The 144,179-nt window shown below is 38.8% G+C and overlaps 1 protein-coding gene and 1 pseudogene across 2 annotated transcripts; one reads left to right on the forward strand and one right to left on the reverse strand.

Annotated features, from left to right (window-relative positions):
• Nucleotides 1-13,737: 13,737 nt before the first annotated feature.
• On the reverse strand, nt 13,738-68,185 carry ZNF782 (zinc finger protein 782). Of its 2 annotated transcripts, XM_057305630.1 has the most exons (6): nt 68,061-68,168; nt 65,834-65,889; nt 62,201-62,269; nt 60,714-60,840; nt 20,592-20,687; nt 13,738-17,054 (listed from the first exon to the last, which is right to left on the reverse strand). In XM_057305630.1, the coding sequence occupies exons 1-6, from the start codon at nt 68,071-68,073 to the stop codon at nt 15,184-15,186; spliced, it is 2,232 nt and encodes a 743-aa protein (XP_057161613.1). In that variant the 5' UTR covers nt 68,074-68,168; the 3' UTR covers nt 13,738-15,183. The 2 variants fall into 2 exon arrangements, with proteins under 2 accessions (XP_057161613.1, XP_057161614.1); XM_057305631.1 differs by lacking the exon at nt 62,201-62,269 and having other exon boundaries at nt 68,061-68,185.
• A 51,528-nt stretch (nt 68,186-119,713) lies between these two features.
• On the forward strand, nt 119,714-119,814 carry LOC113269893 (U6 spliceosomal RNA; annotated as a pseudogene).
• The last annotated feature ends 24,365 nt before the right edge of the window (nt 119,815-144,179 follow it).

Consider the following 144,179-nt stretch of genomic DNA (forward strand, 5'->3'; position numbering starts at 1 on the left):
CCTGTCTCACATTTAGGTCTTTCATCCATTTTGAGTTTATCTTTGTGTATGGCGTAAGAGAATGGTCCAGTTTCATTTTTCTGCATGTGGCTGTCCAGTTTTCCCAGCATCATTTATTGAAGAGACTGTCTTTTTTCCATTAGATATTCTTTCCTGATTTGTCGAAGATTAGTTGACCATAGAATTGAAGGTCCATTTCTGGGGGTCTCTCGTCTGTTTCATTGATCTATGTGTCTGTTTCTGTGTCAGTACCATGCTGTCTTGGTGATCACAGCTTTGTAACATAGAAGTCAGGCATCATGATGCCCCAGCTTTGGTTTTCTTTTTCAACAATCCCCTGGCGATTCAGGGTCTTTTCTGTTCCATACAAATTTTAGGATTGTTTGTTCCAGCTCTGTGAAAAATGTCAGTGGTATTTTGATAGAGATTGCACTGAAAGTGTAGATTGTTTATTCTTCCAATCCAACAATATGGAATGTTTTTCCATCTCTCTGTGTTTTCCTCAATTTCTTTCATAAGTGTTCTGTAGTTTCTAGAGTGTAGGTCCTTTACCTCTTTGGTTAGGTTTATTCCTAGGTATCTTAGGGGTTTTGGTGCAATTGTAAATGTGATCGATTCCTTAATTTCTCTTTCTTCAGTCACATTGTTAGTGTACAGAAATGCAACTGATTTCTGCTCATTGATTTTGTATTGTCACGTTGCTGAATTTTTGTATGAGTTCTAGTAATTTGGGGATGATTTGTATATTTTAGATACCAGTCCTTTATCAGATATGTCTCTTGTAAATTTTTTTTCCTAGTGTGACTTGTCTCCTCATCATTTTGACAGTGCTTTTGCAAAGCAGAAAATTTTAATTTTAATGAAGTCCAGTTTATCAATTATTACTTTTATGAATCATGATGTCTTTGGTGTTATACATAAAAAGTTATTGCCAAACCCAAGATTATCTAGATTTTCTCTTATGTTATCTTTGCACTCTACATTTAGGCTTATGATCCATTTCAAGTTAATATTTGTAAAGGATGTAAAGTCCTGATACTTCCTTTTGCATGTGGACATCCAGTGGTTTCAACACCATTTATTGAAAAATCTGTCATTCTCCATTGTGTTACTTTTGTTCATTTTTCAAAGATCACTTGACTATATTTGTGTGGGTCTATTTCTGGGCTTTCTATTCTGTTCCATTGATCTATTAGTCTCTTCTTTCAAGATTCTTTCTACCACATTATCTTGATTACAGTAGCTTTATAGTAAGTCTTGAAGTTGGTAGTATCAGTCCTCTGACTTTGTTTTTCTCCTCCAATAGTATGTTGGCTAGTCTGGGTCTTTTGCCTTACATTTAGAATCAGTTTGTTTGTACCCATAAAATATTTCTTTCTTTTTTTTTTAAAAAAAGATTTTATTTATTTATTTGACAGAGAGACAGCCAGCGAGAGAGGGAACACAGGCAGGGGGAGTGGGAGAGGAAGAAGCAGGCTCCCAGCGGAGGAGCCTGATGTGGGGCTCGATCCCAGGATTCTGGGATCACGTCCTGAGCAGAAGGCAGATGCTTAAGGACTGAGCCACCCAGGCACCCCTCCATAAAATATTTCTGGTATTTTGATTGGGATTACATTTAATCCATTGAATCTATACATCAAATTGGGAAGAACTGACATCCTGGCAATATTGAGCCTTCCTATTCATAAATATGGAATACCTCTCCATTTGTCTAGTTATTCTTTTATTTCTTTCATCCAGGTTTTATAGTTTTCCTCATATAGCTCTTGTACATTTTTTTTGTTAGAATTCAGGTTTTTCATTTTGGGGCAGTGCTGATATAAATAGTATTACGGTTTTAATTTCAAATACCACTTGTTTATTGCTGGCATATAGGAAAATGATTGGCATTTGTATATATCCTTGTAGCCTGCAACCTTGTTATAGTTGGTTATTAGTTCCAGGAGTTTTGTTATTCATCCTTTCAGATTTTCTACATAGGCAATCACATCATCTGTTAACAAAGATGGCTTTCTTTCTTTTTTTCCAATCGCTAAGTTTTATTTCCTTTTCTTATCTTATTGTATTAGTAAGACTTTCAGTATTATGTTGATTTAATTTCTTTATTGATTTAATTTCTTTAATACATATAGCCCTATTTTTTCTTTTTTTAAAGATTTTATTTATTTATTTATTTATTTATTTATTTATTTATTTGAGAGAGAGAAGAGAGAATGAGTGGGGAGGTGGGACAGAGGGTGAGGGAGAAGCACACTCCCTGCTCAGCAAGGAGCCCTGGGATCATCACCTGAACTGAAGGCAGAGGATTAACTGACTGAGACACCGAGGTGCCCCTAGATTGTCTATTTTTTCTTGTGTGAGTTTTGGTGCATTCTGTCTTTTGAGGAATTGGTTCATTTCATCTAGGTTATCACATTTGTGGCTATAGAGTTTATAGTATTCCTTTATTATCTTTTTAGTGTCCACAGGATCTGTCGTGATGTCCTAACTTTCATTTCTGATATTAGTAACTTGTGTCTTTTCTCTTTTTCTTTGGACTGGGTAGAGGTTAATCAGTTTTATCTTTTAAAAGAATCAGATTTTGGTTTCATGTTTTTCTCTATTGGCTTCCCATTTTCAATTTCATTGCTTTCTGTCCTAGTTAACATTTTTCTTTTGCTTACTTTGGATTTGTTCTTTCTTTTCTGGTTTTCTAAGGTGGAATCTTAGATGATTGATTTTAGAGCTTTCTTCTTCAAGGCTACAAAGTTCCCTCTAAACAGTGTTTTCACTGCATGCCCCCCAAAAGTGATGTTGCATTTTCATTTAGTTCAAAATATTTTAAATTTTCTCTTGAGAGTTCTTTGACTCACATGTTATTTAGAAATGTATTGCTTAATCTCCAAGTATTTGGGAATTTCACAGCTATCTTTCTATATTGATTTCTAGTTTAATACCACTGTGGTCTTGGAGCATACATTGTGTGATTTTTATTCTTTTAAATTTGTTAATATGTGTTCTAGATGTAGAATGTGGCCTATCTTACTGAATGTTCCATGTAAGCTTGAGAAGAATGTGTATTCTGCTATTGTTAGATGCAAGAGTCTGTAGGTGTTAATTGTATCAGTTAATTCATGGTGCTGTTGAGTTCAACTATGTCTTCACTTGTTTCTGCTTGCTGGGTCTGTCCATTTCTGATAGAGGGCTGTTGAAATCTCCAACTATAATAGTGGATTCATCTATTTCTCCTAGAAGTTCTATCAGTTTTTGCCTCATGTATTTTAATTTCCTATTTTTAGGCACATACACATTAACGATTGTTATGACTTCTTGGAGCTGAGAGTCCCTCCTGTGCTCACTGACCATAACCTGTTTCCCCTCTCCACTGATTGGGCACTCTATCGGTTCAGGCACCCCTGTTTGTTCTGTGTCTCCTGGGATACTAAGACCACAGTGACCCACCTAGAATTCTGCCCTTTTCATCTCCTGAGCCCCTTTCAGAAAGGGATGTCTCACACTGGAGCAGATTTCCAAGGGTTCTGATTTTGCACTCTGGTGTTATATCACTTTACAGTAGCCGGTTTATGGAGGCTCCCTTCCCCCCCTCCATTTATCTTCCAATATTTCCCCTCAGATTCACTTCTCCGCATCTCCTACCTTGCAAAAAGCAGTAGCTTTTCTGCTTGTAGAGTTCCAGATATATTTTTTTACATATCAGGCTGATTTTTGTGGGTGTTCAGAACAGTTTGGTAGATATTCAGCTAAATTCAAGGGACCAGATGAAACAAGGTCCTCTATTCTTCTACCATGAGACTTACTTTAGACCCAAAGACAAATTGGTTGATGTTGAAAGGATAGAAAAGATATTATATGCAAACAGTAATCAAAAGAGTTCAGGGGTACCTGTATTATCAGACAATATAATCTTTAAATTAAAAAAGGATTTTTTCTTTTTTTAAAGATCACTTTTTAATAATAATTTTTATTATGTTATGTTAGTCACCATCAGTACATCCTAAGTTTTTTGGGCTTTTTTTTCTTATAATAATATTTTTTTATTATATTATGTTAGTCACCATACAGTACATCCCTCGTTTTTGGATGTAAAGTTTGATGATTCATTAGTTGCGTACAACACCCAGTGCACCATGCAATATGTGCCCTCCTTAATACCCATCACCGGCCTGTCGCAATCCCCCACCCCACTCCCCTCTGAAGCTCTCAGTTTTTTTCTCAGAGTCCATAGTCTCTCATGGTTCATTCCCCCTTCTGTTTACCCCCCCTTCATTTTTCCCTTCCTTCTCCTACCGATCTCCCTATTTCTTATGTTCCATAAACGAGTGAAACCGTATGATAATTGTCTTTCTCTGCTTGACTTATTTCACTTAGCATAATCTCCTCCAGTCCCGTCCATGTTGCTGCAAATGTTGGGTAATCGTTCTTTCTGATGGCTGAGTAATATCCCATTGTATATATGGACCACATCTTCTTAATCCATTCGTCTTTGAAGTGCATCTTGACTCCTTCCATAATTTAGCTATAGTGGACAATGCTGCTATGAACATTGGGGTGCATATGGCCCTTCTCTTCACTACATCTTTATCTTTGGGGTAAATACCCAGTAGTGCAATTGCTGGATCATAGGGTAGCTCTATTTTTAACTTTTTAAGGGACCTCCACACTGTTTTCCAAAGTGGCTGTACCAACTTGCATTTTTCCACCAACAGCGTAAGAGGGATCCCCTTTCTCCACAACCTCTCCAACATTTGTTGTTTCATGCCTTGTCAATTTTGGCCATTCTAACTGGCATAAGGTGGCATCTCAATGTGGTTTTGATTTCAATTTCCCTGATGGCTAATGATTTTGAACATTTTTTCAAGTGTCTGTTAGCCATTTGTATGTCTTCGTTGGAAAACTGTCTGTTCATATCTTCTGCCCATTTTTTTATTTGATCATTTGTTTCTCGTGTATTGAGTTTGAGAAGTTCTTTGTAGATCTTGGATACCAGTCTTTTATCTGTAGTGTCAATTGCAAATATATTCTCCCATTCCGTGGGCTGCCTCTTAGTTTTTTTGACTGTTTTCTTGGCTAGGCAGAAGCTTTTTATCTTGATGAAGTCCCACAAGTTCATTTTATCTTTTGTTTCGCTTGCCTTTGGAGATGTGTCATGAAAAAGATTGCTGTGGCTGATGTCAAAGAGGTTACAGCCTATGTTCTCCTCTAGGATTTTGATGGATTCCTGTCTCACATCAAGGTCTTTCATCCATTTGGAGTTTATCTTTGTGTATGGTGTGAGTGGTCAAGTTTCATTCTTTTGCATTTAGCTGTCCAATTTTCCCAGCACCATTTATTGAAGAGACTGTCTTTTTTCCACTGGATGTTTTTTCCTGCTTTGTCAAAAATTAGTTGCCCAAAGAGCCAAGGGTCCATTTCTGGGGTCTCTATTCTGTTCCTTTGGTCTATGGGTCTGTTTTTGTGCCAGTACCATGCTGTCTTTGTGACCACAGCTTTGTAGTATAGCTTGAAATCAGGCAACATGATGCCCCCAGCTTTGTTTTTCCTTTTCAACAATTCCTTGGCGATTCAGGGCCTTTTTCTGGTTTCACACAAATTTAAGGGCTATTTGTTCCAGCTCTTTGAAAAATGTCATTGGTATTTTGATCGGGATGGCATTGAAAGTGTAGATTGCTCTGGGTAGCATAGACATTTTAACTATGTTTATTCTTCCGATCCATGAGCATGGAATGTTTTTCCATCTTTTTGTGTCTTCTTCAATGTCTTTCAAGAATGATCTATAGTTTCTAGAATGTAGATCCTTTACCTCTCTGGTTAAGTTAATTCCGAGATATTGTATGATTTTTGGTGCTACTGTAAATGGAATTGATTCCCTATTTTCTCTTTCTTCAGTCTCATTGTTCATGTATAGAAATGCAACTGATTCCTGAGCATTGATTTTGTATCCTGCCACATTACTGAATTGCTCGATAAGTTCCAGTAATTTGGGGGTGGATTCTTTTGGGTTTTCCATATAGAATATCACGTCATCCTTGACGAGAGAGTTTGACTTCTTCTTTGCCTATTTGAATACCTTTTATACCTTTTTGTTGTCTGATTGCTGTTGCAAGGACTTCTAGTACTATGTTGAATAATAATGGTGAGAGTGGTCATCCTTGTCGTGTTCCTGATCTTAAGGGAAAGGCTTTCAGGTTTTCCCCATTGAGAATTATATTCGCCATAGGCTTTCCATAGATGATTTTTATGAAATTGAGGAATGTATCCTCTATCCCTATACTCTGAAGGGTTTTAATCAGGAAAGGATGCTGTATTTTGTCAAATGCTTTTTCTGCATCAATTGAGAGGATCGTATGGTTCGTGACTCTTTTCTTGTTGATGTGATCTATCACACTGATCTCTTTGCGAATGTTGAACCACCCTTGCATCCCAGAGAGGAATCCCACTTGGTTTTGATTGATAATCCTTTTAATGTACTGTTGGATCCTATTAGTTAGGATCTTGTTGAGAATTTTGGTGTCCATATTCATCAGGGATATTGGTCTGTAATTCTACCTTTTGATGGGGTCTTTGACTGGTTTGGGGATCTAGGTAATACCTCACAGAATGAGTTTGGTAGTTTTCCTTCTGTTTCTATTTTTTGAAACAGCTTCAGAAGAATAGGTATTATTTCTCCTTTGAATGTTTGGTAGAATTCCCCAGGGAATCCAGCAGGCCCTGGACTCTTGTTTTTGGGGAGGTTTTTGATAACTTCTTCAATCTCTTCATAATTAATCAGTTTGTTTAAATCATCAATTTCTTTCTGTTTCAGTCTTGGTAGTTTATAGGTTTCCAGGAAGGCATCCATTTTTTCCAGGTTAATTTATTGACATTAAGTTGTTGATAAAAGTTTCTAATGATCCTTCTTATTTCATTGTGCTGGTCGTGATCTCTCCCCTTTCATTCATAATTTTATTAATTTGGGTCCTTTCTCTATTCTTTTGAATAAGTCTGGCCAGTGACTTATCAATCTTATTTATTCTTTCAAAGAACCAGCTTCTAGTTCTGTTGATCTGCTCTACTGTGCTCCTGCTTTCTAATTCATTGATCTCTGCTCTAATCTTGATCACCTGCCTTCTTGTGCGTGGGTTAGGCCTGTTCTTCTGTTCCAGCTCAAGCTTCTTGAGGTGAGAATATAAAAACTGCGTTTTAGATTGTTCTGTTCTCTTGAGTGAGGCTTGGATGGCTATGTATTTTCCCCTTAGGACCGCCTTTGCAGTGTCCCATAGGTTTTGGACCGATGTGTTTTCATTCTCATTGGTGTCCAAAAATTGCTTAATCTCATTTTTAATTCCCTGGTTTAGCCATTCTTGAGTAGGATGGTTCTTAGTTTCCAAGTGTTTGAGTTTCTTCCAAATTTTTCGTTGTGATTGAGTTCCAGTTTCAAAGCATTGTGGTCTGTGAATATGCAGGGAATAATCTCAGTCTTTTGGTATTGGTTGAGACCTGTTTTGTGACCCAGTATATGGTCTATTCTGGAGAAAGTTCCATGTGCATTCGAAAAGAATGATTGTTCTGCTGTTCTGTGTGTAGTGTTCTGTATATATCTATGAGATCCATCTGGTCCAGTATGTCATTCAAAGCTCTTGTTTCTTTGTTGATTTTCTGCTTAGGTGATCTGTCTACTGCCAAGACTGGATTGTTGAGGTCCTCTACTATTAACGTATTATTATCTATATGTCTCTTTATTCTGGTTAAGAGTTGGCTTGTGTATCTAGCTGCTCCCCTGTTGGGGGCATAGATATTTATAATTGTCATATCCACTTGTTGGATACATCCTTTAAGAATAATGTAGTGTCCTTCTGTATCTCTAACTACAGTCTTTAGTTTTAAAATATAATCTGTCTGATATGAGAATTGCTACCACAGCTTTCTTTTGAGGTCCATTGACATGAAAAAATGGTTCTCTATCCTTTCACTTTCAGTCTGGATGTATCTTTAGGTTCAAAATGAGTCTGTTGTAGACAGCATATAGCTGGGTCATATCTTTTTATCCAATCTGCAACCCTCTGGCGTTTTATGGAGCATTTAGGCCATTCCCATTAAGAGTGATTATTGAGAGATATGATTTTAATGATGTCATGTTGCCTGTGAAGTCTTTGTTTCTATAGATTGTAAATTTCTATTCTGTATCACTCTTGGGGCCTTTTTACTTTTATAGAACCCCCCTTAATATTTTTTTTTTAAGATTTTTAAAATTTATTTATTCAACAGAGATAGAGACAGCCAGCGAGAGAGGGAACGCAGCAGGGGAGTGGGAGAGGAAGAAGTAGGCTCATAGTGGAGGAGCCTGATGTGGGGCTCGATCCCATAACGCTGGGATCACGCCCTGAGCCGAAGGCAGATGCTTAACCGCTGTGCCACCCAGGTGCCCCTAGAACCCCCCTTAATATTTCTTGTAGGGCTAGCTTGATGGTCACATATTCTTTCAGTTTCTGCCAGTCTTGGAAGGTCCTTCTCTCTCCATCCATTCTGAATGACAGCCTTGCTGGATAAAGGATCCTTGGCTGCATGTTCTTCTCAGTTAGAGCTCTGAATATACCTTGCCAACCTTTCCTGGCTTGCCAGGTCTGTGTAGACAGGTCTGACGTTATTCTGATGTTCCTCCCTCTGTAGGTTAGGATTCTCTTCCCCCTGGCCGCTTTGAAGATTGTATCCTTGGATCTGATATTTGTGAATTGCACTATTATGTGATGTGGTGTATGTCTGTTCTCATTGATCTTGGGAGGGGTCCTTTCTGCCTCCTGGACACGAATGCTTGTTTCCTTTGCCAGATTAGGGAAGTTCTCAGCTACAATTGGTTCAAATATCTCTTCTAGACCTCTCTCTTTCTCCACCCCCTCAGGAATGCCGATGATTCTGACATTGGAACGTTTCATTGAGTCAGTAATCTCCCATATTCTACATTCTTGAGATTGGATTTTTTTGAGCCAAGTTCCCATTTTTCCTTCTTTTCTATCATCCCATCTTCCAATTCACTAATTAATTCTTCTGCCTCATTTACCCTGGTCATCAGAGCATCCAGTTTAGACTGCATTTGATTCATAGCATTTTTATTTTCTGCCAGATTCGCTCTCATTTCCACCCTTGGAGATTCTATATTCTCGTTAATATTTTCGTTACTATTTTTTTCTTTTTCTTTTTTTTTTAAAGATTTTATTTATTTATTTGACAGAGAGACAGCCAGCAAGAGAGGGAACACTGTCAGGGGGAGTGGGAGAGGAAGAAGCAGGCTCCCAGTGGAGGAGCCTGATGTGGGGCTTGATCCCAGGACTCTGAGATCACGCCCTGAGCTGAAGGCAGATGCTTAACGACTGAGCCACCCAGGCGCCCCTCGTTACTATATTTCTCAAGCCTACACATCATCTTGACCATTGTTTCTCTGAATTCCATTTTTGACAATTTGGTTATATCCATATCCATCAGTTCTGTGGCAGAGGCCACAGTCTCTGTCTCCTTTCTTTGCTGAAGATTCCTCCTCCTCGTCATTCTGATGAGGAGAGGTTGCAGGGATGCACAGAGCCCAAATATTGACCAGGACCCAGGCAGTGTGCACTTGTTTTATAGGGACCTTAGGGATGTGAGCTTCTTGATTTTTCAGTCTGCCTTCTGGGGGAGGGGCCTGCTGTGCTGATACTCAGGCAACCCTTTTGGGTAGAGTTGCCCTGTCCCCTGTGAGGGGGGATGGAGATGGGCACAATGTGAACCGGTATTTCCAGGCTTTTGTTCTCTGGTGGCTTTCCCTGGCAGTTTTCTGTGGCTCTTCTGAGAGTCAGAGCAGCAGTGGCCGTATCCTAGTCTCTGTCTCAGAACAGAGAGATCGCAGCCTGTTCTCCACTGAGCTCTCTTGGTCACTTTAACTCTGTTTCTGTTGGTGCTAAAAACCCTGAAGCATCCTGGGTTGTGCACCCCACAGCCACTATCCCAGCCCTCGCTTCCAGGGCCGGCTCGTCTCTGTCCTTTTTGCTTCTAACACCGCCAGCCATCCCCAGTTCCTGCATGCGCTCCCGAGCTCTGTTTCAGTATGGTTCGCGTGCGCTCCAGAGCTCCTATTTTCAGTCTGGTTGCGTGCACACTCCTGAGCTCCTGGTTTCAGTCTAGTTCGAGGGATAAAAAAAGGTTATTATGCTAAGTGAAATAAGCCAATCAGAGAAAGACAATTATCATATGATTTCACTCATGTGGAATTTAAGGAACAAAACAGGATCATAGGGGAGGGAGAGAAAAATAAAATAAGATGAAATCAGAGATGGAGAAAAACCATAAGACTCTGAACTATAGGGAACAAACTGAGAGTTGCTGGAAGGGAAGCGGGTGGGGGGATGAGGTAACTGGGTGATGGACATTAAGGAGGGCGCAAGATATAATGAGCACTGGGTGTTATATGCAACGGATGAATCACTGAACTCTCTCTGAAACTAATGATACACTATATGTTAATTAACTGAATTTAAATAAAATTCTATAAAAGGTTATTAAAATTATATATTAATAAAAGGTTCAATACAGCAAGAAGCTATAACAATTATAAACAATTACACATATAATGAGATCAAAATAAGAAGCAAAAATAGGCAGAATTGAAGGAGAAACAGATATTTCTATAATAACAAGATTTCAATCTCACTGTCAGTAATGGGTAGTAGAACCAGACAGAAGATAAATAAGGAAACAGACTTGTACAGTGAAATAAACCAACTAGATTTAACAAAAATTTATAGAACACTGTACTAAATAACAGAATACACATTTGTGTCACGTGCACATGGGGTATTCTTCAGGAGAGACCAAACATTAGGGCACAAATTAAGTCTCAATAGATTGAAAAAGAAAGGTATTATACAAAGTCTCTTCTGTGACCATAGTAGGATGACGTTAGAAATCAATAACAGTAGGAAAACTGGAAACTTCAAATTTGTGGAAATTAAACAGCACTCTTAACAAACAATAGATCAAAGAAGAAGTCACAAGGGAAATTAGAAAATACTTAGAGACAATGAAGAAGAAAATAAAATATATCTAAATCATTGGGTTTAAGAAAAACAGTGCTGGGGGGAGGAATACATAGTTAAATAATATAAAACATTGGGAAAATATGCCAAAGAGCAGGCTAAGCTACACTTACTTAAAAAGATTGAATTTTTTCCCACAGAGATACAGAAGAATATGAAAAAATTAGCAATGCGTTTGATTGTTAGAAGCATCATTCAAGCACTCCTTTCCTTGGTAAACCTCTATTAAGCAGGATGCTGCGCCCAAGCTTAACAAAGTGTACACTTAAATGTGGTCCTGAGCTAAAGTCGTACCAAATGCATCTGTAGTTGCTTTGCCCTCTTTCAGGTGCAGAGGCCACTCTTGCTCTCAAAGACCACACAGAAAAGAAGGCAAATGTGTGCGAAGTGTTGCTCAGCAGTCTCAGTGGTGCAACAAGCCAACCATCACAGCTGTTATGATCCCCAGGACCCTGAAAGTGCCCAGCACCATAGCAGGCAGCAAGAAAGAAGTCTCTGCTGGTATCACATGGTTACCAATCCCAGACTGTCCCCCTTCCATGAGGTCAGGCAGTACCAGAAATCACAGACATCTGGATCCTCAACAGTTCTTTACAAACATGGTCTGAGAAGTTGCTCAAACCTTGCAGCCTGTACTTCCAGAGCAGGACTGTTAGGGCTTTACAGGAAGCCCCAAAGTCCACATGGTTGGCCTATTTGAAGACACTAAGCTCTGTGCTATCTACTCCAGAAGGCATGGGTCCTGCCAGGTCCCACAGTTGCAGTGATACTTCTTTTTTTTTTTTTTTTTTTTTAAAGATTTTATTTATTTATTCGACAGAGATAGAGACAACCAGCGAGAGAGGGAACACAAGCAGGGGGAGTGGGAGAGGAAGAAGCAGGCTCATAGCGGAAGAGCCTGATGTGGGGCTCGATCCCAGATTGCCGGGATCACGCCCTGAGCCGAAGGCAGACGCTTAACCGCTGTGCCACCCAGGCGCCCCTGCAGTGGTACTTCTATGGGACAAGTACCTGGTCTGTGGGCGCATGATAAGAGGTTTATCCTCTTACGGGGATACAGATTTTGTACTGTTAGCGGTTTTGTTTAGGTCTATATTTCATTTTGAATTAAGTATTTAATTATGTAAACATAAAGGTATATTTAAAAACCATGAATATCCAATTATTTTATCATCATTTTTGAAAATAGTTGTCCTTCCCCACCAAATTCCACTGGAACATTTATGAAAAATCCACTGAAAACTTTCAGTTTTAGCTCAGATAAGTAGAGAACAGGAGAAAGCATTGCTCCCATCCATAAAACAAAACAGCTGGGCAAGACTTTAAATTAACAAGTTTTCTTGAATGCACCAGATATCTGAGATTGCAGGGGAAAAAACGAACCCAGACTCTGGAGAGCTAGGTGGCTGCAGGGAGAAGCAAGGGCCCAAGCAGTTGCTTCACTGAGCCAGAGAATGTCAAACATCGTATAAAATGACTCTAATGGAAAAGCTAGACAACATGCAAGATTAGATAGGTTATTTCAGCAGAGAGATGGAAAGTTTAATAAAATTTAAATGCCAGATATAAAAAACACAGTATCATAAATGAAGAATGCCTTCAAAGGGCTCCTCAGTATACTTGATACTGCTGAGAAAATAATCAGTGACACTGAAGATATGTGTATGTGTGTGTATGCTTAAAGGTATGTGTTTTTTTTTCATTTTATGTATTTTAATGTTCACAAGCTTAGTATTTACAGGAGTATTTACAAGTTTACAGTCTTAAAAACATCCTTCCACGAACTATCCCCCTACCTGATTAACTGTATAATCATGTACTATTTAAATTCAATTTAATTAACAAATCTGTATTATTAGTTTCAGAGGTAAAATTTAGTGATTCACTAGTCGCATACAACACTCAGTGCTCATTACTTCAAGTGCCCTCCTTAATGCCCATCACCCAATTGCCCCATTTCCCCACCCACCTCCCTTCCAGAAACCCTGTTTGTTCCTTATAGTTAAAAGTCTCTTATGGTTTACCTCCCTTTTTGTTTTCTTATTTTTCCTTCCCTTCCCCTACATTCATCTTTATTGTTTCTTAAATTCCATGAGTGAAATCATATAGTATTTGTCTTTCTCTGATTTATTTCGCTTAGCATAATATCCTCTAGTTCCATCCACATTGTTGCAAATGGCAAGATTTCATTCTTTTTGATGGCTGAGTAATATTCCAGTGTGTGTGTGTGTGTGTGTGTGTGTGTGTGTGTGTGTGTGTACCACATCTTTATCCATTCATCTGTTTATGGACAGCTAGGCTCTTTCCATATTTTGGCATATGTTTTAAATGTACTGGTGACCCTGAGATAATACAAAAATACACAGAAAACATTGTCTGGCTTCTTTGAAAAGAAACTGTTTAGTAACAATAGCCTTTCCTATATGCACATGTCAGAAAGCAGCAGGAGAAATGAAATGTAGTATGGGATTCTGACTTTTTAGATACTTCCTTTTGTAAAGGGTTTATTTGTTATTAATCTACATGTGGTAAAATGTAGCTGATGTCAGAACAGTTACTGAGCAAGGGGTACATAATTCTATTATAACGATGTTGAGTTCCAGTACACATATAAATTCCAGGTAAGTGGTATGCATATATACAACCTCACACAGATAAGAAATAGAGAACTCAGAAAATATTCACACACATTCAATGCTGTTCAGTTTATGCAATTTATTTCTTATTCTTTTAAAGCATCTTATTCTAGTGAATGTCTACATTATCAATATTGTTATGTTTAGCTGTTTTCATAATACGTATGAAACAATAGTCTTATAGAACAATTTCTACGTAGATGCTATTACTTACCTTTCTCAAATTGATAGGTTCTCCCCCTGTAACACATCTGAGAAAGATTAAAGTTTGATAACTTGTTGAGAACTTTCATACATTTACAATTCAATTATCAGATATTTAATGAGATATTATTTTTTGGTAAAGGATTTCCTACATATGTTGAAATGTTGAATTTCTTCCACTGATATTTACCTGATGAGGAGGAGTCGTGGATAAAAACTATGGTCATTCAGGATATTGTCAGGGGTTTCTCCTGTGTCAGGTTTCTGATATATGTTGAGTTCACATATCCACAGAAATCATATTCATAGGCTTTATTAGTTGAGGGTTGGTGAGTATATGTCAGTATAAAATATGCCCAAGCCTATAGAAACTCTGTAGAGAACAAGTTTATTTCCTCACTGCAAAAAGACCGTATACATGGAGAAAACTCCATTCCAGTGACTCTTTACCCTGTTTCCTTGCATCTTGTACTCTCCCATCTTCAGTGCATGAGTCCCATGGTTTCACTGGGAGTAATCTCCACTCCATTCTGATAAGGGACAGAAGAAAACATTTGAGAATTCGAGGAATGTATTAAATGAGACTGGTCACTGACCCCCACATCCTACTAGCCAGAGGCTATTAATATGACCCCATTTGGATGACGCTGGTGAGAAATTTAGACAAGGTGTGGCAGGAGGGAAAAGAGGAAATGGTTATTGGTGAACAATTAATAGTCATTATATGGCATATGGGGATTACTTCTGTGTAAGTCAAATTGAGGGCTGATTTATAATAGATGAATTCCCCACATCGATTACCTCATTTTTTTGTCTGGTTTGTTGTGAGGTCTCTAACCTCCATGTATTTTCTGTTGTACTGAGAAAGCTGGCTTTTGGCTAAAGGGCATCAAACTCTTATTACATTCTCAGTTTTCTCATTGTATCATTTCTTTGAATGAGTAAATTTTGATAACTGACACAAAGTTTTCACATTTTTATTACATTCCCAGACCTTTTCTGCAGTGTGAGTTTTCTGAGGATTGAGTATGAGTATTTCTCATGTTCATTATCTTTGTAATTTCTTTGCTGGGTGAGTTCTCTGATCCATAATGAGGATTGCACTCCGGATGGAAGACTGCCCATATAAAATATATTCCAAGAATTTCTCTCCTGTGTAAGTTCTCTGATGTTTGTGAAGGCCGGTATCTTGCAGAGGAACTTGGAATTGTTTATTCTATTCATAGGTTTCTCTTTCTCTTTCATACTGTAAGATTTGATTTCTGGCTCAAAGTTTTTCCACATTCTTTACATTCATATGTTTAACTCCCTGTGTGGGCTTTCTGATGTTCTCTAAGGCTTGATTTCTGGCTGAAAGTTTTCCCACACTTATCACATTTATAGGGTTTCTCCCCAGTGTGAGTTCTCTGATGTACTCTGAGGTTTGACTTCTGGCTGAAAGCTTCCCCACAGTGATTACAGTTATAGGGTTTTTCTCCTGTGTGAGTTCTCTGATGTTTTCTTAGGACTGACTTTTCACTGAAAGCTTTTCCACATTCATTACATTCATAGGGTTTCTCCCCCGTGTGAGTTCTCTGATGTCCTCTGAGATTTGATTTCTGCCTGAAAGTTTTTCCACACTCATCACATTTATAGGGTTTCTCCCCAGTATGAGTTCTGTGATGCACTCTGAGGTTTGATTTCTGGCTGAAAGCTTCCCCACAATGATTACATTTATAGGGTTTCTCCCCTGTGTGAATTCTATGATGTCCTCTGAGTTGTGATTTCTGACCGAAAGCTTTCCCACATTGATTGCATTTATAGGGCTTCTCCCCTGTGTGAGTTCTATGATGTTTTCTTAGACCTGACTTCAGTTTGAAAGCTTTCCCACATTCATCACATTTATATGGTCTTTCCCCTGTGTGAGTTCTCCGATGATTCCTTAGGCCTGACATGTGGCTGAAAGATTTTCCACATTCATTACATTCAAAGGGTTTCTCCCCTGTGTGAGTTCTCTGATGTACTATGAGGATTGACTTATAGTTGAAAGATTTCCCACATTCATGACATTCATAGGGTTTCTCTCCTGTGTGAGTTCTCTGATGTATTCTTAGACCTGACTTTGCACTGAAAGCCTTCTCACAACCATCACATTTATAGGGTTTCTCTCCTGTGTGAGTTCTCTGATGTTTCCTTAGGCGTGACTTCTCACTGAAAGTTTTCCCACATGCATGACATTCGTAGGTTTTCTCCCCTGTGTGACTTTCAAGAGGCTGAATCAGGAATGAATTCACAGAACAGGATTTTCCACATTCATTACATTCATAGGGTTTCACTGTTACATGAGTTCTCTGATGTATGTTGAAAGCTGACTGGCAACCTAATATCTCTGTACATGTGTCATAATCAGAGGATTTGTCTGTTGTGTGAGTTCTCTGATGCACTGGGAGGGCTGGATTACGGCTGAAATTCTTTCCATATTCAAAGGGTTTCACTCCTATATGAATTTTCTGATGTTCTCTAATGTGTGATTTTTGGCTGAAAGGTTTCCCTTCCGTGTCAGTTCTTTGAGTGATCCTACTGAAACTATTTCTGTTTTCAGTACATTCATATTCATTAAATTCATGACTCTTCTCCTCTGGATTATTGCTATGAGAGACTAAAAGAGTTGATTTATCACATTGTTTTCCCCCAAATTTACTGAATTTATAAGATTTCACTTTTGGGTGGGTACTCTCAGATATAATGAGGGCAGACTTTTCAAGGAAAGCTTTTCCACATTTATTGTACTCAGAAGCTTGCTGCAAAGTCTGAATTGCCTGATGCTGAATGACTTTCTCTTTATGACTGAAGGATTTCACATTTTTACTATAAACAAATGATTTCTCTCCAGTATCAGTTCTGCCCTCCTTAATACTGAGAAGCCATTTCTTACATACAGTAAGCTCATGAGCCTTCTTTCCTGAATGTTGACAGTGTGGAGCCAATGAGCTGAGATGCAGGTAAGCAGGTCCTGTAGTGTCAAACTTATAGGGCATTGTTCTTGCAGGTAAAATGTTTATGTCCATATTACATGGCTTTCCTGAAATCTCTTCCTCTGTAGTCAATGATTTGTTGGTGAATAAAACTTGCCACAAATATTTGCCTTGGTTTCCTAGGCTCTTCTCTGAGAGTTGATTAGGTTGGGAGTCTTCTAAAAGTGAGAAAATTAAAAATACTTTAAGATATTTAACACACTTCTTATGGAATGGGACTTATAGATATATGCCCTCTTATGTATTTGATGCCTCAGTTTCTGGCTCAGTTTCCCAACAATAAAGTAATTCCAAGTGTATATTCTCTTTTTGTTAAAAAAAACAAAAACAAAAAACCTTTTTGGAGTAGAAAGAGAAGAAACTAGAAATAAATATACATATGTATTTGGCACCTTAAAGTATAGTTTTCAAAACTGGTTGAAGAAGAAGAAATAAAGGAAAGGAACAATTGAGAATGGAGAATATATTCAAGAGAGTTGGATCTTGGGAACAGAAAAGACAGGAAAAAAGTAATAAATGGGATGAATTCAACAAATATTATGGAACTAAGTAGATTAGAAGGCTTTCAATGGATTTATCGGAGATAGAATTTGCAGTAGGGAAAAATATGAGTCTAGAGTCTTGGTCAAATCTAGATTAAAATGGTAACATAATCAGTTGGAGCTCCATTTTTTCCAGTCTACACAACGACACTAAAATTAATTTATAATAGCACCAGCTTCCTCATGGTGAAAGAAAAAAATTGTATTTGCTGTGCTTGAATTCTCTCTGTGGTATCATTCACAGAAATATAAACGTATCAGTAGAAGTAAAAAAAAAAAAAAATGACAGGAGTTAAAGTAATTTTCCACCTCTACAGGAGTCAGTGCTCTATCCTGGTTCTGGTACCTTGGTATTATATCAGGATTGTTCAATAGTGAATATATCTTGGTCATCAAACTTAACTTTTCTCTTTTCACCTTGCTCATCATTTCCCCCAAACTAGTTTTGTTTGTCCAATCTTTGATTCTGATTTCCGACATACCTAGGTGTTTTGTTTTGTTTGACTGTGAGAACCTTAAGGATCATGTTTCAAACTGGCCCTAAAAATGAGTATCCTTTATATTTATTTACCATGAGTTTCTTATGCATATTTGACTGTTGTTGCCCTGCTACTACCCACACTCTTAGCAAACACGTCAGGCCTATTCCAAAAAATACTTGAAAGCCTTTAATACACTGCCCAAGGCACCAAGAGATGAAAGATTTAAGTGATTCAGGGCAAATTTCACACTAACTGCATGTTCATTGTGTGTTCTTGCTACCATTCCACCAGTCCATAGTATTTTCTGCTCTAATCTTGCTATCAGTCCCCAATGGTTATCTTCCAGCAGGAAATGTATACTCATACTCTTTCCCTAAACTGCCCTCCATTCTAGCCTTAGGACTACATAGAATCCAGATGCCCTTCAGGTGCAGCAAAGCTATCTTCACCAAACTTAACAACAGAAAGGCTTCTAATATCGTCTCACAAATTTAAGCAACATTTATTTTAAAATCTGAAAGAAGTATCATTCTGCCTGTATCATTCATCTTAACAAGGGAAATATAGAGAGTGCCCATATTTGTGACTCATGATTTTTAAAGCACATTACCATAACCCAAATCAGGAGGCATCTTAAAACGATGGCAAGTCCATAGTTAAATGGGCAGCATTTTCTCTTTCTTGGATGTACTTAAAATACTGGTTCATCTTTTAATCAACAGAACTTTACATGATATGAAATATATGATATGAAATGCAACTTTGCTCACTTTTCCAAAACGAAACACTCGCTGTGATATTCTTTGCATCCTTCTGTAACATAAGTCAGTGGTCCCAGTGTGCCTCAGAATTACCTAGAGAGCTCTGCACATACAAGGGCTCAGATTGATTGCTGACCTACACCTGAGGATTCAAAAATCCTAGAAATTTGACTTGGGCATTGTATTTATGAATAGTGTCTTCTGAATGAATCAATATGAAATAGTTATCTCCACCTAGTTTTGGAATCAATCCACAATATTATTAAAAATATTTATCATATAATACATACCAAAGAAGAAGAATGAAACAGACCATTCTTTTGGGGGGATCATAATCCAGGTGAGTTAAAGCCTACGTTATTTGTGTAGTTCAAACCAATGTTACTCACCTCTGCCCTGTAGTGTGAATACATAAACAGATGGACATGGCTATGTGTTCCAATAAACGTTTCTTTACCAAAAAAGCAGCAGGCAGGATTTGACCTAGGGATAGTTTCCTGAGCCTTATTCTAGACTCCACTGAGTCTGGTATGAAATCAGAGGGGCATATTAAGGTCTACTCTCTCTAATGTATACCTACTTCTCCTTATAACTCTTGACCGTTTTTGTCCTATAAATCTTGGTAATTTATTTGGTACACTAATATTTAAAACTTTTATATGTCCTTTAAAAACTCTTTTAGCTTTATCAAAATGTCCTTTTTCTTACCTGCTTTTGACATGAACTGATTCTTAAGTATTAGTTAGATAAATAAATACTGAGTTTTATGCCTTTGGCTTAACAATTCACGACTCTATTTCAAACTTTATATATTACTTTTTAGGGATATCTCTTTGATACAATCTGATAGCATGTTATCTTAATAGGTGAATTTAATTCATTTACATTAGTTGATATGGCAGGTATGTTTACTTTACTTATGTGGTGTGTTTGCATAGCTTTTGTGCAAAACATTTAACACAGCAGGCCTGAGGCTGTTACACTTAGATGGTGGGCTTGCAAGAAGATTAGCCCTTGGCTGGCATGTGAACTTAGATTTTGAGATGGTTCCCAAGAACCTAGTCTCTAGGTAGACAACATTTCACATGTGTTGGCACATTCATTGCTGGGGGTCTTGGAAGCTTGCACCTCATTTCCTCTGGACTTTGTCCCCTTTCTCTTTGCTGATTTTGCTTTGTACCAATCATTCCACATTATAAATCTTAGCTATGAGTATGACTATATGCTGAGTAACAAAGAATCAGTGAGCGTGGTATGTGGTAGTTGTCCTGGGGACTTGCTCTCTCTTTTTTTATTTGAAGTATAGTTGACACACAATATTATTGGCAACTCTATAGAGCTTTATAAGAAACTTTTCTAGTAACAGGTCTGTTATCTTTGCTTTATCAAACATATTTAACTTCTAATAATTAGGAAGGCTGCAGTTTGCTCCAGTCATCCTTTCCAATTACATTATGTAAGTCCTTAATCATTTATATATTTAGATGACCCTAGTAACTATTAAATAATGAAAAAATTATGGTTTCTTTCTCTTTTCTAATCTGATTCTCAATTTTAGTAGCTTTGTTATAATTTTTCTTAGTTTTTATCTTTTTACTGGTAAGAACATGGAATTCATTATTTAACTTTTCAGCTTCAAATGGAACACTTAGTTCTCACCTTTTAAAGATGAGGATATCAACACGCTTACAACCCACTCCTTGTGTTAGCTGGCCCCTTCCACATTTTATTAGATCTATTATTTTTATAATTTAAAATGTAAAGCCTCTAAAAGGACAGCGCTGAAAAACATTTTAAACGGCTTACTTCCAGCTGATAGCTTTGTTTTTGTTTTGTTTTTGTTTTTTTTTTAGCTGATCACTTTGGATCTAATTTTCTTGGATGCCTTCTGCCAGCATTCAATAACTCACCTGGGGAGCTCTTTCTTAGAAATTCTTTCTTTAATAACCATGGATCTTCTCCTTGTTCCAATGTGAAGATCAGTTCTGGTTTTGTAAAGCAGTACCCTGTAAATGGGAAATAATTTAGCACTTGAGTTAGCTCCATAAGTTACACTGTTGCTGAATGTGAAGGAAGGTATAGTTTCAAAAGTGGCACATTCAAGGTGCTCACTACAACTTTTCTGGGAGAGGAGTGATCACAAAAAAATATTTTCTAATATTTTTTATTTTATATTTTATTTTTTCTAATTTTTTATAAAGGATCAATCTTTTTAAACCCCTGAATCATAAGACTAAGTAATGTTAAATTCTAAAATGCTCAATGTCTGTGTTTTAAACAAGAGATTTCAGAAGGACTTTCCAAACTGGCCATAACAGAGTAAAAAGAACTGATTTACCTCTCCATATCACACATCTAAAAGAGTGTACAGACTATATAAAATGGTTTTTAGACTTCAGACACCAGGCAGCTCAGACAGGCATACCTGACAATAGGAAAACAAATGAGGTGAGTCCTACGATCATCACATGCTGATACAAAATGAACATAAACTTTTAAAAATTTAAAAATTTTAAAGAGAAAGGAAGAGTTTTATTTGAGTTCAAGTTAGGACAACTGCCAGGGATACACCATCTTCACAAGCAAGAGAGCGCTCCAGGGAAGGAACATTTAGTGTAGGGTTTATGTAAGTTCTTTACATAAAGAGTTACAAATCATCAAGATGAAAGACATTCCAGAAAGTTACAGACTTTATCTTACATTTTTATTATATGCAAGGCTGTATAACTTTAATCTTATGGGAACCAGGGAGGGTTCTTCTGTTTTGTTTTTCTTATCTTTATGTTTGGAATGCTCCTCCCCCCCCCCCTTTTTTTAATTGAAGCAGATGTACAGTGTGTGCTCAGGGCAGAAATAGAGACCATGCTTTGAGGTTTTGCCGATTCATTTTGGTCTTAGTAAATGTTAAAGTATAGCTTCTCTGGGAGCCCAGGACCACGGCCCACAAACATTAAAAATTGAAAATTTCCCTTATCACACAGCTTACTGCCAAGAAGAGATTAAACTACAGAACAAAAGAACCAAAAAAGCCTAGCTGACTCAGTAGGTTGAAATAACATAATTGAATTTTAAGGAAGCCATGACGACTAGAATTGTTAAAGATGAAATACTAGAGAAGATAAAGCTGTACTGATACAGAGTCTTAGAGATTTGCAGAAGAGGCTCTTAAGTACTAACTTGTGCAAGTATGTAAGAAAAATACTCAGGACGCCTGAGTGGCTCAGTCGGTTAAGCGTCTGCCTTTGGCTCAGGTCATGATCCCAGGGCCTGGGATGGAGTCCCATATCTGGGCTCCTTGCTCAGCAGGGAGCCTGCTTTCCCTCTACTTGCTGCTCCCCTGCCTGCAGGTCTCCCTGCCTACGCTTGCTCTCTCTCTGATAAATCGATCAATCTTAAAAAAAAAAAGAGAGAAAACAAAAGGAAAATACTCAAGGATGGGGAAAGACAAGTGAAAAAGAGTAGGCTGAAAAAATTATCAAAGCATACACAGACGCAGGAAGTTTCCATTGCCACCAGCCAGGGTAGAAAAATCTACTTCATGGCCAACTGGGAAGAAAACCAGAAAGATGTTTACTGCTTAACAGAGGAGCCAAATTAGTCCTAAAGCAAGCTCTGAATCTGACAATACAGTTTAAAGCAATCCTTGAAATAATCAAATTAATTCCAAGGAACTTAACTACATACCAGAAAAGGCCTCAAAAGATTTAAAATAATACAACAAAACTAGTAGCTAACAATATTTGTCAGAATTATCGGTACTCAATAAGATAAATGCACTTTTGATTCCCTTTATCAACTTCATCCTTCTCCTCACCCACCTCCCCTCTGGTAATCACTAGTTTGTTCTCTGCATTTAAGAGTTTGTTCTTTTTGTTTGCTCTTTTTTTGGTCTGTTCATTTGTTTTTTTTTCTTAAATTCCAATACGAGTGAAATCATATGGTATTTGTCTTTTTCTGATTGACTTATTTCACTTAACATTATACCCTAGCTCCATCCACGTAATTGCAAATGGCAAGATCTCATTCAATGAAGAGAAAATCTTAAGGAGGTAGAGAAAGGTATAATATGTATAGAGGAATAAAGAATGCCTGCTTCTTCTCAGAAATTATATAAGCCACAAGAAAATGAAGTGACAATTTTAAAGTACTGAAAGAAAAAAGTCAACCTATAGTTCTATAGTTAGCAAATACAGAATATTTTCAGACAAACAAAAGCTGAATTTATCACCAATTGGCATATATTACAGAAGAAGCTAAAAAAAATTTCTTCAGACAGGAGGAAAAATGCCATCAGGTGGAAATTTGGATTTAAGAAACACAGAGCACCACAACCTGGAAATTTGATATAAATATAAATTATACTTTTCTCATTTTTAGAAGTTTTAAAAAATGGTAAATTATCTTTAAAAATAACAGCAACAATATACTGTAAGTTTTATAACATACATGTCATATATATATACACACACATATATATGTGTGTGTATGTAAAATATATGATGACAACAGTACAAAAGATGGAAGATAAAAAATGGACAATCACAAAATTCTTGTAAATGTAGTAAAATAACAATTTGAAGGTAGATTGTGTTAAGTTAAAGACGTATGCTGTAAATGCTAAGGCAACCACATTTCCACAGAAGAGAGGCACAGCCAATAAACCACTTATATAGATGTAACAAAATCATTAAAAATACACAGTTAATTCAAAGAAAGCAGCAAAGTAGAAAAATGGGGAAAAAAACAGATTGCAAAAATAGTAAACAGCCACATATAGTTCATTTAAGATTAAACATAAATGGTCTGATCATTGCAATTGAAAAGCCAGAGACTGACAGATTGGATATAAAAGCCAGATCCAAATATATGATGTCTACAAGAAATCCACATTAAAGACACAGGTAGGTTGTAAGTAAAAAGAACAAAAAAGATACCAAGCAAACATAATAAAAAGAAAGTCTGAGTGACTAATAGTAATATCAAAGTAAAATTCAAAAGAAAGGAATATTATCTGGGATAAAGAGAAATACTGCACAATGATGGAAGGGAATAATTCATCAAGAGAACAAAACAATGCTAAATATTTTTTCATCTTATGAAACTACTTCAAAATATATAAAGCACATCCTGATAAAACTGAAAGAATAACCAAATCCACAATTACAGCTGGGCAGTAACGGCACTGTCTCAATAACTGATAAAACAAGTAGATGAAAAGTAAGTAAAGACAAAGCGAAACTGAACAATATTATCAACATGACCTAATTCCCATCTATAGAAGACTGATCCATGGTTAAAAAAATATGACCCAACTATATCCTGTCCACAATAAGTTTATTTCATAAATATTATTTAAATGGTTTTCCCTTATAAAAAGGTAAAGTTTTTCTCTTGTTGCTTTTAAGATCTTTTGTCATTAGCTTTCCATAAGCTTGAAAGTCACGGGGCGGGGGCACCTGGGTGGCTCAGTCAGTTAAACATCTGACTTGATTTCAGCTCAGGTCAGGATCTCAGAGTTGTGGGATCGAATTCCATGTTGGGATCCATGCTCAGAGTGGAGTCTGCTTGTCCCTCTCCTCCTGCCTCTCTCCCCTGTGCTCCCAACACTCTCTTCTTCTCTCTCAAATAAAATCTTAAAAAAAGAAAGAAAAAGTTCGGAGTTCATGGCAAGGATTCTTTAGGTTTTATTCTGTATGGAGTTTGCCCAGCTTCTTCAATGTAGGCTTATACCTTTTGCCAAATTTGGGAAATTTTCAGTCATTATTTCTTTAAATACTTTTCCACCTTTCCTTATGGGACTCCAAAGACAAAAATGTTAAGAGATTTTGTTGTAGATGCATAGTCCCCCGAGACTGTTCATTTTTATTATCTATTTTCTTTTCTTTTTTTATTATCTATTTTCTGTAACAATCGGCCCATTATTATTGTTCTATCATAAAGTTCGATGATTTTTTTTTCTCTGTCCTCTCCATTTTGCCGCTGTGCATGTGGAAACCACATTACATTAAGTTATCACGTCTCCTTAGACTCCTCTAGATTATGAATGACTTGCCTTGGTTTTGATAACCTTGACATTTAGAAGGCATTGCAGAAAGTCCTTTAGTACAGCCTACTTGTCTGATGTGTTTTGGGGATAAAAATGGAGTTTGTGTTCTGGGGATAAAGACTACAGAGGCAAACAGACTGCTATTCTTATCCCATCTTATGCTATCAACATGACATCATTTTCTTTTAATTTTTTATTTAAATTCTAGTTAGTTAACATACAGTGCAATATGGTTTCAGGAGTAGAATTCAGTGGTTCATCACTTACGTACAATACCCAGTGCTCATCATAACAAGTGCCCAGCTTAATACCCATCACCCATTTAGCTCATCCTCCACACACCTCCCTCCCTCTGCTCTCAGTTTGATCTCTATCACTGAGTCTCTTATAGTTTGCTTCCCTCGTCCCCCCATACGTTCATCTGTTTTCTCAAAATTCCACATGAGTGAAATCATATGTTATTTTGTCTTTCTCTGACTGACTTATTTCACCTAGCATAATGCACTTCAGCTCCATCCACATCACCGCAAATAGGAAGATTTCTTTTCTTTTATTTTAGTGCTGAGTAACATTCCAATGTACATATATCTCACACCTTCTTTATCCACTCATCAGTTGATAGACATCTGGACTCTCTCCATAGTTTGGTTACTGTTGGTAATGCTGCTATAAACATCAGGGTGCATGTACCCTGGTGAATCACTATTTTTTTATCCTTTGGGTAAATACATAGTAGTGCAATTGCTGAATGGTAGGTAGTTCCATTTTTAACTTAAAAAAAAAGCTTTTATTTATTTTGAGAGAGAGAGCATGAGAGAGAGGGGCAGGGGCAAAGGGAGAGAGAGAGAAGCAGATATCCTGCTAGGCAGGGATCCTGACATGGGGCTCAATCCCAGGGCTCTGAGATCATGACCTGAGCTGAAGGCAGAGGCTTAACCGAGTCACCCAGGTGCCCCTATTTTTAACTTTTTGAGGAACCGCCATACTGTTTTCCAGAGCGACTGCACCAGTTTGCATTCCCACTAACAGTGCAAGAGAGCTCCCCTTTCTCTGCATCCTCACCAACACCAGTTGTTTCTGGTGGTGTTAATTTCAGCCATTCTGACTGGTGTGAGGTGGCATCTCATCCTGGTTTTGATCTGTATTTCCCTGATGGTGAGTGATGTTGAGCATCTTTTCATGTGTCTGTTAGCCATATAGAAAACTGCCTATTCATCTCTTCTGTCCATTTCTTTTTTTTTTTTTAAGACTTTATTTATTTGACAGAGAGAGCGAGCGAGAGCACAAGCAGGGGAGCAGCAGAGGAGCAGGCTCCCGATCCCAGGACCTGGGGATCATGACCCCAGCTGAAGGCAGACACTCAACCAACTGAACCACCCACGTGCCCTCTTCTGCCCATTTCTTAACTGGATTATTTGTTTTTTGGGTGCTAAATTTGATAAGCTCTTTATAGGCTTTGGATACCAACCCTTTATCAAATATGTTGTTTGCAAATATCTTCTCCCATTCTGTAGGCTGCCTTTTAGTTTGTTTCGTTTGCTGTGCAGAAGCTTTTTATCTTGATGAAATACCAATATTTCATTTTTGCTTTTGGTTCCCTTGGGTTTAGCAACATGTTCAGTAAGAAGTTGCTCCAGCTGAGGTCAAAGTGGTAGCTGCCTTGTGCTCTCCTCTAAGATTTTGATGGTTTCCTGTCTCACATTTAGGTCCTTCATCCATCTTGAATTTTTGAGTATGGTGTAAGAAAGTGGTCCAGGTTCATTCTTCTCCATCAACATGACTTATTAATAATAACCTGGATGACTTGGCTGAGGCAGTATATGCCAGGGCTCTCCACTGTAAAGTTACCCCTCCCCCATGCATATTGTACTCTTTAGAAGGAAGTCACTAGGCACAGCCTGCTAAAGGGATAGGGAATTATGTTCCACCTCCCTGAAGGTGGAGTAACCACATCATTTATTAGGAATTCTTCTGCTTGAAGATTTTTCTATTCTCTCTCATTTATTTACTTATTCAATCGCTTATTCATATCAGGATGGACTCATGGGTATTTTATACTTTGGGTTATACATTAAGTTATATTATTGCTTAAACTGTGGCTGTTTTGGCTACAGGGAGTTTTTTTTTTTTTTTTTGCTCCTCTGTTTGTTGATATACCCCCATCATTTGGCTTTTTGAGCATTTCCTTATGCTCCTCTGCACTTACCTTGTATGTTTCATGCCTCATCCTTAGAATCAGCCATTTCTCCAAGGAACTTTGGTTCCTTTTATTGGAGAATGGTATTAAAAACTACTAACACATCTATTTCAATCTCCAATTTCTGTATAATTTAGTTTTGGAAGATTATGTGTTTCTATGAATTTGTCCCTTTCATCAATTTGTTGGCATACAACTGTTCATAGTGTTCTCTTATAATTATTTTTATTTCTGTAAAATTGGTAGTACTGTCTCCATTTTCATTTCTAATTCTGTAATTTGAGTCCTTTTTTTTTTAAGATTTTATTTATTTATTTGATGGAAAGAGAGACAGCCAGCGAGAGAGGGAACACAAGCAGGGGGAGTGGGAGAGGAAGAAGCAGGCTCCCAGCAGAGGAGCCTGATGTGGGGCTCGATCCCAGGACCTGGGCTCACACCCTGAGCCGAAGGCAGACGCTTAACGGCTTAACTACTGAGCCACCCAGGCACCCAATCCTCTCTTTTTTTCTGAATCTAGCTGTGGCTTGGAATTCTGTTGATCTTTTCAAAGAGTCAATTTTGGTTTCATTGATTTTCTCTTCTGTTTTTCTATTCTTTATCATTTTCTGAATTTCTATTGTCTCATTCCTTCAGTTAGCTTTTAGTTTGCTCTCTTTTTCTGTAGCTCCTTAAGGTGTAAAGTGAGGTTCTACTGATGTGAGCTTTTTTTCTTTTAAAGATTTTATTTATTTATTTATTTATTTATTTATTTATTTGAGAGCATGCGAGAGCACGAGCAGGGGAAGGGGCATGGGAGAGGGAGAAGCAGTCTCCGCTGAGCAAGGAGCCCAATGCAGGGCTAGATCCCAGGATCCTGAGATGAAGGCAGATGCTTAACTGACAGAGCCACACAGGTGCCCCTCTTTCTTCCTAAGGTGTATGTTCACAGCTACAAATTTCCATCTTAGTGTTACTGTTACCACATCTTGTAAGTTTTCGTGTACTCTGTTTTCATGCTCATTCTGTCAAGGTATTTTCTTATTTCCCTTGTGATTTTTTTCTTTGACTCATTGGTTGTTTAAGGTACGATGTTTATTTTCCATTTACTCATGACATTCATTTTCCTTCTGTTATTGATTCTTTAGTTTCATTGTGATTGGAACAGATACTGCATATGATTTCAATCTTCTAAAATGTATTAAGATTTGTTTTAGTCTAATCTGGAGAATGAACCATGTGCATATGAAAAACATGTAGTGTACTATAGTTCACTGGAGTCTTTTATATATCTGTTAGGTTCAGTTGGCTTATGGTGTTGTTCAAGGCCCTTTTTTCCTTGGTTGTTCAATCCATTATTGGAAACGGAGTATTATTGCCATGTAACTGTGTGTTTCTCCCTTCAATTATATAATCTGGGGCTCTGATGTTAGGTGCATATATGTTCTCAGCTGTTATGCCTTCTTGGTGAATTGACACTTTTAGCAATATCTAATGTTCTTTTTCATCTCTTTTAACAGTTTCTTACTTAAAGTCTATTTTGTGTCCTATTAGTATGAACTCACCTCTTTTGGTGACTATTTGCATAGTATATCTTTTTCCGTATTTTATTTTCAATTTATTTATATCTTTAGCTCTAAACTGTCTCTTGTAGAGAGCACAGTTTGATCATTTGTAAAAAAAATTCATTCTGCCAATCTCTTACTTGTTTTTCATCTAAATACAGGTTGATGCCCATGTCCTATAGGATTTTGATGGATTCCTGTTTTGCATTTAGGTCTTTCATCCACTTTGAATTTATTTTTGTGTATGGTGTAAGAAAGTGGTCCGTTTCATTCTGCATGTATTTGTCCAGTTTTCCCAATACCATTTGTTGAAAAGACTCTTTTTCCCACTGGATATTCTTGCCTCCATTGTTGAACATTAACATTGTTTGACCACATAGTTACAGACTCATTTCTGGGTTCTCTGTTCTGTTCTATTGATCTATGTGTCTATTTTTTTTCTGCCTGTACCATACTGTTTTGATTACTACAGCTCTGTGTAATATAACATGAAATCCAGAATTGGATCTGTAAGGTACCCATTAGTTAAGTACACACTAATGTGGTATATCACATTAATTGATTTGTGGATGTTGAACCAATCTTGTAGCCCAGGCATAAATCCCACTTGGGCTTGGTGAATAATCCTACCGTTGGATCCCATTGGCTGGTATCTTGTGGAGAATTTTGGCATCCATGTTCATCAGGGATATTGGTCTATAATTCTTTTAGTGAGCTCTTTGGTTTGGGGATCAGGGTAATGCTGGCCTCATAGAATGAGTTTGGAAGTTTTCCTTTCATTTCTATTTTTTGGAACAGTTTCAGAAGAATAGGTATTAATTCTTCTTTAAAGGTTTGGCAGAATTCCCTGGGAAGCCATCTGGCTCTGGACACGTTTGTTGGGAGATTTTTGATTACTGCTTTAATTTCCTTGCTGGTTATGTGTCTGTTCAGGTTTTCTATTTCTTCCTGTTTCGGTTTTGGTAGTTTATAGATTTCTGGGAAACATTTCTTCCAGATTGCCTAATTTGTTGGCATATAATTGCTCGTAATATTCTCCTATAATCATATTTCTCTGGTGTTGGTTGTGATCTCTCCTCTTTCATTCATGATTTCATCTATTTGGGTTCTCTCTTTTTTCTTTTTGATAAATCTGGCTAGGGGTTTATCACTTTTTATTAATTCTTTCAAAGAACCAGCTCATTTCATTAATCTGTTCTGCTTGTTTTTTTTTTTTTTTTACTTCTGTATCATTGATATCTGCTCTAATCTTTATTATTTCCCTTCTCCTGCTGGATTTGGGCTTTATTTGCTGTTATTTTTCCAGCACCTTTAGGTGAAGATTAGGTCATGTATTTGAGACTTTTCTTGGTTTTTGAGGAAGGCCTGTATTTCTATATACTTCCCTCTTCAGACTGCCTTTGATACAACCCAGAGTTTGGACTATTGTGTTTTCATTTTCATTTGCTTTCATGTATTTTTTTAAATTCTCCTTTAATTTCCTGGTTGATCCATTCATTCTTTAGTAGGATGTTCTTTAACCTCCGTGTATTTGTGTTTTTTCCAAGTTTTTTCTTGTGGTTGACCTCAAGTTTCATAGCATTGTGGTCCAAAAATATGTATGGCATGCTCTGTCTTTTTGTACCAGTTGACTCCTGACTTGGCACCCAGTATGTGATCTATTCTGGAGAATGTTCCATGTGCACTGGAAAAGAATGTGTATTCTGTTGCTTTAGGATGAAATGCTCTGAATATATCTGTTAAGTCCCTCTGGTCCAGAATGTCATTCAAAGCCCTTGTTTCCCTGTTGATCTTCTGCTTAGATGATCTGTCCCTGGCTATGAGTGTACAGATTACATTATCATCAATGAGTTTGTTTAGTTTTGTTATTAATTGATTTATATGTTTGCTCCCATATTCTGGGCACAAATATTTACAATTGTTAGATCTTGTTCAATAGACTCCTTTATTATGATACAGCGTCCTTCTTCATCTCTTATTATAGTCTTTGGTTTAAAATCTAGTGTGTCTGATATAAGGATGGCTACTCCAGCATTGTTTCCATGTCTATTAGCATGATAAATGATTCTCCAAGCCCTCACTTTCAATCTGGAGGTGTCTTTCTGTCTAAAATGCTGTCTCTTGTAGACAGCATAATCAATGGGTCTTGTTTTTTCAATCCATTCTGACACCCCATGTCTCCTTTGTCTTTTGATTGGAGCATTTAGTCCATTTACATTCAGAGTAATTATTGAAAGATATGAATTTAGTGCCATTGGCATATAATTGCTTTCCTGTAGATTGTTTCTGTTCCTTTCTAGTCTTTGTTACTTTGGTCTCTCTGCTTAAAGAGTCCCCTTTAATATTTCTTGCAGGGCTGGTTTAGTGTTGATGAACTCCTTTAGTTTTTGTTTGTGGAAACTCTTTCTCTCTCCTTCTAGTCGTGATGACAGAACTTGCTGGATAAAGTACTCTTGGCTGCATACTTTCCCCATTTATCTGCTCAAAACTTTATTATTTCCTTCCTTCTGGGCTCAGGTCTTGTTTTTCTAGTTCCTTGAGACATAAAGTTGTTTATTTGATATTTTTTATTTTCTAACATAGGCATTATTGGATAAACTTCCCTCTTAGTACTGCTTTTGCTGCATCTTGTAACTTTCAGCATGTTGTGTTTTTACTTTTGCTTGATTCAAGATAGTTTTTATATTCCTTTTTCATTTCTTTTCTGACCCAATGTTTATTCAACTCTGTGTTGTTTAGTTTCCACATTTTGTGAACTTCTCCTATTTTCTTGATGTTGTTGATTTATAGTTCAGAATGATTTCCGTCTTCTAAAATTTGTTAAGATTTGGTTTGCTACCCAACGTGATTTATCCTGGAGAATAATGTGTGTGCTTGAGAAAATTATGTTTGCTTCTGATGGATGGAAGGTTCTATGTCTGTTATATCCAACTGGTCTACCGTGTTATTTAAATCAGCTGTTTATTAATTTTTATGTCTAAATTTTCTTTCCATTATTTTAAGTTATTATTGAAGTCACCTACTTTTTATTGCTGTTAGCTTCTCTGTTTAGATCTATTTAGGTATAGCTCAGAGATACTGCAAATTCAGCTCTAGGCCATCACAACAAAATGAATACTGCATTAAAGCAAGACAAATCAATGTTTGGAGGGTTTCACAATGCATATCAGTTATGCTTACACTATACTGTAGTCTATTAAGTGTGAAATAGCAGTATGCTAAAAAAATACAATGTACATGCTTACTTATAAAAGAACTTAGCAGCTAAAAATTTCTAACCATCACCTGAGCTTTCAGGAAGTTGTAATCACTGATAACAGATTACCTTTAACAAATACTATAATAATGAAAAAGTTTTAAATCTTTTTATTCCTGTATAGTTAATACAATGTTATATTAGTTTCAGGAGTACAATTTAATGATTCATCAATCTGTCCATTGCTCAATGCTCATCAAGACGAGTGTACTCTTAATCCCCTTCACCTATTTCACCCATACCCCCACCCACCACCCCTCTCCTAACCATCAGTTTGTTCTCTATAGCTGAGAGTCTGTTCTTTGGTTTGTCTCTTATTTTGTTGTTCATTTATTTTTTTTATTCAATTCTACATATTAGTGAAATCTGTATTTGTCCTTTTCTGACTTATTTCAATTAGCATTATACTCTAGTTTCATCTGTGTGTTGCAAATGGCAAGATTTCATTCTTTTTCACGGCCAAGTAGTATTCCACTGTATGTATTTACCACAACTTCTTCTATTTATGGACACTTAGGGTACTTCTATATCTTGGATTTTGTAAATAATGCTTCACTAAACATAGGGGTGCATGTATCCCTTTGAATTAGTGTTTTTGTATTTGGTGGGTAAATACCCAGTAGTTTGATTACTGGATCATAGGGTGGTTCTATTTTTAACTTTGTAAGGACCTTCCATACTATTTTCCACAGTGGTTGTACCAGTTTGCATTCCTACCAATAGCGCACAAGTATTTCTTTTTCTCCATATCCTTGCCAACACTTGTATCTTGTGCTTTGGATTTTAGCCATTCTGACATCTCATTGTGGTTTTGATTTACATTCCCCTGATGATCAATCATGTTGAGCATCTTTTCATGAGTCTCTTGGGCATCGGGATGTCTTCTTTGGAGAAATGTCTGTTCATGTCTTCTGTCCATTTTTTAATTCGATTATGTGTTTTTGGGTGCTGAGTTTTATAAGTTCTTTACAGATTTTGGAGACTAACCCTTTATCAGATCTATCTTTGCAAATACCTTCTCCCATTCAGTAGGTTGCCTTTTAGTTTTGACTGTTTCCTTTGCTCTGCAGAAACTTTTTATTTTGATGTAGTCCCAACAGTTTATTTCTGCTTTTGTTTCCCTTGTCTCAGGAGTCCTATCTGGAAAGATGTTGCTACGGCTGATGTCAAAGAAATTACTGCCTATGTTCTCTTCTAGGAATGTTATGGTTTCAGGTCTCACATTTAGGTCCTGAATCCATCTTGAGTATTATTGTGTATGGCAAAAGAAAGTGGTCCAGTTTCATTCCTTTGCACACTGCTGTCTAGTTTTCCCAGCACCATTTGTTGAAGAGACTGTCTTTTTCCCATTGCATGTTCTTGCCTTTGTTGAACATTAATTGACCATGTAGTTGTGGATTTCTGGGCCCAGTGTTCTCTTTTATTGATCTATGTGTCTATTTTTGTACCTGTACCATACTGTTTGATTACTACAGCACTGTGTAATATAACTTGAAATCTGGAATTGTGGTATCTCCAGTTTTGTTCTACTGAGTTCTCAACACTCCTTTGTCTATTTGGGGTCTTTTATGGTTCCATACAAACTTTAGGATCATTCTAGTTCTGTGAAAAATGCTAGGTGTTTTGGTTGGGATAACATTAAATCTGTAGATTGTTTTGGGTAGTATGTATATTTAAAATTTTTCCTTTCAATCTATGAACATGGACTATCTTTGCATTTGTTTGTGTCATATCAATTTCCTTCATAAATGTTTTATAGTTTTCATAGTACAGGTCTTTCACATCCATGGTTAAGTTTATTCCTAGGTATTTTATTCTTTTTGGTGCAATTGTAAATGGGATTTTTTTCTTAATTTCTCTTTCTGCTACTTCATTATTAGGGTATAGAAATGCAATGGATTTCTGTATATTGATTTAGTATCCTACCACTTTACTGTATTCATTTATCAGTTCTGATAGTTTTTTGGTGGAGTCTTTTGGGTTTTCTGTATATAGTCATGTAATCTGCAAATAGTGGAAGTTTTACTTCTTCCTTACCAATTTGGATGCCTCTTATTCCTTTTTCTTGCTTGATTGCTATGGCTAGGAGTTCCAGTAGTATATTGAATAAAAGTGGTGAGAGAGGACATCCTTGTCTTGTTCCTAACCTTGGGAGAAAAGCTCTTAGTTTTTCCCCATTGAGAATGATGTTAGCTGTGGGAGTTTCATATATGGCCTTTATTATTTTGAGGTATGTTCCCTCTAAATCCACTTTGTTAAGGGTTTTTACCACAAATGGATGTCGTACTTTGTCAAATGCTTTTTCTGCATCTATTGAAATGATCCTATAGTTTTTGTCCTTTCTCTTACTGATGTGATGTATCACATTGATTGATTCATGAGTATTGAACCACCCTTGAAACCCAGGAATAAATCCCACTTGATTGTGGTGGATGAATTTTTTAATGTATTGTTTGATTTGGTTTGCTGTTTTGTTGAGGTTTTTTGCATCTATATCCTTCAGATCTTAATTTCTCCTTTGTTGTGGAGTTTTTATCTGGTTTTGGTATCAGGGCAATGCTGGCCTCTTGGAATGAACTTGGAAGTTTTCCTTCCACTTTTTTTTTTTTTTTTTTTGGATAGTTTGAGAAGAATAGGTATTAACTCTTCGTTAAATGTTTGGTAGAATTCACCTGTGAAGCCATCTGGTCCTGGAGTTTTGTTTGTTGGGAGTTTTTGATTACTGATTCAATTTCATTGCTGGTAATAGATCTGCCCAAATTTTGTGTTTCTTCCTGCTTAAGTTTTGGAGATTATATGTTTCTAGGAATTTATCCATTTCTTCTATGTTGTGTAATTTGTTGTCATATAAATTTTTTCATAATCTCTATAATCTTTTGTATTTCTGTGGTGTTGGTTGTATTTCTCCTCTTTCATGCCTGATTTTATTTGAGTTCTCTCTCTCGCTCTCTTTTGATGAGTCTGTCTAAAGATACCCCAGTCTTCAGTTCTGAAATAAGTTTTTTATAGGCAGCATATAGATGGGTCTTGCTTTTTATGCATTCTGTCAACCTATGTCTTTGATTGGAGCATTTAGTCCATTTACATTCAGTGTAATTATTGAGAGGTATGTACTTATTGACATTTTGTTGCTTGTTCTATGGTTGTTTTTGCTGTTCTCTGTTCCTTCCTTCTCTTGCTCTCTTCTCTCACTGCTTGTCAGCTTTCTTTAGTGATATATTGGGATTCCTTGCTCTTAATTTTTTGCATATGTTATTGGTTTCTGATTTATGGTTACTATCGAGTTTGTATATAACATCCTTTGTATACAGCGGTCTATATTAAGTGATGTTTACTTACGTTTGAACCCATTCTTTACTCCCCCCCATTTTATTAATATTAATGTCTCCCTACTTGTTGTGGGCAGGGTTACTTCCTGTATATGGTGTCAAACTTTACCTCTTATTTTGTGAGTTCCTTGACTGATTTTTATAGATACTCTTATTTTTACTGCTCTTGTGTTTCCTACTTTTCTTACTCCTGCTTATGGTCTTTTTTTTTTTTTTTCCCACTCAAAGAGTCTCCTTTAATATCTCTTGTAGCACTGGTTATTCATCATGAATTCCTTTAACTTTTGTTTGTTTTAGAAATTCTCTATTTCTTCTACTCTGACTGATAGCCTTACTGACAGATACTCTTGGCAGCAGGTTTTTTCTTTTCAGCACTTTGAATATATCATGCCACTCCCCGTGCCCTGCAAAATTTCTGCTGAAAACCTAGTTAATAGCCTTATGGGGTTTCCTTTGTATGTAACTGTTTTCTTTACTCTTGCTGCTTTTAAAATTCTCTCTTTATTATTACTTTTTGCCATTTTAAATACTGTGTATCTTGGTGTGGACCTCCTTGGATTGCTTTTGTTCAAGGCTCTCTGTGCTTCCGAGATCTGGATTTCTGTTTCCTTCCCAGATGTGGGAAGTTTTTAGCTATTATTTCTTCAAAATTTCTGCCTCCTTCTCTCTCTCTTCTTCTGGGATCCACATAATGAGAGTGTTATTAATGCTTCAAGGTGTTGCTGAATTCCCCAAATCTATTTTCATTTTGTATTTGTTTTTTTCTCTCATCTGTTCAGATTGATTGCTTTCCTCCAGGTCGCTGATCCATTCTTCTGCCTCCTCTAGTCTACTATTCATCCCATCTAGTGATTTTTAATTTCACTCATTGAGTTCTTCTTTGACTGGTTCTTTTGTATGTTTTCTATTTCTTGGTTAAGGTTGCCCTTAGGTCCTCCACTCTTTTATCAAATCCTCTGAGTAATTTTATGACCGTTACTTTAATTTCTCTATCAGGCATATTAATTGTCTTCATTTTGCTTATGTCTCTTGCTGTGATTTTGTCCTGTTCTCTCATTTAGGACATATGCCTCTGTGTCCTCATTTTGCCTAATTTTTTGTATCTGTTTCTATGTGTTAGGAAAGTCAGCTCATTTCCTGCCCTTAAAAGTAGCTGCCTTATGAAGAAGAGATTCTGTAGTGTCCTGCAGTCAAGTGTCCCCTGGTCACCAGAACCTAGTTCTCCAGAGGTGTCTCCTATGTGTGTTGCTTGTGCTTTCTTTTGTGGCCGAGGCACTTTTTCCTTCAGTACAGTTGTCTGCAATGTCTCTTTACTTGTGGGCAGGGTTTAGTTCCTGTAGTGACAGTGTTCACTTTGGGCTGCCTTGGGCTTGATGAGAGTCAGACCAGGTATCTGCCAGAGATGCAGCAGTGCTGAAGTGCAGGGCACTTTCCAAAAAGTTTTCCTTGGTGGGTAGGACCTGCAGTCAGACCAGGTGTCTGCCCCCAGCCCACTGCTGGGGCCATAGTCTGACTGTTATCTTTCCCTCTCCCTGTTGCTGTCCCTTGTTGTGGCTGCTTGCACTCTGCCAGCCTTGTCACAGTGCTTTGGATGGGTTCTGGCCAAGACTGTATTGGAGGGGATGGATCCACAGAAGCACAGAGGGTGGAGGTTGAAGGTGGGATGCACAGTGTTAACAAGGTTTGGGCAGATCCTCTGTGGGAAGAGAGGTGGCACTGAGGCCTCGCTGGAGGGGGCATGTCCCTAGGGGAACGGGAATGAGGTGGGCACTGTTGGCAAGTTAGGTAGTGAGTATTGGCACTGTGCTGGTTCCCACAGGTGCTATGCTTGGGGTGGGGGGGGGAAGGAAATGGTGCCTGCCAACTCCTTTATTCCTGGAGAAGTCTCCAAAGGCTCCCTGTCCTTGTAGCACCGCTCCGAGATTAGCAAACAAATCTCCATTCAATATACCCAAGGCTATTTTCAAACCGCTACTCCTATGCTATATCACTGCAGGGCTGTTTGGGTGGGGACTGTTTCCTCTTATCCCCCTGCTCTCCCAGAGGTTAGGCCACTGATTTTTAATGTTCCAGGTGTCAAGTCCCACTGATTGTAAGAACTCAGGAAATTGGGCCCTTCTGGTTTTCAAGCCAAATGTTATGGGGATTTATTTTTCCTGTGTGGCCTCCCCAGTGTGAGAGTCTGTTTCTCTCCACACCCTTGGAGAGGGCATCCTTCCCTTCCCATAGGCAGTCCCATGGGCCATTTAGCTCTCGACTGTATCTTTGGCCTTCCTACCCTCTTCGATGTGACCTCTTCTCTACCTTTAGTTGTGGAGTTTGTTCAGCCAGTCTTCAGCTTGTTTTCTGGGTTATTAACATTGATGTGAGCATTATCTCATTGTATCCATGGGATGGGGTGAGCTTAGGGTGTAGGGGTTAATGTAGAGTATGAAATCATCCATAATACCTTTCTTAGCCCAAACAGCTGCCCTGTGATCTAAGAGATGTATGCATTGTCCCCTAAAGCTACGTTAGCAGAACTTGTAGAACAAGCTGATCAGCACATTGTATCTTTCCTTTAATCAGACTCTTCTATTTTCTGTACAACCCCTTGCCACACATTACTTGCTTGAGAAACAGAGTGATAAAGATTTATGATTATCCTGAAGCACGAATAAAGGTGAGAGCAAAGAAGAGCACAGGGTCTTCGTCTGTGAGTGTTGACCCACTTGCCTTCTCCCCTCTTTCACAGCGAAGTCTGGATTAATCTCTCATCCATTGGTACAGAGATTGCTGGCCATTCCTGGCATTAGGGTCCCCACACTCTGCCATCCTCCCAGGAAGTCCTAATGAAAATGGTTGAAATATTTTGAGAATTACCAAAATGTGATACAGACAGAAAATGAGCAAATGCGGCACCAACAGACTTGCTCAGTGCGGGGTTGCCACCAGTCTTCAATTTATGCAAGAAGCAGTATCCGTAAAGTGCAATGAACCAAAGCACAATAAAATGAGATATGCCTGTATATGTGTATGTGTGTATGTATATACACACACTCTGATGTTACATGTGCATATAACTGTTATATTTTTCTGCAGAATTGATCCCTTTTTCATTATATGATAACCTTTGTTTCTATAGTTTTTTACTTAATGTCTATTTTGTTGATGTTAAGTATAGCCACTGTGCTTTCTTTTGGTTACTATTTACACTAAATATCTTTTTCCATCCATTCACTTTCAGTCTATATGTGTCTTTATTTATTTATTTAAGATTTTATTCATTTGAGAGAGAGAAAGGGAGCACGCACAAGCAAGGGGAATAGGAGAGGGAGAAGCAGGACTCAATCCCAGGACCCCAAGATCATGACCTGAGCTGAAGGCAGACACTTAACCAACTGAGCCACCCAGGCACACAGTCTATATGTGTCTTTAAATCTAAAATAAGCTGCTTGTAGACAACATATCTCTAGATCCTGTTTTTTATTTCATTCAGGTATCCTATGCTTTTTAAGTTTAATCTGCTTACACTTATTTATTGGCAGGTAAGGACTTATGCCATGCTATTAATCATTTTGTTTCGCAGTTTTTTTGTCCTTTTCTTCCTATCTTACCATAATTTAAAGATTTTTTGTGTTGATTTGTTTTGATTCTATCTTTGATCTATTAGTGTTTTCTTTGAAGTTACCTTGACTATTGCAGAAAATGTCTTATAGTTACAACCATCTATTTTAAGTTAATAACAGCTTAACCTTAGTTATATATAAAAATTCTATAGTTTTACTCTTTTCCTCATTATTTTATATTCTTGTAGTTCTTTTTATATTATGTTTCTATTAACAAATTATATTAGTTAAAAGTAATTTACATACCACTATTACAGTGTTGCATTATTCTATGTTTGCCTATTTATGTTTATTAATGAGATTTATGCTGTCATATACTTTTGCGTTTTCGTTTTGATTTGAAGAACTCCTCTGGTTAAGCATTTCTTGTAAGGCAGGTCTAGTGGTAATATACTCCCTTGGTTTTTGTTTGTGTGGGAAAGACTTTACCTCTTCTTCATTTGTAAAGGATAATTTTGCCAGGTATAATATTCTTGGTTGGAAGGCCTTTTCTTTTAGTGTTTTGAATATATCATCCTACTGTCTCCTAACCTGCAAGGTCCTGCTGAGAAATCTAATAGTCTAATGTGGGTTACCTTCTAGCTGATGAGTCACTTTTTGCTTGGTGCTTTCAAAATTCTGTGACTTTTGATAATTTGATAATAACGTGCCTTGGTGTGCTCTTAAGTTGATCTTATTTAAGTCCTTGGAGCTTCATGAATCTGGATGTCCATTTCCCTCCCTAGATTTAAGAATTTTTTAGCCGTGATTTCTTTAAATAAACTTTATGTTCATTTCTCTCTTTCCCTGAGACTCTGAGAATGTGTGTGCTGGTTCTTTTGGTAGTGCCCCATAACTCCTGAGGTGTTCTTCATTCTTTGTCATTGCTCTTTCTCCTCTGACTAGATAATTTCAAATGACCTACCGTCAGATTTACAGATTATTTCTTCTCGATGAAGTCTCTGTTGACACTCTATTACATCCATGGTGTTCTTCAGCCCCAGAATTTGTTTTTGTTTTAGGTTTTTTTTTTTTTTTTATGATTTCTATCTCTTTGTTGAACTTATTTTGTTCATGAAATGTTTTCCAGGTTTCATTGAGCTGTCTGGGTTCTTTGTAGCTTACTGATCTTCCTTAAAACAATTATTTTTAGTTCCTTACCAGCCGATTTGTAGCTCTCCATATCTTTGGGGTCAGTTACTGTAAATTTATTCCTTTCCTTTGGTAATGTCATGTTTTCACATGACATTCACTTCTTTTAAACTTTACAGACTGGATTCAGTAAAGAAAGACCTTCACCCACCAGGTTGGGTAAGAGGGGGCTAGTTGGGTCAGGTGTGACAGGTCCAATTCTGCAGGGGGGAGCATGGTGTGGACTTCAGGCAGCTCCAACAGCTGAAGTCAGCACTGGGGGTTGTTGGCAGTGAAGGCTGCAGGTGTCTACAGCAGCAGCAAAGGCTGCTGGGGTCCTTGGCAGCAAAGGCTGCTGGACTTCCCCTGGTCTCCTTTTCCCAGAGATGGATGTCAGGGCCAAGAGGTTCTCTTTTAGTGCCAGGATGAAGGCACACAGAATGGCAGCACTGAAGTCCAGGACTCAAGCATGTTCACGGTGTTGCCAGAGTGCTGTGGCTCCAGCCCCAAAGGGAACACAGTAGTATCTCCTGCTCCAATGGCCTCCAGGCAGCTCTATAAGCTAGGGTAACCACAGGCAAAGACTACAGGTGTCCTCATTAGAGAAAGTTGTAAGGTGTCTTGTGACAGTGAGGACTGTTAGGGTCCTTGGTAACAAAGGCTGCAGGGGTCCTTCTGCTCTTCTTTTCCCCCCAACAAAGGAATATAGCTGAGGGAATTCCTCTTGGCACCAAAGGATACCCGGGTAAGACATGGGGTGGTACATATAAAATGTTTTAAATGTTTTCTATGCTTTTCTATGCCACCGTCCTTGGTTTTTGCAGTACGTTAGGTTGCCACAATGTATTATTTGTACTCTAGAGAGATGACCCAGGTCTACTTTCATCAGTGGATAGTTGTTAGATCATTATTGGGGAACAAGAGCTGGGACCTCCTAGTCCACCATCTTACAATGGATTCTCCTTCACTTTTTTCTATGATTACACTCTCATGACTTATTTATTTTATAAATGGAAGTTTGTACCTTTTAACTCCCATCACATTCAAGTTCCCATACCGCCTGCTGGTGGCAACCACCAAATCTGTTCTCTGTATCTATGAGCTTGGTTTTTGTTTTTTAGATCCCACATGAGTGAGATCATATGCTGTTTGTCTTTCTCTGTCTGAATTATTTTACTTAGCATAATGCCCTCAAGGTCATGTTATCACAGATGGCAAGATTTCATTCTTTTTTTAGGGATGAATAATACTCCACGGTACACAAGTAAATAAATACAAATAAATAAATAAATAAATAAGCATCTGGCTTCGGCTCAGGTCGCGATCCCAGGGTCCTGGGATTGAGCCCTGCATCGGGCTCCCTGCTCGGCGGGAAGCCTGCTTCTCCCTCTCCCACTCCCCTTGCTTGTGTTCCCTCTCTTGCTGTCTCTGTCAAATAAGTAAATAAAATCTTTAAAAATAAATAAATAAATTTCCTCAACGATTAATGATGTTGAGCACCTTTTCGTGTACTTGTTGGCCATCCAAATGTTCTCTTTAGATGTTCTGGCCATATTTTAAATAAATTGTTTGGTTTTTGCTATTGAGTTATAGGGGTACTTTGTAGATATATGGTTTTCAAGTATTTTCTCCCATTCAGTAGGTTGCTTTTTGTCATTTTGTCAATGGCTTCTTTATTGTTCAGAAGCTTATGTTTTACATAGTCCTACTTGATTTTTGCTTTTGTTGCTTGTGCTTTCGATGTAGAATCCAAAAAAATCCTTACCAAGACCAATGTCAAAGAGCTTAATGCCTTTGTGTTCTTCTAGGAGTTTTATGGTTTCAGATCTTATGTTGACATTTTTAATCCATGAGTTAATTTTTGTGTATGGTATAAGATAATTGTCATTTCATTCTTTTGCATGTGGCTGTCTAGTTTTTCCAACACCTATTTAAGAGACTGTCTTTTCCCTATTGTATTCTTGGCTCCCCTGTCATAAGTTAATCGACCATATAAGCATGGGTTTATATCTGGATTCTGTATTTCATTGATCTGTGTGTCTGTTTTTATGCCAATACCATATTATAGTGATTACTACAGCTTTGTAGCACAGTTTCAAATCAGGGAGTGTGATGCCTCCAGCTTTGTTATTTCTCAAGACTGCTTTGGCTATTTGGGGTCTTTTGTGGTTCCATACAAATTTTAGAATTGTTTCTTCTAGTTCTGTGAAATAGGTCATTGGAATTTTGATAGTGATTGCACTGAATCTGCAGACTGCTTTGGGTAGTATGGGCTATTTAACAATATTAATTCTTCCACTCCATGAGCACAGAATATCTTTCCATTTATTTCTCTTCATTTTCTTCATCAATGTCTTATTGTTGTCGGTGTACAATGTCTTTTTGTTGTCAGTATACAGTGTGTCTTTCACCTCCTTGGTTAAATTTATTCCTAGGTATTTTATTCTTTTATTATTATTATTATTATTATTATTATTATTATTATATTGTAACTGGGATTTCTTTTTCTTCTGATATGATTTGTGTATAGAAACACAACAGATTTCTCCATAGTGATTTTTATATTCTGCAGCTTTATTGAACTGATATACTAGTTTTACCAGAGTCTTTAGGCTTTTCTATGTGTAGTTTCATGTCATCTGCAAATAGTGACAGTTTTACTTCTTCCTTACCAATCTGGATGCCTTTTATTTCTTCTTGTTGTAGCTTAACTGCTGTGGCTAGGACTTCCAATAGGATATTAAATAAAAATGATGAGAGTGGGCATCCTTGTTCCTGATCTTAGAGGAAAAACTTTCAGCTTTTCACCATTCAGTATGATGTTAGCTGTGGACTTGTCAGATGTGGCTTTCATTATGTTTAGATACACTCCCTCCATACCCATTTTGTTGAGAATTTTTATCATAAGCGGATGTTAAATTTTGTCAGATGCTTTTTCTGCATACTAATATAATCACATGATTTTTATCCTTCATTTTGTTAATGTGGTATATCTTATTGATTGATTTGCAGATCTTGAAACATCCCCATCCTTGCATCCCTGGAATCAAGTGGAATTCACTTGATCATGCTATGTGATTTTTCAGTGTATTGTTGAATTCAGTTTGCTAACATTTTGTTGAGGACTTAGCATATATTTCAGCAAGGATATTGGCTTCTAATTTCCCTTCTTGTGGTGTTGTCTGGTTTTGGTATTAGAGTAATGCTGGTCTCATAAAATGAGTTTGGAAGTGCTCCCCCCCTCCCACCGCTGCTTCCTTCACATTGTTTATTTGCCTTTTTTTTTTTACCATTGAATTCTGTAAGTTTATAATGAGTTTGTCAAATACATGATTTGCACATTTGCATACTAATCTGTGACTTGTCTTCTCATTCTCTGCAGAGTCTAAATTTTTATTTTGATGAAGTCCAATTTATCAGTGTTTTTGTTGTTATATCTAAGAATGCTTCATCAAGTTTTTGGCCCAAAGGTTTTCTCCAAATTTAAAAAATTATGTTATTTGACATTTATATTTAAATTAATGGTACATTTTGAGTTAATTTCTGTATAGTGAAGTTTAAGTTGAGATTTATTTATTTATTTATTGCCTGTGGATATCCATTTGCTCTGTACCATTATCTTTCTTCCATTGAATTGTCTTTTCCTTTGTCAAAAATCAGTTGGCTGTATTTTCATGGGTCAATTTCTGGGTTCTTTAATTCAGGTAGTGATGTTTCCCACATTATACCTCTAACTGTTCAACATTGTTTTATCTGTTCTAGTTACTTTGGCTTCACATAAAATTTGGAATAATGCTGTTGTGTTTTTTTAAATCTTGGTCTAACATCTACATTTAATGTATCAGTTGCCAATTTTGTAAGAGTTAATATCTTTATTGTGTTGCAATCTATAAACTATATACACTTATTTAGAACTTTGATTTTTTTCATCAGGGTTTTGTAGTTTTCTGCATAAAAGTCCTGCCCATGTTTTGTTCAATTTATACCTTAGTATTTGATTATTTTGAGTGATGGTAAATGGCATTGTATTTTACTTTGTTTTCTCATCAGTTGCTAGTTAATAGAATATTTTTATATATTCTTTTATGCTGGGACCTTGTTGAACTTTCTTGGGAGTGGTGAGAGCAGGCGTATTTGCCTTGTTTCCAATCTTAGAGAGAAAGCATCCAGTCTTTCACCAGATATTATTTAGCAGGAGGTCTTTTATAGACATTCTTCACCAGCTTGAGGAAGCTCTCCTCTATTTCTAGTTTTCAGAGAGTACTTATGAATGGATGTTGGATTTTGTCAAAAACATTTTTTTGTATCTACTGCTGTAATTCTGTGGTTCTTCCCATTTACCCATTAATGTGGTGGACAACACTGACTGATTTTTGAACACAGAATCAGCCTTGCATACTTGGAATAAACCTTATTTGGTCATGTCACATAATCCTTTTTATTTATAGCTAAATTCCATTTGCTAATATTTTTAAAGTAGTTTTGCATCTCTATTCATCAGAGAAATTGGTCTGTAGTTTTGTGCTGTCTTTGTCTTAGTATTCACACCAGGATAATGCTGACCTCATAAAATTAGTTTGAAATTGTTCTCACCTTTTCTGTTTTCTGGAAGAGATTGTGTGGAAATCATTTTTCTTTAAAATTTGGTAGAATTCTCTGGCAAAAACATCTGGTCCTGGAGATTTCTTTTTTGTGTGTTTCAATTACAAAATCAATTTCTTTAATGGCTATAGGACTATTTAATTATCATTCTTGGGTTCATTGTGGTATTTTTGCTTTCCTAGCGATTAGTCCATCTTATCTAACTTGCCAGATTTATGTGTATAGATTTCTCTACAATATTCTGTTATTATTATTTTGGTGTCTGTGGGCGCTGTATTTTTTATATCCTTGTTTGATTTGTCATATTGATCACTTGTCTTCTTTTCCTCATTCACTGTTACAAGAGGTTTGTCAGTTTTATTGTGCTTTTCATCCAGCCTCTTCTATCACTGGTTTTTCTTTATTGTTTTTCTATTTCCAATTTCATTGATTTCTGCTGAGTTTTCCTTCTGCTGGAGTTGGGTTTACTGTGCTCTTTTACACTTTCTTAATGTGGGATTATATACACTACTTATTTGAGAACTTTTCTCTTTTCTAATGTAAACATTTAGTGCTATAAATTTCTCTTAGCACTCCTTCAGCTGCATTGTACAAATTGTGTATCAAGTCCCTAAAACAAATCCTTAATTTATATCTTCTAGTGTATCTCCTTCTTTGATAGATTATAGTATGTGATCTTGAAGAAATATAATTAAAACATAACTATTTACTTAATATTATGTGGTAGACACCTGTGCAATTCTCCAACTATTTAATAGCACAGCCTTTAATTTTCTTAGGATAGTTTGAACACTCAGCCAAGTACGTGACTAAGTATTAGAAAAGTAATTATGAACAAAACACAGAATGTCTGCTTTCATGAAGCTCAGCATTCTTGGGGCAAATTAAAATTAAATTACATACATAAATGTAGCTCTGCAAATTTGATAAGCACCAGGAAGCAAAAACATACAATGCAGCTTTTCTAATAGCTCACTTGACTTCTGGAAGCTCAATAAAACCCTTCCAGAAAAAATGTGTGCTATTTGTTGAAGGTGGGTGGGGAGGGGTTCACTGGAGTATTTCCTATTTTTATGAAAGTTTTCAAAGTCAAAGAAAAAGAAATGTGAAGATAAATGAGTCTTGAGCAAATCTTTAAGGAAAGTGTAGGAATAACTGAAATAAGGAAATATGAGCATTCCAAACACAGAAAAGAACAAGTACCAAGATCCTTGTAAGAAAAGAAGACAGTGAGCACCAGGTCCTAAAAACAGATCAGTAAGTCTGCAACAAAAAAAGCAAGAGGGCACATGGTACAAGATGTGGAAGAGAATCAGGAGAATATATTTTCTTGAAGTCATATTCTGAAGTTTTTAAGCAATCAATAGTCAGTGAGTGTTCTAAGTAAATTAGTAATACAATCACATCTATTTTTAAGAAATATAAATTTGGGGCACTAAAATATTTTCAGATGTATTAGCTTTTACCCAACAATCTCAACTCTAGGAATTTATCTTAAAGCTATACCTGCACAAGTAGAAAATAACATATGCATAAGTTTATTCATTACAGCATTGCTGATAATAACAGTAAAATATAAAAACCCAAATATTCATCACTGACTAGTTAATAAACTTAGGTTGCATCTACCCACAAGTGAAGACCATGCATTCATAATATAGATAAGAGCTTACGCATAGGTAATGATTAATATTCAGTATAAAGTCAAAAAGAGAGAAGCAGAATAGTGTGTATAGAAAGCTCTCTTTTGAATAAGAAAGGAAGAGAGACAGGAATTATGTAATTACTTCTATTTGCAAAAAGGAAACACTGGAAGAAAAATCAGAAAGCAATAAAAGTAGGACAGGAGGGAAGTGAACGTAGGGGACAAGAATGGAAAAGAGACTTTGAATATACCTTTTAATACAGTTTGGGTTTTGAACTACATAAATATTTTCCATATTTAAAAATCACACTAAATTTAAAGGCAATTCCTAACTGTGAAAATTTCAGAGGCTGATGGTTCCAGATAAGATTAGACATACTTCACTCTGTCCCTCCCTTGAAGTCCATCTAAAATCCTAGGCATCATATATAAAGCAAACATACAAAGACTTTGGACAGTAGAACAAAGGAAAGAGATTGGCTAGTGATCTCAGAACCCAAGAAAGAATACGCAGTTTTCTGAGTTTTATTTTTGTCTAATACATTTAAATTCAATACTGGATAAAACCAACGCATGTATTGCATGGTGCACTGGGTGTTATACGCAACTAATGAATCATCGAACTTTACATCAAAAACCAGGGATGTACTGTATGGTGACTAACATAATAAAAAATATGATTATAAAAAAATAAAAAATAAAAAAAGATAAAAATAAAAATAAACGCTGATTAGACACCAAAAAAAAAAAAAAAAAAAAAAAAACAAACCCAACTCAGACAACCCAATCTGTGTAAGCAATGTGCACAGGAAAAAAAAAAATCACAGTAAAGACTGCTTTCTCTAGACAAGTAACAGAAAAGGGGCAACCCAGAGAGAAAATTTTAGATAACTGCTTCCTGTCAGCTGTATCCATGGACAAAAAATTGAGGTCTGCCTCTATCAGTAAAGACTGACTTCTGTCACCATTCTGCAGTAACAAAGTACCCCTCCACCTTTCCAGTGGGGTGACGTCAGAGGAGGACTAGCAGAAAGTCAAGACTTTCACCACTGACCAGCAGCAAAAACTGGCCCCAATCCCTAACTCAACAGAGGCTAAGTGGAGAGCCTGGACCCCAAACCTCGCCTGGCAGTAAGAAATGTACACTTTCTTTTTTTTTTTTTTTTTTAGAAATGTACACTTTCTTCTCTCTCTCCAGCTGCCATGGTGTCAGAGGAAGTGTACTAAAACTGAAGGCGAAAAATATCCAGAATCTCCTAATGCCTAGGATGTCCAGGATACAATTAAAATAATAACAACAATGATCTTTGAGGCTACTATAGCACATGAATAAGTAATGACGGCATTAGCAGAAGGGATGGCAGGAGCCACAGGAATACTCTAAGATATGTGCACTGTATGTTAAGTGGTACGGTTATGGTGTTGTAGAATGGACAGAGATTACTTAAAAATGTGTAATGTCAATAGCAAGCAACCACTAAAGAGATTTTAAAAGAAGTATAAATGATACATCAAGAGAAGGAATAAAATGGATTCATATAAAATGTTCTTAGAAGCAAAGAAGGCAAAAAGAAAAAAGGAATTGGTGGGGAAACCAAAGAACAAATTCAATGAATAGAAAAGTTACAAAATTTAATCCAACTACATCAATTAGTCACCACAAATGTGAATGGTCTAAAAACACCAAATAAAAGAGATTGTCAGATAGGATTAAAAAAAAAAGGTAGGAGGGAACAGGATGCCGACTATAAGAAACACACCTAATATGCAAAGACTCAGAAAGGTAAAAAAGTAAGAGATATAGAAAAATATACCATGCCAACACTTATCAAAGAAAGAAAATTGAACTTCAGAGAAAGTATACTTCAAAACATGGAAGATTACCAAACATCACACACATTACCAGGACATTACCTACTGATAAAGGGTTCTATTCTCTAAGAGGACAACATAACAACTTGAAGTATTTATTCGCCTAAAAACAGAGCTTGAAAATGTATGAGGCAAAAAACTGATAAAACTGAGAAAAGAAATAGACAAAACTCGCTGTTAGATTTGGAGCCTTAAACTCTACTGTCAGCATTGATAGATCAGGAAGGCAGGTAATTACTAAGGATACAGATGGCTTGGACATCGCTAGCAACCAACTTGGATCTATTCACATATATTAAGGCTATTCCAACAAAAGAAGAATACACACTTGCCTGAAGTAGACATGAAACATTCACCAAAATAGAACACATTCTAAGTCAAAAACCACATTTTAACAAATTTAAATGTATAGAAATTAAAACATATGTTCTCACATTTATACCAGAAGGAGATAAGAAATTAAGTACAGTAAAAAGTCAGAGTATTCCTAAATATTTGGAAATTAACCAACATACTTCTAAATAACACATCAAATAAGTCACAAAAGAAATTCTGAAAATATTTTTAAATGAAACTAAATTTGTGTAATGCAGTTAAGTAGTACTCAGAGAACGGTTTATAGCATTAAGCGTACGTAACAGAAAAGAAGAAAGATCTTATTAGTAACCTAAGATTTCTTTCTTCTTTTTTTTTTGGATCAGGCTTCCTTTTTTCTTTTCATTTTTTTCCCTTCTCTTTTTGGAATCAGGCTTACAGTTTTTCTCATTATCTGCCTGGGTTTTTTTGTCAGTGTTTTTGTTCCTTTTCCTTTTCTCTTTTTTAGGATCAGGCTTTTTTTCTCTCTCTTCTTTTTTTTTCTTTTCTTTCTTTCTTTTCTTTCTCTCTCTCTCTCTCTCTCTCTCTCTCGTTTTTTTTTTCAGGTATTTTTCAGCAAATAAATCAAAGCACACCTAGATGAAGGTCCAAACACTCCCCATGGCAAGCAGGAGGAACTCTGCAGGGGATGGGCCAGTGGGAAAGAACAGCCAAAACACAACAGCAGAGTGCACACAGCATACACCAGAAACATTTCCTGAAGTGCCAGGCCCTGGACAGTGTATGATCTCTTCTTAATATAGCATTACTCTGAGACGCAGGAAACATAACAAGCTTTTGTAATATGCAAAAGATAGAAACTTTTCCAAAATGACAAGATGGAGGAATTCTCCCCAAAAGAAAGGTCAGGAAGACATCACAGTCAGGGACTTGCTCAAAGCAGATATAAGCAATATATCTGAACAAGTATTTAGATCAACAGTCATAAGACTACTAGTGGGACTTAAAAAAGCATAGAAGACACCACAGAAACCCTAACTGCGAGATAAAAGATCCAAAAACTAGTCAAGCAGAAATAAAAGATACCATATAGCTGAGATGCAAAACAGACTGGATAAAATCGCTACAAGGACTAAAGTAGCAGAGGCTGGGCCACCTCAACTGCTCAAGAAAGGATATAGGACTTCAGGTGGTCGTAGTCTTCCCTCTTTTGCAAATGTCAGGAAATACAGACTCAAGAGCAAAGTTGTTCAAGGTTGTGGGCTGGAGGAGGTGTTGTGGCTGATGTAGGAACAGAAGCTTTCAAAGCAATATGCTGCAATATCTATGGGACAGTATTCCAGCTTCCTTCACTGAAAGGTTTTCCGGAAATTAAGAATTTTGTGGCATTTTGAGCCCCGCAAGAATGAATACCAGTTTTGAGCCTGTACATTTTTAAAGGCGTGGCTGTCTCATCTTTCCCACGTGCCAGTCACTAAAGAAAATGGCAGAATTCAGCGAGAGAGCTACCAAACCATTCTGAATACCTATGAACGCAATTGGAGAACGAAGAAAAGAGTAGCAGAAACTCTATGAACAGAAAAGCGACCACTTTCTCCAAGGAGGAGAAAAGATGGCGGAGGAGTAGGTGACCCTTTCTCAGCTGGTCCCGAGTCGAGCTGGATATCTACCAGACCATCCTGAAAACCCACAGAATCAGCCTGAGACTCAGGAAGATACATCTGGATCTCTACAAACAAACATCTCCAGCACTGAGTACTGAGGTACGAAACGGGGAACTGTGAATCTGTGCACAGATGTAGGAAGATAAACGGAAGGGGGAGGGAGCCTCCACACTAGGGCACCGAGAAGCAGTAGCCACTTGTGCTGGGGAGCGGACCGGACTCGCAGACCGCCACCCGTCAGAGAGCAGACTGAGCCCGGGAATGCGCACAACCAGACTGAAAACTGGAGCTCCGGAGCACTCACTGGAACTGGATTAAATCCAGGAATCGGGATGGCACGCATGTGCAAACTGAAAAACGGAGCTCCACAGCGTACACTCGAACCATACTGAAACAGGGAGCTTGGGAGTGCGCTTGGGAACCAGGGGCGGCTGGCGGTTTTAGAAGCACAAAGGACAGAGACGCGCTGGCCCTGGAAGTGAGGGTTGGGACACAGGCTGTGGGACGCACATCCCGGGTCGCTGCAGGGTTTTTAGCAGCACCGATAGAAACAGAGTTAAAGTGGCGAAGAGAGCTCAGTGGAGAACGGACTGCGATCTCTCTGTTCTGAGACAGAGGCTAGGATATGGCCACTGCTGCTCTGACTCTCAGAGGAGGCACAGAAAACCACCAGGGAAAGCCGCCAGAGAACAAAAGCCCGGAAATACCAGCTCACAGTGTGCCCGGCCCCATACCCCCTCACAGGGGATGGGGCAACTCTACCCAAACAAGGTTCCTGATACCAGCGCAGCAGCACCCTCACCCAGAACGCAGCCTGAAAAACCAGGAAGCCGACCTCCCAAAGGTCCCTATACAACAAGTGACACTGCCTGTGTCCTGGTCAATAACTTGGGCTCTGGGCATCCCCACAACCTCTCCTCATCAGAATGACAAGAAGTAGAAATCCCCCTCAGCAAAGAAAAGATAATGAATGTGTGGCCTCTGCCACAGAACTGATGGATATGGATATAACCAATTATCAGAAATGGAGGTCAGAGTAACAATGGTCAAGATGATGTGTAGACTTGAAAAAAAATATTAATGAAAATATTAACGAGAATATAGACTCTCTAAGGGCATAATGAGAGCAAGTCTGGCATGAAATTAAAAATGCTATTAATCAAATGCAGCCTAAACTAGACGCTCTGACAGCCAGGGTAAATGAGGCAGAAGAACGAATTAGTGAATTGGAGGATGGGATGGTAGAAGAGAAAGTTAAAACAGAAACTTGCCTCAAAAAAATCCAATCTCAAGAATGTAGATTACGGGAGATTACTGACTCAATGAAACGCTCCAATGTCAGAATCATCGGCATCCCTGAGGGGTTGGAGAAAGAGAGAGGTCTAGAAGAGATATCTGAACACATTGTAGCTGAGAACTTCCCTAATCTGGCAAAGGAAATAAGCATTCATGTCCAGGAAGCAGAGAGGACCCCTCCCAAGGTCAATGAGAACAGACCCACACCACATCACGTCATAGTGAAATTCGCAAATATTAGATCCAAGGATACAGTACTGAAAGTGGCCAGGGGGAAGAAAATCCTTACGTACAGAAGGAAAAATATCAGAATAACGTCAGACCTGTCTACAGAGACCTGGCAGGCCAGAAAGGGTTGGCAGGGTATTTTCAAAGCTCTATCTGAGAAAAACATGCAGCCAAGGATCCTTTATCCAGCAAGGCTGTCATTCAGAATTGATGGAGAGATAAGGACCTTCCAGGATCGGCAGAAACTGACTGAATTCGTAACCACCAAACCAGCCCTACAGGAGATATTAAGGGGGTTTCTATAAAAGTAAAAAGGCCCCAAGAGTGATACAGAATAGAAATTTACAATCTATAGAAACAAAGACTTCACAGGCAACATGACATCATTAAAATCATCTCTCTCAATAATCACTCTCAGTGGGAATGGCCTAAATGCTCCCATAAAATGTTACAGGGTTGCCGATTGGATAAATAGACATGATCCATCCATTTGCTGTCTGCAAGAGACTCATTTTGAACCTTAAGATACATCCAGACTGAAAGTGAAGGGATGGAAAACAATTTTTCATGCCAATGGACCCCAAAAGAAAGCTGGGGTAGCAATTCTCATATCAGACAGATTAGATTTTAAACTAAAGACCGTAGTGAGAGATACAGAAGGACACTATATTATTCTTAAAGGATGTATCCAGCAAGTGGATATGACAATTATAAATATCTATGCACCCAACAGGGGAGCAGCTAGATACATAAGCCAACTCTTAACCAGAACAAAGAGACATATAGATAATAATACATTAATAGTAGGGGACCTCAACGCTCCACTCTCAGCAACAGACAGATCACCTAAGCAGAAAATCAACAAAGAAACAAGAGCTTTGAATGACACACTGGACCAGATGGACCTCATAGATATATATAGAACACTACACCCCAGAATACTCATTCTTTTCGAATGCACATGGAACTTTTTCCAGAATAGACCATATACTGGGTCACAAAACAGGTCTTAACTGATACCAAAAGACTGAGATTACTCCCTGCATATTCACAGACCACAATGCTTTGAAACTGGAAGTCAATCACAAGGAAAAATTTGGAAGAAACTCAAACACCTGGAAGCTAAGAACCATCCTGCTCAAAAATGATTGGGTAAACCAGGAAATTAAAAATGAGATTAAACAGGGGCGCCTGGGTGGCACAGCGGTTAAGCGTCTGCCTTCGGCTCAGGGCGTGATCCTGGCATTATGGGATCGAGCCCCACATCAGGCTCCTCTGCTATGAGCCTGCTTCTTCCTCTCCCACTCCCCCTGCTTGTGTTCCCTCTCTCTCTGGCTGTCTCTATCTCTGTCAAATAAATAAATAAAATCTTTAAAAAATAAATAAATAAAAATAAAAATGAGATTAAACAATTTCTGGAGACCAATAAGAATGAAAACACATCGGTCCAAAACCTGTGGGACCCTGCAAAGGCAGTCCTAAGGGGAAAATACATAACCATCCAAGTCTCACTCAAGAGAACAGAACAATCTAAAATGCAGTTTTTATACTCTCACCTCACGAAGCTGGAGCTGGAACAGAAGAACAGGCCTAACCCACGCACGACAAGGCAGGTGATCAAGATTAGAGCAGAGATCAATGAATTAGAAAGCAGGAGCACAGTAGAGCAGATCAACAGAACTAGAAGCTGCTTCTTTGAAAGAATAAATAAGATCGATAAGCCACTGGCCAGACTTATTCAAAAGAATAGAGAAAGGACCCAAATTAATAAAATTATGAATGAAAGGGGAGAGATCACAACCAACACCAATGAATAGGAAGGATCATTAGAAACTTTTATCAACAGCTATATGCCAATAAATTAAACAACCTGGAAGAAATGGATGCCTTTCTGGAAACCTATAAACTACAAGACTGAAACAGGAAGAAATTGATGATTTAAACACACCGATTAATTATGAAGAGATTGAAGCAGTTAACAAAAACCTCCCCAAAAACAAGAGTCCAGGGCCTGACAGATTCCCTGGGGAATTCTACCAAACATTCAAAGAAGAAATAATACCTATTCTCCTGAAGCTGTTTCAAAGAATAGAAACAGAAGGAAAACTACCAAACTCATTCTATGAGGCCAATATTACCTTGATCCCCAAGCGAGGCAAAGACCCCATCAAAAAGAATTACAGACTGATTTCCCTAATGAATATGGATGCCAAAATTCTCAACAACATCCTAGCTAATAGGATCCAAAAGTATATTAAAAGGATTATCCATCAAGACCAAGTGGGATTCATCCCTGGGATGCAAGGGTGGTTCAACATTCGCAAATTGATCAGTGTGATATATCATATCAACAAGAAAAGAGTCAAGAACCATATGATCCTCTCAATTGATGCAGAAAAAGCATTTGACAAAATACAGCACCCTTTCCTGATTAAAACCTTTCGGAGTGTAGGGATAGAGGGCACATTCCTCAATTTCATAAACACCATCTAAGGAAAGCCTACAGTGAATATCATTCTCAATGGGGAAAAGCTGGAAGCCTTTCCCTTAAGATCAGGAACATGACAAGGATGCCCACTCTCGCCATTATTATTCAACATAGTACTAGAAGTCCTTGCAACAGCAATCAGACAACAAAAAAGGATAAAAGGTACCCAAATCGGCAAAGAAGTCAAACTGTCTCTCTTCACAGATGACATGATACTCTATATGGAAAACCCAAAAGAATCCACCCCAAAACTACTAGAACTCATAAACAATTCAGTAATGTGGCGGGATACACAATCAATGCTCAGAAATCAGTTGCATTTCTGTACACGAACAATGAGACTGAAGAAAGAGAAATTAGGGAATCCATCCCATTTACAATAGCACCAAAAAATCATACGTTATCTTGGAATTAACTTAACCCAAGACGTAAAGGATCTATATTCAAGAAACTACAAATCACTCTTGAAAGACATTGAAGAAGACACAAAAAGATGGAAAAATATTCCATGCTCATGGATCAGAAAAATAAACATAGTTCAAATGTCTATGCTACCCAGAGCAATCTACACTTTCAATGCCATCCCGATCAAAATACCAATGACATTTTTCAAAGAGCTGGAACAAACAGCCCTTAAATTTGTGCGGAACCAGAAAAGACCCCGAATCTCCAAGGAATTGTTGAAAAGGAAAAACAAAGCTGGGGGCATCACGTTGCCGGACTTCAAGCTATACTACAAAGCTGTGATCACAAAGACAGCATGGTAATGGCACAAAAACAGACACACAGACCAATGGAACAGAATAGAGAACCCAGAAATGGACCCTCGGCTCTTTGGGTAACTAATCTTTGACAAAGCAGGAAAAAACATCCAGTGGAAAAAAGATAGTCTGTTCAGTAAATGGTGCTGGAAAAATTGGAGAGCTATATTGAAAAGAATGAAACTTGACCACTCTCTCACACCATACGCAAAGATAAACTCCAAATGGATGAAAGACCTCGATGTGAGACAGGAATCCATCAAAATCCTAGAGCAGAACATAGGCTGCAACCTCTTTGACATCAGCCACAGCAACTTTTTTCATGACACATCTCCAAAGGCAAGAGAAACAAAAGATAAAATGAACTTGTGGGACTTCATCCAGATAAAAAGCTTCTGCACAGCCAAGGAAACAGTCAAAAAAACTAAGAGGCAGCCCACGGAATGGGAGAATATATTTGCAAATGATGCTACAAAGACTGGTATCCAAGATCTACAAAGAACTTCTCAAACTCAATACGTGAGAAACAAATAAACAAATCATAAAATGGGCAGAAGATATGAACAGACACTTTTCCAGTGAAGACATACAAATGGCTAACAGACACATGAAAAAATGTTCAAAACCACTAGCCATCAGGGAAATTCAAATCAAAACCACCTTGAGATACCATCTTACACCAGTTAGAATGGCAAAAATGGACAAGGCAGGAAACAACAAATGTTGGAGAGGATGTGGAGAAAGGGGATCCCTTTTACACTGTGGGTGGGAATGCAAGTTGGTACAGCCACTTTGGAAAACAGTGTGGAGGTCCCTTAAAAAGTTAAAAATTGAGCTACCCTCTGACCCAGACATTGCACTACTGGATATCTACCCCAAAGATACAGACGTAATGAAGAGAAGGGCCATATGCACCCCAATGTTCATAGCAGCATTGTCCACAATAGCTAAATCGTGGAAGGAGCCAAGATGCCCTTCAACAGATGACTGGATTAAGAAGATGTGGTCCATATATACAATGGAATATTACTCAGCCATCAAAAAGAATGACTTTCAACATTTGCTGCAACATGGATGGCACTGGAGGAGATAACGCTAAATGAAATAAGTCAAGCAAAGAAACACAATTATCATATGGTTTCTCTCATCTATGGAACATAAGAACTAGGAAGATCAGGGGCGCCTGGGTGGCACAGAGGTTAAGCGTCTGCCTTTGGCTCAGGGCGTGATCCCAGCGTTGTGGGATCGAGCCCCACATCAGGCTCTTCCGCTATGAGCCTGCTTCTTCCTCTCCCACTCCCTCTGCTTGTGTTCCCTCTCTCGCTGGCTGTCTCTGTCAAATAAATAAATAAAAAATCTTAAAAAAAAAAAAGAACTAGGAAGATTGGTAGGAGAAGAAAGGGATAAAGAAAGGGGGGTAATCAGAAGAGGGAATGAAGCATGAGAGACTATGGACTCTGAGAAACAAACTGAGGGCTTCAGAGGGGACAGGGGTGGGGGAATGGGATAGGCTGGTGATGGGTAGTAAGGAGGGCACGTATTGCATGGTGCACTGGGTGTTATACGCAACTAATGAATCATCGAACTTTACATCAAAAACCAGAGATGTACTGTATGGTGACTAACATAATATAATAAAAAAATATTATTATAAAAAAAAATGAGGTCGCCATTGCCTTGATTCTAAAATCAGACGAAGACATCACAAGAAAACTGTTAAGCTAATATCCCTGATGAACATAGATTCAAAAATTCTCAAGACTAGCAAACTGAATTTAACAGCACATTTAAAAGGATCATATATCATGAACAAGCAGAATTTATCCCTGAATGCAAGGTTGTTTACATGCAAATCAATCTAAGTGATACACCTCATAAAGAAGTGAAAGAAATAAAAACACATGATCATATCAAAAGACAGAGAAAAATCATTTCACAAAGCTCAGCATTCATTCATGATTAAAATTCTCAAAAAAAATAGTTCTAGAAGTACACTTCCTCAATACAATAAAGGCATATACGAAAAGCCCACATTAATATCATAATCAATGGGGCAATACTGAAGGCTATCCCTCTAAGATCCAGTACAAGGCAAGGATGTCCACTCTCACCAATTCTATTCAACATAGTATTGGAAAGCCTATCCAATGCAATTAGATAAGAAAAAGAAATAAAATGCATCTAAATCTAAAGGGAAGAAGTAAAATTATCTGTTTGCAGATGACATGATTCTCTATGTAGAAAACCCTAAAGACAATAAAAAATCTGTTAAAATTAATAAAGTTGGAGGATACAAAATCAACATGGTTTCTACATATGAACAATGAATTATCTGGAAAAAAAATTTTAAACCACTTAGGAATAAACTTAAGGAGCTGAAAGATTTGTATACTAAAGATTACAAAAAATCGACAAAAAAAAAATTAATGAAGATACAGATGAACGGAAAGACATTCCATGTTCATGGTCTGAAGAATTAATACTGTTAAAATGTCCATACTACCCAAAGTGATCTACAGATTCAGTTCAATTCCTATCCAAATACCAATGGTATTCTTTACAGAAATAGAAAAAAAAAAATCCTAAAATTCATATGTCACCACAAAAGACCCTGGATAGCCAAAGCAATCTTGAGAAAGAACAATGTTAGAGGTATCACATTTCTGGACTTCAAAATATATATTACACAAAGCTCTAGTAATGAAAACAGTATGGTACTGGCATAAAGACAGGCATATAGACCAATGGATTAATACAGAGGCCCAGAAATATATCCATACATCTATAGTTAACTGAACTTAAACAATGGTGCCAAGAAAACACAATGGATAATAAACAGTGTTGGGAAAACTGGATATCCACATGCAGAAGAATGAAATTGGACTGTTATCTCAAACTACATACAAAAATAAACTCAAAATGGATTAAAGACTTAAACATAAGATCTGAAAATCATAAAACTCCTAGAAGAAAACATAGAGAGAAAGCTCCTTGACGTCAGTGTTGACAGTGGTTTATTGGATATGATACCAAAAGCACAAGCAACAAAAGCAAAATTAGACAACTGAGACTACATCAAACTAAAAAGCCTCTGGACAGCAAAAGAAACAAAAGAGTGCAAAGGCAACCTATGGAATGAGAGAAAATATTCAAAAATTATAATAAGGAGTAAATACCTAAAATATATAAAAAAGTCATACTGCTCAACAGCAAAAAAGCAAAAATCAGATTAAAATAATGGGCAAAGGACCTGAACTATCTCAAAAGAAGCTATACACATAAACAAATACATGAAGATGTGCTCCACATCACTAAACATTAGGGAAATGCAAGTCAAAATCAATGAGGTATCACTGCACACCTGATAGAAAATGAGGTATCACTTAAACCTGTTAGGAAATGGTGATTATCAAAAAGACTAAAGTTAACACATGTTGGATGTGGAGAAAACGTAACCCTTGGGCACTATTGGTGGGGATGTAAATTGGGGCAGCCATTATGGAAAACAGCATGGTGGTTCCTCAAAAAGCTAAAAATAGAACTACCCTGGGACACCTGGCTGGCTCAGTTGGTAGAGCATGTGACTCTTGATCTTGTAAGTTCAAGCCCCATGTTGACTGTACAGATTACTTAAAAATAAAATCTTAAAAAAAAAAATTGAACTACCCTATAATTCAGCAATTCCATTTCTGGGTATATGTTCAATTAGGTATATGCAGTCCCATGTTCTTTGCCGCTTTATTCACAATAGCCAAGACACAATCTAACTGTCTGTTGATGGATAAATGATTAAAGATGTCTACACACACACACACACACACACACACACACACACACACACAGGAACATTATTCAGCCAAAAAAGGGGAAGGAAATCCTGACATCTGCCCCAACATGGATAAACCTTGAAGGCATTACGCTAAATGAAATAAACCAGACATAGAAAGACTGTGATCTCGGTGGATCTAAAACAGTCAAACTCAGAAAAAAAATAGAATGGTGGTTGCCAGGGGCTGGGGAGATGGGGAATGGGGAGATGTTGGTTAAGGGGTACAAAGTTCAGTTATGCAAGATGAGTAAGTTATGAAGATCTAACATACAGCAATCTGAGTATAGTTAATAATACTGTACTGTTTATTAGAAATTTGCCAAGAGGGCAGATTTTAAGTGTTCTCATCACAAAGAAAACAAAGGTAACTAGGTCAGGTCATGGATATGTTAATTAGCTTGATTGTGGCACTGACTCACAATGTGTACATATACCAAAACATCAAGTTGTACAGAAGAAATATGTAATTTTTATTTGTCATTATATATCATAAAGATGGAAAAAATGCACAGAAGCCATAAACAGACACTTTCCTAAGGATACACAGATGGCACAGGAGCATTAGAAATATTTAACATCACTGGCCATTAAGGAAATGCAGATTAAGACCATGATGAGCTTCCACTATTTACCCATTAAAGCCACTAGTACAAAAAATAGTTATGATACCAAATACTAGGAAAAATAAGGAGTAACTGGATTTCTCATACGCTGTTGGTGGACATGCAAATGGTGCAGCCATTCTGAAACACAGTTCGGCAGTTTCTTAAAGAGTGAAACATATACTTACCACACAACCCCAATCATACTCCTAGGCATTTATCCCAGAGAATAATAATTTATGCTCATATAAAACTTGAACATGAATGTACATAATGACTTTATTTATAATAGCCCCTGATGAGAAACAACCAAAATGTCTTCCAACAGGTGAATGGCTAAATAAATTTTATAACCATACAGTGGAATACTAGGTAGATGAAGAGCGGATTAGTAGTTGGAATAGATTAGGGTTAGTGTGGGAGAGGGGATGGGTCTGATTATAAACACGCAGCATGAAAGAAATCTTTGGGGTGATAAGACAGTTCTATATCTTGATGGTGTTTACACAAATCTCCACATAAGATAAAATGGCACAGAGCTATTCATACACACTGTACTAATGTCTATTTACTGGCATCAATACATTACAGTTATGTAAGGTATAAGCATTGGGGGAAACTTTTGAAGAATAAAATTGTGCCAATTACTGTCATTAAAAAGTTTCTTCAAAAGTATATGTAAAACAATAATGATTAGAAAACATTTTCTTCGTAAAAAGGCAAGAGAAAGATAGAGGAAAAAAGTTTGTAGAACATATACTAGACAATGGTCTGAACTTCTGAGAAGATGAAAAAACCCAAAAAACTAAACAAGAAATGGAGCTGAAAATGTGATCACTCCATTAAAGGAGATTACTGGTGAAAAAAAAAAAAAAAGCACATGAAAAGAGGTTCCATATTGTTAATCATCAGGGAAATACAAATTAAAACATCGTAACATATAACTAGATACTAATTAGAATGGTTAAAAATAGTAAGACTCACCAAACCAAATGTTGGTAACCAAAGAGCAATGAGAACCCTCAGACATTGCTCATGGGCATGAAAAACAATAGAGCCAACTCGGAAACATCTGGCAGTTTCTTACGGAGTTACATGTAAACTTACCAGAAGACCCAGCAAACCCACTCCTAGGTATTTACGCAAGGGAAATGAAAACATGTTGATACAAAGACTGTATAAATGTTCATAGCAGCTTTACTCATAATAGCCCCAAACTGGAAGAAAGCCCATGGATCTATCAACTGAAAGGATGACACACACATCCATGAGTCTCGAGAGCACTTATGCTAAGTGAAAGAAGCCAGACAAAAGAGAGTATATACTTTATGATTCCATTTATACAAAATGTGAGAAAGGGCAAAGTGCTTGCATTAGAAAGCACATCGGTGAGATAGAGAGTTAGGGATGGAGGTACGGGACTCACTGCAAAGGGGTACAGAATCTTTAGGGGTGATGGCAACGTTGCAAATTATGAGTTTGATGATGAAAGTCTACTATATAATTTTTCAATTTATACTGAAAAGTCCTGAGTTTTATTTTCTGTTAAATACACCTCAACAAAAGTGATCAACATTTTTACAAGAAAAAAGGAAAACCAGAGTATGCAGTCAAGAGGGGGTCTCGTGGTAAGGTCTGCTCACCCACTGAGACGAGGTGGCTGTAGTTCTCCAGCATCACGTCTCTGTAGAGAGTCCGCTGAGCAGAGTCCATCTGCCGCCACTCCTCCCGCGTGAACTCCACAGTCACGTCCTTGAATGACACTGATGCCTGCAACAGCGCAATTCTGGTCAATCTGAGGGCCAGAACCAGGGACGTGGAAAAACATTTTTGGAAACTAAGTCTTACTATGTTCACTATTTAGAGTTTAAAACAAAAAGCTATAAAAGATGACTACCGCAGCCCTTATTCTGTCTTACACTTTGGGGATATGCACAGGATTAGTGAAAAAAAAAATCTCATGCACTGATTTAAATTTAATTTATACACATATAATGTCACTTGATATAATGAGAAAACTTAGTGCCTTATTTTTTAAGGTAAAGTTATTATAAATAGGATTCTTGTATACATTTCCCATACACCAACATTTTATGCTGAGGACTTGGTACAGTATACACATACCAATCTGAAGATGTCTGCTGGGGTAATAAAGAACTAATGAAAAGATACACGTAAGACTAGGGAAGTATGTACACACCACCAGATTCATACTTCAGGAGGAATGCTTTAGAACACGATTTCTTCAACTTGGCACTAACAACACTGTGGACCAGACAATGCTATTTTTGTGGAAGACTGTCCTGTAAATTTTAGGATATTTATCAATATCCCTGTCTTCTACTGATTAGATGCCAGCAACATCCCAGTCATGACAATAAAAAATATTTCCAAACATTGTCAAATGTCTCCTGGGGAGCAAAATCATCTCCTGTTAGGAACCACTGCTCTATATGAAAGGTGGACAATGTCTTAAGCAGCAAAAACAAAATACCCAATTTAAGAGATGACTTATATTAAGGCAAAGATAAAGAATGGAAAATTAATCCGTACAGGAAACAAAATCTGCTCATTATTCTCCTGTGCGCCTATATACAGAGATGCCGCACAAGCAACGGGGTAAATACGGATGCCGTATGCAGAGACTGGAAGAATTAAGTCCGAGTCAGAGGCTGGGTCATTGTGAGGCAGGTGTTCTTCGTTTGCACTCAAAACACCTGCAGAAAATATAGATGGAATTATCTATTTCATTGCTGGTTGCATGATTCTGGAACAGACAGAGGTCTAAAATGAAAATAAGGAATTACGAGATATCAGTCATTCAGATGGCTAACTGAAGTCATCAGCAAAAACGGGATGGCTCAAAGAGGACAGAGAAACGGGAGAGAAAAGGAGCAAGTAGCGAATCCAAGGGAATAGCAAAATTTAAGAGGCAGGTAGAAGAAGAAAGGCCATGAAGGCTGAGATAGAATTCTGAAATGGTAGAAAGAAAAACTGGAAAGATTAGAGTACTGGAAATTAGAGAAGAAAGAATTCAAAGCCTGATTCCTCTAGTTCAAGGGAACAGACTGAACATACACAGTTACCTCCCTGCCCCTCAAACCACACTCAGGTAAAATACAAAACCTACCCTCGATGTGTGACAAAAGAGGAATACAGAGAAACGTCCCAGCAGAAGGACCCAAAATTTGAACACATTCTGGAAGATAGAGAGTGAGGTAGTATTAGATAAGCAACATAGGAGAATGTCGGCCACAATTTAATACAAACACAGGAGTGGGCAGAAAGAGCAGGGAAGTGAGGAGAACCTAAAAGGACGTCCAAGCTTAAACTGAACAGGACCTAGAATAAAGTGTGTAATAGGAAGAATGATTAACAGAGTACATTTCCTATCTGAACACAAGTGACATCATTCAAACGCATGACAAAAATGTCACCAGGTAACTAGATGGCCATCCAGGAGAAGACGATACCTTATACCACAGAGCAGGATAAAAATTAAAATGTGGGGCGCCTGGATGGCTCGGTTGTTAAGCATCTGCCTTCGGCTCAGGGCGTAATCCCAGGGTCCTGGGATCGAGCCCCGCATCGGGCTCCCTGCTCTGCTGGGAGCCTGCTTCTTCCTCTCCCACTCCCCCTGCTTGTGTTCCCTCTCTCGCTGTCTCTCTGTCAAATAAATAAGTTAAAAAAAAAATTAAAATGTATTCAAGATCTAAAAGTAAAAAATAAAATCAAATTCCAGAAGACCACATAGAACAATTATTTTACATCAGAGTGGGAAATGCCCAATTATGACTGAAAATCCAGGAACATGAATGAAAAAACTCCTAGATTTGACATAAAAATCAAATGCCTTGGGGCACCTGGGTGGCTCAGTTGGTTAAGTGTCTGCCTTTGGCTCAGGTCATGATCCCAGGACCCTGGGATCGAGCCCCACATCGAGCCCCACATCGGGCTCCCTGCTCAGTGGGGAGCCTGCTTCTACCTCTCCCTCTGCCCCTCCCCCCTGCTGGTGAGCACTTGCTCTCTCACTCTCTCTTGCACGTGCTCTCTCTCTCTCAAATAAATAAAGTCTTTAAAAAAAACCAAATGCCTTTATGACAAAAAAAATCATGAGCGAGGCAAAATTACAAAAAACTTTAGGGAAATTGTGCAATTTATATAAATCACAGAAAAAGGGCCATAATGATATAGTGGATACAGTAATTAAAATCAGTACATCAACAGGAAAACAGGTAAGGGATAAACAGTTCAACAACAACAACAAAGAAATATAAATTACAAACAAAAAAAGATGTTCCACACCTCACTCATGAGACAAGCTTATAAAACTAAACAGATTATTTTAATCACATGGGTAAAAATTCAAACTTTGAGAGCATGCTCTACTTGCAACATTGTAGAAAAGAAACACACACTCTCAGATTGTTGACTCTACCTTAAATTACATCCAGAGTCTGACCACTTCAAAGTCCTAACACCGTTATGATCATTAGTTCTCGCTAGGATTACGGAGACAGGCCCCTATATTGTTCCTGCTTCCAGTCTAGAGTCTATCTTCATACAATAGACAGTGTTATTCTTGAAAACTGTAGTCAAGTCTATCCTCTGTGTCAAACCCCAAACCCTCAAAACCCTCCCTATCACCTAAGTGAATGGAGAGAGATACTGTATTCATGAATTGGAAGACTCATTATGTTAATTCTTCCCAAGTTGATCTCTACACTGCACATGCTATGGATTCACTTCAATCAAAATCAAAATCTCAGCAGGCTTTTTTGAGACAGACAAGAGGATTTTCAAAACTTTCTATAAAGAAGCAAAGGACCTAGCATATCCAAAACAATTTTAAAAAAAGAACAAAGTTGCAAGACTCCCATTATCTGATTTCAAGAGTTACTGTAAAGAGACATTCATCAAGATAGTCTGGTATTAGCAAACGGATTAATACTGATCATCAGAAGTGAACAGAGTCCAGAAACAGACCCTACATGCATTACTAATTGGTTTCCCACAGAGATGCCAAGGCAATTCAATGGACAAAGCGTATTTTTGTCAACAAATGGCGCTGACAGGTGGGTAGGCAAAGGTAGAGAGCACAAATATGACAAGCATACGTCCCTCAATTCCCAATATTTAGAGTCTGCTGCCTGCACAGAATATTAAGACTCTCAGACCCTGAAATTCTAGGTTTCAGACTGAGCCAATTAGAACATATTTTGTCCCTTTTCTGATTAGCAGCCTTTATGCTAAAATAAAATTTAAAAGCTGATCAAATAAGGAATTACTGACCTAACAGATAAAGACTTCGAAATCCTAAGAGAACGCTATTAACAAGCTCATGAAAATACATTAAAAAATGTAAATAAGGGGCACCTGGGTGGCACAGCAGTTAAGCGTCTGCCTTCGGCTCAGGGCGTGATCCCGGCGTTATGGGATCAAACCCCAGGTCAGACTCCTCCGCTATGAGCCTGCTTCTTCCTCTCCCACTCCCCCTGCTTGTGTTCCCTCTCTCGCTGGCTGTCTCTATCTCTTTCAAATAAATAAATAAAATCTTAAAAAAAAAAATAAAAAAAAATAAAAAATGTAAATAAAATGAACAATTTTCTGTGAAAATGTAATATCGAAAGTTATATTAAGAAAAAATACAGGGGGGGCGCCTGGGTGGCATAGCGGTTAGGCGTCTGCCTTCGGCTCAGGGCGTGATCCCGGCATTGTGGGATCGAGCCCCACATCAGGCTCCTCCGCTATGAGCCTGCTTCTTCCTCTCCCACTCCCCCTGCTTGTGTTCCCTCTCTCACTGGCTGTCTCTATCTCTGTCGAATAAATAAATAAAAAAAATCTTAAAAAAAAAAAAATACAGGGGTGCCTGCCTGGGTGGCTCGGTCAGTTAAGCATCCGACTCTTGATTTCGGCTCAGGTTGTGATCTCAGTGTCATGAGATCAAGCCCCTTGTCAGGCTCTGTGCTCAGCAGGCAGTCTGCTTGCAATTCTCTCTCCATCTCCCTTTGCCCCTCCCCCCGTGCTCGCTCGCTCTCTCTCTCAAATAAACACATCTGAAGATAAATGAAAAAATTACAAATTCAATATAGGCTTATGACTAATAAGTTAACAACCACAGTCTTTGTGCTAACTAGAGGTCTAAATCTGTATGTAAATTCCACAAACATCCTTATGTAACACAATTTTCTCATCTAAATTGCTAGAGAAGAAAAAGAACAGAAAAGTTCTCCATTTACTTTCATAAGACTATGACCATGATACCATAGTTGGACAGAGAAACAAGAAAGTATAGTCTAATACAACTTGTGGATACAGAAATAAAAACACTGAATATAGTATTAGCAAAAGGCCTGAGGAAAATATGTAAGAAGCAATTTACCACACTTATTAGCAAGTAGGGTCTACACAGGAATTCAAGATAATATTAGAAAATATGTTACACTGTTTACAGTATTCACAGATGCAAGGAAGTAAGTTCTAGTTTTATTCCAATCCATACACAAGAGACAATCAATAATGCAAAGCACATTCATGACTAATATGAAATCTTAGCAACCTGGTACATGGAGGGAACCTAATCGTACTCTAACAAAGGTTACCTACCAAAAGCTGAAAGAAAACATCACAGCTCATAGTCAAACAGTGTATATTTTTGCTCAAGATTGATGTTTCTAGTTCTCCTTTTCCATTTAATGCATGGATCCCTCTAAACCTCATAAATCCATTATGACACTAAGCGGGGAATAAATGAAGAGCTCACCTGAGCTGTGTTCATTTTCTGTTGCTCTTGGGAGACTGTAGAGAACTGTGGTTCACCTGAGAGGACAGAAAGAAGACGGGGTCACGAGATCTGGCCTGTCTTACAGCACCTACATTCACCTCCCCAAATCTTAGCACCCCAGTGGAGGACCGTCCTTCCCATAGGTGTGGGGCCCTCTGGACTTTGAAAAGGAATGAGAAGGAGCATGTGCAGCCAGCACCACCTGTCTTTGTGTGACTCTGAAATGATCATGGGCTTAAATCTGCAGTTTTTTACTGAGTGAACATAAAATTTTCTTGACTGATTTAACAATAATGCATGTGTCCTTATGACTAACACAAAACAACAGAAGATTAGTTCAATTACATATGCCAAATGATGAGACACCATTCTTTCAGTAAAATTAATTTAGCAGATAAACACTCAGCATGCATCATTTACATATTTTTCTCAATAATATTATTCACCCCCTGGTATAGAAATCCATGGCAAGCCTAGTAAAAGAGAAGGGATGCTTCAAGACAGGAATTTTTCATTGTTTGAGCTGTGATGTATTTTTCAAAAGCCCCCTTTGATAAGATGCTTTCAGTGACTTGCCTGGGAGAGAGTAGGCTGCATGCTTCCTTCTGACTCTCTCACAAACTGAGTTTCCCCAACAAGTCATTGAACCTTTCAGGTTCAACATCTTAAAGCTTTCAAAAGAGAAGTAGATGACCTTGGAAAACACTTCCCTTATCAGCATTCTGGGATCCTGTGAGGTCGGGATAATGTCACTAGTGTCACTTGTGGAGATGGACAGGTGGGACAACAGTGCAACATCTATAGAGTGGGGGCCATATAAGGGGAGTGGAGACAGAATTTCCTCCCTCTGGCCGGTTATCCCTCACCTCCAGACCTTGCCCTCACAAGCTCTCCAAGAAGTGGCCTTTCCTGAGCAGCCTGCCCCTGGACCACCCCAGCTCACTTCAGTCTTCTCAAGGCTGGCCCCAACCCCTCATCATACAGTGTGGTGGCTTCTGAAGGTGATTTATCACTAAGTCTAGCTTATTCTGGGCAAGAGGATCAGGAACTGCTTCTGACCTTGCAAATCTAGGATCTGCTCCTTTCTGGACCCATCTGTCTCTTCTCTAAAGCTCTGAGGAGAGGTCTAAGGTCAGAGGGGTGCTCTCTTCCAGGTAAGACCCTATTCACAGAGGTCCCCTGCTTCCTACCTCACAGGGGTTTGCTTCGTTTCCAAGCAACTGGGACATGGACCTGAGAACTCATTTTAGGGGCAAAACCAGGAGTCTTGGAATTCATTATAATATCAGACTTAAAAGACAGCCTGACAATACATAAGGGGCCAGGGGGCCATACACAAGGGACCCAAGGGACCTGAAGAGACACTAAAAATACCAGGATATATTTGACATATGGTCGGATTCCACCTACATTCACCTTCCCTTATATCCTTGGGTATTTGGGGAAAGACCACTTTGCTAAGTGCTGTGAAAGACGCAAGGCTGGTTTCAGGCAGGTGTGATATTTAGACAATGCTTGAGATTGGAAGTAAAGCACACCCGCGCTTGAATCCAAACTCCCTCACTGCTAGCTTGTGACCTGGGCACATCGTTCCACCAAGCTCAGTCTGGGTTGTTTTTTTTATTTCTGTTTGTTTGTTTGAAGTGGTTGTGAGGTTATGTTAAACCGTCCAATGAAAACAACAGTGTCTTCTAACTGTAAGAGCAGCTGTCATTTACTCAGTGCATCCTGCCCGGCACTTGTCTAAATACAAGCGATGACTTAGATCTAAGTTCCAAAACAACCCCATGGAACAGTCACATTAACGCAATTTTGAGATGAGGAACCCGACTCTTACCCAGGTTCCTTCTACCGCCTCTGCTGGAATTTACTCGGGCCTTTGTGGCTCCTGAGCTCAGGCTCTCACCGCACTCACGGTCACCATCAGCTTTAGAAACGCACCCTGCCTCCCGCCGCCACTAAGACGGGCTGCAGGCATGTCCCTACACACCCAGGACCGCGTCGAGCACCTGCTCCGCACGGGGCTCAGCCCCACCTGCGCGCCCGGGGCCCGAGGTTCTCCCCTTACCCCCCCCCCCCCCCCCCACCGGCCCTCTGTCGGTCGAGGGCTGGCCGCGGCGCCTACCAGAGGTATTCCAAAGACTTCCCGCTCCCATCCCTAGACACAAGCGCGCCCCTCCCATACAGAGCTCCCCTGCACTCTCACCCCAGGGGTGCATCCTTTACTTTCCGAGTAGATGGGGGCTCTGAAACCGCTTCCTGCAGTCCAGAGAAGACGAGTGAGGAGGCGGACCTACGGCTGTCCTTGCGCAGAAGGAGCTCCGAATTCCCTTCCCAGAGTGCCACGCGGTGAAGCGAAGGATTCGGGACTACATTTCCCATAGACCTCCCGCCTAAGTCACTCTTTTGACATTTCCGCGTTTTAGAAAGCTAGGGGCTGCTACTCCCCCCCGCCCCCCATTACTAGAGAGAGAGAGGCAGAACGTAAGCAGAGGGAGCTGCCGGCAGAGGGAGAAGCAGGCTCCCCACGAAGAAAGGAGCCTGATGTGGGACTCGATTACAGAAACCTGGGATCATGACCTGAGCCTAAGGCGGAGAGATGCTTAACCAACTGAGCCACCCAGGCGTCCTCAGGCTGCTGTTCTTAAAAATCTCCCGCCCACGTTCTCTCCAAGCCCAAAGAGATTAAGGGTGAAATTTGAACTCTTCTGCCAAATGCAAAGGGTGCTCCTCTATTGGCTCCCGATTCAAATAGCATTTCCCCCCTTAGGTTATTTGGAGACAATGGGAAAATTTGAATATGGATCGGATATTGAAAATAGTAAAATTACGGTTGCTTAGGTGAATTATGAGAAAAATCTTGAAGTTATGTAGGAAAAATGATTTTGTAAAAAAAAAAAATGGCATGAGGACTGAGGTATTTAGGATTGAAATGATAAAGCTGTAAAATTATAATCTTATAATTTTTCAACCTGGGACTTCCACCCTGTCCCTTTACAGCCACTGGAACCACCGACCCCTGAGCTCTGACCTGGTGCCCTTGGAGCCCATTGTGGAGCTTCTACTGGGGGTCAAGACAGGTGCTATAGCCGTAGATGTATATAGGATGTTCTTGACGAATTCTCTTTTTCAACAAATTTTTGTTAGTTATCTTCGATTTCCATGAGCATAACAACAGGTTTGCTTGTTTTTTTCCGGACATTTATAATTCTTTGTCATTCTTTAAGGAATTACAAATAAAAGCACAAAAAATACTGGTCAAACTATATTAAATCAATCATAATTGACTTTAACATAAACATCACTAATGGAGGGAAAGTAGTCACATATGTTCATTTAAGAAACATTTATTGAAAACTTGTTACGCAAGAGGCAGTCTAGATGCTGGGATAGCAACATCAGATAAAAGATTTAATTCCTTATCCTCATGGACTTTACGATCAGAGTTGTTTTGGGGACCTATTAGGGTCCCCTCAAGAAACAGGTGTCAATTGTCAAGAAACAATAGGACCTTGAGGAGAGTCTAATAAACTGGGCTCTAAAAACATGGGAAAGGTTGGTAAATCATCCTGCAACTAGTGACGATTAAGGAGGCATTATCATCACCAGGCTCATAGTGAATATAGGTAATGTCACCAGAACCTGGCAGAAAAGGCTACCCTTATGAGAGCAGTGGCCTTAGGAAGAAAAACATCATAATGGCCATTAATTACATGGCTCAGCACAAAGACCCAAAGGAATAAATACCCAAACCTCACTTGTACTCTCCCCTCTAATGTCCTATCCTCAATTAAGAATTTATAAACCTCATTCAATACTTATTCTTAGAATTCCATCCACATATATCTCCTCCAGACCTTTTTGTCATCGAATTTCCAGTCTTATTCTTGTCTAGCCCCTTACTACTCAACAACTCCTTGAGCTATTAGACATGAGTCAATATAAAACTCAAGATATGTCTCTTTTTCACAAAGTGAGCATCTAAATATAGCTCCTCAAAACTCTGCCCACCGGGAAGATTTCTTTTCCACACATTTCAGAACCAGCCCTAAGTGAGACTGCAATTGCAGCAGCCATAACGTCCCATGATGACACTATACGCTGTAGACTCAAGTTGAAGATTAGACTGGCTTCCTTGGGGACTTTTGGGGAATGATTAATTGTATATACTTTTGACTAAGTTGTGAGGAATTTTGCCAAAGAGACTCAGTCTGCCCTTCAGTCAAAGCCTCCTGTCTTTAAAGTAGGACATATCAAGGACTGGAAAGAGGATCTGAAGCCCTGTTACAATGACTTGGGTTAATTTTCTGCCCATGAGACCCAGAATTTCATATATAGATATGTATCTTCAGAAATATTGTAAGAGGGTGTCCACCTACTTCATCTCGATGGACTTCACTATAAAAGAGCCACCACGGCAGATCCCTTTAGGTCACTAAAAAAGATGACTGACGTAAAAATGACTGAGAGTCTTAAAAAAGTATTTGTCAAGATCCCATTAAAGAAACACAAACATATCTCAGATATATAGTGGGTTGGGTTTCAGACGACCACAATAAAGTGACTATCGCAATGAAGTGAATCAAACAAAATTTTTTGGTTTCCCAATGCATGTAATAGTTATGTTATGCTTATACTATATTGTTGTTTATCAAGTGTGCAATAGCATCATGTCTTAAAAATAATGTATATATCTTAATTAAAAATACTTTATTGATAAAAGATTTGTCCTCTGAGCTTTCAGCAACTCATAATCACTGATCACAGATCATCATAACAAATATAATAATCAAGTTTGAAATGTCGTGAGAATTACCAAAATGTGACCCAGAAACATGAAGTGAGCAGGTGATGCTGGAAAAATGGTGTTAATAGGCTTGCTTGATTGCGCTTTGCAGATATTGCACTTTTTACAATTTGAAGCCTTCAATTTGTAAACTGATTTATGATAAATTAAAACATTCAATTTGTGGGAAAAAAAAAGAAAAAACACAACACAATATCTGCAAACCAAAATAAAATTAAGTGCAACACAGTACAATGAGTTCTGTCTATACATATTTCATTGGTGTGAAATGCACCATGAGCTGCTCCTGAGCCCACAGTGAATATACTTGTATTGATAAATTTGGCCTTGTCCAAACATAATTCATCCTTCTTGGCTTAATATCCTAAGGATCTACCCTCATATATGCTATCCAGTGTTTGCTTGTACTATTGACCAAGATCTTGAGTTCTGTGTGTGTGTGTTTGTCTGTCTGTCTGTCTGTCTGTGTGTTTTAATTTCTGGATTAGCTCTTGCAATTTCTCTTCTGAGTGTAGCTGGTTTTTGATTCCCATATGGGCCCAGAGTCAGCAGAGGAAGCTGTACAGGGAAAGCCTGAGGACAGTGTGCGTTCTTTTTGAGGGATACATTTTATTAGGATCATCCCTTAGGATTTAGAGAGAAATAGAGTACAGCCGCTGTCAGAAGTAAGTTAACCATCACTTCTTTTTCTCAGCTCCTCACAAGCAGTGGTTTTTAAATGTCTTACAGTTGTGGAGAGTGCGCCAAGTACAATGAAACCTGAACTGCCTTGTAAAGCTCAAAGGCCTAATATACTTGTAATGCCTAGTTGTACACCAAAGGCAAAGTGCACAGAATAGAGAATAGCTATTCTGACCAATGGCTAGTAGATGTTTGACCATATCCCTCTTCTCTGATGATAATTTTGGGCTTCTTGGATGCTTGGTAAATCCACCTAAGTGAAGGAATATAATTTCTTCACCTTGATCTTGACCTCGCTCAAAGTCCATCTAGCAAGGATTGGGGGAGAGGTGTACTTACCTGATATCCATCCTCACATGGGTGGTGATAATTTTATAAAAGATTTAGGACCATACTGTCTCTCTTGAAGGTATTCTTATATTCAAACCTTTTCTGAATGAGTACTTGACATAAATTCCATCTATCAAGAGCCCAAATATATTAGATCACTTTTTAAACTGTTCAGACACCTCCATCTGGGAACTCTCCCTCTTGATTTCTGTAACTGTAGATTTGTTTTGTCTTCTCTAGAGTTTCATGCAAAAGGAATCACATAGTGATACTCTTCTGTGGTGGCTTTTTTAAAATTCGGGGTAATTATTTAGAAATTCATCTTAAAATTGAATTCTAGCAATGCAGAAACAGAGACATACAGGGAGAAACAACTGTTTATGAGATCAAGGGGTACTCAATGTACCCAAAGATTCAGGCTATATCTGAATCCAAGCACATGTACTCATTCCAATTTTCTGGCTCCTAGACTTCCCAATAAATGTCTCACATTTCATCTAATATACTTCCTCAAATTGTGAGTCCAATTGTTATCATAATTTTTTGAAGAAATAGTGACCCCAAACTCCCCAAATTTGTTAAAAATATTAATTTACACATTCAAGAAGCTTAATGAACCATAAGTAGGATAAATTCAAAGAGATTTATACCTAGACACATTATAGTCAAAGTGTTAAAAACCACGCAAAGAGAAAATCTTAAAAGAAGCAAGAGAAAACCAATTTTTAAAAAAGATTTCATTTATTTATTTGAGAGAGAAAGAGAGAGAGCATGAGCAGGGGGAGGGGCAAAGGGAGAGGGAGAAACATGATCCCCACTGAGTGGGGAGCCAGACACAGGGCTCAATCCCAGGACCCTGAAATCATGACCTGAGCTGAAGGCAGACCTTAACTGACTGAGTGACCCAGGCTCCCTGAGAAAAACAATTTAATATGTATAAGAGAACATAAATAATGTCTAACTTCCCATCAGAGAAAACAGACCCTAGAAGGCAGTGGAATGATATATTCAAAATACTGAAAGAAAAAACTGCTAATGAAGAATTTTTTAACCAGTGAAACTATCTACCAGTTATAAAGGTAAAATAATGACATTCCAAAATTTAAAAAGATTGAGAGGACTTCTTGATATCAGAACTGATTTATCACAAATACTAAAAATTCTTTGAAATCTCGAAGGGAATGACACCAGATAGTAGCTCAAATTAATTGGGAGAACTGTAGAGTGTAATGGATATCCATGTTAAAAATAAAAGAATCTAAATATATTTTCATGTTTCTTCTGTTAAATTCTTTAGCAAATATAACTTTGTGTAAAGAAATAATTATAACACTGTAATGTTGGTTTTGTAAGATATAGATATAATATATATGAAAATAATAGCCCAAGAGGGGAAAAGAAAGGAGTTATGTTAGAGAAAGCATTTTATATTTCATGGGAATCAAGTTAACATTAATTTGAAATAACTGTGATGAGTTAAGATGCATATTGGAATTCCTAGAGCAGACACCAGGAAAATAGTTTACAAATATAGTAAAAAATAATCAAAAGAGGAATTAAAATGATATGCTAAAATATTTATTTAACACAAAAGAAGTTAGTAAAGGAAGAGCAGAGGAACAAAGTTGGCTAAAGACATAGAAAACAAATAGCAAAATGGCAACTGTAACTCTGAGCCTGTTAATAATTGCACTAATTATGTATGGTCCAGAAAACCCAATTAGAAAGTAGAGAATGGCAAAATATATAATAATATATATATATATAATATATATATATAATATATATATATAATAAAGCAAGATCCAAATATAACAATCTACAGAGGACACACCTTAGATTCAAAGACAAATAGGTTGAAATTAGAAGAATGAAAAGGAGGAGAGAAGGGAAGATGAGAGAAGAGTAGGAGACCCTCATTTCACCTGGTCTCTTGAATTCAGCAAGATATCTATCAAGTCAGCCTGAATACCTACGAATTCAATCCTAGACCTAAGAAAAGGATTGCTGCAATTCTACAAATAGAAAAGCGACCACTTTGTGTAAAGGGCACAGAAAACAGGGAACAAGAGCCACATAGAGAAACCCCAAGAAGTTTACACTGAGCCTGCCCCCCTGGCAAGGAGTGGTGCAACTCCACCTGGGCAAAGACACCTGAGAATCAGTGCAACAAGCCCTTCCCCCAGAAAACCAGCAGGAATATCAGGCTACTACCAAATTTATGGATCACACAGAACTGAAGAACTCCTGCACTAGGGGAAAATAGTATACAGAATTCGATCAAGGTTTTTTCTCATGATTCTTTACTCTTTCAGTTTAAAATTTTTTTCTTTTTTTTTCTTCCTTTTCAACTAGTTTCTTATTTTATCAACTCCTTTTTTAAGGTCTTTTTTTAATTTTCATTTTTACATTTATATTTTATAGATATATTCTTCATTTTTGGCTTCCTTTCACTGTATTCAAATTTAGTTTTTGTATATCTATAAGTTCTTTCTTTACAATTTTGGGATTTAGTGCCTTCTAACAAACAGACCAAAGTATACTCAGAACCAAGTTGATCACCCTGTTTTGTCCACCTGCAAGATTATATTCTCTCCCCCTGCCTATTTTTCCTTTTCTTTTTTGGTTTCTGAGCTCTTCAGATTATTCTAGTGTGTATTTCACTGGAGTCATGGTTGATATTTTTGATTTTGTTCTCTTATTCATCTATTCTTCTCTGGACAAAATTACTAGAAGGAGAAATTCACAACAGAACCATAGGTAATACTTTCTGCCATAGATTTAATTGATATGCATATAAGTAAAATGTCAGACCTAGAATTCAGAATAATGATTATAGAGATACTAGCTGGGCTTGAAAAAAGCATAAAAGAAACTAGAGAATGCTTTAGTGCAGAAATGAAATCTAATCAGGCCAAAATTAAAAATGCTCTGAGATGTAGTCTAAATCGGATGCTCTAAGAGCTAGGGTAAATGAGGCAGAAGAGAATGTAAGTGACACAGAAGACAAGTTGATGGAAAGGAAGGAAGCTGAGGAAAAGAGAAAAAAAACAACTAATTGACCATGATGGGAGGCTTTGAGAAATCAGTAACACCAGAAAGCAAAACAATGTTAGAATAACTGGGGTCCCAGAGGAAGAAGAAAGAGGGAGGGACAGAAGGTATATTTACACAAATCATAGCTGAGAAGTTCTCTAATCTGGGGAAGGAAACAGGCATTCAACTCCAGGAGGCACAGAGAACCCCCCTCAAAAATATATCAACACCTGGCATATAATAGTGAGACTTGCAAATTTCAGAGATAAAGAGAAAATCCTGAAAGCAGCTTGACATAAGAGGTCCTTAACCTACAAGAGTAGGAACATTAGGGTGGCAGCTGACCTATCCACAGACCTGGCAGGCCAGAAGGGCTGACATGATATATTCAGGGTTCTAAATGAGAAATGAATGCAGCTAAGAATATTTCATCCAGCAGGGCTGTCATTCAGAATAGAAGGAAAGATAAAGAGCTTCCAGGACAAACAGAAACTAAAAGAATTTGTGATCACAAAACCAGCCCTGCAACACATATTAAGGGGGATACTGCAAGCAAAAAGAGAGCCCCAAAGTAACAGACCAGAAAGACACAGAGACAATCTACAGAAACAGGGACTGTACAGGCAATACAATGGCAATAAATTCATATCATTCAATAGTTACTCTGAATGTAAATGGGCCAAATGCTACAGTCAAAAGACACAGGGTATCAGATTGGATAAAAAAAACAGGACCCATCCATATGCTGTGTACAAGAGACTCATTTTTTGTTTGTTTGTTTGTTTTAAGATTTTATTTATTTATTTGATGGAGAGAGAGACAGCCAGTGAGAGAGGGAACACAAGCAGGGGGAGTGGGAGAGGAAGAAGTAGGCTCCCAGTGGAGGAGCCTGATGCGGGGCTCGATCCCAGAACGCCAGGATCATGCCCTGAGCTGAAGGCAGACGCTTAACGACTGAGCCACCCAGGCGACCCAAGAGACTCATTTTGAACCTAAAGACAACTCCAGATTGAAAGTGAGGTGATGGAGAACCATTTACCATACTACTGTATCTCAAGAAAAGCTGGGGTAGCAATCCTCATATCAGACAAATTTGATTTTAAAGCAAAGACTGTAGTAAGAGATGTAGAGGAACATTATATCATACTTAAACAGTCTACCCAACAAGAAGATCTAAAAATTGTAAATACCTATGCCCCCAATGTGGGGGCAGCTGATTATATAAACCAGCCAATAACCAAAATAAAGAAATATATTGTTAATAATACACTAATGGTAGGAGACTTCAACACTCCACTCACACCAATGGCCAGATCATTTAAGCAGAAGATCAACAAAGAAACAAGAGCTTTGAATGACACATTGGACCAGATGGACTTTGTAGATATATACATAATATTCTATCCTAAAACAACAGAATATCCATTCTTCTCAAGTGCACATGAAACTTTCTTGAGAATAGATCACATTGGGTCACAAATCAGGTCTCAACTGATACCAAAGGATTGAGATTATTGCCTGCATATTTTCAGACCACAAAGCTTTGAAACTGTAACTCAATCACAAGAAGAAATTTGGAAGGAATGCAAACACTTGGAGGTTAAAGAGCATCCTGCCAAAGAATGAATGGGGCAACCAGGAAATTAAAGAAGAACTTAAATGATTCATGAACCAATGAAAGTGAAAACACATTGGTTCAAAACATATGGGATACTGAAAAGAGGGAAGTGCATAGCCATCCAAGCCTCTTTCAAAAAATTAGAAAATTCCCAAATACACAAGCTAACCTTATACCTAAAGGACCTGGAGAAAGAACAGCAATAAGGCCTAAACCAAGCAGGAGAAGAGAAATAATAAAGATTAGAGCAGAAATCAATGAGATAGAAACCAGAAAAATGGTAGAACAGATCAATGAAACTAGAAGCTGTTTCTTTGAAAGAATTAATAAGATTGATAAACCTCTGGGCAGACTTATCCAAAAGAAAAGAGAAAGGACCAAAATTAATAAAATCATGAATGAAAGAGGAGAGCTCACGATCAACACTAAAGAAATACAGTGAATTTGAAGCACATATTGTGAGCAACCATATGCCAACAAATTAAGCAATCTAGAAGAAATGGATGCATTCCTGAAAACTTAGAAACTACCAAGACTGAAACAGGAAAAGGTAGAAAATCTGAACAAATGAATAATCAGGAAGGAAATTGAAGCAGTAATCAAAAACCTCCCAACAAAAACAAGAATCCAGGGCCTTGATAGCTTCCCAGGGGAATTCTACCAAACATTTAAAGAATAAATCATACCTATTCTACTGAAACTGTTTTGAAAAATATAAATGGAAGGAAAACTTCCAAACTCATTCTATGAGGCCAGCATTATCCTGATCCCAAAACCAGACAGAGACCCCATCAAAAAGGAGAATTACAGACCAATAACCCTGATGAATATGGATGCCAAAATACTCACCAAGATCCTAGCCAATACTATCCAACAGTACATTAAAAGGATTATTCACCATGACCAGGTGGGATTTATTCCTGGAATGCAAGGGTGGTTCAACGTTTGCAAATCAATCAACATGACAGAGCACATTAATATAAGAAGAGACAAGAACCATATGGTCCTCTCAATTGATGCAGAAAAAGCATTTGACAAAATGCAGCATCCTTTCTTGATTAAAACTCTGCAAAGTATAAGGATAGAGGGAACATACCTCAATATCATAAAAACCATCTATGAAAAGCCCACAGTGAATATCATTCTCAACGGAGAAAAACTGAGAGCTTTTCCCTTAAGGTCAGACACATGACAGGGATGCCCACCCTCACTACTATTGTTCAACATAGTACTAGAAGTCCTAGCAACAGTAATCAGACAACCAAAATAAATAAAAGGCATTCAAATTGGCAAAGAAGTCAAACTCTCTCTCTTCACAGGTGACATGATACTTTACATGGAAAACCCAAAAGACTGCACCCCAAAATTACTAGAACTCATACAGCAATTGAGCAATGTGGCAAGATAGAAAATTAACACACAGTGGGGTGCCTGGGTGGCACAGCGGTTAAGCGTCTGCCTTCGGCTCAGGGCGTGATCCTGGCGTTACGGGATCGAGTCCCACATCAGGCTCTTCCGCTATGAGCCTGCTTCTTCCTCTCCCACTCCCCCTGCTTGTGTTCCCTCTCTCGCTGGCTGTCTCTCTCTGTCGAATAAATAAATAAAATCTTTAAAAAAAAAAAGAAAATTAACACACAGAAATCTGTTGCATTTCTATACACTAACAATGTGACTGAAGAAAGAGAAATTAAGGAATCGATGCCATTTACAATTGCACCAAAACCCCTAAGGTACCTAGGAATAAACCTAACCAAAGAGATAAAGGACCTGTACTATAGAAACTACAAAACACTTATGAAAGAAATTGAGGAAGACACAAAGAGGTGGAAAAACATTCCATGCTCATGGACTGGAACAATAAACATTGTGAAAATGTCTATGCTGCCCAGAGCAATCTACATATTCAATGCAATCCCTATTAAAATACCATTGACATTTATCACAGAGCTGGAACAAACAATCCTAAAATTTGTATGGAACCAGAAAATATCCCAAATCACCAGGAGATTGTTGAAAAAGAAAACCAAAGCTGGGGCATCACAATACCTGACTTCAAGCTATATTACAAAGCTGTGATCATCAAGACAGCATGGTATTGACACATAGATCAGTGAAACAGAAGAGAGACCCCAGAAATGGACCCTCAACTCTATGGTCAATTAATCTTCAACAAAGCAGGAAAGAATAGGCAATAGAAAAAAGATAGTCTCTTCAACAAATGGTGTTGGGAAAATTGGACAGCCACATGCAGAAAAATGAAACTGGACCATTCTCTTACACCATACACAAGATAAACTCAAAATGGATGAAAGACCTAAGCGTGAGACAGGAATCCATCAAAATCCTAGAGAAAAACACAGGTGGCAACCTCTTCGACCTTGGCCTCAGCAACTTCTTGCTAGACACATCTCCAAAAGTAAGGAAAACAAAGCAAAAATGAACTATTGGGGTTTCATCAAGATAAAAAGCTTTTGCACAGCAACGAAAACAGCAGATAAACGTAAAAGACAACCTATAGAAAGGGAGAAGGTACAAATGTCTTATCAGATAAAGGGCTAGTATCCAAGAACTATAATGAGCTTTTCAGACTCCACACCCAAAAACCAAATAATCCATTCAAGAAATGGGCAGAAGACACGAACAGAAATTTCTCCAAAGGAGACATACAAAGGCCAACAGACACATGAAAAACGCTCCACATCACTTGAAATTAGGGAACTACAAATCAAAACCACAATTAGATACCACCTCACACTAGTCAGAATGACTAAAATTAATAAGACAGGAAACAACAAATGGTGGCAAGGATGCAGAGAAAGGGGATGGTTCTTTCACTATTGGTGAGAATGCAAGCTGGTACAGCCACTCTGGAAAACAGTATGGAGATTCCTCAAGAAGTTAAAAATAGAGCTATTCTATGACCCAGCAACTGCACTACTAGGTATTTACCCCAAAGATACAAATGTAATCTTCCAAGGTGTTGGGGTTAGCGTAGAGCATGGAATCAGCCATAATACCTTGTTCGTTAAAATGTAACACAGAGACTGCTGAGGGCGAGGGAAGGTTTCAGGGAAAGGTGTAGGCCTTTGGAATGCCAAGGTCTGCGTGACCACTCTGCCATTGGAATGCTGTGGGCAGTTGTCTACCCGAAACTTTTATCTAAGAGAGGTATGCATTGTCCCTCAGGCTATGTTTAGCAGAACTCATAGATTAGTATATCGTATCTTTCCTGTAAACAGATCCTCTTAGTTTCAGTAAGACCCCTTGTCGCACAGCACGTGCTTGAGAAACAGTGATAAGGATTTGTGATTATCCTGAAGGACCAATAAAAGTAGGAGCAAAGAAGAGCAAAGGGCCTTTGTCTCTGAAGGTTGATTCCCTTGCCTTCTCCTCTCTTTCACAGCAAAGTTTGGAGTAATTGTTCATCCATGGGTACAGGGATTGATTATTTGTTTTGTTTCTTAAGTTCCACCTATGAGTGAAATCATGGTATTTGTCTTTCTCTGACTGACGTATTTCATTTAGCATAATGCTGTCTAGCTACATTCATGTCATTGCAAATGGCAAGATTTCATTCTTTTTATGGTTGAGAAATAATCCATTGTGTGTGTGTGTGTATTGCATTATATATACATTATATATATTACAGCCTCTTTATCCATTCATTAGTTGATGGACATTTGGGCTGTCTCCATAGCTTGGCTATTGTAGATTTTGCTGTTCAAAACATGGGGATGCATGTATCCCTGTGAATTAGTATTTTTGTAATTCTTTGGGTAAATACTTAGTAGTGCAATTGCTGGATCATAGGGTAGTTCTATTTTTAACTTTTTGAGGAATCTCCAAACTGTTTTCCAGAGTGACTGCATTAATTTGCATTCCCACCAACAGTGCAAGAGGGTTCTTTTTTCTCCACATCCTTGCCAACACCTGTTGTCTCTTGTGGTTTTGATATTAGCCATTCTGACAGGTATGTGATATCTCATTGTAGTTTTGATTTTTATTTCTCTGATGATGAGTGATGTTGAGTATCTTTTCACATGTGTGTTGGCCATCTGTACATCTTCTTAGGAGAAATGTCTGTTCATGTCTTCTGTCCATTTTTTAACTGAATTATTTGCTTTTTGGGTGTAAGAACTGTATAAGTTCTTTATATAGTTTGGATGCTAACCTTTTTTGGATATGTCATTTGCAAATATCTTCTCCCATTCCATAAGCTGCCTTTTAGTTTTGTTGGTTGTTTCCTTTGCTGTGCAGAAGATTTTTATTTTTATTTATTTATTTTTCTTTTTAATTTTTTATTTGAATTCTAGTTAGTTAACATATGGTGTAACATTTGTTTCAGGAGTAAAATTTAGTGATTCATCACTTACATATAACACCCAGTGCTCATCATAAAAAGTGCCCTCTTTAATACCCATCACCCATATAGCCCATCCCCCTGCCCACCTCCCTCCATCAACCCTCAGTTTGTTCTCTATCATTCAGAGTCTCGTATGGTTTCTCTCTCTCTCTCTCTCTCTTCCCCTTTCCCATATGTTCATCTTTTTTGTTTCATAAATTCCATGAGTGAAATCATATGGTATTTGTCTTTCTCTGATTGGCTTATTTTGTTTAGCATACTACACTCTACCTCCATCCATGTTATTGCAAATAGCAAGATTTCTGTTCTTTTTGATGGCTAAGTAATATCCATTGTATATTTATACCACATCTATTGATGGCCATCTGGGTTCTTTCTGTACTTTGGCTATAGTTGATAATGCTGCTATAAACATCAGGTACGTGCTTCCCCTTGAATCCATATTTTTGTATTGTTTGGGCAAACACCTAGTAGTACAATTGCTGGGTCACAGGGTAGTTCTATTTTTAACTTTTTGTAGAAACTTCATACTGTTTTCCAGAGTGGCTGCACTAGTTTGCATTTCCACCAATAGTGTAAGAGTGTTGCCCTTTCTCTGCATGTTCACCGACACGCGTTGTTTCTTGTGTGCTTGATTTAGCCATTCTGACAGGTGTGAGGTGGTATCTCATTATACTTTTGATTTGTATTTTTCTGATCCTGAGGAATGTTGAGCATCTATTTCATGTATCTGTTAGCCAGTTAGATGTCTTCCTTGGAAAACTGTCTATTCAAGCCCATTTCTTAACTGGAAAATTAGTTTTATGGGTGTTGAGTTTGATAAGTTCTTTATAGATTTTGGATACTGATCCTTTATCAGATCTGCCATTTACAAATATCTTCTTCCATTCAATAGGCTGCCTTTTAGTTTTGTTGATTGTTTTCTTCACTGTGCAGAAGGTTTTTATCTTGATGAAGTCCCAATAGTTCGTTTTTCTTTTGTTTCCATTGCCTCTGGTGATGTGTTTACTAAAAAGTTTGGGTGGTGGAGGTCAGAGAAGTCACTGCTTGTGTTCTCCTCTAGGATTTTGATGGTTTCCTGTCTCACATTTCAGTCTTTCATCCATTTGTATTTTATTTTATTTTATTTTATTTTATTTAGATTTTATTTGTTTATTTGAGAGAGAGGGAGAGAGAGAGAGCGAGAGAGAGCAGGGGGAGGGACAGAGGGAGAGGGAGAAGCAGACTCCCCACTGAGCAGGGAGCCTGACATGGGCTCAAGACCAGGACCCTGAGAGAATGACCTGAGTTGAAGGCAGACAATTAACTCACTGAGTCACCACCCAGGCATCCTGATTTTGAATTTACTTTTGTGTATGTTGTAAGGAAATAGTCCAGTTTCATTCTTCTGCATGTGGCTGTCCAGTTTTCCCAACACCATTTGTTGAAGAGACTGCTTTTTCTTCCCCCACTGGATATTCTTTCCTGCTTTCTTAAAGATTAGTTGACCATACAGTTGTGGTTCCAATTCTGGGTTCTCTGTTCTGTTCCAATGATCTTTGTGTCTGTGCCAGTAGCATACTCTCTTGATGACTACAGCTTTGCAATATAGCTTGAAGTCTGAAATCATGATGCCTCAAGCTTTGCTTTTCTTTTTCAAGATCGCTTTGGCTATTCAGGGTCTTTTGTGGTTCCCTACAAATTTTAGAATTGTTTTTTCTAGCTTTATGAAAAATGCTGGTGGGATAGGAATGGCATTAAATGTGTAGATTGCTTTGGGTAGTGTAGACATTTTAACAATGTTTGTTCTTCCAACCCGTAAAAACAGAAGCTTTTCCACTTCTTTTTGTCCTCTTCAATTTCTTTTGTAAGTATTCTATACTTTTCAGAGTACAGATCTTTTACTTCTTTAGTTAGATTTATTCCTAGGTATCTTATTGTTTTTGGTGGAATTATAAATGGTATCAATTCCTTGATTTCTTTTTCTGCCACTTCATTATTGTTGCATTATAAATGCAACAGATTTCTGTACATGGGTTTTATATCCTATGACTTTGCTGAATTCCCGTATAAGTTCTAGCAAATATTTTGGTGGAATCCTTCAGGTTTTCTACATAGAGTATCATGTCATCTGCAAATAGTGAAAGTTTTCCTTGCCAATTTGGATGCATTTTATTTCTTTTTGTTGTCTGATTACAGAGGCTAAGACTTCTAGTACTATAACAAAGGTTAGAATGGGCAGCCCTGTCTTGTTCCTGACCTTAGAGCAAAAGCTCTCATGATTTCCCCATTGAGGATGATATTAACTGTGGTTCTTCCATATATGGCCTTTATGGTGTTCAGATATGTTCCATCTATTCTTACTTTGTTGAGGGTTTTTGTCAGGAAAGGATGCCATATTTTGTCAAATGCTTTATATACATCTATGGAGAGGATTATATGGCTCTTATCCTTTCTTTTATTGATGTGTTGTATCACGTTGATTTATTTGTGAATATTAAACCAGCCCTGTAGCCCAGAAATAAATCCCCCTTGATCAAGGGGAACAGTTCTTTTAAAGTACTGTTGGGAGAGGCAGAGTTAAGATGGCGGAGGAGTAGGGGTCCCCTTTTTCAGCTGGTCCCCTCAGCTGAGCTAGATAGGTACCAGACCATCCTGAACACCCACGGAATCAGGTTGAGATGCAGGAAGATACACCTGGATCTCTACAAATGAACATCTCCAGCACTGAGTATTGAGGTACAAAGTGGGGAGCCGTGAATCCACGCACAGATATCGGAAGAGAAATGGAACAGGGAGGGAGCCTCTGCGCTTGGGCGCCGGGAAGTGGTAGCCACCTGCACTGGGGAGCGGGCTGACTTGCGGACCGGCACCCCCGAGAGAACAGACTGAGACTGTGAGTCTGGGAATACGTGCATGTCCAAACTGAAAACCAGAGCTCCAGAGCACTCACTGGAACTGGACTGAGACTGGGAGCTCAGGAGTGCACGTGCAACCAGACTGAAAACCTGCTCTCCGGAGTGCACGTGAACCTCACTGAAACAGGGAGCTCGGGAGCATGCGTGGGGGTGACTGGTGGCTGGCGGTGTTAGAAACACAAAGGACAGAGACCTGCTGGCCCTGGAAGTGAGGGCTGGGATGCCGGCTGTGGGGTTTTTAGCAGCACAAACAGAAAAAGAGTTAAAGAGGTCAGAAAAGCTCAGTGGAGAGTGGACTGCGATCTCTCTGTTCTGAGACAGAGGCTAGAATATGGCCACTGCTGCTCTGACTCTCAGAAGAGGCACAGAAAACCACCAGGGAAAGCTGCCAGAGAACAAACACCCGAAAATACGAGCTCACATCGTGCCAATCCCCATCCCCCCTCGCAGGAGACACGGAGACTCTACCCAAACAGGGTTGCCTGAGTATCAGCGCGGCAGGCCCCTCCCCCAGAAGGCAGGCTGAAAAATCAAGAAGCCCACATCCCTAAGATCTCTATAAAACAAGGGCGCACTGCCTGGGTCCTGGTCAATAATTTGGGCTCTGGACAACCCTGCAACCTCTCCTCATCAGAATGACAAGAAGGAGAAGCCCCCCCCCCAGCAAAGAAAAGATAATGAGTCTGTGGCTTCTGTCACAGAACTGATGGATATGGATATAACCAAATGATCAGAAATGGAGTTCAGAGAAACAATGGTCAAGATGATGTGTAAACGTGAAAAAAATATTAACAAAAATATTAATGAGAACATAGAATCTCTAAGGGTGGAAATGAGAAGGAATCTGGCAGAAATTAAAAATGCTATGAATCAAATGCAGTCAAAACTAGATTCTCTGACGACCAGGGTAAATGAGGCAGAAGACGAATCAATGAATTGGAGGATGGGATGGTAGAAGAGAAAGCTAAAACAGAAACTTGGCTCAAAAAAATCCAATCTCGAGAATGTAGGTTATGGGAAATTACTGACTCAATGAAACGTTCCAATGTCAGAATCATTGGCATCCCCGAGGGGGTGGAGAAACAGAGAGGTTTAGAAGAGATATTTGAACAAATTGTAGCTGAAAACTTCCCCAATCTAGCAAACGAAACAAGCATTCGTGTCCAAAGGGCAGAGAGGACTCCTCCCAAGGTCAACCAAGACAAATGTACACCACGTCACATCATAGTGCAATTTGCAAATATTAGATCCAAGGATACAGTATTGAAAGCGGCCAGGGCAAAGAAATTTCTCATGTACAAAGGCAAACATATCAGAATTACGTCAGACCTGTCTACACAGACCTGGAATGAGAGAAAGGGTTGGGGGGGGGGCATTTTTAAAGCTCTTTCAGAGAAAAACATGCAGCCAAGGCTCTTTTATCCAGCAAGGCTGTCATTCAGAATTGATGGAGAGATAAGGACCATCCAGAATCGCCAGTCACTGACCAATTTCATAACCACAAAACCAGCCCTACAGGAGATATTAAGGGGGGTTCTATAAAAGTAAAAAGGCCCCAAGAGTGATACAGAACAGAAATTTGCAATCTATAGAAACAAAGACTTTACTGGCAACATGACATCATTAAAATCATATTTCTCAATAATCAGTCTCAATGTGAATGGTATAAATGCTCCCATAAATGCCACAGGGTGGCAGGTTGGATAAAAAGACATCACCCATCATTTGCTGTCTACAAGAGACTCATTCTGAACCCAAAGATACATTCAGACTGACAGTAAAGGGATGAAGTACCATCTTTCACGCAAATGGACCTCAAAGAAAGCTGGGGTAGCGATTCTCATATCAGACAGATTGGATTTGAAACTAAAGACAGTAGTTAGAGATACAGAAGGACACTATATTATTCTTAAAGGAAGTATTCAACAAGTGGATATGACAATTATAAATATCTATGCCCCCAACAGGGGAGCAGCAACATACACAAGCCAACTCTTAACCAGAATAAAGAGACCTATAGATAATAATACATTAATAGTAGGGGACCTCAACACTCCACTCAGCAATAGACAGATCACCTAAGCAGAAAATCAACAAAGAAACAAGAGCTTTGAATGCCATACTAGACCAGATGGACCTCATTGATATATATATATAGAACACTACATGCAGAACAAAAGAATACTCATTCTATTCGAATGCACATGGAACGTTCTCCAGAATAGACCATATGCTGGGTCACAAAACAGGTCTCAACCCATACCAAAAGATTGAAATTATGCCCTGCATATTCTCAGACCACAATTCTTTGAAATTGGAACTCAATCACAAGGAAAAATTTGGAAGAAACTCAAACACTTGGAGACTAAGAACCATCCTGCTCAAGAATGATTCGATAAACCAGGAAATCAAAAATCCATTTAAACAATTTATGGAGACCAACGGGAATGAAAACACAATGGTCCAAAACCTATGGGACACTGCAAAGGCAGTCCTAAGGGGAAAATACACAGCCATCTAAGCCTCACTCCAAAGAATAGAAAAATCTAAAATGCAGTTTTTATATTCTCACCTCAAGAAGCTGGAACAGGAACAGAAGAATAGGCCTAATCCACACACGAGAAAGCAGTTGATCAAGATTAGAGCAGAAATCAATGAATTAGATACCAGATGCACATTAGAGCAGATCAACAGAACTAGAAGCTGGTTCTTTGAAAGAATAAATAAGATTGATAAGCCACTGGCAAAACTTATTCAAAAGAATAGAGAAAGGACCCAAATTAATAAAATTATGAATGAAAAGGGAGAAGTCACAACCAACACCAATGAAATAGGAAGGATTAGAGACTTGTATCAACAGCTTTATGCCAATAAATTAAACAACCTGAAAGAAATGGATGCCTTCCTGGAAACCTATAAACTACCAAGACTGAAACAGGAAGAAATTGATTTTTTAAATAGACCGATTAATTATGAAGACATTGAAGCACTTATCAAAAACCTCCCGAAAAACAAGACTCCAGGGCCTTATGGATTCCCCGGGGAATTCTACCAAACATTTAAAGAAGAAATAATACCTATTCTCCTGAAGCTTTATCAAAAAATAGAAACAGAGGGAAAACTACCAAACTCATTCTATGAGGCCGGTATTACCTTGATCCCCAAACCAGGCAAAGACCCCATCGAAAAGGAGTATTACAGACCGATATCCCTGATGAATATGGACGCCAAAATTCTTAACAAGATCCTAGCTAATAGGATCCAACAGTACATTAAAAGGATTATCCATCATGACCAAGTGGGATTCATCCCTGGGATACAAGGGAGGTTCAACATTTGCAAATCTATCAGTGTGATAGATCATATAAACAAGAAAAGAGTCAAGAACCATATGATCCTCTCAATAGATACAGAAAAAGCATTTGACAAAATACAGCATCCTTTCCTGATTAAAACCCTTCAGAGTGTAGGAATAGAGGGCACATTCCTCAATTTCATAAAACCATCTATGAAAAGCCTACAGCAAATATCATTCTCAATGGGGAAAAGCTGGAAGCCTCTCCCTTAAGATCAGGAACACGACAAGGATGCCCACTCTCACCATTATTATTCAACATAATTCTAGAAGTCCGTGCAACAGCAATCAGACAACAAAAAGGATAAAAGGTATCCAAATTGGCAAAGAAGAAGTCAAACTGTCTCTCTTCACAGATGACATGATACTCTATATGGAAAACCCAAAAGAATCCACCCCACAACTATTAGAAGTTATAGAGCAATTCAGTAATGTGGCAGGATACAAAATCAATGCTCAGAAATCAGTTGCATTTCTATACACGAACAATGAGACTGAAGAAAGAGAAATTAGGGAATCCATCCCATTTACAACAGCACCAAAAATCATACGTTATCTCAGAATTAACTTAACCAGAGAGGTAAAGGATCTATATTCTAGAAACTACAAATCACTCTTGAAAGACATTGAAGAAGACACAAAAATATGGAAAAATATTCCATGCTCTTGTTTTGGAAGAATTAACATAATTAAAATGTCCATGCTACCCAGAGCAATCTACACTTTCAATGCCATCCCGATCAAAATACCAATGACATTTTTCAAAGAACTGGAACAAACAGCCCTTAAATTTGTGTGGAACCAGAAAAGGCCCCGAATTGCCAAAGAATTGTTGGAAAGGAAAAACAAAACTTGGGGCATCACGTTGCCAGATTTCAAGCTGTACTACAAAGTGGTGATCACAAAGACAGCATGGTACTGGCACAAAAACAGACACATAGACCAATGGAACAGAATAGAGAACCCAGGAATGGACCCTCAGCTCTTTGGGCAACTAATCTTTGACAAAACAGGTAAAAATATCCAGTGGAAAAAAGACAGTCTCTTCAATAAATGGTGCTGGGAAAATTGGACAGCTACATGCAAAAGAATGGAACTTGACCACTCGCCCACACCATACACAAAGATAAACTCCAAATGGATGAAAGACCTCAATGTGAGACAGGAATCCATTTAATTCCTAGAGGAGAGCATAGGCAGCAACCTCTACGACATCGGCCAAAGCAACCTTTTTCATGACACATCTCCAAAGACAACAGAAACAAAAGATAAAATGAACTCGTTGGACTTCATCAAGATAAAAAGCTTCTGCACAGCCAAGGAAACAGTCAAAAAAACTAAGAGGCAGCCCATGGAATGGGAGAATATATTTGCAAATGATACTACAGATAAAAGACTGGTATCCAAGATCTACAAAGAACCTCTCAAACTCAACACACAAGAAACAAATAAACAAATCATAAAATGGGCAGAAGGTATGAACAGACACTTTTCCAATGAAGACATACAAATGGCTAACAGACACATGAAAAAATGTTCAAAATCATTAGCCATCAGGGAAATTCAAATCAAAACCACACTGAGATACCACCTTATGCCAGTTAGAATGGCAAAAATTGACAAGGCAGGAAACAACAATTGTTGGAGAAGATGAGGAGAAAGGGGATCCCTCTTACTTTGTTGGTGGGAATGCAAATTGGTACAGCCACTCTGGAAAAGAGTGTGGAGGTCCCTTAAAAAGTTAAAAATGGAGCTACCCTATGATCCAGCCATATGTAGTGAAGAGAAGGGCCATATGCACCCCAATGTTCATAGCAGCATTGTCTACAATTGCTAAATTGTGGAAGGAGCTGAAATGCCCTTCAACAGATGACTGGATTAAGAAGTTGTGGTCCATATATACAATGGAATATTACTCAGCCATCCAAAGGAATGATTTCTCAACATTTGCTGCAACATGGACGGCACTGGAGGAGAAAATGCTAAGTGAAATAAGTCAAGCAGAGAAAGACAATTATCATATGGTTTCACTCATTTATGGAACATAAGAACTAGGAAGATCAGTAGGGGAAGAAAGGGAAGAAGAAAGGGGGCTAAACAGAAGGGGAATGAAGCATGAGAGACTATGGACTCTGGGAAACAAACTGAGGGCTTCAGAGGGGAGGAGGGTGGGGGAACGGGATAGGCTGGTGATGGGTATTAAGGATTGCACGTATTGCATGGTGCACTGGGTGTTATACGCAAGTAACGAATCATGGAACTTTACATCAAAAACTAGGAATGTACTGTATGGTGACTAACATAATATTAAAAAAATAAAAAATAAAAAAGTACTGTTGGATTTGATTTGGTAGTATTTTATTGAGGACTTTTTGCATCCATGTTCATCAGGGATATTGGCCTGTAATTCTTTTTAGTGGGGTCTTGTGTTTTGGAATCAAGGTAATGCTGGTTTCATAGAATGAGTCTGGAAGTTTCCCTTCCATTTCTATTTTTGGAACAGTTTGAGAACAGGTATTAACTCCTCTTTAAATGTCCGGTAGCATTCCCCTGTGAAGCCATCTGGCTGGGAGATTTTTGACTACTGATCCAATTTCTTTGCTTGTTATGGGTATGTTCAAATTTTCTATTTTTCCCTGCTTCAGTTTTGGTACTTTGTATGTTTCAAGGAACTTGTCCATTTCTTCCAGATTCCCAGTTTGTTGGCATTTAATTTTTCATAATATTCTCTTATATTTCTTTATATTTCTGTGGTGTTGGCTGTGATTTCTCCTCTTTCATTTGTGGTTTTATCTATTTGGGTCCTTTTTCTATTCTTTTTGATAAGTCTGGCTAGGGGGTTATTGATTTTATTAATTCTTTCCAAGTACCAGTTCTTAGTTTTGTTGATCGGTTCTACTCATTTTTTTTTTTTTTTTGCTTCTTTGTGTATCATTTTTTTCTGGCCTCATCTTTATTATTTCCCTCCTTCTGCTGGCTTTAGGCTTTATTTGCTGTATCTTTTCTAGCTTCTTTAGATGTAAGGTTAGGTTATGTATTTGGGACTTTTCTTGTTTCTTGAGGTAGGCTTGCATTACTATATACTTCCCTCTTATGACCACTTTTGCTGCATCCCACAGGATTTGGACTGTTGTGTTTCCATTTTCATTTCACAAGGACAGATTTTCTTTGTTGTTTCAGTGAATTTGCTCTGTAATTCAGTTCTGCCAAAAAGAGTAAATGTCAATCTCTTGGTAGAGTCCTTTTCTTGCTTATCCTGGTGCTGTTGATGTACTGAAAAGTTTATTGTCTTCTGTTTATTTAGAAAAGAAAGGGGGGGTGTGTAGCTTAATTTCCATATATTGGTGAATTTTTAAGTTTTCTTTCTCTTTTTGTTTCCTAGTTTTGTGATGAGAAGGCATATTTTTATAATTTTAGTCTTTTAAAATTTATTAAGATTTGTTTTGTGTTCTAACATATAATCTACCCTGGAAGATGATCTATATGCACTTGAGAAAAATGTGTACTCTACTGTTATTTGGTGGTTTGTTCTGTATATATGTTAAGTCTAATTAGTTTGTAGTTTGTTCAAATTATCTTTATCCTTATTAATCATTCGACCGGTTGTTCTATCCATCATTGATTATGAGTATTGAAGTCTCCAACTATTGTTGTCAAATTATTGATTTCTTCTTTCAGTAGTGTCAATTTATGTTTCATAAATTTTGGGGTTCTGATGTTCAGTGCATATATATTGTCATACCTTTTTGATGAATTAATTCTTTAATCAACAAGGTAATATCCTTTGTCTCTTGTAACAGTTTCTGACTCTACGCATTAAGTCCCCCTTTTAGAAAGCTCTGGACAACCTAGATAAGTAACCACTTGAGTGTCCTCACTTTTCTTTTCCCATGCCCTAATTCCTGCTTTTATGTTTTAAATTCACCAAGAGGAGTGAACCTGCAAAACCATAGGCATCCCACCTGCCACCCCAATAAAGGCAGAGCCCCAGGTCTGTGCTTTCTCCCTCCTCTCTTTCTCTACCTGTGACTTCGTGATGTGGCCCTCTGGCATGCCATGTACTCTCCAGGATTTGCAGTAATGAAACTAATGTTTTTAATTTCTCCGACAGTTGTTTCTGAGGTACAGCTTACAATCGTACCAAGAGCCTCAGGGGCTGGCCTAACTACTTTGGCTCCAGTTGGGAAGTGTCTGTGGGGGTCACCACAAGCAGCACAGGCCCAAGTGAGTGCCTCAGGCATCCCTAGCTGATAACATCATCATTGATAGGCTGAGACTATTGGATGAAACAATAATCAATTGTTTCTCTCTTGCTGCTTTAAGATTCTCTTTGTCTTTGTCTTTTGATTTCTTTTGAATTTCATTAATATAGTTTATTTTTAAAATTAACTATTCTTTATATGTATATTTTTGAATTAATACATTTTTCTTTTCTTTATTATGTTCAATTAGCCAACATATAATACACCATTAGTTTTTGATGTAGTGTTCAATGATTCATTAGTTGCGTATAACACCCAGTGTCTTTTGATAGTTTGATTATACTATGTCCCAGGGTGAGTTTCTTTGAGTTTATACAGCTTGGAGTTTGTTCACCTTGTTGTACAATCATATCTTTCAGTAAATTTGGGGAAAATTTTACCATTATTTCTTAATCTTTCTGCCTATTTCTCTCTCTTCTGGGATTACCATATTGTGTATGATTGTTTATTTGATGGTGTCCCACAAGTCCATTAGTCTAAACTCACTTTTTTTTCATTCTTTTTTTCTTTCTGTCCACAATTTCAATCATCCTACCTTCCATATCATGGATTCTTTCTTCTGTCTGCTCAAATTTGCTGTTGAATCTTCTAATGAATTTTTCATTTCAGTTATAGTACTTTACAGCTCTAGAATTTCTGTTTATAATTTCTCTTTGCTGATTCTCATTTGTTCTTCCATAATTTCCCTGATTTCCTTTAGTTTTTTGTCCATGCTTTCCTTTAGCTCTTTGGGAATATTTAAGACAGTTATTTTAAAGTTTTTGTCAGTACTAAGTCCAATGTCTAGGCCTCCTCAGGGACAGTTTCTCTCAGTTTATTTTGTTCCTTTGAAGGGGCCATGCTTCCCTGATTCTTTGTATGCACTGTAATTGTTTTCTCAAAAATTGTTTGTTTGACTACCATAACATGGTAACTGGAATTCAGATTCTCCCCATTGTCAGGGTTTGTCATTTACTTTTTGATTGTTGAAGAGCGCAGTACTCCATTTTTTGAGAATTTTTCTCCTACTTTTGCAAAAACTGTTTTTGCTGTGTGGATCACACTGAAGCCTTTATTCCTTTAGCTCATGTTTAGCTAAAATTTTAAAAAGAATTATGTATTTATGTTAGAGAGAGAAGGATAGAGAGAGGGAGAGAATAGAGGGAGAGGCAGAGGGATAGAATCTTCAAACAGACTCCCCACTAACTGTGGAGCCCTACGTGAGGCTTGATCCCACAACCCATGAGATCATGACCTGAGCTGAAACCAAGAGTTGGATGCTCAACCAACTGAGCCACCCAGGTGCCCCTGTTTAGCTAATGTTTTAATGAAGATTTTCTTGAATACCATGAACTCCCCTAGGCTTTGCAAATTGGCATTAAGTTAGAGCAGTCCTTCAACACTTAGCTAAGTTTGCTCTGAGCCTAGGGATCAACCTAAAGTGAAAGTTTAAGGTTTTCATAGGTGTTTCTGGGCACGCAAGTGGCTTTCTAAATTCTCTTATATACATGGCTGCTTCTGAATGTCCTAATTTCTCAAGTAGCTCACTTTAGCTTCTATAGACCTTAAAGGGCCTATTAGATATTTCCACTTGTAATCTCTTGCTCCAGACATCTGTGGGTCTTGTAGCTATTAAAATCAGTGCCTGCCACTTATCTGCCCAAGTTTCAAGTTTTATGAAATAGACAAGTGCCTTGTATCTGCCCTTTTGACACAGGTATGCATGATAACTTGCAGGTAAGGTCTGCTTTGCGCTCTGATTCAAGGAAGGGAAATGGAAACTAGAACCATTGTTCTAGAGTATGTATTAGAAAACTTTTTTTTTTTGTAAAAGGCAAGATAATAAGGGTTTTAGACTTTGTAGGCAATATGGTCCTATCATTAGACAACTTTGTAGTGTAAAGGCAGTGGCTGACAATACATAAAAGAACTGAGTGGCTGAGTTCCAAAAATCTTAATTTATAAAAACAGATATCAGGTTGGATTTGGGTCAAGGGCTATACTTTGCCAACCCTTGTTCTAGAACTTCAGCTGTTCTCTACTATATTTGGTATAAAACCAGAGAGTATATTAAGGATTATTATATCTAATTTATTTCCCTTTCTCCTTATATTTCTTACAATTATGTTTTATGGATCCTGATAATGTATTTGATACACAGATCTTTAAAACTTCTTTTTTTATAATAATATTTTTAAAATTTATTATATTATGTTAGTCACCATACAGTACATCCCTGGTTTTTGATGTAAAGTTCGATGATTCATTAGTTGCGTATAACACCCAGTGCACCATGCAATACGTGCCCTCCTTAATACCCATCACCAGTCTATCCCATTCCCCCACCCCCTCACCTCTGAAGTCCTCAATTTGTTTCTCATAGTCCATAGTCTCTCATGCTTCATTCCCCCTTCTGATTACCCCCCTTTCTTTATCCCTTTCTTCCCCTACCAATCTTCCTAGTGCTTATGTTCCATAGATGAGAGAAATCATATGAAAATTGTCTTTCTCTGCTTGACTTATTTCACTTAGCATTATCTCCTCCAGTGCCGTCCATGTTGCAGCAAATGTTGAGAACTCATTCTTTCTGATAGCTGAGTAATATTCCATTGTCTATATGGACCACATCTTCTTAATCCAGTCACCTGTTGAAGGGCATCTCGGCTCCCTCCATGATTTAGCTATTGTGGACAATGCTGCTATGAACATTGGGGTGCATATGGCCCTTCTCTTCACTACGTCTGTATCTTTGGGGTAAATACCCAGTAGTGCAATGGCTGGATCATAGGGTAGCTCCATTTTTAACTTTTTAAGGGACCTCCACACTCTTTTCCAGAGTGGCTGTACCAATTTGCATTCCCACCAACAATGTAGGAGGGATCCCCTTTCTCCACATACTCTCCAACAATTGTTGTTTCCTGCCTTGTCAATTTTGGCCATTCTAACTGGTGTAAGGTGATATCTCAATGTAGTTTTGATTTGAATTTCCCTGATGGCTAATGATTTTGAACATTTTTTCATGTGTCTGTTAGCCATTTGTATGTCTTCATTGCAAAAGTGTCTGTTCATATCTTCTGCCCATTTTATGATTTGTTTATTTCTTTCTCGTGTATTGAGTTTGAGAAGTTCTTTGTAGATCTTGGATACCAGTCTTTTATCTGTAGCATCATTTGCAAATATATTCTCCCATTCCGTGGGCTGCCTCTTAGTTTTTTTGACTGTTTTCTTGGCTGTGCAGAAGTTTTTATATTGATGAAGTCCCACAAGTTCATTTTATCTTTTGTTTCTCTTGCCTTTGGAGATGTGTCATGAAAAAGGTTGCTTTGGCCGATGTCATAGAGGTTGCTGCCTATGTTCTCCTCTAGGATTATGATGGATTCCTGTCTCACATCGAGGTCTTTCATCCATTTGGAGTTTATCTTTGTGTATGGTGTGAGAGAGTGGTCAAGTTCCATTCTTTTGCATGTAGCTGTCCAATTTTCCCAGCACGATTTGTTGAAGAGACTGTTTTTTCCACCGGATGTTTTTTCCTGCTTTATCAAAGATTAGTTGCCCAAAGAGCCGAGGGTTCATTTCTGGGTTCTCTATTCTGTTCCATTGGTCTATGTATCTGTTTTTGTGCCAGTACCATGCTGTCTTTGTGATCACAGCTTTGTAGTACAGCTTGAAATCTGGCAACATGATGCCCCCAGCTTTGTTTTTCCTTTTCAACAATTCCTTGGCGATTCGGGGCCTTTTCTGGTTCCATACAAATTTAAGGACTATTTGTTCCAGTTCTTTGAAAAATGTCATTGGTATTTTGATCGGGATCACATTAAAAGTGTAGATTGCTCTGGGTAGCATGGACATTTTAACTATGTTAAATCTTCCAGTCCAAGAGCATGGAATATTTTTCCATCTTTTTGTGTCGTCTTCAATGTCTTTCAAGAGTGATTTATAGTTTCTAGAATATAGATCCTTTACATCTCTGGTTAAGTTAATTCCAAGGTAACGTATCGTTTTTGGTGCTATTGTAAATGGGATGGATTCCCTAATTTCTCTTTCTTCAGTCTCATTGTTCGTGTATAGAAATGCAACTGATTTCTGAGCATTGATTTTGTATCCCGCCACATTACTGAATTGCTCTATAACTTCTAATCGTTTGGGAGTGGATTCTTTTGGGTGTTCCATATAGAGTATCATGTCATCTGCGAAGAGAGACAGTTTGACTTCTGTGCCCTCCTTAAATTAGCCCTAAACTGGAAGGTGCTCTCTGAATACAATGAAACAAAGGTTAAAAGCAGACCTTGAAAGGATCTGGTGATGGGTATTAAGGAGGGCACTTATTGCATGGTGCACTGGGTGTTATACGCAAGTAATGAATCATGGAACTTTACATCAAAAACTAGGGATGTACTGTATGGTGACTAACATAATGTAAGAAAAAATATTATTAAAAAAAGAGAAAGGATCAAACTAATTTCAAATAACTTAATTTTATTCCAGTGAAAGCCCCAAAATATTTTAAAATACCAAAAAATATAGCACCCAACAATGTAAAATCTACAACTAGCATCCATCAAAAAATTACGAAGTACACAAAGAAGGCACATATGACCTTTAACCAGGAGAAAACCTAATTAATAGAACAGGATATGACACATATGATAAATGTAGCAATCATGAACAAACAGGATTGCATTCTTGAGGCAATGACATGGCCAGGCCTGTCACCCACTGAGATGAAGTGGCTGTAGTTCTCTAGGATTACATGTCTGTACAGAGTTCTCTGAGCAGGGCCCAGGTGCTTCCACTCCTCCCCAGTGAATACAATAGTCATATCTGTGAGCAACAGTGCTGCCTGTAACAGCGCACTTCTGATCAGTCTGAAGTGTTTACAAACTGGTGACATGGCAAATACCTTTGAAAACTCATATAATGTTTACTGTTGAGAGCTTAAAACAAAATATTATAAAATAATTAATAAACTATAAAATGTTATTAAAGCCCTAACTCTGTCTTATACTCTGGGGTATCACACAATTAGTACAAATATTATTCTCATGCCCTAATTTATTTGCATATATTTCTAAAATATGTACATATGCTACAGTGAATATACTATTGATAAAGTTTGGTATCTTTTTAAAGATAAAGTCATTATAAATTGGCTTCCTGTAATCATTTCCTGTATACCAGTGACTCATCATGAACACTCTGTAGGATACACACACCCTCACTCCAAGTCCTCTGCTGGGGTAGTGGGGAATCAATAAAGAGATACATTTAAGGAGGTAGTACTCAGAACCAGACTTGCATTTCAGAAGTATATATTTATAGTCATATGATTCCCAACAGAAGTACACAGGCAATTCAATGGAGAAAGTAAATACTTCTAAACAAATAGTGCTGTAACTTTCAAACATATATAAGGAAAAAAAGTGTAATGTTTGTGACCATATTAGCCAAATATTTCTTAGATAAGACAAAAAAAGTATGAGTCACTGTTATGGACTGAATTGTGTCCCCTACGTATGTTGAAGTCCTAACCCTCAATGTGACTGTATTTGGAGCTAGGGACTTTAAGAAGGTAATTAATGTTAAATGAGATAATAAACGTGGGTCCTGGTCTAATAGAACTGGTGTCCTTATAAGAAGAGGAAGAGGCACCAGAGAACTCTCTTTCTGTGTGTACACAGAGGAAAGGCCATGTGAGGACACAGTGAGAAGGTGGCCCTCCGCAAGCCAGAAAGAGAGGTCACACCAGAAATCAACACTGGTCATGTCTTGCCCTCGAACTTCTGTTGGTTAACCGAACTGGTCTGTGGTATTTTACTATGGCAGCCCAAGTAGACTAATATACTTATAAAAGAAAAATATTTTTAAAACTACAAAATTGATAAATTTAAAACTTCTGCTCGTTTTTTTCTTGAAGATTTTATTTAAATTCCAGTTGGTTAATATAATGTAATATTAGTTTCAGGTGTACAAATTAGTGGTTCGACACTTACATACGATACCTGGTGCTCATCACAACTGCACTCTTTAATCTCCATCACATATTTCATCCACAACCCCACCCATCTCCCCTCTGGTAACCATCAGTTTGTTCCCTATAGTGAAGAGTCTGTTTCTTGGTTTCCCTCTCTCTCTTTTTTCCCTATGGTCTTTTCTTTCTTAAATTCCACATATGAAAGAAATCATATGATACTTGTCTTTCACTGACTGAATTAATTCACTTAGCATAATACTCTCTAGCTCCATCCATATCATTGCAAATGGAAAGATTTCATTCTTTTTTATGGCAGAGTAATATTCCGAAAGATTTCATTCTTTTTTATGGCAGAGTAATATCCTGTGTGTGTGTGTGTGTGTGTGTGTGTGTGTGTGTGTGTGTGTGTGTCTACCACAGCTTCTTTATTCATTCATCTTTTTATGGACATTTATGTTGTTTCCATAATTTTGTTATTGCTAATAATGTGGTTATAAATATCAGGGTGCATGTATCCCTTTGATGTAGTATTTTTGTATTCTTTGGGGAAATACCTCATAGTGCAATGGTTGGATCTTAGGGTAGTTCTATTTTTAACTTTTTGAGGAACCTCCATACTGTTTTCCAGAGTGGTTGCACCAGTTTCCATTCCCACAAATGGTGCAGGAGGGTTTCCCTTTCTCCACATTTTCGACCATCCCTGTTCTTTCTTGTGTTCTTGATTTTAGTCATTCTGACAAGTCTGAGGTGATATCTAACTTTAGTTTTGATTTGTATTTCCAAGATGATGAGTAATGTTGAACATCTTTTCATGTATCTATTGGCCATCTGGATATCATCTTTGGAAGAATGTCTATTCATGTCTTCTGCCCATTTCTTAATTGGATTATTTGTTTTTTGGGTGTTGAGTTATATATTTTTTAATGTTTTTTTTTTATTATATTATGTTAGTCACCATACAGTACATCCCTGGTTTTTGATGTAAAGTTCCATGATTCATTAGTTGCGTATAACACCCAGTGCACCATGCAATACATGCCCTCCTTAATACCCATCGCCAGCCTATCCCATTCCCCCACCCCCCTCCCCTCTGAAGTCCTCAGTTTGTATCTCAGAGTCCATAGTCTCTCATGCTTCATTCCCCCTTATGATTACCCCCCTCTCTTTATCCCTTTCTTCTCCTACTGATCATCCTACTTCTTATGTTCCATAAATGAGAGAAATCATATGAAAATTGTCTTTCTTTGCTTGACTTATTTCACTAAGCATTATCTCCTACAGTACCGTCCATGTTGCAGCAAATGTTGACAAATCGTTCTTTTTGATTGCTGAGTAATATTCCATTGTATATATGGACGACAACTTCTTAATCCAGTCATCTGTTGAAGGGCATCTTGGCTCCCTCCACGATTTAGCTATTGTGGACAATGTTGCTATGAACATTGGGGTACATATGGCCCTTCTCTTCACTATGTCTGTATCTTTGGGGTAAATTCTCAGTAGTGCAATGGCTGGGTCATAGGGTGGCTCAATTTTTAACTTTTTAAGGGACTTCCACACTGTTTTCCACAGTGGCTGTACCAAATTGCATTCCCACGAACAATGTAGGAGGGATCCCCTTTCTCCACATCCTCTCCAACAGTTGTGGTTTCTTGCCTTCTCAATTCTTGTCATTCTAACTGGTGTAAGGTGGTATCTCAAGGTGGTTTTGATTTGTGTTTCCCTGATGGCTAATGATTTTGAACATTTTTTCATGTGTCTGTTAGCCATTTGCATGTCTTCATTGCAAAAGTGTCTGTTCATATCTTCTGCCCATTTTATGATTTGTTTATTTCTTTCTCGTGTATTGAGTTTGAGAAGTTCTTTGTAGATCTTGGATACCAGTCTTTTATCTGTAGCATCATTTGCAAATATATTCTCCCATTCCGTGGGCTGCCTCTTAGTTTTTTTGACTGTTTTCTTGGCTGTGCTGAAGTTTTTATCTTGATGAAGTCCCACAAGTTCATTTTATCTTTTGTTTCTCTTGCCTTTGGAGATGTGTCATGAAAAAGGTTCCTGTGGCTGATGTCATAGAGGTTGCTGCCTATGTTCTCCTCTAGGATTTTGATGGATTCCTGTCTCACATCGAGGTCTTTCATCCATTTGGAGTTTATCTTTGTGTATGGTGTGAGAGAGTGATCAAGTTTCATTCTTTTGCGTGTAGCTGTCCAATTTTCCCAGCACCGTTTATTGAAGAGACTGTCTTTTTTTCCACTGGATTTTTTCCCTGCTTTATCAAAGATTAGTTGCCCAAAGAGCCGAGGGTCCATTCCTGGGTTCTCTATTCTGTTCCATTGGTCTATGTATCTGTTTTTGTGCCAGTACCATGCTGTCTTTGTGATTACAGCTTTGTAATACAGCTCGAAATCTGACATTGTAATGCCCCCGGCTTTGTTTTTCCTTTTCAACAATTCCTTGGTAATTCAGGGCCTTTTCTGGTTCCATACAAATTTAAGGACTATTTGTTCCAGTTCTTTGAAAAATGTCATTGGTATTTTGATCGGGATCACATTGAAAGTGTAGATTGCTCTGGGTAGCATGGACATTTTAACTATGTTAATCCTTCCGATCCATGAGCATGGAATATTTTTCCATCTTTTTGTGTCTTCTTCAATGTCTTTCAAGAGTGATTTTTAGTTTCTAGAACATAGACCCTTTACATCTCTGGTTAAGTTAAATCCAAGGTAACGTATGGTTTTGGTGCTACTGTAAATGGGATGGATTCCCTAATTTCTCTTTCTTCAGTCTCATTGTTCGTGTATAGAAATGCAACTGATTTCTGAGCATTGATTTTGTATCCCGCCACATTATTGAAATGCTCTATAACTTCTAATAGTTTGGGAGCGGATTCTTTTGGGTTTTCCATATAGAGTATCATGTCATGTGTGAAGAGAGACAGTTTGACTTCTTCTTTGCCGATTTGGATAGCTTTTATCCCTTTTTGTTGCCTGATTGCTGTTGCAAGGACTTCTAGTATTTTGTTGAATAATAATGGTGAGAGTGGGCATCCTTGTCATGTTCCTGATCTTAAGGGAAAGGCTTCCAGCTTTTCCCCATTGAGAATGATATTTGCTGTAGGCTTTTCATAGATGGTTTTTATGAGATTGAGGAATGTACCCTCTATCCCTATACTCTGAAGAGTTTTAATCAGGGAAGGATGCTGTATTTTGTCAAATGCTTTTTCTGCATCTATTGAGAGAATCATATGATTTTTGGCTTTTTCCTTCTGGATAAAATCTATGACACTGATCAATTTGCGAATGTTGAACCACGCTTTCATCCCAGGTATGAATCCCACTTGGTCATGATGGATAATCCTTTTAATGTACTGTTGGATTCTATTTGCCAGGATCTTGTTGAGGATTTTGGCGTCCATATTCATTAGGGAAATCGGTCTGTAACTCTCCTTTTTGATGGGGTCTTTGCTTGGTTTGGGGATCAAGGTAATATTGGCCTCATAGAATGAGTTTGGTAGCTTTCCTTCTGTTTCTATTTTTTGAAATAGCTTTAGGAGAAGAAATATTATTTCTTCTTTGAATGTTTGGTAGAATTCCCCGGGAAAACAGTCCGGTCCTGGTGTTTTGTTTTTTGGAAAGTTTTTTTTTTTATCACTGTTTCAATCTCTTCATAATTAATTGGCGTGTTTAAAAAATCAATTTCTTCCTGTTTCAGTCTTGGTAGTTTATAGGTTTCCAGGAAGGCCCCCATCTCTTCCAGATTGCTCAATTTATTGGCATAAAGCTGTTGATAAAAGTTTCTAATAATCCTTCCAATTTCATTGGTGTTGGTTGTGACCTCTCCCTTTTCATTCATAGTTTTATTAATTTGGGTCCTTTCTCTATTCTTTTGGATAAGTCTTGCCAGCGGTTTGTCAATTTTATTTACTGTTTCAGAGAACCAGCTTCTAGTTCTGTTTATTTGCTCTACTTTGCTCCTTGTTTCTAATTCACTGATTTCTGCTCTACTCTTGATCAACTGCTTTCTCATGCGTGGATTAGGCCTGTCGCTCTGTTGCTGTTCCAGCTTCTTGAGTTGAGAATATAAAAACTGCATTTTAGATTTTTCTATTCTTTTGAGTGAGGCTTGGATGGCTATGTATTTCCCCCGAGGACTGCCTTTGCAGTATCCCATAGGTTTTCTATTGTTGTGTTTTCATTCTCGTTGGTCTCCATAAATTGTTTAAATTGATTTTTGATTTCCTGGTTTATTGAATCATTCTTGAGCAGGATGGTTCTTAGTCTCCAAGTGTTTGAGTTTCTTCCAAATTTTTTCCTCTGGTTGAGTTCCAATTTCAAAGCATTGTGGTCTGAGAATATGCAGGGAATAATTTCAGTCTTTTGGTATCGGTTGAGACCTCTTTTGTGACCCAGAACATGATCTATTCTTGAGAATGTTCCATGGGCATTAGAATAGAATGAGTATTCTTTGGTTCTGTGGTGTAATGTTCTATATATATCTATGAGGTCCAACTCATCGAGTATGGCATTCAAAGCTCTTGTTTCTTTGCTGGTTTTCTGCTCCGGTGCTCTGTCTATTGCTGATAGTGGAGTGTTGAGGTCCCCTACTATTAATGTATTATTATCTATATGTCTCTTTATTGTGGTTAAGAGTTGGCTTGTGTATCTTGCTGCTCCCCTGTTGGGAGCATATATATCTATAATTGTCATATCCACTTGTTGGATACATCCTTTAAGAATAGTATAGTGTCCTTCTGTGTCTCTAACTATAGTCTTTAGTTTAAAATCCAATCTGTCTGATATGAGATCTGCTATTTCAGCTTTCTTTTGAGGTCCATTGGCATGAAAGATGGTATTCCATCCCTTTACTTTCAGTCTGAATGTATCTTTAGGTTCAAAATGAGTCTCTTGTAGACAGCAAATGGATGGGTCATGTCTTTTTATCCAATCTCCCACCCTGTGGTGCTTTATGGGAGATTTAGGCCATTTCCTTTGAGACTGAATATTGAGAGATGTGATTTTAATGATGCCATGTTGCCAGTAAAGTCTTTGTTTGTATTGGCTGTGACTTTCTGTTCTGTATCACTCTTGGGGCCTTTTTACTTTTATAGAATCCCCCCCTTAATATCTCCTGTAGGGCTGGTTTTGTGGTTACGAAATTTGTCAATGACTGGGGATTCTGGAAGGTCTTTATTTCTCCATCAATTCTGAATGACAACCTTGCTGGATAAAGGATCCTTGGCTGCATGTTTTTCTCTGAAAGAGCTTTAAAAATGCCCCCCCCCCTTTCTCTCGTTCCAGGTCTGTGTAGACAGGTCTGACGTAATGCTGATACCTTTGCCTTGGTACGTGAGAAATTTCTTTGCCCTGGCCGCTTTCAATACTGTATCCTTGGATCTAATATTTGTGAATTGCACTATGACGTGACGTGGTGTAGGTCTGTCATGGTTGAGCTTGGGAGGGGTCCTCTCTGCCTCTAGGACACAAATGTTTGTTTCCCTCGCTAGATTAGGGAAGTTTTCAGCTACAATTTGTTCAAATATCTCTTCTAGACCTCTGTTTTTCTCCACCCCCTTGGGGATGCAGATGATTCTGACATTGGAACGTTTCATTGAGTCAGTAATCTCCCGTAACCTACATTCGTGGGCGTGGATTTTTTTAAGTCACAATTGTATTTTAGCTTTGTCTTCTACTAACCCATCCTCCAATTCACTGATACGTTCTTCTGCCTCATTCACCCTGGCCATCAGAGCCTCTAGTTTTGACTGCATTTGGTTCATAGAATTTTTAATTTCTGCCAGATTCGCTCTCATTTCTGCCCTTAGATATTCTATATTCTCATTAACATTTTTGTTAATACTTTTTTCAAGTCTACACATCATCTTGACCATTGTTACTCTGAACTCCATTTCTGATAATTTGGTTATATCCATATCCATTAGTTCTGTGGCAGAAGCCACAGACTCATTGTCTTTACTTTGCTGGGGGGGATTTCTCCTTCTTGTCATTCTGATGAGGAGAGGTTGTGGGGTTGTCCAGAGCCCAAATTATTGACCGGGACCCAGGCCGTGCGCCCTTGTTTTATAGGGACCTTAGGGATGTGGGCTTCTTGACTTTTGAGCTTGCCTTCTGGAGGAGGGACCTGCCACGCCGATACTCAGGCAACCCTGTTTGGGCAGATTCTCCTTGTTCCCTGAGAGGGGGGATGGAGATGGGCACCCTGTGAGCCAGTATTTCCAGGCTTCTGTTCTCTGGCGGCTTTCCCTGGTGGTTTGCTGTGCCTCTTCTGAGAGTCAGAGCAGAGTGGCCGAATCTCAACCTCTGTCTCAGAACAGAGGGATCGCAGACCGTTTTCCACTGATGTTCTGGCCACTTTAACTCTGTTTCTGTTGGTGCTGCTCAACCCTGCAGCGTCCCGGGATGTGCGCCCCACACCCAGCGTCCCAGCCCTCACTTCCAGGGCCAGCGCGTCTCTGTCCTTTGTGTTTCTAACGCCTCCAGCTGCCAGCCGCCCTGCGTGCGCTCCGGAAGCTCCCAGTCTCAGTCTATTTCCGGTGAGCACACCGGGATTCCGGAGTTCTGCAAGATGCCTGGTGGTGCGCATACCCGGCTCGCCGGTCTCAGTCCGCTCTCTCGTGGGTGCCGTCTGTGAGTCCGCCCGCTCCCCCGTGCAGGTGGCTGCCACTTCCCGGCGCCCAAACGCGGCGGCTCCCCCCCCTTCCATTTATCTTCAGATATCTGCGAGGTTTCACGGCTCCCCACTTCCTACCTCAGTACTCAGCGCTGGAGATGTTTGTTTGTAGAGATCCAGATGCATCTTCCTGCGTCTCAGGCTGATTCCGTGGATGTTCAGGATGGTCTAATACCTATCCAGCTCAACTCAGGGGACCGGCTGGAAAAGGGGACCCCCACTCCTCCGCCATCTTAATTCCTCCCCCCTGGCTATAGAATTTTTAATTTTGTCCTGACTAGATTTTAGTTCTCTTACCTTTCAGTAAGGTATTTTCTAGTGTCTTCCATGCTTTTCTCAAGCTCAGCCAGTATCTTTATGATTATTGTTTTAAATTTTGGTTCAGATATCTTACTGTATCTGTATTGATTAAATCCCTGCCTATGACTTCTTCCTGTTTTTTCTTTTGCAGTGAATTCCTCCATCTTGTCATTTTATTTGAGTCACTGTTTTTTGTATTTGATTGTTAGGAAGGTCTGTTGTATTCCTTGCTCCCGCCTATATTACAAAGATGTAAAAAAAAAAAAAAAAAAAAGGAAGAAAAGAAAGAAAGAAAAAAGAGGAAGTTAGATCCTATATCCCCTGGAGCTGAAGCTTTACAGCGCTCTATGGTCAGTAGAGTTGCTGCCTGTGAGTCGTATGTGCTGGTGTTCTGGGGCTGGGAATTGCTATGCTGATTCTCAGGTAAACTTGCCCTAGTGGAAATGCACCTGCAGGGTGCAGGCGGTGGGGCTTGGTGTGAGCATCTCTGGCCCCCATGAGATAGCGCTGTTTTGCTCACTGGAGTTGGTCAGTGCTGATGGGATGGAGGAAAATTACATCACCTGCTCTCTTGTCCCTGGAGCTGGGAATTTGCTCTTGCCACTCTTCAGGATGCCCTCATAGAATCGCAAACACTCACCTCTCTTGTGTCTCCCGTTTCCACCAGATCCCTGCCTTCTCCCTGTCTGAGCTGTCTGCCTTCCAGGCAGCAGCGTAGTCCTGTGTTTCATCTCAGGTAAGTGGTTAGGTTTCAAAACTCCAAATTTTAGAGATCCATGAGGCTGGACCCACACTGATCCTCTGGGGTAGGGTCTCACTTTTATCATTTGCTGATGTATCTCAGAAATTGATTGGGGAACCAAGCAGTGGTGTGGAGTTTATGGTAAAGGGCAGCAAAAAGCCAGCACCAAGGCTTGATGTCCTCAGCGGGTGTCTTTTTTCCTTTGCTGGGGTACAGGTCAGTTCAATGGCTCCTGTGGGTCTTTTGTCCCCAGAAAGGCCACATGGCCACTCCCAAATGCACTCCAGGAAGAGGAACTATTCCTCCCCATGTAACCCAGGGGATCCTCAGACCATGTTACCCTCTCCTGGGTCTCCACCCTTCTTTCCCACCAGAATATCACCAAGCCTGCCAAGCACAACCCTGGTGATGGTGTGGACCGCCAAACTTCAGACTTTGTCCACTGCTTATAAAAAAAACTTGCAGTTAAAAAAAAAAAAACTTGCAGTTTAACCCCTCTCCTTTTACCAGGTAATGGTTTTGGAGAAGAGTTTTTCTTGTACAATCCCCTGCACACTGATTCACTCTCTCTCTCTGTCTCATTGTCTCCTGCTCCCCTCTCTGTGATCAGGGCTCCTTCCCCTTGGCAGCACCCACAATTCTTCTCTCCCCCAAATCAACCCTCTGCAGCTCCTACTTTCCATGATGTGGCTGTTTTTTCAACCTCTAATTGTGGAATTTTGCTCTCTTAGTCCTCAGATCGATTTCTTGGCTGTTCAAAATCACTTGGTATTTATCTAGCTGTGTTCGAGGGATGAGGCAAGCTTGGGTCCCCCTACTCCTCTGCCATCTTAACTCCTCTCCTCTCCTTTTTTTTTTGCTATTCTGGCTAGGGGTTTATCAATTTTATTAATTTTTTTCAAAGAACCAGCTCCTGATTTCATTAATCTGTTCTACTGGGTTATTTTGTTTGTTTGCTTGCTTGTTTGTTTCTATATCACTTGTTTCTGCTCTAATCTTTATTATTTCACTCTGCTGATTTCAGTCTTCATTTTCTGTTCTTTTTTTTGTGTGGGTTTTTTGTTTTGTTTTGTTTTTGTTGTTTTTTTGGGGGGGGTTCCTTTAGTCATAAGGTTAGTTTATTTGAGATTTATCTACCTTCTTAAGGTAAAAACCTCAGTTCTTTGAAAAATATGTTAAGGATGTGAAAAAAAACATAAGCTGAAGGAAATATCTACAAATCATGTATCTTAGGAAAAATTTTTATAAAATATACAAACTCTTCAAATAAGTAAGAGACAACTTTTTTTTTTCCCAGGTGAAAAACAACTTTTTATAATGCGCTAAAGATCACACAGGTACTTCATCAAAAAGGAACAGATGAGGGGCACCTGAGTGGCTCATTCAGTTGATGGCCTGACTTTTGGTTTCAGCTTAGTTCATGATCTTGGGGTCATGGGATTGAGCCCCATGTCAAACTCTGTGCTCATCACAGAGTCTGCTTGTCCCTCTTCCTCTTCTCCTCCCCCCACTCTTTCTCTCTATCTCAAATAAATATTTTTTTAAAAAGGGGGGGGAGGAAAAAGATGGCAAAAGACTAGGGGACCCTATTTCAACCGGTCCCTTAAATTGAGCTGGATATCTACCAAACCATTCTGAACACACACAAAATCAGCCTAAGATATAAGAAGATATATCTGGATCTAACAAACAGAATATCTCTGGTGGTTTGTCTCGAGGTATGAAGCTGGGAGCCATGATTCTGCCGGGAGATATCAGAAGATAAACAGAAGGGGGAGGGATGCTCCATGATCTTGTGCCAGGAAGGCAAAAGCCTCCCGCTCTGGGGACAAGGCACAGACTCACAGACCAGTAGTGGTGGGGAAAGGACTTTAGGGCAGCCCCCCAGAGTGAAACCTGGAGCTACAGATGTGAGTGTGCAAACTGGAGGCGGCTCCTGTTTTAGAAGCACAAAGGGGAGAGATGTGCCCAGCCCTGGGATTGACCTCTGGGAGTGCTGCTGCGGGGTGCACAACCCAAGATGCTGCAGTTTTTTAGCAGCACAGACAGAAATGGAGACAGTGTGGTCTGGAGAACTCAGTGAAGAGCAGACCGTGATCTCTCTGTTCTGAGACAAAGGTTTGGATATGGTCACTTCTGCTTTGACTCTTAGAATAGATGTGGAAAACCACCAGGGAAAGTCACCAGAGAACAAAAGCCCCCCAAAACTGTTTTTCACTGAGCCCATTCCCCTCCCAGAGGGGCCAGGGCAGCTCTGCAAAAACAGGGTTGCCTGAGTAACAGTGCAACAGGCCCCTCCCCCAGAAGACAGGCTGGAGGAACAAGAGGTTGACAACCTTAAGGTTCTTATAAAACAGGTGCATCTTGCTTGGGTTGTGGTTAATAATTTGGGACTCTGTACATTCCCTCAATTACCCCTCAACAGAATAACTAAGAGGAGGAACTCCCACAAAGGAAAGAAGCAGAGACTGTGGCCTGTGCCACAGAACTAATGGATATGGATATAATCAAGATGTCAGAAATAGACTTCAGAGTAATAATTATCAAGGCGATATCTAGGCTTGAGAAAAATATTAACAACAATATAGAATCTCTAAGGGCAGAAATGAGACTAATCAGGCCAAACTTAAAAATGCTGTGAATGAAATGCAGTGTAAACTGGATACTCTGACTGCAAGGGTAAACGAGGCAGAAGAACAAATTAGTGAGTTAGAGGATAAGATGATAGAAAAGAAGGAAACCAAGGCAGCATGGGAAAAACAAAGTAAAAGCCAAGGAATCAAACTGAGAGAGAGATTAGTGACTCAATGAAATGTTCCAGTATCAGAATTATTGGGATCCCTGAGTGGGCAGAGAAAGAGAGAGCTAGAAGATATATTCAAGCAAATTGTAGCTGAGAACTTCCATAATCTGGGGAAGGAAAGAAGCATTTGTGTCCAAGAGGCAGAGAGGACCCTTCCCAAGATCAGTGAGAACAGACCGACACCATAACATATAATACTACAACTTGCAAATCTTAGATCCAAGGAGACAATCTTGAAAGTGGCGAGGGGGAAGAGATCTCTTACATACAGAGGGAAGAACATCAGAATAACATCAGACCTGTCCACAGAGACCTGCCAACCCAGAAAGGGCTGGCAAGACATATTCAGGGTACTAAATGGGAAGAATATGCAGCCAAAGATACTGTATCCAGCAAGGTTATCATTCAGAATGCATGGAGAGACAAGGAGTTTCCAAGACCAGCAGAAACTGAAAGAATATGTGACGACCAAGCCAGCCCTGCAAGAAGTATTAAGGGGGGTTCTATAAAAGGAGAAAGACCCCAAGAGGGATACAGAACAGAAATTTACAGAGACAATCTATAGAAACAAGGACTTCACAGGTAACATGATGACATTAAAATCATATCTTTCAGTAATCACTCAATGCAAATGGCCTAAATGCTCCCATAAAATGCCACAGGGTTGCAGGTTGGATAAAAAGACATGACCCATCCATATACTGTCTACAAGAGACTCATTTTGAACCTAAAGATACAGCCTGACTGAAAGTGAAGGGATGGAGAACAAGTTTTCATGCCAAGAGACCTCAAAAGAAAGTTGGGGTAGCAATTATCATATCAGACAGATTAGATTTTAAGCTAAAGACTGTAGTTAGAGATACAGAAGAACCCTATATTATTCTTAAAGGGTGTATCCAACAAGAGGATCTAACAATTATAAATATCTATGCCCCCAACATGGAAGCAGCCAACTATATAAGCCAACTGTTAACCAAAATAAAAAGACATATTGATAGTAATATGTTAATAGTAGGGGACCTCAACACTCCACCTTCAGCAATAGGCAGATCGTCTAAGCAGAAAATCAACAAAGAAACAAGAGCTTTGAATGAAACACTGGACCAGATAGACCTCATAGATATATACAGAATATTCCACCCTATAACAACAGAATACTCATTCTTCTAGAATGCACATGGAACTTTCTCCAGGACAGACCACATACTGGGTCATAAATCAGGTCTCAACCGATACCAAAAGATTGAGATTATTCCCTGCATATTCTCAGACCACAATGCTTTGAAACTGGAACTCAATCACAAGAAAAAATTTGGAAGAAATTAAAACACTTGGAAGCTAAAGACCATTCTGCTTAAGAATGTTTGGGTCAACCAGGAAATCAAAGAGGAACTTAAACAATTCATGGAAACCAATGAGAATGAAAACACATTGGTCCAAAACCTATGGGATACTGCAAAGGTGGTCCTAAGGGGGAAATACATAGCCATCCATGGCTCACTCAAAAAAAAAAAAATCCAGAATATACAAATTATCTTTATACCTTAAAGAACTGGAGAGAAACAACAAATGAAGCTTAAGCCATGCAGGAGAAGAGAAATAATTAAGATTAGAGCCGAGATCAATGAATTAGGAACCAGAAATACAGTAGAGCAGATCAACGAATCTAGAAGCTGGTTCTTTGAAAGAATTAATAAGATCAATAAATCACTGGCCAGACTTATCCAAAAGAAAAGAGAAAGATCCCAAATTAATAAAATTATGAATGAAAGGGGAGAGATCATGACTAACACCAAAGAAATAGAAACAATTATTAGAAATTATTATCAACAACTATATGCCCAATAAATTAAGCAACCTGGAAGAAATGGATGCCTTCCTGGAAACCTATAAACTACCAAGACTGAAACAGGAAGAAATTGACAACCTGAATAGACCAATAACAAGATCGAAGTAGTGATCAAAAACCTCCCAAAAAACAAGACTCCAGGGCCTGATGGATTCCCTGGAATTTCTACCAAACATTCAAAGAAGAAATAATACCTATTCTCCTGAGGCTGTTTCAAAAAATAAAAACAGAGGAAAACTTCCAAACTCGTTCTATGAGGCCAGCATTACCTTGATCCCAAAACCAGGCAAAGACCCCGTCAAAAAGGAGAATTACAGACCAACAACCCTGATGAATATGGATGCCAAAATTCTCAGCAAGACCCTAGCTAATAGGATCCAACAGTACATTGAAAGGATTATCCATCACGACCAGGTGGGACTCATCCCTGGGATGGAAGCATGGTTCAACAGTCGAAAATCAGTGTGATAGAACACATTAATGAGAGAAGAGACAAGAACCATATGGTCCTCTCAATTGATGCAGAAGAAGCATTTGACAAAATACAGCATCCTTTCTTGATTAAAACTCTTCAGAGTGTAGGGATAGAAGGTACATTCCTCAGTTTCATAAAAACCATCTATGAAAAGCCCACAGCGAATATCATTCTCAATGGTGAAAGCTGAGTCTTTCACTTAAGATCAGGAACACGACAGGGATGCCCACTCTTGCCACCATTGTTCAACATAGCACTAGAAGTCCTAGCAACAGCAATCAGACAACAAAAAGAAATAAAAGGTATTCAAATTGGCAAAGAAGAAGTCAAACTCTCTGTCTTTGCAGATGACGTGATACCTTATGTGGAAAACTCAAAAGACTCCATCCCCAAATTACTGGAACTCATACAGCAATTCAGTAATGTGGCATGATAGAAAATCAATGCACAGAAATCAGTTGCTTTCTTACATCTAACAATGTAACTGTAGAAAGAGAAATTAGGGAATTGATTCCTTTTACAATAACACCAAAACCCGTAAGATACCTTGGAATAAACTTAGCTCAAGAAGTAAAGGATCTACACTCTAGAAACTACAGAATACTTATGAAAGAAATTGAAGAAGACACATAAAGATGGAAAAACATTCCATGCTGATGGATTGGAAGAATAAACGTTAAAATGTCTATGCTGCCCAGAGTAATCTATACTTTCAATGCCATCCCGTTCAAAATACCAATGCCATTTTTCAAAGTGCTGGAACAAATGATCCTAAAATTCTTATGGAACCAGAAAAGATCCCAAATCACCAAGGAAATATTAAAAAAGAAAAAACAAAGCTTGGACATCACTTTGCCTGATTTCAAGCTATATTACAAAGCTATGTTCATCAAGACAGCATAGTACTGGCACAAAAACATACATAGATCAGTGGAACAGAATACAGACCCCAGAAATGGACCCTCGACTCTATGGTCAACTAATATTTGACAAAGCAGGAAAAATATCCAATGGAAAAAAGAGCTTCTTCAATAAATGGTGCTGGGAAAATTGGACAGCTACATACAGAAGAATGAGACGGGACCAATCTCTGACACCATACACAAAGATAAACTCTAAATGGATGAAAGACCTCAATGTGAGACAGGAATTCATCAAAATCCTAGAGGAGAACATAGAAGTTGCTGTGGCTGATGTCAAAGAGGTTACTACCTATGTTCTCCTCACCAATTGCCCATTGCACCTAAAATTAGATCATTTGTTATCACCTAACTTTTTTTTAAAGATTTTATTTTAATTCTGTTTAGTTAACATACAGCATAATAGTAGTTTCAGGTATATAGTGTAGTGATTCAACACTTGCACACAACACCTGGTGCTCATCAGAAGGGCACTCCTTAATCCCCATCCCCTATTTAGCCCATCCCCGACACCCTGTCATCTGGTGACCATCAAATTGTTCTATAGAGTTACTAGTCTTTTTATTGCTTTGCCTCTCTCTTTTCCCCCCTTTGCTCCTATGTTTCTTAAATTCACATATGAGTGAAATCATATGGTATTTGTCTTACTCTGACTGACTCATTCTGTTTTATATATTTATATATACATATATAATCTATATATATATATATACACAATTAAACATACATGCCACGTTTTCATTAATATAAATGTGAGTCTCTTTCTGGGTTTTCTATACTGTTCCATTCATCTATATGTCTGATTTTGTGACAGTACCATATGATGTTGATTACCACACCTTTGTAATGTATCTTCAAGACAGGAATTATGGACCCTCCTCTTTTGTTTTTCTTTTTTAACATTGCTTTTGCTATTGGAGATCTTTTGTGGTTCCATACAAATTTTTGGATTGCTTGTTCTAGCTCTGTAAAAACTGCTGTTCATATTTTGATAGGGATTGCTTTAAATGTGTTGATTGCTTTGGTAGTAAAGACATTTTCACAATCTTTGTTCTTCCAACCCATGAGCATGAAATGTGTTTCCATTTCTTCCTGTCATCTTCAATTTCTTTCATCTTTGTTTTGTAGTTTTCAGAGTGCAAGTCTTTCACTTCTTTGGTTAGGTTTATTCTATGTATGTTATTTTGGGAACAATTGCAAATAGCATTGTTTTCTTTTTTTGTTTTGTTTTGTTTCCGCTGCTTCATTAATAGTATATAGAAATGCAACAGACTTCTGCACACTAATATTGTACCCTGTGATTTTAATGAATTCTTTGATCAGTTCTAATAGTTTTTTGGCGGGATCTTCATGGTTTTCTGTATCGAGTATCATGTCATCTGCAAATAGTAAAAATTTTACTTCTTAAAAAAAAAAAAAGAAACGTCTCCAAAGGCAAGGAAAACAAAAGCAAAAATAAACTTTTGGGACTTCATCAAGATAAAAAGCTTCTACTCAGCAAAGGAACCAACGAGTCAACAAAACTAAGAGGCAACCCACAGAAGCAAAGAAATGGTAAAAAAAAAACAAAACCAAAAAACTAAGAGGCAACCCACAGAATGGGAGAAGATATTTGCAAATGACACTACAGATAAAGGGCTGGTATCCAAGATCTATAAAGAACTTCTCAAACTCGACACCCAAAAAACAAATAATCAAGTCAAAAAAATGGGCAGAAGACATGAACAGACACTTCTCCAAAGAAGACATACAAATGGCTAACAGACACATGAAAAAATGTTCAACATCATTAGCCATCAGGGAGATTCAAATCAAAACCACAATGAGATACCACCTTACATCAGTTAGAATGTAAAAATTGACAAGGCAAGAAAAAACAAATGTTGGAGAGGTTGTGGAGAAAGGGGAACCCTCTTACACTGTCAGTGGGAATGCAAGTTGGTACAGCCACTTTGGAAAACAGTGTGGAGGTTCCTCAAAAAGTTAAAAATAGAGTTACTCTATCACCCAGCAATTACACTACTGGGTATTTACCCCAAAGATATAGATGTAGTGAAAAGAATGACCACATGCACTCCAATGTTCATAGCAGCAATGCCCACAAACTGTGGGAGGAGCCAAGATGCCCTTCAACAGACAAATGGATAAAGAAGATGTGGTCCATATATACAATGGAATATTACTCAGCCATCAGAAAGGATGACTACCTAACATTTGCATTGACATGGGTGGAACTGGAGGGGATTATGCTATATGAATTAAGTCAAGCAAAGACAATTATCATATGATTTCACTTATATGTGGAACATAAGGAATAGTAGGGAGGACATTATGAGAAGGAAGGGGAAAATGAAGGGGGGGAATCTGAGGGGGAGACGAACCATGTGAGACAATGGACTCCGGGAAACGAACTGAAGGTTTCGGGGGTGGGGGTGGGAAGATGGGTTAGCCCAGTGATGGGTATTAAGGAGGGCACGTATTGCATGGAGCACTGGGTGTTATACACAAACAATGAATCATGGAACACAGCATCAAAAACTAATGATGTACTGTATGGTGACTAACATAACATAATAATAAGAAAAAAGGAACAGATGCCGTACAAAAACATAATCATTATTAGACATTTTGAAAATCAAATTAAAACTAAAATTAAATACCATTACAAACTAATGTAAGCACCTCAAACAAAAACCCTGTCATCACTAAATGCTGGTGGCAATACTGAGCAACTAAAACCCTCACGCGCTGCTAATAGAAATGAAAACTGGTACGATCACTTTGAAAAAGTTTGACAGCTTCTTATCATGTTAAACATACACTTATTATGAGACTGAGCAATCCTGTTCATTCCTTGGTACTAACCAAGTGGATGAAGTCGTATGTCCACACATAGAAACCTGTATATAAATATTGATGGCTGGAAATAATCCAAATATGTATCAATGGGTAAATGGATAAATAAGCTGTGGAATAGCCATACAAAAGATTACTGCTCTTCAATAAAGATAAATGAACTGAAACAGGGACCTGAGACCAAATGAATGGCTCTGTCTTTGATTTGCAGATCTGTCAAATAGGTGGCCCTGGACATTTCCCTGACAATTTAAGATCCAATTTCTCCAAAGTTTTAAATGAGTCAAAAGTAGATGAGCATGGAAACTCTTCATGAACCATCACTGTGAAATTCTATGAGGTAAAGATAACATCACTAGTGTCCCATGAGGTGATGGACATGTGTGGCAGAAGCATCTGTAAAGCATGGGCCCACTTCCTGGTTAAAGGTATCCCCAGACCTCCCCCTCACGAGCTGTCCAATGAAGTGGCCTTTCCTGAGCAAGCTATACCCAGGCCACCCCAGCTTACCTTGCTCTTCTCAAGGTTAGCCCAAAGTTCCCACTGTCACACAGTATTGTGGCTTCTGAATGTGGTGGCATCACCGAATCTGGCTCATTCTTGACAGGGGGATCAAGAACTGCTTCTGGCTGTGCAGACCTTTGTGGGCTCTTCTGTATCTGCTCTGAAACTCTACAGAGAGGTCTAAGGTGAAGGGGTGCTCTCTTCCAAGGAGGACATTCCTATCTAGAGTCCCCTTGCTTTCTGCTTCACAAGAGCTGATTTGCTCTAAAATGAATTTCCCAGGAACTGGGACATGGGCCACAGGGAACTAATTTAAAAGCCACAAAGCTGGCCCTCTTGGAGTTTATTATAATCTCAGACTGAAAATATAGCCTGCCAGTGTGTCAGGGGGTTAGGAGGCTCTGTTTGACTCAAGGGATCTAAGGAGACCCCAGAAATCCCAGAATACACCTGACACATGGTAGATTCTATCTACATTCACTTGCCATTATATCCGTGGCTATTTGGGGACAGGTCACTCTTTTAATTGCTCTGAAGGCTGCAGTGCTGGTTTTAAGCAGGTGTGATAGATACACAAAGCGTGAGGTTGGAAGTAAAGCACACCTGCCCTTGAATCCAAACTCTCTCACTGCTAGCTTGTGACCTGGGCAAATCATTCCACCAACCTGAGCTTCGGTTGTTATTTTTAATGCAAATGGTTATTCCAACATCATAGAATGGTTAGAATGGTTGTGAGGTTTACATAAGTTATCCAATAAAGGGGACAAAGTGTCTTCTAAATATAACAACAGTTGTCACTTACTCAGGGCTTAATACCCTGAACTAGGCTGTTTGATTTACAACTTAGACTTATCTAACCAGTTTCAAAACACCACCATGAAGCGATCATTATTAATATCCTCATTGTCAGTTGAAAAACCTCTTACCCAGGTTCCTTTTCTAGCCCCTGCTTACAGGTGACAGTTGGAATTTACCCAGGTCTTATTGGATTCAGAACTTGGGCTCCACCACAGACCCACCACCTCTGCTTTCTGGCATGCTCACAGTCTGCAATATAAATACGCTTTCCCTTCCTGCCACCAACAGCGGCTTTTCTCCGGTTGCGCTGCAGGCGGATCTAGGCACAATGTCCCCGCGCTGCCTGGCCTGCACTGATCACCTGCTCCTGACATGGCTTTGCCCCACCTGCATCTGGGAGCCTGACTCTGGGGGTTGAGCCTGGGACGTCCCTAAGACTTCCTGCTCCTGCCCTCTGGGTCACAAGCCCACTCCACTCCTCTCAGAAGTTTGCAGGCAGACCCATCTTGTGGGGTGAGCCAGCCAGATTCAAGATCACATTTGCCATAAGCCTCTACAACTCGACATTACTTTGTAGTTTCTTCCTTATTAGATGGTTGGAAGATGTCCTCCATAGTCTCTCCTGTCCAGGTTCTCTCAGTCCCCAGGTGTTGGTTAAATTTGAAATTTACCAAGATATACAAGGTATGTCCTCCATCAAACCCAACTGGGAAAAGCAACTATTGTCAAGAACATTGGGAACAATTTGGAAGTTTGAATGTGGACTGGCAGTTAAGAATATTAAGGTACATTACAGTTGTTAAGTGGAATTATATTGGAAAATATTGATTTTATAAAGGTATGCAAAGAGCCACATTTAGCACCAAAATTATCTTTGTTAATTTACTTTAGGAAATTTCAGCAAAAACTAACCAAGCAAGTATGACAAAAGGTTAAGTAAGGTTTCTTAAATCAAGGGCATGGTTGGCTATATATAGATGTTCATGTTACTATTTCCTATGTTTTTCAAATTTTTGTAATACAAAAAAGGGGGATTCTCTCTCCATCAATGTGCCTTCTTCTTCTTCTTCTTTTTTTTTTTTTTTTGAGGTTTTGTTGTTGTTGTTGTTTGTTTCAAAGCTGCCCAGAGAAGTCAAGATACAAGTATCTCTTGGGAATAAGGTTGTGAAGTGTAAATAAGACACTCGAATATGGAGCACAAAAGTACTATAAAGGAAAGTATCTGTGACCAACAGAATTTATCCCAGGAAAGGAAGGGGAAAAAAAGTAAATTTCAAAAGTACATAATATACAAAAGTACACACATGCAAAATAAGAAAATGGTTATCAAGCAAATCACAATTCCCAGAGATGATCCTGCTTAAACCTTACAATGAGTATCTTGTTGATTTTTTTTTCAACCAAATTAGGGACGTACAGGCGTAATATCACAGGAACATCTTTTTACTGAACTACATATACTCAGCATATATCTGGTCACTATTATTTCACAATACCAATCACTTCTTCTATGACAATGATTTTTAAAATCGGGTCTTATAGGGGGAAAAAGAACAGAGTCTTCAACAAGTTAGTGAAATCTGTATGAACACACGGGTAAAGCTTTGCTCTTCCTAGGAAGCCCTCGTGCGCACCCCACCCAATACCACTCATGACGTGGCCCCGGCCAGCGCCTTTCTCAGCCTCCTCTTAGCCCAGGGAGGCGGGCGCGGTGGGCGGAGCTCTGCAGGCGGTGACGGCTCTCTCAGCTCCTCCACAGCCCCGCCGCAGCCGCTCACGTGGCGAGTCTTGCAGCCTCGCTCCCTGGCGTTTAGGGGCTTCTCCGTAGTTAGTTCTGACCGTTGGCGCGTCCGACCGCCTTGCCTCCCGCGTCCAGGGGCGTCCTTCCGCCTCGCGCTTCCCCAACGGCCCTGGCGGCGCGGGTCTGGGCGCGTCCTCCAGCCTCAGTAGGTGGGGTCTGAGGACGTTCGTCCCCTGCCGCCAGGTCAGGGGCCAACGTGAAATGAGTCTGGGTTTACTCCAGTTGGGAAAGGAATATTCTATGTTGGACAGTTCCCGAGGGTCGTGGATATGTCTCCTTAATCAGACTGAGTTTTTTATCTTTGCAAACATGGACCCTGATCGGTGTCCTGTGGGCTCTTTTTGGGAAGTTAAAAGAAAAATGTTTTCCATAAATGATGTAATTGGTTTATTAATAATCAAATACCCTTCTTTTTCATTAAATGCAGCTTTCTGGGGGCTCCTGGGTGGCTCACTTGGTTAAGTCTGCGCCTTTGGCTCAGGTCGTGATCTCAGGGTCCTGGGATTGAGCACCGCCCCCCCCCAGCTCAGCAGGGAGTCCGCTTGTTCCTTGCCCTCTGCCCAGCTCTCTCTCTCTCTCAAATAGATAAAATCTTTAAAATAAATAAATATTTTTTTCAACTGACCTTCTTTCATGAAGACAGAAGCGTTTTTTAAAAAAATTAAATTCAATTAACCAACGTACAGTAAGTACATCATTAGTTTCAGATGTAGTGTTCAATAATTTATCAGTTGTGTATAACATAAATAAATGCACCTTTCTGGATAAAAATCCTTGAACTTGTAAATGCGAAAGCTAAATGTGACAGTATAAGAAATGGTCAACCGAACTATATTTGTTTTGTAGTATGCTTTGTAACTTGATTGATATTTTATTGCCCTCATGCTCTGTGCTGAACAAGACTGTTATTTTTTATTTTTTTTTTATTTTTATTTTTTTTTAAAGATTTTATTTATTTATTTGACAGAGATAGAGACAGCCAGCGAGAGAGGGAACACAAGCAGGGGGAGTGGGAGAGGAAGAAGCAGGCTCATAGCGGAGGAGCCTGACGTGGGGCTCGATCCCATAACGCCGGGATCACGCCCTGAGCCGGAGGCAGACGCTTAACCACTGTGCCACCCAGGTGCCCCAAGACTGTTATTTTTTAAATACTTGAGTTACATCTGTTTATCTTTTAAATGTAAATATATTTAAATGTTTCTTTTAAAAATGTTAAGTACATGTTCAATTTGACCAAAATACAACAGTGAAGATTGGATACTGAAAGCTAGCTCCCTCTTATCACATCTTCCAAATGAAACCAATATTAACTGATGCTTAACTCTAGACTTTATGCTAAAGCTAACAATGTATTTTTCAAAAAACGTGGTTACTACTTATTTACAACTTGTTTTTACACTTAAAGTTGTCTCCTGATCCAGTTATCTGGTCAGGCTTTGTAGAACTAAATCATTCTTTTCTGCACTGTAGGGGCATAACATGTTGATTTAATCAATCTCTTTGTGATTGATGTTCAGCTTGTCTCCAATTTTCAGTATTATATATAATACATAGCAAACGTCATCGTCCATACATCTTTTGCATATATATATATATATATATATATATATATATATATATATGATTGTTTCTTTGGCACAAATGCCTAAATGGTAGATTTGCGCAGTTAAAATGTGTACATGTTAAATATTTGATAAACGCAAACAGTGTTCAGAAGAAAGGCTATACCAACTTATGCTTTTTCCTCACATCTATTTTAACACCAGATACCATGCATTTTTGAAAATTGATTACTAATGATGCTTAAGAAATTAGAAATGTCTTAATGGAAAGTGGATGAAACACATATTCATTCAACATTTATTGAAAACCTGCGGTGTGACAGACCTCATTCTAGGTGCTGGGATAATAAGCAATAAAAATTTACACTCCTGTGCAGTTTATGATCAGGGTTGCTGTGGTCAGTTAAGAAACAATGGAATACTTAAGGAGACCTAATAACAAACGTGGGCAGGGTTGGTGAGTCTAGTCACCTGTGACTAGTGACAGTAGAGAGCCATTGTCACCACGAGAACTGCCATGGAGGCAGGAAGTATTACTACAATCTGGCAGAAAAGATTGTACCAAAGGGAGCTGCGGTCTTACGAAGAGAAACATTATAATGGGGGCGCCTGGGTAGCGCAGTCGTTAAAGCGTCTGCCTTCGGCTCAGGGCGTGATCCTGGCGATCCGGGATCGAGTCCCACATCAGGCTCCTCCGCTGGGAGCCTGCTTCTTCCTCTCCCACTCCCCCTGCTGTGTTCCCTCTCTCGCTGGCTGTCTCTCTGTCACATAAATAAATAAAATCTTTAAAAAAAAAAAAAAAAAAAAAGAAACATTATAATGGCCAACTCACAGCTCAGCATAAGGAGCCATAGTATAAACACCGAGACTTCATTCGCTTTCCACCCTCTCATCTCTTATCCCCTAACGAGCATTTATATCCCCCTACTCTGTGTCATTCTTAGAAGTACATCCAGAGCTCCTTGTTAATTTTCCAGTTATATTTTTTCCTAGCCCTGGAATACCAATCAACTCACCGAGCCATTGGTCATGAATCAGTATGACTCTTCTTTTTTTTAAGATTTTATTTATTTATTTGTCAGAGAGCACAAGCAGGGGGAGTAGCAGGCAGAGAGAGAAGCAGGCTCTCCGCTGAGCAAGGAAGCCAATGTGGGACTCGATTCCAGGACTCTGGGATCATGACCTGAGCCAAAGGCAGGTGCCCAAATGACTGAGCCACCCAGGTGTCCCTGAATCAGTATGACTCAAGATGTCTCCTTCCGTGCTTGCTCTGGCAGCAGATACTGAAACTGGAACAATACACAAGGTCAGCATTGCCCCTGTGCAAGGATGACACACAAATTCATGAAGCATTCCATATGTAAAACAAAAACAACACATGTCTCCTTCCATACAAAGTGGACAACCAAATATACCTCTCAAAACTCTGCCCATAGGGAGAATTTTTCTGTGTCAGAGTCTTTCAGGGTCACCCGTGAATGGGGCTATATGATTTACCACACCTTGCAGACATATTTGTAACCCGAGGAGGGTGCTTTTTCCTCCTCTGGAAATGTCAAATGTTTATAGTGGACTTCCCATGGGGCTCTAAGGTGCACGGAGGGTCACGTGTTGAGGCAGTAGGAATATGTACCATGTGAGTGTGAACCACTTGCTTATACAGTTTGCTTGTACCTTCTGGTCTTGCATCTACCATTCCATTTAACAAAGGAATAACCTTACACACATCCAATATTTTGATTCAGTGAAATAGATGATCATGTTCCTGATAAATATTTTGGGTCACGTAGTCAGTTGCTATCCCATGTTTAGGGAGTTTAGTCTCTATGGGGACCCAGTAGCAAATCAGAAGCTGCTTTTCAAATTTATGTGGATAAGTCAATGTGTGTTTCGAGTGAAGAAAAGGATTTTAAAGGTTATGAGAAAGGTCATTAGATTTGAGTCTTTGAAAATCAAAACTACTTAGGGTGCCTGGGTGTCTCATTCAGTTAGGTGTCTGACTCTTGATTTCAGCTCAGGTCATGATCTTAGAGTCATGAGATGGAGCCCTACATCAGGCTCTGTGCTGGGCGTGGAGCCTGCTTAAGATTCTCTCTTTCCCTCTCCCTCTGCCCTTCACCAGCCTCTCTCCCTCTCTAAAAAAATAAAAAAATAAAATAAGATAAAATGTTGAAAAAAATAAATAAATAATAAAAATAAAAACTGCTTTCAGAGTTATTGGAGGGAAGCAGCCTTAGTTATTTGGAATTTTGGGATACTCAACTAGTATTATTCATAATATAAAGTCCTATTAGTAGACTTTGCCAGTACATTTTTCATTATTTCCTTTTGCAAATTTCACATGATAAATTCCATTTAAGCTTGAGCACCAATAGAAAATTGGGCATTTCTAAAAGAAGGATAGGCTTCCTTTAATTAAGGGATTTGAATTATTCTTTGATTCTCAATTACAGAGATTATATTAATTTCTTGATGAACATATTTCTATTTCACTATAAAAGATGATTTTCAGTACTTATTTTAATCTCTATTCCTTGTAAACTATGGAATCTCCAAGACTCTGATTGAAAATATTTCACAAAAACATCAGTAAGAAGGAATCAATCTTTTGCTCTCAGTCTTGTGGCCAGAGTTTTATATTTTTGTTTTAACTGCATACATATTTATTTTTATCATGTGTCATTATGAAATGTCAATGCCATTATAGAAATTTTAAATTTGGAATGCCTGGGTAACTCAGTTTGTGTAAGCATCTGCCTTTGGCTCAGGTCATGATCCCAGGGCTCTGGGACCGAGTTCCGCATCAGGCTCCTTGCTCCGCAGGGAACCTACTTCTCCCTCTGCCTGCCACTCCCCCTGCTCATGCTCTCTCTTTATCTGACAAATAAATACATAAATAATTTTAAAAAAATTTTATTTTATTTTATTTTTTAAAAGATTTTGTTTATTTAGTTGAGACAGAGAGAGCATGAGTTGGGGGGACAGAGAGAGGGGAAGAAACAGACTCCCCACTGAGTAGGGAGCCCAACCCAGGACTCCATCCCAGGACCCTGAGATCATGCCCTGAGCTGAAGGCAGATTACCTAACCGACTGAGCCACCCCTGTCTCCTCGAAAACAATCATTTTTAAGTAAGAAGTAAAAAAATTTCCAAAATAAAATTCCTGTATGAAATAATCTATTAAACTTGCATATATATATTTGAGTACAACCTATGCACAGCACATAGAATATCAAACATATGTATTTAAAATGAATTAAACAATAGCCACACTAAATGTATTATTTAAACAAAATTTCTAATAAAATTTCAGATACATTTTAAACTTAATCATGTTATGAGAATTCAGAAATGTACTGCACTTTTAGACATGGCTGCTCAAACTAACATTTTAGCTAAAGGAACATACATATATACATAATGTCATAAATTTTCTGTTTCCTGAGACCTTCTAGTAATTACCCCATTATCCTGTAGCTCTATCAGACATTTTACTCAGGAATAAGTTTTCTAAGAAAAAATCTTGTATGATTATCATTTGAACAGGATAAACATATTTGAGTAGTTTACAGCACCATTAATTTGATTTCTTATAAATTATACAGAGGGATTGAACTGTTTCATTTTATAGAATGGCTCCAACAGCGAGAACCACAACAATTGAATTCCTTGCTTCATAAAGCTAATTATGGCTTTTTGCCAATACTTTAGCATTCCACACTAAGAAGAAAATGTGCAATGCCATCATAGCCTCATTTTGTATCTGATGATCTTTAAATGTCATTGAGAATTGGAAATTATCCCTTATAATGGTTGAAGTTGCGAAGTCTAGATAAGAGAAACTCACATATAAAATTAAAATATATTCTTATGTATACAACTTAGCTACGAGGTTCTGGCTTATTTCCTATTTCTGCATTCCTCCTTTCCCAAAAATTGGGGCCCTTTGACCTTTACCATCAGGAGTAGGCACAGTCAGCCCCTTGTATAAATCTTAGCCCAATCAAAAAAAAAAATGTAGATGGCTGTTGCTGTACATTGTAGGAGTGAGCCTTTACTCCATATTTTTCTTTTTTTTTTAAATGTTTTTTATTATATTATGTTAGTCACCATACAGTACATCCCTGGTTTTTGATGTAAAGTTCCATGATTCATTAGTTGCGTATAACACCCAGTGCACCATGCAATACGTGCCCTCCTTACTACCCATCACCAGTCTATCCCATTCCCCCACCCCCCTCCCCTCTGAAGCCCTCAGTTTGTTTCTCAGAGTCCATAGTCTCTCATGCTTCACTCCCCCTTCTGATTACCCCCCTTTCTTTATCCCTTTCTTCCCTTACTGATTTTCCTAGTTCTTATGTTCCATAGATGAGAGAAATCATATGATAATTGTCTTTCTCTGCTTGACTTATTTCACTTAGCATTATCTCCTCCACTGGAGGAGATAAAGAAATTTTAAATTCAAAAAGCACATCTCATTCTTACATACTTGTTGTCCCAAAAGTGTAGCTGAAGTTTTTCCTTTACTGTAATTATCATCATTGAACTTGTAGGATGGATGCCTTAAATCAAGTCATTGACTCAATATGAGAATTCTCTCTTCTGTTTGGATAACCTATGAACACATGTGATGCCACTTCACCCATGAAGGAACAATGCAGAGAACAACGAACTGGTTGTTCCGAGAAGAACAGACATTAGGAGATGAAGACTGGAAAGAAGGATAGGATTCTGGGAATATGACAACAGTGGCAGCAAAGTTGTTTAATTGCTCTGAATTGCCATGTTAAAAAAGGTAGGGCAACTAGTTGTCAAAACAAGACTAAACATTAAACATCAGACACAAATTTACAAAAATAAAAAGATGATAAAGATATCCCCACAAGGGCCAAAATATGGGTTGTGTTGTGGAGACAAACCCCCTGCCTGTGGGTTTGTGCAGGAAGAAGCAAGCAAAACAATGAGATGGGACAATTGGAGAACAACAGCTCAAAAAGGAGGTTTGTTGTCTCCAGTACCACATGGGTATAAGGGGCCTGTGTTAAGATAGATGAAAGGGGATAGAGCAGTATAGCCTTTATGAACTCTGAATTAACCTGCCAGGGCTCCCTTTTAGGACAAGGTGCCACACTGAGAAGACATTGCTTATAGTGGAATGAAAATCAAGCAGGACAGGGACAACAGAGATAATGGAAAGAAAAGATTTAGACTAATGTGAGGAAGAAGAATAAAGACAGGACATTTTAGAAAGCAAAGCCACAATATTTTTGAACTCCATACACAAGAGAGAATGTAGTGTTGGAGGGGCTAGGATTCCATACTTATCTGGAAGCAGGTAGGTCTGATGTCTCCCTACTTCACAATAGTGTTAATAGGATAAAGTATTGTGCTGAGGTTCCACTCCCACACTGTGGCAATGAAACTTCACAAGCCAGTACAAGGCAGAACTAGTTACAGCTAGGCTTCACCTCTCCTGCCCCTGTCATCAAGGCCCATTGGGGAGTTGACCTTCCCCCTTACCTGGCATCAATGAGGAAGAATAGAGTGGTGCAAGGAAGGGTAGCTGACAATCTGCTTCTCCTCTCCCCTCATGTCATTGGGGCCTAACCATCCATCCACCCCTATCCACAGTAACAAAGTGATGTCAGTAAGCCTTCTGTTCAGCCCACTTTCCTTGGAGGCAGCAGAGCCAAGCAGTGAGCTGCTCATACAATCCCACTCAGAGGCCACAGGTGGTGTGAGTCAATGCACTTTTGCCAGGAAGGTGACAATGAGGTGAGGAGGGACCTGAACTTTCACCCCCACCCATTTGCAACAAGGCAGTGTGAGTCAGTGCTGCCTTTTAGCCAGGAAGTTTTGGAGGAGCCTGACAGGAAGCTAACACCTGCTAGCCCTGACTCACCTAGCCCTTGCACTATACCTGCTAAAAAAGATTAAGTAAGATCCACAGCCTAATATAATACACAAAATATCTAGTAGTTAGTAAAAAAGCACTCATCATATCAGTCATAACAGGAATGAGAAAAAAGACAATGAACAGACACCAACATCAAGACAAATTAGATACTAGAATTATCTGGCAAGGGATTTTAAGAAGCCATGTTAATGCTTCAACAAGCAACTACAATTTTTTGGACACAAATGAAAAAATAGAAAAACTAATGAAAGAAATACAAATTATAAAAAGACCACAAATGCAAATTAGAGAACTGAAAAATATAATAATCAAAATGAAAAATTGCTGTATAAGTTCAATAGTAGAGGTGACATAACAGAGGACAGATTCTGATAATCTGAAGACAGAGCAATAGAATTTACCTAATGTGAGCAACAGAAAAAAAAAAAAGACTTAAAAACAAAAAACAAAAACATGACAGTATCTCAAAGACCCTTAGGGCAAAAACAAAAGGGCTAATGTTGCTGTCAGAAACCCAGAAAGAGAGGAGAGGGAGTGGAACTGAAAAAGTATTTGAAAAAATAATGTCTGAAGCTTCTGAAATTTGGAAAAAGACATAAATCTACAGATTCAAGAAGCTAAATGATCTCCAAACAGGATAAATTCAAAGAAATTCAAAGACATCCATGCCAAGACACATCGTCATTAAATTTCTGAAAACTAAAGACAAAGAAAAAAAATCTTGAAAACATTCAGAGAGAAACAATACATTTTAATAACAACATATTTCTAAGCTGTAACTCTGGGGACAGAAGAAAGTACTGAAGGAAAAAAACTTCAAACCAGAAGTCTATATCCTGTGAAAATATCCTTCAAGAATGAAGGGGCAAAATCACAACACTATCAGATGAAGTAAAACTAAGAATTTTATGCTAGCGAACCCACTGTTTGAGAAATGGCCAAAGAGGGGTGGCCTGGGTGGCTCATTCAGCTAAGTGTCTGCCTTTGGCTCAGGTCATGATCCCTGGGTCCTGGGATCAAGCCCCACATCAGGGTCCCTGCTCAGTGGGGAGTCTGCTTCTCCCTCTGCCCCTTCCCCTGCTCATGCTCTCTTTCTCAAATAAATAAATAAAATCTTTAAAAAATAAAAATTAAAAATGGCTAAAGAAAGCTCTCTAAAAGAAAGGCTTTGAACTTCAGAAATGAAAGAACATCAAAATAGGTAAAAATAAGAGTAAATATACAAGACTATTCAAGCTTTTATGAATTTCTTAGATTATATTTGATTGTTGAAGCAAGTTATAGTACCACCTCATGAGGTGTTTAATATATAAGGAAGAAATACAACAATTATATTTTAAAAGTGTGTGTGAAGGTAAAGGGACCTAAATAGAAATAGGGTTTCTATACTTCACTAGAAAGAGTTAAATGTCAATATTAGTACACTACAATAAGTTCATCTATATATTGGAACACCTAAAGCAATGGCTAATAAAGTTACACGAAGCTATATACTCTAAATAAATCAAGGTAGAATCTTAATAAATGTTCAAATAACCCACAAGAAGGTAAGAAAAGTGAAATGGGAACAAGAAATTTATGAAGCAAACAGAAGCAAATAATAAAATGGCAGCATCAGTTCTAATATATCAGAATTCTGTTAAATGTAAACAGTTTAAATGCACTGATTAAAATACAGAGATGACTTCTGAGAAAGCTGGCAGAGTAGAAGGAACCTAAACTAACCTTGTCCCGTGAATTCAACTAGATAACATTCACAATAGCGTCAATAATCCAGAAAATGACCTGAAGACTGGCAAAACAGACTCTCCACAACTAAATATAGAGAAGACATCATATGGAAGAAGGAAGGAGAGGCAGAGACACAGCCAGGAGCTAAATGGACCATAGGACTGTCCCTGGGAAGGAGAGATGCTCAGACACCAAGAGGAGAAAGAAACAGGTGCCCACCCAGGGATCCCACATAAGAAAGATGAATTTCCCAATTTCTTACAAGCTACTAAAACCTGGAACTTTAAAAATTAGTGGGTTTGGCTCTGGGAGAGCTGGAAGGGTGAGAGGAAACTGAGTCTCCACCCTTAAAAAGATAGCACAACAAAGACCCCACACGGTTATAGCCTAGAAGCAGCAGTGTGAAAATGCCTGAGGCATATGGTAGGGGAATTTCTTTACTCATCTTACAGCATGAGCTGAAGGGTTAGGGATCATTGGGAGAATTCCAGGACAAAGGAGCTGACAGGCACCATTTCCCTACCTTGCCCCCCAGCATAAACACACTGCCACCTGTAGGTGCTGACACTAACTTGCTAACAGTGTGCCCTGCCCTGTGATCCTTCAGACACAGCCCCTCCAGCCAGGCTTCAGCTCCAGTTCTCTTCCCACAACAGACCTGTATAAACTTTGCTAACACTGAGCATGCAGCCCTCCCTCCACAATCCTCCCTCCTCCCACTCCTCACTTCAGTAGATCTACCCCTTCTAATATGCTCTTGGATGGAACCCATCCAAAATGATACTGCAAACCTGGCAATGTGCTAGTAGCCTGTACAGGGGCCAGTACCCTCCAAAGTGACTCCTATCCTGGGGAGAGGGAAAGACAACCACACATAACAATCAGACTGCAGTCCAAGCAGTGGGCAGGGGGCAGACATTTGGTCTGGCTGCAGGCCCCATCCATCAATGAAAACTTCTCAGGAGACAACACAGAGAAAGTATCATTTGAGGCTACTTCATTTCTGGCAAATGCCTGGTCTGACTCAACTGAAGCCCAAGGTGGCCCCAGACTGGCCCACTAATGACACAGGGACCAAACCCTTCCCACAACAGGTGGAGAGTCATTGCAGATGACTGGACCAAAGGCAAAAGCAGCTCAGCCACAACAGCATGGTGCACAGCACACACATAGGAGACACTCTTGAAGTGCCAGGTTCTGGCAACCAGGGCACATTGCACTGCAGGGTGTTACAAGACCTCTTCTTCATAAGACCACTACTTTCAAGAGCAGGAGACGTAGCTAACTTTCCTAACACATACAATCAGGCACAGAGAGTTAAACAAAATGAGGAGACAGAGGAATATGTCTCAAATGAGAGAACAGGACAAAATCACAGCAAGAGACCTAGATGAAATGGAGATAAGTAATATGCCTGATAGAGAATTCAAATGGTCATAAAGATACTCACTAGACTTTAGAAAAGAGTGGAACACCTGAGTGAGACCTTTAACAAAGAGATAGAAAACATAAAGAACCAATCAGAGTTAAAGAACTCAGGAACAAATAAAAAACACAGCACACGCAATACATAATAGACTGGAGGAAGGAGAATAACAGATCAGTGAGTTGGAGGGCAGAGTAATTGAAAGCAATAAAATTGAACAGGTGAGAAAAAAAATAATGATAAATCAAATTAGACTTAGGGAACTCTGACACTATCAAGTGTAAAAACATTCATATTAGAGAAATCCCAGAAGAGAGAGGAAAGGGGGCAGAAAATTTATTTGAAGAAATAATTGCTGAAAAATTACTGATCTGGAAAGGGACATGGAAATCCAGATACAAAAGGCACAGAGAGCCCCCAACAAAACTAACCCAAGGAGGTCCACACCAAGACACAGAGTAATTAAAATGGCAAAAAGTAGTGGTACACAGAGAATTTTGAAATTAACAAGAGTAGGCAACTAAGCCTGCAGCTGCTTGCAGTCGCAAGGACACAGAGTTCAGTGATGCTCCAGGGCCCTGGGGAAACCCCCTGGAGAATTGAAGGGGTTGAGAACCACATGAATCTGTGGAGTTTAGTGCATGCAAAGGTGGAGATAGTTTGATCTAGAGGGTGTATGGGGAGGGGGGGGCTATCTTGCAACTCTAGGCTGGAGACCCTGGGATGGCCATATCTGCTCTGACCCTTTGAAGAGGCCCAGAAAGCTGCCTGGGGAACAAATGCCACAATGATCACCAGCTCACTTGAAGCCCATCCCCCTAACAAGGAATGGGGCAATTCCACCCAGGCAAAGACACCTGAGAAGCTGAGCAGCAGGCCCCTCCCCCGGAAGACAGACTCAAAGAACAGGTGAATGAGAAGCTTATAGATCCCATAGGACTGCAAAACTCCAGCACCAGGGGAAAATAATAATTATCTCCAGGTGTTTCTTCACAACTCGTTTATCATTCAGGCTAAAAATTTTACATTTCTTTTTTTTCTTTTTTACCTTTTCCCCGTTTCAAAAAGATTCTTATTTCCAACTTATGTTAAGTCCCTTTTTAACTTATACTTTTCACATCTACGTTATATATATCTATGACCCATTCAAATCCTTTTTTTACTTACTCAATTTTATATATATATATATATATATGATGTAAGTTTTGATTTCCTTGCAATCTTGGGATATAGCATCTTTTTTTAAAACGTTTTTTTATTATATTATGTTAGCCACCATACAATACATCCCTGGTTCCTGATGTAAAGTTCGATGATTCATTAGTTGCATATAACACTCAGTGCACCATGCAATATGTGCCCTCCTTACTACCCATCACCAGTCTATCCCATTCCCCCACCCTCCTCCCCTCTGAAGCCCTCAGTTTGTTTCTCATAGTCCATAGTCTCTCGTGCTTCATTCCCCTTTCTGATGACCACCCTTTCTTTATCCCTTTCTTCCCCTACCGATCTTCCTAGTTCTTATGTTCCATAGATGAGAGAAATCATATGATAGTTGTCTTTCTCTGCTTGACTTATTTCACTTAGCATTATCTCCTCCAGTGCCGTCCATGTTGCACCAATGTTGACAAATCGTTCTTTCTGATAGCTGGGTAATATTCCATTGTATATATGGACCACAGCTTCTTAATCCAGTCATCTGTTGAAGGGCATCTCGGCCCCTTCCACGATTTAGCTATTGTGGACAATGCTGCTATGAACATTGAGGTGCATATGGCCCTTCTTTCACTACGTCTGTATCTTTGGGGTAAATACCCAGTAGTGCAATGGCTGGGTCATAGGGTAGCTCAATTTTTAACTTTTTAAGGGACCTCCACACTGTTTTCCAGAGTGGCTGTACCAGCTTGCATTCCCACCAACAATGTAGGAAGGATCCCCTTTCTCCACATCCTCTCCAGCAATTGTTGTTTCTTCCTTGTCAATTTTGGCCATTCTAACTGGTGTAAGGTGGTATCTTAGTGTGGTTTTGATTGAATTCCCTGATGGCTAATAATTTTGAACATTTTTTCATGTGTCTGTTAGCCATTTGTATGTTTTCATTGGAAAAGTGTCTGTTCATATCTTCTGCCCATTTATTGATTTGATTATTTGTTTCACGTATATTGAGTTTGAGAAGTTCTTTGTAGATCTTGGATACCAGTCTTTTATCTGTAGCATCATTTGCAAATATATTCTCCCATTCCGTGGGCTGCCTCTTAGTTTTTTTGACTGTTTCCTTGGCTGTGCCGAAGTTTTTATCTTGATGAAGTTCCACAAGTTCATTTTATCTTTTGTTTCTCTTGCCTTTGGAGATGTGTCATGAAAAATGTTGCTTTGGCCGATGTCATAGAGGTTGCTGCCTATGTTCTCCTCTAGGATTTTGATGGATGCCTGTCTCAAATAGAGGTCTTTCATCCTTTTGGAGTTTATCTTTGTGTATGGTGTGAGCGAGTGGTCAAGTTTCATTCTTTTGCATGTAGCTGTCCAATTTTCCCAGCACCATTTATTGAAGAGACTGTCTTTTTTCCACCAGATGTTTTTTCCTGCTTTATCAAACATAAGTTGCCCAAAGAGCCGAGGGTCCATTTCTGGGTTCTCTATTCTGTTCCATTGGTCTATGTGTCTGTTTTTGTGCCAGTACCATGCTGTCTTTGTGATCACAGCTTTGTAGTACAGCTCAAAATTTGGCATTGTGATGCCCCCAGCTTTGTTTTTCCTTTTCAACAGTTTCTTGGCGATCCAGGGCCTTTTCTGATTCCATACAAATTTAAGGACTATTTATTCCAGTTATTTGAAAAATGTCATTGGTATTTTGATTGGGATAGCATTGAAAGTGTAGATTGCTCTGGGTAGCATAGACATTTTAACTATGTTTATTTTTCTGATCCATGAGCATGGAATACTTTTCCATCTTTTTGTGTCTTCTTCAATGTCTTTCAAGAGTGATTTGTAGTTTCTAGAATATAGGTCCTTTACATCTCTGGTTAAGTTAATTCCAAGATAACGTATGATTTTTGGTGCTATTGTAAATAGAATGGATTCCCTAATTTCTCTTTCTTCAGTCTCATTATTCGTGTATAGAAATGCAACTGATTTCTGAGCACTGATTTTGTATCCTGCCACATTACTGAATTGCTCTATAACTTCTAGTAGTTTGGGAGTGGATTCTTTTGGGTTTTCCATATAGAGTATCATGTCATCTGTGGAAAGAGACAGTTTGACTTCTTCTTCACTGATTTGGATACCTTTTATCCCTTTTTGTTGTCTGATTGCTGTTACAAGTCTTCTAGAACTATGTTGAATAGTAATGGTCAGAGTAGGCATCCTTGTCATGTTCCTGATCTTAAGGGAAAGGCTTCCAGCTTTTCCCCATTGAGAATGATATTTGCTGTAGGCTTTTCATAGGTGGTTTTTATGAGATTGAGGCATGTACCCTCTATCCCTACACTCTGAAGGGTTTTAATCAGGAAAGGATGCTGTATTTTGTCAAATGCTTTTTCTGCATCAATTGAGAGGATCATATGGTTCCTGATTCTTTTCTTATTGGTATGATGTATCACGCTGATCAATTTGTGAATGTCGAACCACCCTTGCATCCCAGGTATGAATCCCAGTTGGTCATGATGGATAATCCTTTTAATGTACTGTTGGATTCTATTAGCCAGGATCTTGTTGAGGATTTTGGCATTCATATTCATTAGGGAAATCAGTCTGTAATTCTTTTTGATGGGGTCTTTGGCTGGTTTGGGGATCAAGGTAATAATGGCCTCATAGAATGAGTTTGGTAGCTTTCTTTCTGTTTCTATTTTTTGAAATAGCTTTAGGAGAATAGGTATTATTTCTTCTTTGAATGTTTGGTAGAATTCCCCAGGAAAACCATCCGGGCCTGGAATTTTGTTATTTGGAAGGTTGTTTATCACTGATTCAATCACTTCATAATTAATTAGCTTGTTTAAAAAATCAATTTCTTCCTGTTTCATTCTTTGTAGTTTATAGGTTTCCAGGAAGGCCCCCATCTCTTCCAGATTGCTTAATTTATTGGCATATAGCTGTTGATAAAAGTTTCTAATAATCCTTCCAATTTCATTGGTGTTGTTTGTGACTTCTCCTTTTTCATTCATAATTTTATTAATTTGGGTCCTTTCTCTATTCTTTTGGATAAGTCTTGCCAGCAGTCTGTCAATTTTATTTATTCTTTCAAAGAACCAGCTTCTAGTTCTGTTGATCTGCTCTACTGTACTCCTGGTTTCTAATTCATTGATTTCTGCTTTAATCTTGGTCAACTGCTTCCTCATGTGTGGATTAGGCCTGTCCCTCTGTTGCTGTTCCAGCTTCTTTAGGTGAGAATATAAAAACTGCATTTTAGATTTTTCTATTCTTTTGAGTGAAGCTTGGATGGCTATGTATTTTCCCCGTAGGACTGCCTTTGCTGTATCCCATAAGTTTTGGACCATTGTGTTTTCATTCTTGTTGGCTCCATAAATTGTTTAAATTGATTTTTGATTTCCTGGTTTATCGAATCATTGCTGAGAAGGATGGTTCTTACTCTCCAAGTGTTTGAGTTTCTTCCAAATTTTTCCTTGTGGTTGAGTTCTAATTTAAAGTGTTGTGGTCTGAGAATATTCAGGGAATAATTTCAGTCTTTTGGTATCGGTTGAGACCTGTTTTGTGACCCAGAACATGGTCTATTCTTGAGAATGTTCCATGGGCATTAGAATAGAATGAGTATTCTTTGGTTCTGGGTTGTAGTGTTCTATATATATCTATGAGGTCCAACTCGTAGAGTATGGAATTCAAAGCTCTTGTTTCTTTGCTGATTTCTTGCTTAGGTGATCTGTCTATTGCTGATAGTGGAGTATTGAGGTCTCTTACTATTAGTGTAATTTTATCTATATGTCTCTTTATTCTGGTTAAGAGTTGGCTTGTGTATCTTACTGTTCCCCTGTGGGGGCATAGATATTTATAATTGTCATATCCTCTTGTTGGATACATCCTTTAAGAATAATATAGTGCCCTTCTGTGTCTCTAACTATAGTCTTTAGTTTAAAATGCAATCTGTCTGATATGAGAATTGCTACCCCAGCTTTCTTTTGAGGTCCATTGGCATGAAAGATGGTATTCCATCCCTTTACTTTCCGTCTGAATGTATCTTTAGGTTCAAAATGAGTCTCTTGTAGACAGCAAATGGATGGATCATGTCTTTTTATCCAATCTGCAACCCTGTGGTGTTTTATGGGAGCATTTAGGCCATTTACGTTGAGACTGATTATTGAGAGATATGATTTAAGTGATGCCATGTTGCCAGTAAAGTCTTTGTTTCCATAGATTGTGACTTTCTGTTCTGTATCACTCTTGGGGCCTTTTTACTTTTATAGAATCCCCCCCCTTAATATCTCCTGTAGGGCTGGTTTTGTGGTTACAGAATTTGTCAGTGACTGGCTATTCTGCAAGGTCTTTATTTCTCTATCAATTTTGAATGACAGCCTTGCTGGATAAAGGATCCTTGGCTGCATGTTTTTCTCTGAAAGAGTTTTAAAAATGCCCCCCCACCCCTTTCTCTCATTCCAGGTCTGTGTAGGCAGGTCTGTTGTAATTCTGATACCTTTTCCTTGGTATATGAGAAATTTCTTTGCTCTGGCCGCTTTCAATACTGTATCCTTGGATCTAATATTTGTGAATTGCACTATGACATGACATGGTGTAGGTTTGTCATGGCTGAGCTTTGGAGGGGTCCTCTCTGCCTCTTGGAAATGAATGTTTGTTTCCCTTATTAGATTAGGGAAGTTTTCAGCTACAATTTGTTCAAATATCTCTTCTAGAGCTCTGTTTTTCTCCACCCCCTCGGGGATGCCGATGATTCTGACATTGGAACGTTTCATTGAGTCAGTAATCTCCTGTAACCTACATTCCTGAGCGTGGATTTTTTTGAGTCCAGATTTTATTTTAGCTTTTTCTTCTACTAACTCATCCTCCAATTCACTGATACGTTCTTCTGCCTCATTCATCCTGGCCGTCAGAGCCTCTAGCTTTGACTGCATTTGGTTCATAGAATTTTTAATTTCTGCCAGATTCGCTCCCATTTCCGCCCTTAGAGTTTCTACATTCTCATTAACTTTTTCGTTAATACTTTTTTCAAGTCTACACATCATCTTGACCATTGTTACTCTGAATTCCATTTCTGATAATTTGGTTATATCCATATCCATCAATTCTGTGGCAGAGACCACAGACTCATTGTCTTTTCTTTGCTGGGGGGGATTTCTCCTTCTCGTCATTCTGATGAGGAGAGGTTGCAGGGTTGTCCAGAGCCCAAATTATTGACTGGGACCCAGGCCGTGAGCCCTTGTTTTATAGGGACCTTAGGGATGTGGGCTTCTTTATTTTTCAGCTTGCCTTCTGGGGAGGGGCCTGCCGCGCCGATACTCAGGCAACCCTGTTTGGGTAGATTCTCTGTGTCCCCTGGGAGGGGGGATGGGGATGGATACACTGTGAGCTGGTATTTCCAGGCTTTTGTTCTCTGGCGGCTTTCCCTGGAGGTTTGCTGTGCCTCTTCTGAGAGACAGAGCAGCAGTGGCCAAATCTCAGCCTCTGTCTCAGAACAGAGAGATCGTGGACCATTCTCCACTGATGTTCTAGCCACTTTAACTCTGTTACTGTTGGTGCTGCTCAATCCTGCAGCATCCCGGGATGTGCACCCCACACCCGGCGTCCCAGCCCTCACTTCCAGGGCTGGCACGTCTCTGTCCTTTGTGTTTCTAATACCACCAGCAGCCAGCTGCCAGCCACCGTGCGCACTCCAAAGCTCCAGCCCTCAGTCTGGTCGCACGCGTTCCCCGGCTCACGGTGTCAGTCTGCTCTCTCGCGGGTGCCAGTCAGTGAGTCCACCCGCTCCCTCGTGCAGGTGGCTACCACTTCCTGGCGCCCGATCGCAGTGGCTCCCTCTCCCTTCCATTTATCTTCTGATATCTGTGAGCAGTTTCATGGCTCCTCGCCTTGTACCTCAATACTCAGTGCTGGAGATGTTCATTTGTAGAGATTCAGATTTATCTTCCTGCATCTCAGGCTGATTCCTTCAATGTTCAGGCTGGTCTGGTACCTATCCAGCTCAACTCAGGGGACCGGCTGAAAAAGGGGTCCCCTACTCCTCTGCCATCTTAACCCCTCCTGACCGGGATATAGCATCTTCTAACACACAGACCAAAATTCAACCAGGAACAAGCAGATCACCCTGCTTTGTCTACCTTGAGAGATTAGTCTCACTCCCCTCTTCCCTTTTTTTTTTTTAATTGTTTTGGATCATCTTGGCTTTGTTTGCGCATCTGTGGTAGCTTCTGACCACTTGGGATTTTTTCTAGGGTGCATTTTACTTGGGTTGTTGTTCATATATTGCATTCTGTTCATTCACTCACCCATCCTTCCCTGGGCACAATGACTAGGAGGAGGAACTCACAACAAAGAAAGGAACCAAAGACAATGTTCTCTGCTGCAGAATGAATGGATATGGATATAAGCAGGATGTCAGATAGAATTCAGGATAGAATTATAAAGTTAATAGCTAGGCATAAAGAAAGCATAAATGATAATACAGAATCTTGAAGGGCAGAAATGAGATCTAATCAGGCCAAACTTAAAAATGCTATGAATGAGATGCAATCTAAATTGGATGCTCTAACAGCTAAGGCCAATTAGGCAGAAGAGAGAATAAGTGATCTAGAGGACAGCCTGATGGAAAGGAAGGAAGTTGAGGAAGAGAGGTAAAGAAAGACAACTCAGGCCCATGAAGAAAGTCTTCGAGAATTTAATGATGCCCTGAAAAGAAAAAATGTCAGAATTATTGTAGTGTCTGAGGGGGTGGAGAGAGAGAGAGGGCCAGAAGGTATATTTGAGCAAATCATAGCTGGGAACTTCCTTAATCTGGGGAAGGAAACAAGCATTCATGTCCAAGAGGCAGAGAGGACCCTTCCCAAAATCAATAAAAATAGATCAACACTTGACATTTAATAGTGAAGTTTTCAAATCTTAGAGAAAAAGAAACTATCATGAGACCAGCTAGGGAGAGGAGATTCCTTATGTACAGAGTGAGTAACATCAGAATAACATCAGACCTATACACAGAAACCTGGCAGGCCCAAAGACCTGGCATGATATATTCAGGGTACTAAATGCAAAGAACATGGAGCCAAGAATACTTTATCCAGCAAGGCTGTCATTTAGAACAGAAGGAGAGATAAAAAGCTTCCAGGATAGACAGAAACTGAAAGAATTTGTGACTACCAAGCCAGCCCCACAAGAAATATTAAGGGGGATCCTGTAGATGAAGAGAGAGCCCAAGAGTAACATAGAACAGAAAGTAACAGAGACAATCTACAGAAACAGGGACTTTGCAGGCAATACAACGTCAATAAATGCATATCTTTCAATAGTTACTCTGATTGTAAATGGACTGAATGCTCCAATCAAAAGACAAAGGGTATTAGATTGGATAAAAAAACAGGACCCAACTGAAGTGGGATTCTTAAATGCAATGGGGATAATTGGATCCTGGGGGGCAGGAGCCAAATGATGGCACTTAATCACCAAAGATAAGGTGGATGTAGAGGCTGATTTTAGGCAACACACATGACTAGGCAGAAGGGCCCACAGTGACTACTGAGCTGATGCAAACAGGCTCATTAAATGACACATCTTGACATAGCCATAGGCCCTAACTAACCAAAGAGGTACTTACAACTAAGCACAGGTGCCAAAAAGGGACAATTCCATACATTCCCATACTTCCCCCCTCCACCCCATAGCCCCCCACCACTGCCCTGTGGCAGTTTCTACTTTGCTGGCCTGCCTGCTGTTCCCTTGCAGTGAATTCAATAAACTTCTATCTCCTTTGTTCTGCCTTGGGTGAATTCCTTCACCTCCAGTGCTGCCAGCCCCCACCCAGTTGGAACACACCATAGTGGACATGGTTACCACAGTAGACAGCAGAGTCGATGCAGTAGAGTTAGAATAGTCTGACTTGCAAAGACCTATGGCATTGGCTAGCTGATCATAGCATCCCTGGAAGAGAAGTAGATGGGTTGTCTACTAAATTCTTATTTGATCTATATAAGCAGAAGAGTTCTAGGTCAAGTCAGCAGAAGTCTAATTTGAATTTAAAAAAAAAGGTTTCAGCCCCTCAATTAATTCTAAAATTTGAGACAGTTTACAGATCCCAAACCCTTAAATGAAAGGGAAAGTGGGTCCCCACTACACTGTTGATTTTTATACTGTTTATACTCTTTTTACTGTTCATTTATTCTCCCAGCCTTCTCCAAAGAGGTACATAGCCTTTTACCAAGGTGACTAGGCATTGGAGAAAAGAAGACAATTGGCCATTTTGGGAAATACTCAATATTGGCTCTAAACTGACACTAATTCTAGGAGACCCAAAACATTACTGTAGACCACAAATCAGAGTAGGTCCTTATGGAGGAAGGTGATCAATGGAGTTTTTGCTCAGGTCCATCTCACAGTGGGTCCAGTATAGTGTCTCCCCAGTTCCAGAATGGATAGATGGAATTGACATTCTCAAAAGCTGGCAGAATTTCCACATTGGCTCCCAGATCTGTAGAGTGAGAGCTATTATAGTAGGAAAGGCCAAACGGAACTCACCAGGACTGCTTTTATCTAGCAAAATAGTAAACCAAATGCAATGATGCATTCCTGGAGGGATTCCAGAGATTAGTGGGACCATCAAAGACTTAAAGGATGTGGGGATTGTGATTTTCACCACCACATCCCCATTCAACTCATCTATTTGGCCAATGAAGGAAACACAACAGATCTTGAGGAATGACAATGAATGATCATAAACTTGACCAGGTGGTGACTTCAACTGCAGCTGCTGTTCCAGATCTGGTTGCATAGCTTCAGCAAATTAACATAGCCCCTACTCCCTGGTATGCAGTTATTGATCTGGAAAATATTTTTTTCTCCACACCTATTAGTAAAGACCACAAGAAACAAGTTTGTTTTCAGCTGGCAAGACCAATAATACACTTTCACTACCTTAGGTTTGTATCAACTCTCCAGCCATACATCATAATTTACTTCTCAGGAATCCTGATTGCCTTTTCTTTCCACATAATATATTGACCCATTGGTTTTGAGCCATTGGCAGGCCCCAATAGACAAATAATAATGCAGACTCAGGATTTTGGAATGACGTCATGACATCCTCTGCAGATAACTACTCTCCTTTTGAAAAACAGCTTTTAGGGGCACCTGGGTGGCACAGCGGTTAAGCGTCTGCCTTCGACTCAGGGCGTGATCCCGGTGTTATGGAATCGAGCCCCACATCAGGCTCCTATGCTATGGGCCTGCTTTTTCCTCTCCCACTCCCCCTGCTTGTGTTCCCTCTCTCGCTGGCTGTCTCTATCTCTGTCAAATAAATAAATAAAATCTTTAAAAAAAAAAAGAAAAAGAAAAACAGCTTTTAGCTTGGCTACTGGGTATTACTTGGCTTAAAAACAGGCTGCCAAGCTTGTGAGCTGCTCATCATGAACTGGGTGTTATCTGATCCACCAAGTCATAGCCAAATGTGCATAGCAGCATTCCATCATCCAGTAGAATGGAGGTTCCTCAAAAAGTTAAAAATAGAGCTACCCTATCACCTAGCAATTGCACTACTGGGTATTTACCCCAAAGATACAGATGTAGCGAAAAGAAGGGGCACATGCACCCCAATGTTCATGGCAGCAATGTCCACAATAGCCAAACTGTGGAAGGAGCTGAGATGTCCTTCAACAGATGAATGGATAAAGAAGATGTGGTCCATATATACAATGGAATATTACTCAGCCATCAGAAAGGATGAATACCCATCATTTGCATCGACATAGATGGAACTGGAGGGGATTAACCAAGTGAAATAAGTCAAGCAGAGAAAGATAATTATCATATGGTTTCACTTATATGTAGAATATAAGGAATAGCATGGAGGACATTAGGAGAAGGAAGGGAAAAATGATGGGGAGGAAATCAGAGGGGGAGATGAACCATGAGAGACTATAGACTCCAGGAAACAAACTGAGGGTTTCAGAGGGGAGGGGATTGGGGGGATGGGTTAGCCCAGTGATGGGTATTAAGGAGGGCACATGTTGCAATGAGCACTGGGCATTACATGCAAACAATGAATCATGGAACACTACATCAAAAACTAATGAAGTACTGTATGGTGACTAACAAAAGAAAGAAAGAAAGAAAGAAGAAAGAAAGAAAGAAAGAAAGAAAGAAAGAAAGAAAGAAAGAAGAAAGAAAGAAAAGAAAGAAAGAAGAAAGAAAGAAAAGAAAGAAAGAAAGAAAGAAAGAAAGAAAGAAAGAAAAGAAAGAAAGAAAGAAAGAAAAGAAAGAAAGAACGAAAAAGAAAGGAAAAAGAAAGAAAGTGGTATATATGAGATTGGGTCTGAGCAGGCTCTCAAGGCACAAATGCTCATGGCCCCCACTCCTACCTTCTTTCTCCCGGCCTCCACCTGTGGCCTCACAGGGAGTTCTCTAAAATCAGTTGAATGAGGAAGAGAAAACTTGGGGCTGGTTTACAGATGGTTCTACGTGATATGCGGGCACTAACTGAAGTGGACAACTGCAGCACTATGACCCCTTTCTGGGGGCATCCCTGAAGGACAGTGGTGAAGGGAAACCCTCCCAGTGAGCAAAATGCTGAGCATCTGGTTGTTCATTTGCTTGGAAGGAAAAATGGCCAGACATGCAATTATATACCGATTCATGAGCTGTGGCCATGGTTTGACTGGACTGTCGGGGACTTGGAAGAATCATGATTAGAAAATTCCTGACAAAGAGGTCTGGAGAAGGGGCACCTGAGTGGCAGTCAGTTAAGTGTCTGCCTTTGGCTCAGGTCATGATCCCAGAGTCCCGAGATTGAGCCCTGCATTGGGCTCCCTGCTCAGTGGGGAGTCTGCTTCTCCCTCTGCCCCTCACCCTGCTCTTGTGCTCCCTCTCACTCTCTCTCTCTCAAATTAATAAAAAATCTTAAAAAAAAAAACAACAAAGAGATCCTGAGAAGAGGGATGTGGATAGAGCTCTCTGAATTGGCAAAAAGCATGATTATATTTTTATTCCATGTAAATGCTCACCAAGGGGTAACCTCAGTAAATCAAGTGGATAGAATGATCTGTTCTGTGGCTACCAGTCAGCTTCTTTCCCCAGCCACTGCTATCATTGCCAATGAGGTCATGAGCAAAGTGGCTGTGGTGACAGATGGAGGTTATGCACGGGCTCAGAAATACGAGATGTAAGCTCCCAAAGGGAGGGACTGTGACTGTTTCCTTTGCTGTTGTGTCCCCAGAGCTGACAGCATTGTTCAATGAATAAATACATGAATTACAAAAGTTTTAAAACGTAGTACTGAGAAAAGAGACCATGGAACAGCTCTTGGTAATAGTTTCTTATTAACTCATTTAAAAAGAGTGGTGACCATGAACATTTGTGAAATTCTGTATTTAAAGTTAAGTGATGGGAGATACACACGCATATTTGTTTATTACTAATACTTACTTTTTAAACTCCCAGAAGTTTTTCAGATTTTTATATCATACAAAGGTAACTGAGTTTAGGAAACAACACCAATTTCAAGTTTCATAGACAAAACAAATGTGGTCTTACCACTGTAACTTTCATCAATTAAAAATCACTAACAGAGGGGCACCTGGGTGGCTCAGTTCGTTAAGCATCTGCACTCGGCTCAGGTCATGATGGGATCGAGTCCCTTATTGGGGTCCCTGCTCAGCAGAGAGCCTGCTTCTCCCTCTCTCCCTCTCTGCTGCTCCCCCTGCTTGTGCTCTCTGTTAAATAAATAAAATATTTTTAAAAAATCACTAACAGAAATAGGGCAGTCTATACTTGCTTAAGATTTTGTAAATATACCTTTGAGATGGTGATGGAAGTATGTGCACCAAATGGCAGTTTCCTAATTACAGTAGTTTCCCCTTCTCTGTGGGTAATAAGTTCCCAGACCTCCAGTGGTTGCCTGAAACTGCAGATAGTACCAAACTCTCTATACATGTTTGACTCTTGAACTACAGAGGTTTGAACAGTGCAGGCCCACTTCTTTTTTTATACAGTATAGTTTTAATGAATTAAACATAAAAGCTACTCCCACATGCTTCTACACAAGAGGTTACAAACCCTTCTATCTTAATGAAAATGTCACTTGAAAGACATACAAAGTGTAGTTTCAGTAAGGTAAGCACAGGAGTATTCCAACATTTTTGTTTTTTTTTTTTTAAGATTTAGAGAGAAAGAACTTGAGCTGGGAGAGGGGAAGAATCCTCAGGCAGACTCCCTGCTGAGCGGGGACCCTAAGATCATGACCTGAGCTGAAACCAAGAGTCAGCCGCCCAACTGACTGAGCCACCCAGGCGCACCTCCAATATGCTTCTGCGTAGGTTTCCATACACTTATATCTCAAGGATTTTATTGGAAACAAGTTATATACAGTGTGATATCAATGGTTTAAGTATATGGCTTATCTCATATGTGTAGGCCTACTTATATGTGGATTCTTTTACAGTAATGGACATGTATTTTCCTTATGATTTTAACATTCTTATTGTAAAAATACAGAGTATGTATAACATACAAAATGTGTTGTGTTATTGGCAGGGTTTCTGGTCAATAGTAGGCTATTAAGATTTTGGGGAATCAAGTTATACAGAATTTCAACTGCCTAAGGTGGGGGTGGGGTTGGCACCCCTAAACCCCACATTACTCGAAGGTCAATTGTACTGTTTTTTCCTATACATACATATATATATGATAAAGGTTAACTTGTAAATGAGGTACAGGACAAGATTAACACTAAAATAGAACGGTTATAATAATATACTATAGGGGACCCTGGGTGGTTCAGTTGGTTAAGTGTCTTGACTCTTGGTTTTGGCTCAGGTCATGATCTCATGGGTCGTGAGATCAAGCCCCAAGTTAGGCTCTGTGCTAGGTGGGGGGTCTGCTTGAAGATACTCTTTGTCCCTCCTTCCATTCTCTTTCAAAACAAATAAATCTTGAAAAAGATAACATACTATAATAAAGCTATGTGGTCTCCCAAAATCTTACTGTTCTCACCCTTCTTGTGATGTAGGATGATATAGTGCCTATGTGATGAGATGAAGTAAGGTGAAGGACAGGCACTGTGGTATAGCACTAGGCTACCGACCTTCTGCTCACCTGTCAAAAGGATCGTTTGCTTCTGCACTGCAGTTGCCTGAAACCATGGGAAGTGAAAACACAGTGGGGGTTGGGGGGGTACTACTGTACTCTGAGCACTTTTCCTCCCCTAATAACATGCCCCAGTGTCACAGCTACAAACCCATATAAGCCAATTCGTCCCTCGTAATTTGCCAAGTTTTCTCACCTTTCCTTATTTCCTTTGGAATATAACTAGCATAGGGAACCATCTTTGGATGTCCAGACTATAGGAAATACTGGTAGTCTGTTCTTCGGATTAGATTCTTATAGTGATAAAACTTGTTTCCAGCTCTTTTTCAAGTTTATTGGCTCCTTTGAAATTCCTTTAGATGATGGAAGTTACAAAAACATCAAATAGTTTAGACATCTGAGGAGGTCTCTCTGCTTTCAGACTTGGAAACTTTTTGAAAGAAAAAGCCATCAACGTTGGGGAGGGTACGTGTTATGGTGAGTGCTGTGAATTGTATCACAACTGACGAATCACAGACCTCTGTACCCCTGAAACCAGTAATACATTTTATGTTAATAAAATTTTTTTTTAAAAAGAGGATGTCAAGGTAATTCAGTGGGAAAAGAATAGTCTTGTCAACAAAGAGTGCTGTAACAATTGTATGTCCAAATGCAAATGAAAGAAACTGGACCCCTACATCACGTTTACAAAAATTCAAAATGGACCATAGACCTAAATATAAGTGTTAAAACTTTAATACTCTTAGAGAAAACTTAGGTATAGTGTGACCTTGGATTAGGTAATAGATTTTTAGCTATGAAACCAAACATACAAGTGACAAAAGAAAACAAAAATAGGAAAATTGGACTTCGCCAAAATGGGAGATTTTTGTATTACTCAGCCTTAAAAAGGAAATCCTGACACATTACATGAATGAATCTTGGAGGCATGATGCTAGGTGAAATAACCCAATCACAGAAGGACTATATATTGTACAATTCCATCTATGTAAGATACCTAGAGTAGTAGATTGAGTCAGAAAGTAAAGGGTAGTTGCCAGGGGCTTGGGGAAGGGAGAATACGGGGTAAGTATTTAGAATTACAGTATTCCCAAACTAGTTCTGGAGACGATGGTGGTGATGATTGCGTATCAGTGTGAATGCACCTAATGCCATACAAGTATACTTTTAAAAATGGTAACTTTTATGTTGTATGCATTTTACCACAATAAAAAAAAAAATCTCTTGTACTTCAAAAAGAAAAAAAGAAGAAAACGCCATCACACTTTCCTTCAGTTCAGCACCCAGATGTTTCCTTAGATTCTTGAGTTGTTTCAGGATTCTGTGGACAGCATTGAGTTAACCTGCTGTTGCAAGATGAAGGAATCCTTTCTCAGAGAAAGCTTGTGTGGTAGATTGTATTTTCCCGACAATGGAAATGGACGAAGGTTACTGAAGGTTTTGGGGGACAGAAGGTTCTAACTGTCCTCCATCTATGCTCATTCCCTTCATAATGGATTATGGCTAGATTAAATATTTCACCAGTTTATTCATGTATTTTCTTATTCGATGAGAAGCATGAAATTTTTGAACACATATATACATGCTTCTTTAGCTTGCACAATGTACATACACTTCTTTTCTCCCCCTACTAAAAAAGATGCGTCTTCAACAGAACAGGTTAATAATCATCCATAATCCACCCAAAAGTTGGCATATTTCCCATCTTAATATACAAAAATGTTGTCTTATTTGTATTTACTGCCTGTATAACCATTTGCTTAGGCTGTTTTGTTCCAAGTTTATTTTTAATTCAGAGATTAGGCAGCAAGCCCAAGGCTGGCCTAGTGATCACTCATTCATCTTCCCAGGCCAGGGGATGACTTCCGTAGCCCACGTTCATCTCTTGTGGGTCTGTAACACATTTTTTCCAGTTCTTACCAAGCATTTGAGACTTGTTTCTCACAGCCATTAGATTTACTTTTGCTAACACTGGGTAACAAATGAAGCTTTTCCTAGAAGAGTGATGTGGTAAGTCAAAGATTTGGCAGAACAAAGACACACAAATTTGGTCATCTAGAATCTGGTCCTTATTCAACTGCAAAGTAGTCACATGGTTTTCACCAGCAATTTAAAGAGATTGCTTCAGTAACTGGCTTGAGATTTTATCCCCCAACCTTATTAGGTTTTAACCATCTTGAGTCTGAGGATCTCCTTATCTAGTATCTAAAACCCAAGAATCTGTAGGTCTATTCATCTATGTCTATTCACTTTTCTAAAGAGTGTTAACTATTAAAACTTTACTGAAACAATTTACCTTTGTCCTTCCAGGATGCCCTATTTTGCCAGATTCAAGGGTTGGGTCAACACAGCCAATGGGCAGCTGACATAAAATCTGCATATTTATAACTAGAAGATCCCGAGGGCCACCC

Source organism: Ursus arctos, unplaced genomic scaffold (assembly GCF_023065955.2).
Source record: "Ursus arctos isolate Adak ecotype North America unplaced genomic scaffold, UrsArc2.0 scaffold_33, whole genome shotgun sequence".
Classification (NCBI taxonomy): Eukaryota; Metazoa; Chordata; class Mammalia; order Carnivora; family Ursidae; genus Ursus; species Ursus arctos.

Bases quoted from the DNA above. Each gene is read 5' to 3' on its own strand.
- ZNF782 (XM_057305630.1), bottom strand. The intron at 62,270-65,833 runs GTGAGCTCTTCA...TCTATCTTCCAG, and splicing joins AGAAAATGAACACAGCTCAG to AATGTGTTCAAATTTTGGGT. The intron at 20,688-60,713 runs GTGAGCAGACCT...TCCCATTTACAG, and splicing joins CAGCCACCTCGTCTCAGTGG to GGTACTGCTTTACAAAACCA.